The sequence below is a fragment of the Thunnus albacares genome, chromosome 15, assembly GCF_914725855.1.
Source record: "Thunnus albacares chromosome 15, fThuAlb1.1, whole genome shotgun sequence".
In the NCBI taxonomy this organism is placed as follows: domain Eukaryota; kingdom Metazoa; phylum Chordata; class Actinopteri; order Scombriformes; family Scombridae; genus Thunnus; species Thunnus albacares.
Window position 1 is genome coordinate 26,681,597 of NC_058120.1, and position 102,035 is coordinate 26,783,631.

Consider the following 102,035-nt stretch of genomic DNA (forward strand, 5'->3'; position numbering starts at 1 on the left):
ATTCTTACATATAGCGCCTTTAAAGCTCTGAGTGGTTTGGCACCAGCCGACATCTCTGATCTCTTCAGTCCATATTCTACATCCAGACCCCTCAGATCTTCTGATCAGTCTCTCTGTTGCACGTTCCCGGTCAAAATCAAAAAGTCCCTCACTGTCAGATTGTTTCCCATCTATCACCACTTTTAAATCAAAGCTAAAAACCCACCTTCATAGAATCGCCTTTGAGTTTTGAGGCAGTTTTAGCGGAATTTTTACATATAAATATAACATCCATTACATTGAAGCCTTTGACAAACGAGTTCACACAATGCTGATAAAGCCTATCATGGCCAGATAAATCTCTCTGTATTTCACAGGAGTTTTTAAATATCATGTCAGGCTCAACATTCCTGCGCTGGCTGTTTAATCGTGTGGTTCTTCTAGACTTTCCAAATGTTATCAGACTAAATAAATCAAATTCTGATAGTGAAATGAGTTATTTTGTGGGAGTTATGTGATGCTCAAAACAATTTATCCACTGTTTTACAGCTGCAACAGCAGGTCAGGGCCTGTAGTGTACTGGGTAACAGGCATATTGTTTTGGGACAAATCTCAGTAGACCATCAAAAAATACATTTTTCAGCTGGTGGACCATCAAAAGATATACATTTTTACTGGCCCTCTCTGCGTGCCTGTCATCCAGGGTGTGAATGAAAGCTGCTGCAAGTTTGTGTCAAGTAATCAGAGTCAAGTCCCACACTCTAGCTTTAAATTAGCTCCTGTAGTACTTTGGGTTTTGAAAGTTCAGTGTATTCATGTTAAAATGTTTTGGGTCAGTATCCACTGCTAGTTATTTGGCTAACATGCTGCATCAACCACATATCTGTCTGTTGTTGATAATGTTTGATTCATGTAGCCAAGCGCTAACATATTAGCCTAGCTCTCCTTTACAGACACTTTGAAATAAAAAATGACATTTTCCAAACCTTTAATGCTGTGTCCATGTTTTAATTACTTTTTAATTTTGGTATTTTTACCTCATAATCCCTCCGTTTTCTCTCCCTGTAAATCGCATAAAATATTTTTGATGACTCATCTTGAACTCTGGGACGTATAAATATATAAATGAATCCAATGATGGTAGAACCAACAGACCATTTAATCATCTTTAACCGAACTGCAGCTGCTTCAACCTCAAAAACTGTAAAAAAAATTATTTCAGACGTCAAAAGAAAAATCATGACAACATGGAGCAGAGTTCCTTCAAAGTTTAAGACCCTTTTTCCTGAAATGTTCGTGCTATTTTGTCTACCCCTGCTGAGTTCATCCGGCTGGTTATTTGCAGCTACTTTAACCTCCTCTAATATGTGACAGAGCACATGTGAGCTGTGTGTTTGAATAAGACCATAAAGGTTTTTAATGACGTATTCTCTTCGGTGTTTATGTTGCTGCCGCTGCTGAGCCACTCTTCATCCACAGATGGTGATGTGCTGATGATGTGGTGATGATGTGGTGTGTCCGTTTTCCACTTCGCTCTGCCAAAGCTGCCCGGCTGCAGCAGAGGAGACAGACTGCAGCTGCTGGCCTGAACATTAAAGACGTTTATTTTTGTTTTTTTTCTTCTCCAGAGTGGCAGTGAGTGAAAGCATACGGGACTGCGGGGGAACTTCTGTGAGTGTTTTATTGGAAATAACCGAAGTAGCGCTCAATCAAAGACACCACTGAGGCTCGAGTGTGTGTCCGTTTGTCAGCCTTACACGAAGTCAGCGGTCACATGCACATCCACAAAACCTCAGATGGACAGGTGCTGGATACAAAAACACACAAAAAACCTCATGTAAAATGAGTGTTGGGTATTTTTATTTCTATTATATCATTTGTGACTTGATTGGAAGTTTGTGCAAATCTCCTTTTGAATCCTACTTGTATCTATATTAAAGGGTAGGCTCACAATTTTAAAAAGTTTAAAGGTGACACATCGTGCTTTTTGTGAATTATTTCCTGTTCTGATGTCGGATGTTAAACACGGTCAAAGTCCCATAACTCATATGTCAAAATGCTTCCTGTAAGTCAAAAGTCAGGGCTTCAACCTGCTCTGAACGCTTCGTCGCAACCATTTCTTTTTCTGCCTTGCTGACAAACTGACGTTGGCTCGTCATGCATGTCCATAAACAGGCCGTCTGTTCCATAGCCTTGGTTGCTAAGGTTGTTGCTAAAGTTGTTCCATGTGCCTTATTTTTTTCCCACCCGCCCTACTCTGACTGGCTAGTACTCATTGCCTTCGTTGGTCAGGTTTAGGCATGAGGAGGGAAATGGTTGGGTTAGGGTAAGAACATCAGGGTCAGAGCCAATCAGAGGAAGAGTAGGGACAGGTCTTTGCAAAATGTGGTTGGCAAAAAATAACCCATTCCATGTGTCGTTCAGATCTGATTTCGGCTCCAACATGTACGAATGTGTTTGGGAAGTTGACGTTTTGAGTAGAAGAGGAGAAAAAGAAGTGAAATCCTGCTACTACAGTTTGTTTATGTAGCCTAAAGGCAGCTTAAGGAAGCTTCTTGAAGCTGATCAATCAGAACAGAGTGGGCTCATCAGGAGGCGGGCCTTAAAGAGACAGGAGCTAAAACGGCCTGTTTCAGACAGAGGCTGAACTGAGGGGCTGCATAAAGGGCCAGTATAAGATAAATAAGGAGTTTTTAACTGGAAATCATGTAAAGATATTCCAGTAGAGCCCCAGAATATAAATATAGAGCTGGAAATGTGCAGAATATGTCCCCTTTAAATCAAACTGTAAGATTATTTCAGCCTCCAGAGCAGCTTCGTGTTCCCAAACCTGCCAAAAACCTCAGTGTGTGAATTGGTTTGTATTAGCCGACATAATTACAAACACACACAATGATTACACCTTCTTTGATTATGCTAATGCTAATTGTTGCTAGTGAAAAAACGGGCTGAAGATCATTAAAACAAAATGCACTTACCGGAAAACTGAACATCCAACTCATAAGAGGGTCTTTTAGTAAAACTGAACACTGAACAAGACTTTTCAGGCAACCAAAAATGTTACAATTAACTTTCATGAACTGAAAACACACTGAAATAGTGAAATACTCTGTGAATCTGGGATTACGCCATGTTTATGTTACTTTACCAACGTTGTCGCTGTGGTAGCGACTTGTCAATCACAACATAGCCACAGCCTAGAGCATAACCTGCTGTATTGTCAAATTTAAATTAAATGGGACCATAATTTACAAAATGAACATCATGCTGCATTGAAGAAGACTTGAAACTAGTGATTGAGACCATAAACTCATTAGGAAAGTGTTTACTGAGGTATTGAATCAAGTGAGAAGTAGAGTCCATTTCTCATAGACTTCAATACAATCAGACTTCTATTTGCAGCCAGTGGAGTCGCCCCCTGCTGGTCTTTAGAGAGAATGCAGGTTAAGGCACTTCTACATTGGCCTCACTTTTCAGACCTGGAACTACCTGCTTGGTTTAAACCTAAAATGACCACAAACCCCCCCCCCCAAAAAAACTCCACTAGGTTTCAGCCTCTGTGTTTGTTTGCAGTCTGGAGGTTCTTCTCTCTGAAGTTGAGGTTTCATTTACTTTGTTTCTGTGTGACTGAACTGTGCTTTTTCAGATTTGGGTCAACTGGAGAGAGAAGAGCTGCAGCTGCTGCCGCCTGCTGGAGGACTGAAGACTCACACCTGCACTAAACTCAGAGCAGTTATATAATAAATAAATAATAATAAATAAGTAATATAATGACATATTTGTGTTTATGCTTCCAGTTCCACTTGTTAATGTGTTTAGTTTGTTTATTTTATTGTTTTTATTTCACTTATTTACAAAGTGCTTAGTTATGTATTGTACTTAATTTATTGTATTTTGGTTATTTTATTCCATTTTATGTCTCTGTTATTTTATTTGCTGGATTTTATTATATTTTGGTGCTCATTTGTATTAATTTATCAATTTAAACTTTTTTATTGCATTTTTGCACCAACTTTGAATTTTTGCCCTTGAAAAAATTTGCAAATTCATGAGAAGCAATTTTTTTTTTTTTTTTTTTTTTTAAATTTTTTACATCAATGTGATGTGTTGCTGTTTGTCAGGTATTTAAAGGGTAAAACAGGCATTTTCTCTATTCTTTTATTTGCTGGATTTTATCGTACTGTTGAGTTGATTTGTTTTAATTTTGTTTTTCCTTTGTAAAGCACTTCATAACACTGTTTTAAAGGATGACATTTATACTGTAAATAGAGTTTATTATTATTAGACGTAGTATTAATAGTAGTTGTACAGTACTAATACAAATACTTTTTACTCAGTTGCATTTATTTTATAACTTACATTATTTTGCAGATTCAGATTAATATTAAAAAACACATTTAAGTACATTTATAGGTTAAGACAAAATAAAATATGATGACTAGGTTACTTTTACTTTTGTTTTTCTCTGTATATTTTAATGCTAATACTTTGTCTCCCTGTGTTAATTGCTCAGTCATCTCTTGGTATTGCCAAATATACTGTATGTTTTTAAAAATATATAATTTTTGAGTATTTTTTTAAAATATCAAAATCCCTCTAGAGTGAAATAAGCATTGAAATGTTAAATTGTCATGATAAAGGTCAGCCCAGTGTGAAAATACCATCAATTATCCTTAAGTCAGGTGCCGTTAACCTGGATTTAGATTTTTTTGGGGGTATTTAAACTTATTTACTTCCTATATCTACAGAGGAATTATTTGAAGGTGAAAACACACATTCACCCCCCTCCAAAAAATACAAATAGATTTTAAAAATGGAGAAAATACGATCAAATTAACTTTATTTAAATATCTGGTTGTTTTCCAGCAACCCAGCGGAACCTTTTATTGAAAGAGACGGTTCCTAGCGGGCCGTAAATACTGTAACACAGTACATCCTCCATGCGTTTAGTACAGCCTGGTTTTTAGTAACGTAACGTAAACTACATTATTGATCTTTTGTAGCGGATAATTGATTAACGTTCATGTAGTTCGTGAGACGTCACGGCACATTGCGGGTTTTTTGTACGATAAAAGGCTAAAAACTTGGCGGCTGTTTTCGGGGAAATTTCTAGAAAGTAGGTAGGTTGATAAAAACAACACGCATAATATTTATGAACACAGTTTAGTCACTGATGACACGGTGAGGATTTTGGCACTATTTCTGCCCGTTTTTCTTTGAAGAGACGAATTTAAACCAGACTCCATTTAAAAAACAGCATATTTTACATTTCCTTGCTTCATCTCACATATAAACATCTAGTTTACATGTAATTTATAGCGTTTTCAAATATAATATGATGCTGTGGTTGATTCGGCATATTTTTCAGAGGTGAGAATAACCAATCAGTGGTAAACATGAAAGATTTACTTGAATAATTACTGATATTTTTTACTGACTCTTGGCCGGATTACAAAGCTGTTGCTAGTGATTCGAAAAAGTGCATAAATTATGTCCTAACATGTATACAGACATGGACAATAAGCAAGGAAACGTTAAATGATCAGATTTTTGAATGGAGTCTTGCCACAGAAGAGCAGGTGAAGTTTATCCAGCTGTCAGTTCCTCCAAATGTTTGATTTTGTAGCAGCTTTTCTCAGAAATCGCTATATGATTTGTGATGTTTTATGTGCTCTTTTTGTGCTAAAATTGCAGGAATTGGGGAAAAATTGCAAGCAAAGGTAAATAATGTGATTTTTGAAAAAAAAAAAACTACCACCAATGAAGACTCATATGTAATCACTTCCTTCGATTAAAAGCATCCTGCATATCACAGAAACAACTATATTTCAGTGCTGATGTATTTTCTAAACATGAGAATCATGAGCTCAAAGTTATATAAAAAGAAAAAAATGTACTTAAGTTCTATTTCAGCTCAACATAAGCACCAAATAAAATCAGTCAATAATGCCATTAAAATAAAGTCATTAACATAAAAGTATAGTTTCATTTCCTAAGTGCCCATTTTTATGTTTGAGGTAGATTATTTCCAACTTTTCTGTCTGAACTTCTTCTAACTAACTGAATCAAACCTCATTTGGGAACATTTGGGAATTGTTTTCCTCCGTCTGTCCATCAGTTTCCTGATAAATGCACTAAAGGCTGAAATGCAACTTTAAATGAGGTTATTTCTTTTTCCTGCGCAGTGTGGTTGAACCTCGTCGCGCTGAGCTTCCATGGAGGATTTGGACGAGAAGCTCAGAGGTCTCTCCATCGCCCGGCGGTCTCGTCCGGAGGAGCCCACCTACCTGCTGGACGTCGCCCTGCAGCCGGCCGGCCTGCTGGCGGTGTCCTGCTCCAACTTCACCGTCCACCTGCACAACAAGGACACTCTGAACCTGGTGGGAGAGTATCGGGGCCACAGCGGGCCGTTGTGTGGGGTCACTTTTGCCCGCACCTCCCCTGACCTGCTGTACTCTGGGTCTGCTGATGGGACGGTCCGGGCGTGGGACGTCCGCCGGCCCGGGACGGCGGCGGCCCAGATTTTTAAAAGTGATCCGTCCCACAGCTTCTGTAGCTTCGACCTGAGCTGCAGCGACACGCTCCTGTGCGCTGGCACCGAGCAGGTAAACGACGAGGACAGCTTCTTGGTTTTCTGGGACGCCAGGAAGCCGGGCGGCGGTCTCCTCGGGGTGTATTCTGAGTCTCACAGCGATGACATCACACAGGTACGCTTCCACCCTCGGGATAAAGACCGCCTGGCGTCCGGCTCCACAGACGGCCTTGTCAATGTTTTCGACCTCAGCCAGGGAGCGGAGGAGGAGGCGCTGCTGGCCACCTGTAACAGCGACTCCTCCGCCGGCTCGGTCTGCTGGTGCGGCGCCGACTTCACCCGGCTGCTGTGCCTCAGCCATGACGAGGGGCTGCACCTGTGGGATCTGGGCCAGCTGGACACGGACGAGCCGCTGACCATCTTCAGCTCCTCTGACGCCCGCAGCCTGACGCCACTGGCCGACGGGTCCGGCGTGGATTACCTGGTGGCGGGGAGGTGGCTGGAGGAGGCCCAGAAGCTGCTGGTGGTCGGCGGGAAGAAAAGCGGAGATCTGCACCTGATGGAGTGTGACGACGGGGGGCTCCGCCTGCTGAGGAGCCTCGAGGGCGGCCACGCCTCCACGGTGCGCTGCTTCCTGTGGGATGCGGCGGGGGAGGCTCTGGTCACCGGCGGGGAGGACGCTCAGCTGCTGCTATGGAAACCAGGAGGGGAGGAGCTCACGGCGGGGAAAAGGGAGTCGATGAAGAGCGATTCAGCTTTGAGACTCAAATCCAGGCCGCATAAAAAACACGGTTACCAGAGGAACAAGAAGGCAACGTAGCTCTGAGTCACACTGAACTATACGTCACTGGATACACGTTCAAACTCTAAACAGCTTCATAAACACATAAATACACATAAATACACATTCTGGACAACACACAGAAACTCATAAACTCTCAGGTTGAAGCAGCCTTGTGTCAATATTTCATATCAGTCAAAGCATGTTTTGTGTTTTTTGTGATCACGCCTGAAAAATGACAACATATAAACTCAAACATGTCGGTAAATCTGTTTTATTTATGAGCGAACTGTTGATGGACACTGTTATGGTTCAGTGATGTGACGAAATACAGTGAAAATATATAAATTTGTCAACTATCAGATTCCTTCAGCATCTCTGAGTGTGTGTTTGTGTTGGTAATGTTGTAAATTAAGGAGCAATATTACAGCAATATTAGATATTTATATGATTGTTTTTACATGAATGTGATGTAATACTGTTCTGCATTTTTGTTATTGATTATTCTGTCTGTGTCTCTCAGCTCCGAGCTCATTGGTTCCTACTGAAGATGTAAACCTTTAAAAAAAACACCTCACAGATTTATTGTTTAATTTTATAAAACAGGCTCTGTAGTTTTTTTTTTAGCAAACTGGAGGAAATAATGTATTTATTGGGGACTATTTTCAGCGGCGGATGAATCCACATTTGATTCTCTATTTGTGGCAGCAGGACAGTGTGTGTGTGTGTGAGATTGTGTATATGAAGGAACAACTGATGTGTTTTTAATAGATTTTATACAACAACAGACGTCTACGACACAGAGGAACAAGATATAAACAGAAAATACTTGTCAGTAGATCAATTCATTGTTGTTTTTTTTTTCGATTTATAATTTTATTTGAATAAATATTTGAATAAATATAAATATATACTTTCTCTTAAGCTGCCAGTAGTTAAATTTGACTTCCTGTCATTTCTTGTACATGAACTGAAAAAACTATACACCATTAACTCCCTCATCACTGTAAACAAGTACAGTACGTATGAAATTGAGACACAGTTCAAGGTTTCTTTGATGTTTTAAAATTAAGATTTTTTTTTTTTTTTTACCAGTTTATGACTTATGTCCATTATTGTGACAGTGTAATTGTTGTAATATTTTCTCCTTTTAAAACTGAGAAGGACTGTTATTACTGCATCACGTCCTGAAGTCACCGGAGCCTCCCGGCACAGCGGGAACACGCTGAGAGAGCAGCCATCGCTCTCAAATGGCAAAGAGTGGAATAACATGATTGGCAGTGCAAGTGTGTGTGTGTGTGTGTGTGTGTGTGTGTGTGTGTGTGTGTGTATAAGACTGGAGAGAAATCCCGCAGCGATCAAGGCTGTTGGAAAACGATCTCAGTCACAGAGACATTAAAGAATCTTTATGGTGACTCGTTGATCTTTAAGGGGTTTTTAATTATTGATGAGTTTGTCGCAGGTGAAAAATAACACACACTTGCACGTTAATGATGAGACAAACTGGCTCGTGCACATGTTTGATTTTTAAAGCAAAAATCTAATATTTTTCTACTCGTACTAGCAGACAAAAGTTGAGATAATCAAGTGAAGATTTACAGACATCACATGTCAGTTCAGTGTTTTTTATGATACAGTTATTACTACTTTGTCTCAAATATGCCAAATCTGCAGCAGCAATAAAATAAGTTTGGAACTATACAAGACTATTGCTTTTTTAAACAAAACAAGTTTATTTATATAGTATAATTCATACACTTTGTCAAAGTGTTTTACATGTATTTAAAATAGTGAGTCTAAAAGAAAGTGTAACTATACGTTTTTAAAGCTGATATTGAAAATATATTGAACAATATTTGTGTTTTTCTAATTTATTGTTGCCCGTCTTTAATATTTCTTAAATATGCTGTTTGTGTGCTGCAGTTATTTGCCAAATAATTGCCAATAAATCTTCAGTTTTGAACCTTTTTCATCTCATGATATTTACTTTGTCTTTTAGGAGCCGAGATCACTTTGAACGTTTAACATTCAGAGCAGAAAATCACACTAACGTGTAGTCAGTAATAGTGCAGAAGCTTAAATGTGGCTTTAAGTTTGTTCTATTTCATTTGCAACTTACATATTAACTTGAGAAATGTCCTCAGACATGACAGTAAGTAGGATTAATATCTGTATATAACAATATTATTCATAATATAGTTCTGATTTTTTTTAAAGGTGCAGTATGTAGAATTTAGTGGCATCTAACAGAACAGACTTGGCATAAGTATGTTTTAATTAATGTATAATCACCTGAAAATAGGAATTTTTGTGTTTTCGTTACCTTAGAATGAGTCCGCCATGTTGCACAGCCATGTTTCTACAGTAGCCCAGAATGGACAAACCAAACACTGGCTCTAGAGACGGCTGTGTTTTCATGTTTTTCATTAGTTTTGTTGCCACAGTAGGTTCTCCTACATGTTTGGAAGGGAGGGGTGAAGGTGAGGGGTATTCAGTTGGTTCTAGTCTGCAACCTCACCACTAGATGCCACTAAATCCTACAGACTGGTCCTTTAAGTGTTTGAGAGCTTTTTGTTCCCTGGTTACAGTTTACAATGAGATAATTCTTACAAAAAACATCTATGGAGGATTTTAACATTTTTGATTAATGTATGTTGAATTTGCCCTCCTTCTCTGATCTATTTGGGCATTAAACATACTGACATACACGCCTGAACCCTGAGGTAATACAGCGGGAGCGGGGGCTACTGACCTGATTACACTGAAAAACTATTTGAATCTGACCTGACCTGACGTGGGATCCAGTTAAAAATTCAAATACCATGAACTGAGTGGACCCATAAAGACCTCTAAAGTGAAGGACAACTGCATTTAAAATTGATGGTAAATCAAATATTAAACAAGTAAAAATGTTTTTTCAAGGTTTCATTCTGTCGGTAGAGCTGTGACACTTATCGTCATGTTTTTTGCCAGATGTGAGTAACTCCTAAATTTAAAAAATTATGTATTTTCTAATGGACACTGAAATTACTGAATGTAATTACAGCTTTTTGTGTTTTTCCCAGTTTATTAACCTACTATCATAAACTGAACTGACAAGTGTGCAAACTTCATCCTCAGATGAAGACAGTGAGATGCAATTAAAAGCTCTGGAAAAAGCTTATAGTTAGACGTTGAGTCAATATAATTTTGTCAAACTACTGAAAACATGATTACAATTAAAACTGTACTTGGGACCAGTGGTTAGACTGTAGTTAAATACACGTCTGAGCTTCTTGTTGTACTTTACTAACATGTTTTAATTTCATGCTACTTTATATTTTTTACTCCTCTATATTTCAGAGGGAAATTTTGTATTTTTTACTTTGCAATATTTATTTTGCAGCTATAGTTAGTGAGACTTTGCAGAAAAAGATTTAAAAAACCTGCACCGAAAAAAAAATGGGTCAAAAGACGCAGACATCTATAATATTAAAATGTTACTTACACGTTAATGCATCAGTAATAGTAACACAAATGAATAATATACAATAATGCATCATTGACGGAGGCCATTCTGCCTGCATAGTGAGCACTTTCACACTTAAAGTACATTTTTCTGATAATATTTATGTACTTAAGTCAGATTTTGAATGCAGGACCTGAATACTTCTTCCACCGCTGCTACCAGAAGCCGTTTCATAAGGCAATACGTTTAATTTTCTAGCAAAATGGAAAAATTGGAGCATAAAACATAAAATTTTGAGCAACTACAACTGAATGGGTGAAGGGAACAGTGTTAGATAGTTTTCTGCCCTATTGGATGTTTTATTTATTTATTTGGGCCTGTAAAGACTATGTTGTGTGGGTTGTGATAATTTTTACTATTGTTAATGTTTCTAATTGTTCCCGTTGGCTTTAAGTTTGACAAATTATACTGATAAAACAGAAGACCAGAGGTGATAGAACCAAACACTTTCCTGAAGTATTATGAGCTTGATGTAGTTAAAGTATTGCAGTAAAAGTACATAAGTATTATGAGCTTGATGTAGTTAAAGTATTGCAGTAAAAGTAGTGGTTTGGTCCCTCTGACTGATATATTATTATATATGACATCATTAGATTATTAATAGTGAAGCATCAGTGTTAGAGCAGCATGTTACTGTTGTAGCTGCTGGAGGTGGAGCTAGTTTACACTACTTTATATACAGTTAGCTAGTTTAGTCCAATGGTTCCCAACCTAGGGGTCGGGGCCCTCCAAAGGGTCAGCAGATAAATGGGGTCGTGAGATGATTAATGGGAGAGGAAAGAAGAAAAAACAAAGTTCTGATACACAAATCTGTTTTCAGTTTTTTGGACTTTTTCTCTAATCTTTGATTTTTGCTGAAATATTGGATCATTTGAACATTTATTGAAATGAAAGCATGTGAGAAGTTTAGAGGGAAAAATCACTATTTGGTGGAGCTGTTAACAACTCATAGACATGTGAAATGTGACCCCGACTACATACTGCTTTTTGTAAGACGTCAAAAGCCAAAAAGGTTGGAAACCACTGGTTTCATCTTTAACAATGTGTTGTATTTTAAAAGCTTGTTATATTATCCATTGTGTCAAATCTTCATCTGAAAAGTAACTAAAGCTGTCAAATAAATGTAGTGGAGTAGAAAGTACAATATTTCCCTCTGAAATGTAGTGAAGTGGAAGAATAAAGTAGCATCAGATGGAAATACTCAAGTAAAGGTCAAGTATCTCAAAGTTATACTTAAAGGAGCAGTTCACAATTTTTCCAAGTGTGTCTTAAAACAACAGTCAGGTGTCCGTATGAACAGTGAAAGAGGTTTTCCTCGCTGTAATCATTCCTCCTGTTCATACTGGATATTAAAAGATCTTTCAAATGTGCTTTCAATGTAAGTGATGGAGGCCAAAATCCACAGTGTGTCCACACAGTCATTTAAAAGTCTCTGTGAAGCTTATATGAGTCTTCATCAGTCTGAGTTAGTCATATCAAGTGGATATCTGACACATTTACAGTCTTTTTAGCGTCAAATTCCCTCTTTGTGTTTCCTCAGACAGTGTTTCCCTGTTGAGCTGCAGGTGGAAGTATAGTAACAAAAAGAGGGACTTTGGCACTAAAAAAGACTGTAACATTGAACGATATCTTCTAATGGTCAGTATGAACAGGAGGAATGATTACAGCAATAAAAACCATGTTTCAATGTTCATTTGGGCTCTTAAGTGTTGTTTTAGGACAGGGTTGAACAAATGTGAACCCGCCCTTTATGTTCAGTACTTGAGTAAACGTATTTAGTTACTTTCCACCACTGGTCCCATCTGGGAATACTGGATGGGAATAAGTTTTCCACCCTTCACCTCCCCATATGTACGCCCACGTGCTCCAGCATTAGCTATATTCATAGTAGACCTATATATTATAGTTATGTAACTCTCTTCCTGCTAACATATATCCCTCTGTAATCTCTCTCGGTTTGCACTGAAATCCATTCTTCCTGCACACGACGAGAACACAGTGAATATACAGTAAAGCTGCGACGAATCGGGCGTCAATGTGCGGCTAAAATAAAAGTGTGGAAGCGAAAGGGCTGGGCCTCGGACAGGTTTAGCCTCATTCCTGCATGCTGTGTGGCGGAGAGAGACTCCTCTTTCTGCCCCGATCTGTCTTTCCTTTCTCCCTTCTCCTCCTCCTCTTCCTCCTCCTCCACCTAACCGACGGATTCAGGAGCGGGGAGCCTCATTTCTCTCCTGTGTGATGATTGACGTCTGCTGTCGGCCAATCACAACGCTCGACATCGCTGCCGGCAGCCAATCGTCGTCGTACGTCGCTCTTGAACCCGTCCGTGTTATGTGTGCCGTGGTGTCCGCCAGCCAGCAGTGTTGACAAAAGGGTGAAAAGAAACAGCCCCGGATCGTAACCGAGCGGAGGAAAACACACAAAAATCCAGGGGTTTTGCGAAGACAAGCAGTTGAAGCAGTAACGGGAATGTAATTGCGTTGAGCTGCTCGTTTTATACAGCCGTGTTCTGTTATTAATGGGAGTTTGAGGGTTATTCTGTTGGAAAGGAAAAACGGCACTCGTGGGTTTTGGCTGCTTTCAGGCCGAGATTTTCCTGCTGCTCCGCCGCTGCTTGAGGGAGAGGCTGTCCGCAACGAGCTGGAGGTAGCCTCACGGTTAGCCCCGGTACATCACCCCCCCTCCCCAAAAAAACACACATAGGATAACTCCTCGCCGCCGTCTCCGTCGCGAACCGCAGAGGATCAAGGTAAAGTACTGTGAATCGAGGAAAAAAGCTAACAAACAGCCCCGCTCGGTCGGCTGCAGCTCGCCGGGCTCGGCTCACTCGGGACGGTGTGTGTCTCCCAGCCCGGCCGCTCTCTATCAGCCTGTGAGCGCTAGCTAACGGTAGCAGCATTAGCACTGCCTCCCCCCACCTCCCCTCTGTATTTACATCTGGGATGATGGGTGATCGCCCAAGTCCGCCCAGGTAACGTTATCTCATTAGCACACATGTAAAAGTCAGATTTGAATCACATGTTTTTATATATCGGCTGTTGTGTTTCCTTTTGCTGGTGGCGGCTAGCAAGCTAAAGGCTAGCTCCATGTTAGCTAACCCGCGATAGCCGTAGTACTAACGTTTTGCTAGCAAAGTAAAACGCCGTTTTCTCCCTTTAAAGCTTGGCAGCTTTCATAAAATGCTGGCTTGTCTGCATGTTAGAAATATTTAAGTGTTTTCTGTGCTCTGAGGAGACAAGTAGCTAACGATATATGCGTTGATATTCAAACGCTTTGTAACGGTTAATCGGGGAGCTAACGTTGCTAGCCAGCTAGCTATCGCGCTGTCAAGTTTTGAATGTTCTGCTGCCAGGCCCAACATGGCCAACTAACGCCAGCTCCCCTAAACGGCTTGATTTTTGACCTTATGCAGCTGATGGCCTATTTTACTGGTAACTGCAGTACTAGAAGAAGTATTTAGATCATTTATTTAAGTAAAAGTACTAAAACAGCAATGTAAAAATACTCCATTACAAGTAAAAGTCCTGCATGAAAAATCAGACTTAAGTATAAGTACATAAGTATTAGCAGCAAAATGTAGTTAAAATATGAAAGTAAAAGTAGATGTTTGGTCTCTCTGATTCATATATTATTATATATGACATACAAAATTGTACTTAGAGTATTTGAGTAAATGTACTTAGTTACTTTACATCATTGGTTAGCAGTAAATATGTAATATCAAATGTCCCTTATTGCATTGTAAATGGATATAATCTTTATTGTGTTATTTGGCTTAGGTGGTGGCTTAGTGGCTGATCTTTCCAGGCAGAGCTGATGTCAGGAAAGCATTGGGGCAGGTTTGCTTAAAAAGTAAATGCTGATGTTTAATCCTCATGGGTTGAAAAAGCCCTGCGAATCTGTGCCTGAGACAAGTTTATCTTTCCTGTCAAGTGAAGCCAACTGTCAAATGTGTGACTAGGGACGTGCATTATCGTATTATTGTAGGTAAAAATATCACGGTAATCGGAATTATCATGATAATTGTCAGTGTTTCCTTAAATCCTACTATTAGTGCTAAAATTTAGTGAAGTTACTTCACAACATGTTTGCTCTGGATTTAGTTCTCTGAGCTGTGTGTGTGTGTGTCTGTATGTCGCAGCTTTATTGGACTTTGCGTGAGTAATAACATCACAAACAGTTTAAAGTCTGTAAACAAAAGTTGGTTGTTTAAAGACAGTCGACTGGAAATCACCATCTCAGTTTCTCTTCAGTTCTATATTCATATTTTGGAAATTTAAGGGCTTTTCCTGATGAAACTGATTGATTTCTTTGTATCTGCTTGGTGTTAACAGTTAAATACATTTTTTGTTATACTGGGCTCTCACAGGTCGCTTGTGGCTTTACAAAATCAAACCGCTAATGTTCACGGTGTCGCCTGAAATTGACAACAATCACGGTAATGACGGTAATGGTTGTATTGATCCCGTCAGAAAGTTTCACCTTGGTGTGTATAGTAGAAACAGTATAACGGCACATCTCTTGTCAGGAAAGCATTGGGCAGGTTTGCTTTAAAAAAAAAAAAAAAAAAAAAAGTAAATGCTGATGTTTAATCCTCATGGGTTGAAAAAAAAAAAAGCCCTGCGAATCTGCCCCGAGACAAGTTTAGCTTTTCCTGTCAAGTGAAGCCAACTGTCAAATGTGTGGCGATAATCTGATATGAACTTTGACTGGCTTTGCACTAAGATACTGTGTCTGACAAAGTGCCAACTCTAAATATGCCACCGCCGACTGGTCTGTCATGTTTTCTTGTATCGCCAAACATTGTTTCAACATCTCAGAAAGTGTGTTTACAAGCAGTCGGAGGGAAATCATCATAATAACACTGTAGCGACACGGATGATGAGAGGTAGAAACATGGTGATGAGCGAGACACACAGAAAGATAAATATAAGAGTGTTTAGTGGTTTTAAGGGTGAAAAACTTCTTCTGTCAGTTTGAAACGTCTTCTTTTTTCTTCCTACCTGGCCTCTGTTCTCTCAGTCAGCTGTGAATGACAGCAGCATGCCAGAGACCAGGTGTGGCGTTGAATATTTACACGTGATGGTATTTGCTGTGTCAGAGTGTGTTTTTTTTTTTTGCTCACGCCGGCTCATCTCGAAGGTTTCTGAATGTCACACCATATCGAAGATAGCTTAACATCCAAAGTCTCCAGTGTTTATGGTGACGCTGGTGGAGTAACTGCCTCCTTCTTATCAGCTCTGTGTAGCTGTGTGGGTCTCAAAGTTGCTGAGTTCATTTGTTCTCTGCTGTGTGAACAGCGTAATTATCCCATGAATGAATCATACTAATATTAGACGTGCTGCAGTCAGTCAGTGGTGGCAACAGGAGATTTTCTGAACTGAGTAGTAGAAGCATTTAAAATAGTATATCTGGCATTAATTTAATTAGTGATGCGACCACTTATCCATTCATCAGCAACTCTTGGAAATTAATATGTAAAATAAACTGTCCTTCTTATTATGTATAAAGAATTTTCTCGCCATGATAGACATGTAACTCAGATTATACCGGCTCGGTTCTGGCTCCTCGAGTCAGTAACGGCCACAAAGTTGTAGCAGCACATTTACGTCATGGTGAATGATGCTTTGAGGCTCCCCTTTTGTAAATGTAAACCACAGGATGTGAATACAGAGATGCTGAATATTAGACTGTGTGTGTGTTTGTGTACAGTTTATAGCGCTGGAATGATTAGTCAGTTGACAGAAAATGACTCTGCAGCAATTCTAATAATCCAGTCAACATGTAAGTAATTATTTAAAGCAGAGACGCCGTAAACTCAAGTGGTTCCAGCTCGTCAAATTTGAATATTCGCTGGTTTTCTTACTCTTGTAATTAAAAAGATTTGTGAAGATGTCACCTTGGGCTTTAGAAAACTATTTTCTGACGTCTTATGGAATTACAGTTAATCCGTTAATTAGGAAAACAGTTGGAAAATTAATGGATAAATAGCTGCAGCCTTAATTTAAGGACTTTTTTTTTTTTTTTTAGTTTCTGGTGTAGATCATGAATGTAGATCATGAATGTAGCATCCGTCCGCAAATGAACAACAACAGGATGCAAACACAGATATGTATTAATCTCTCCAATATGTGCAGAATTCATAATGAAAACAGTGAGTATATAGAGCTGAAAGATGCGTCGCTTCATTGATTTGTCAGCTGACAGAAAGTGAATGAATGAAAGATATTTTTGGGGCGAATCAATTACTTCTAAAAGTCTTTTTTTTTTTTTTTTAAGCATAAAAAGTCACTGAATCCAGCTGCTCGAATGTGAATGTTTTCTGTTTTTGTAGCTTTTTAAAGAAAAAAAAAAAAGATTGAAAAAAGAAATGCTTTCTCTTTATAGACCAAACCGTTAATTGACTGATAGTGTAAATAATCTGCAGGTTAATCAGTATTCTTAGTTGCAGCTAATAATATCAATGTCAAGGCTGTATTTAGGGTAAAGGTGATGCAGTGTTCTGAAGCCGTTTCTTTCTTGCAGTCCATCATATTCACATTAAACTTGTTCTCCTACAGATCGTACCTGAATTTAGATGAAGCTATTGTATAAAGGAAGTGTTAGTCACGGCCAAAGTTGTATCAGAAGTGCAGCGATGTTTGATTTTTGGCTTCGGACCACAGGCGAAATCCTCAAGCTTTTCCTTGCCAGCCTCCTTTTTTTTTTTTTTTTTTTTATCTCCGGTGTGTGTGTGTGTGTGTGTGTGTTCCTGTACACATTGGTGTGTGCGTTTTGTTCCCTCACTTCAGCTCCTTTTCGCTCTGCCTATTTGTTGACTTCCTGTCGAACAGCAGCTCCCCTCCCCTCCCTCCTCTTCCTCCCTTTCTGTTGCTCTCCCTGTTGCTCGCCGTTGCCCCCTCCTCTCTCTCTCTCTCTCTCTCTCTCTCTCTCTCTCTCTCTCTCTCTCCTTCCTCCTTGTTCTTTAATCCCACCCTCCCTCAGCCTGTTTAGATGTCATCTGGTCTCTTATGTAAGAGGCATGGGGAGGGGAATGGCTTTGGTGCTTCGGTGCCATACGCCTGACCAGCCTCCGTAGTCTTGCTCTTACTCTTGTTCTGTGGTGGCACCGGAGTGTGTTTTTCGCCATTAGCCGGCTAGTCAGTGGTGAGGGAGAGAGAGAGAGAGAGGGGGAGATAGACAGTGAGGGACTGATGGTTGTACATGGGGATTCCAGTGCCCCTTTGCACAGGTAAGTGGAGCTGAACTAACTCTATCTGTACATTTTTAAAAAAAAATTCTGTGGGAGAATGATTGTAGTTTGTCGGTTTTCACTGTTGGCATTCACCCGCTGGCGAAAGCATAAAAGCGCCTGTGAATATTCAGCGTTGCCATTGGTGATGTAGCAGGCAGACACAGAGAGTCGGTCACTGGTGAATCTTTTCCCCCCTCGCCGCTTATGGAGAGGTACAACTTCCCAGTCGCTTCCTAAGATGCTGCAGACAGAGTGGGTTTGAGCTGAATGAATGAAGCCGACTCGCCGTGTTAGTCATCCTTGCAGAGACTGAGAGTTGCATCCAGATGTAGTAGGAACATGAGGACGGTATTTAAAAAAAAACAAAAAAAAACGGGCAATTAAATTTTATTTATAGAGCCGAAAATCAAAAATGTACCTGGAGGGGCTTTACAGTGTGTACAGCAGACGACACTAGAGCAGCATCAGTGATTTTCATTCATGCTTGCCGTCTATTTTCTCATTTAATCGATTGACTGTCTTTTATAAGCAAAAATTCAAAAATTTGCTGATGCCAGCTTATGAGAATTTGATGCTTTTCTTTCATACGTGATAGTAAACTGAATATCTTTGGACTGTTGGTCGGACAAAACAAGACATTTGAAAATGTCAGCTTGGGAAACGATAACAAGCATTTTTCCATATTTACTGACATCTAATAGTCAGGGAATCTAAAAAATATTTGTCAGATGAATGGATGTTAATTGCAGCCCTTTAAAATGTCCTTTTAAAGCCTTTTGTCAGAGTCTAAAGTGGCGTCTTAAAATGTTTTGTCCAACCAGTAATTATTCATGGATGGTGGCTGTCAGTTAATTCTGTTGATGGATTAATCTCCTAATCGTTTCAGCTCTATATGACTCTCTGTATCTTTAGACCTGTGTGTCTGATAAGAGAAAAACAACCTTTAGCCTGTGAGTGAGACTTTCTTTTAAAATAATTGTTGGCAGCTGCTGTTTCAGTCGTTTTGGTTTTAACTGTTTACAGGAATAAAACCTGATGGTCAGAAAGGTGTTAAAGGTTGTGTACGTCAGTAGAGGTTCCACTATAAGCCATTAGCCCGGGATTATCTCAGAGCGAAGGTGATCTCAGAGGCCTCGGCCCTCTTTGTCTGGTCTCTCTGTGAGGAGCAGCAGCAGCAGCAGAGAACAGGTGTCGAGGTGTCAACTTGCACTTTTTGTTGTGTTTACACTATTACACCGATAAGGCTGAGATGCTGCTGGGACTCACTTTGTATGACATTTGAATAGTCCTGCGCCAAGGTTTGAAAGGCAAAACAGTCGACCTGGACAGGAAATTTAAATTTCATGCTTATATTTGTCACACAGTAGGAGTATTAGAACCTGAGCAGGATTTTCAGATCGGCGGCGGCGGCGGCGAGTTACCTGCCAGACCGGCTGGATGTAGAAGTTAAACTTAGCAGCCGCCAATAAGACAGATCAGCTGGAGGTATTTTCTCATCCTGGTGACGATACAGAAGGCAGCGGATCACACAGATGGATCATTAACAGCTGTGTGGTTATGAAAGAGACGACAATGAGCCGCGCTGGCAGATGACTGACTCTCTTGTCATGTACATGTAATTGGTTTTGTCATATGAGAATCTGTATCTGTCGGGTGTAGATGTCTAGAGCTTTACTCCAAGTAAAGACTTTGATTCTAAATTGAAAATGGGTTGAAATGAACGTTGGATTTCGACCTTCACAAGCAGGATCGGCGATTCTCTCAGTATCCCCCCCCCCCCCCCAAAAAAAAAAAAACAGTGACATTTTCAAAGACGACCCAGCGTAGCTCACCAGTAGCCCACAGCGGCATTACCTGTATGACCTGAAGTCACCGGTGTGGTAACATTTTTCCAGAACACGCTGTTGAACTTCCCAGATTAATCACACATAAGCGAAATGTTGTTAAAACACAAACGACGCCTCTTTCCTTACGTAGTAAGATAGACGACAAGCTACAACCTAATTTTCACCGAAACGAGCCGTCCTCCCAGCTGGACCAGTAACATCGGTCTCTACGTACAGACGGCTGTGAGACGAGTATGAAGGCACCGTCTACAAAGTCCAACACATTAACTTTAGTTTCTTCACCTGCGAAAAGCCGCCAGCAAAAAACGTTTAAATAAAAAAATCCAATCGAATCCTGACCTTTAAAATCGAAAAATAAATCATAGATTTGGAGACTTGTGACACCTCTACAAGTAAACCTACAATAGCTTTCATGTTATTTCTGACATATGTGATTGTGTAGGTTCCATACATGAGTCTGGAAATGTACGGAGCAAAGATTTGATGGTTTTCAGGTAGATCTGAAAGATTCAAGGAAAATATCTTAAAGTGAGTTTTTGTTGTTGACATTCACACAGTCAGTCAGAGAAAAATCAATTTTAATTGAATTTTCCATAGATAAAAGGATCAGTTTAGCTCACATTCATTGCATTAATGGTATTAAGTTAATGTAAATGTGCTGCAGCAGGTTGAATTTGCTGGCAACAGCTGTTAGTATGGCTGCTGAAATCAGAAACGTCCAAATCACTATTTAGTTTGAAGATTATTAATCATTCAGCGTCATATCCAGAACTTAATAAGTTTGGATAATGCACAGAAATATTTGAAGAACAGGAAACGATATCATCATTAATTTGACTCCTGCTCACTTATTGTGTTATTCTGACATCACAGCAAAGGTAGTTTAATAAAATAATTTAGGGGAATTAATTTCCACTAAGCTATATGACTATATCAGCCACTAACAGGCCACAACATACACTGAAGACCTCAGTTACCAACGAACCAGGAAGGTTTCCAACCTGCTGAACTCCAGTGAGCTCGACGCTGACCGCTCAGGACGTGACGCTGCTTTCAGTTCATTTAGCTTAACAAATAAAACCCAGAATACTTCAGGGATGAAGGTTATCATTCATTGTCCATCACCGTCTGAACAAAAAGGTCCTCGCTACCTGCAGCACGCTAACTTTCTCTCCTTCCTCCTCACAGGCTCATATTAAATAAGATGTGCAAAACAGTTGAGCAAGAATAAAAAAAAAAAAAGTTAAAGTCGCAAATGCAAAGATCCACCTCTGGACTTTAAGAATCTATTATGAATCATTCAAATAATAAACACGATTCATTGGAAGATCAACATGTGTATCCAGCTCTAGAGGCTGTAACGCTGTCGTTTGTCGCCGTCAGCAGGTGTTACTTTAATGGACTGATGATGTAAATGTGTACAAATTGCACCGCTGGTTTACATTAATGCTTGTTTTGTCAGAGAGAGAGAGAGTGAAAAATGAAGTTTAAACAGTTTAAGGAACTCTGCGTATTAATCCCAGGTGTCAGTTTTGATTATTATCTCCCTCCGTTTACACGTCATACGGCATCAACGCCGCCACGGTCTCTAACCACAGATGGACGCGCTGCTACTCGGCAGTCATGAATCACTTTTAAATCCCGCAGTATACCGTGTATGATGATAGACGATCAGCTGTGCAGCCTCAGATAGCCTGTAAAAGGCTTTCACTGCCAGCCAGCGCTGTCCACATCCTCGGGCAGCAGGATGACGTGTGTGTGTGTCTGTGTGTGTGTGTGTGTGTGTGTGTGTGTGTGTGTGTGTGTGTGTGTCCACTCTGTTATGTACAAGGCCTGCTGGACATACTCTATGACTGCCTGTGTGACTTTGACAGAGCGTTAGAGAGCACGGCCTGCAGCGTCTCATCCGCGTCTTATTACATGTCGATCGAGCCTCTAATTCATTTCTTTCTCACGTCTTTATGTCACCCAGCTGAGTGAGTGTGGACTACGTAAGGATCTATTTCCTCTCATGACATCAGTGTCACCTGTTGTTGTTGTTGTCTATAAACATTTAATCCTAATAGGAGTTAAGGACATAACATCGACACTTAAATTACTTAACTCAGCTTCAGTCCACCATCAGTATTTTTAGTCATGTTTGCGGTGAAGCTCCAACATTTTAGAGTGAAATATCTCAACAAATGTTTAATTGATCACCATGAAATTTGGTTCAGACTATTCAGGCAGCAGTTCCCAACAACATGCCTGTAAAGTCCAGTTTACACCAAAGATTTGCGACAAAATGAAACGGTTTTAGAGCGTTAAATGGTAATTAGGTAAATTAACTGCATTTATAAAGTGTCTTTCTAGTCGTCCGATCACTCAAAGCGTTTCACACAAACTCACACACCGATGGCACAGCCTTCAGGAGCAATTTTGGGTTCAGCATCTTCCTCAAAGACACTCCGACATGCGGGCCGGAGGAGCCGGGATCGATCCGCCGAACTTGGGGTGACGACCCGCTCCACCTCCTGAGCCACGGCCGCCTGACGTTGCAGCGGCGTAAACTGGTCCGTCTCAGCTTGCCAAGTCACCAGTAGCTGGTTTTATAACGTCACTTGTTTCAAAAGCCAATCAGCTTGTAGTGAAGTCACTGGGTCAAGTCAGTTACAGTTTTGGAAGTTTTTTAATGTTTCATCAATGCTGGAACTGCAACTTAACTCGCTATCATAATTAATATTTTAAGACACTACAAATACAAATTATCCAGCCACAAAAAAACGCCTTAAAAGCTGGCGGTTAGAACGGAAGTACATGGGTGTAAACCAGCAGGTTTCAGAATGTTGCAGACCGGCGCGTTGCAAGTTTCAACTTGTCTCATCGTGAATCTTTGGTCTAAACTGACCTTTAAGCTTCAGTTTAGATCCAATAAGGGAATTTTGAAGCCAGTTTTTGACTAAAAACATGACATTTGGTCATCATATGTATTAAGCAGGACATTAAACTCTTTAAATGACTTTCTTTAAATGGCCAGAAATATATTGTATGTTTTGGCATTTCTGCACTGACATTCCTATTTAACACAGGTTTTGTCTCAGTAGCGGTAAAGATGTAAGAACAGCAGTTTGCTAATATCTGGTTTTATCTCTCCAGTGATTTTTGTATTTTGTGTTTGTATCTCGGTTCATCGTTTCCCCCTCGGTAGCTGAAAATACGTCTCGACTCTCTATTTTGTCTTGGGTGTGGTCGAGCAAAGCAGTTTAGCAGCAGTTTACAGTAATAAAGTGTGACTTCTGCGGTGGCTCGTGCGTGTTCGTGTGCGTGTGTGTGTGTGTTTCTCGTCGCAGCCAGTTTGTTAGAAGTTTTTCAGACGTAATCAGCAGTAAACACACAGCAGCGGGCTTTTCCTCAGCTTCCTCCCTCTGTGGCGAAGGCTCGCAGCCACAGAACTCGCTCTATTGTTGTGGTCAGACCGTGGTGTTTTCTCTATGTGTGTGTGTATGTGTGTGTGTGTGACGGTCGGCAGGTATGAAGGCGGTGTGTTTTTGTGTACTGTACCCAGACCTCAACTTGAGGCCCAAATAGTCTCCCATGCTGAGAAAATGAGGCTGTCTGCTTTTGCCGCACAGGTTTGTTGTGGAACTAATAAAACTGTGCAGGAAGGTGGACCGATATAAATAAAACAGTCAGCGGGGATGTTGTTTTCCTTCTTTCTTTTCTCTCTTTTTTTTTTTTTTTTTAAACTCACTACCAAGAAGAAACATATGGCCTTCAGGCTGCATGAGTATTGTTATAAAGATCGATTCATCAGGTCTATAAAATGAGATATCATATAAATGTTTTGTTGTTTGCAGTTTGAAACACCTAAAAGATTCAGGTTACAATCACAGCAGACGATCACGGTGATTATTGACATTTTAGAAGCTGTAACTGGTTAATTTTAGCCATTTTCGCTTAGAAAGCTACTAAAACCATAAATCGATAATTGAAATGGTTCCTGTTTAATTTCCTGTCAGCTGACGAATCAATTAAGGGACTAATCGTTTCAGCTCTAGTCTGAGACGAGACCTTCTGAACTTTAATCAAGATGACCTTAATTACACTCAGTTAAATAAAGTCTTTAAAAATTGCGGCAAACTGTGCTTTCAAGTCACAAATTAAACCGGTCACACAGACGACCGGGACGTCAGCACTCATTTCATTTCTGTAATATTTTAAAGAATATTTTTATTGCCGTTCAGCGTCCTAAAAAGCTCAGCATTTAAAAGGTTTGTAGGCACTTAAGTTCTATGTAAATGTATGAATTTACTGTGTATTTATTATAAATTATTCAACACAAAGTACAAGCTTGAATGGATAATAACCAAATGAGGTCATTTTGCTCCTAAACAGTTGTAGATTTCTTCCAGCTTTTTGACGCTGAGATTGTTTTATTTATTTACGGTTCAACAAAATACTTTGAAGCTTCCCAAACGTGAGAATTAGCTTTATTTTCTCTATTTCATATCTTAAGCTGTCTTAAGTGTTTTTGACTGTTGGTTAGATAAAAATAATCAACTAGATAATTATAGTAATTTGTGTAATTTTGTGAGAATGTGTAGTTTTACAGACTTAATTCACCAAAGGCTGCGCTGTTCATTACTTTGTGTTTTTTGTGGCCTAAATTCTGCTGCAGAGGTTTTTTCATTTTGAGTGGAATCAAGTTCAAATAAACTCTTTTCTTTCATAAATTACTTTTTAAATCTGTAGTTATTAAACATCATGTAATAACTCCAGTTTAAAGTATGTACTGGTCAGAGTTCGCTCTAAACTCACGTCTGATGTGATGGTGTTAATAACCCGTCGTCCCCCCCCCCCCCTCATGTTTCTCTCAGCAGGGCTATGTCCTCGGCAGCCACCACATCTCCATCTGTGGACAAAGTGGACGGATTTTCACGGAAGTCTGTCAGGAAGGCCAAGCAGAAGCGGTCGCAGAGTTCATCCCAGTTCCGCTCTCAGGGCAAACCCATAGAGCTCACGCCCTTGCCACTGCTCAAGGGTAAGTGTGTGTTTATGTGTATGTATGTGTGTGTGTGTGTGTAGGGGGGATGTCGGGGTGATAACCTGGTCAAACACTTACATCAGTCAACCTGCTTGAATCTATTTTTGCTCGGATTCCGCAAAAGGAAATGAGATTCAGATCAGAGAGGTATTCTGAAAGTCGAGACTTAAGACTCCTGCATTAATAAAATCAGATAAGACAGTCACTTTATCAAAAAAAAATCCACCTTTTAACTTTCTTTTAAACACATAATCTGCTTCCCCTTATTTACGGTGCCTGTGCTGTGGTGATGTGTACGCTAGGTGAAGCATTGAAACAACATTTTGTCAAATATTCTGCATCTTTGTGCATCATTTCCCCCTTAAGTTTCAACCTTACTTTGTATAAAATGTTGTAAAAAGTGAATTTTAACAGTAATCAGTTTATAAAGATGGACCAACTGAGTCTAGATGGGTCAGTAAATGTATAGATAGAATATTGGGGTATTGGTACAGGATTATGTAATTTTCTTCTGTCCTTCCACGTTGGCCCAGTGGTGTCAACATCCTGCTGGGAATCTTCAACAGTAGCTTCACCTTTCCTCTAGTTGCTCTTCTAACACGTAGCCCTCTCCCCTCAGACAGCGTCAGTCTGCTTTCTGTCTCTCGCTCGCAAGTCAGTAAATCTGGAGCCCCGGGGGGGTTGGGAAATTATATCGTGAAATTGGTACAGCGATGACTGTAAGTGTTAAAACTGGAGCTTGCTGTTTTCCTGCCTCGCCAACCAGTCAAGTGTCTGGTTGGACTCACTCCGTCTGAGTGTTGTTATTGTTTCCGTACCCTCTGCTCTGTGTCTGTTAGCTACGTGCCTAGACAGGTAGATCATCACCATGATCACACACAGAGACGGGTCAGTCAGCGCTGCCGTCTTGTTTGTGTCACCGATACAGGAAAAAAATATGTCATGTCTACATCTTCAATCCTCTGATTCCTTCATTGTTAATGTTGAGGGAAAGAGCCACCTGATGTGCCACGTTCATACGTAGCTTCTCAAGGCTTCTACAGCCGTGAATGAGGAGATCGATCCTATTTTGCTTGTTATCCCTCAAAACAAAGCAATAACCACTTGTGGCGAGTCATCACATGTTTAACTAGATAGTTAAATTTTAACAACTTGAGAGCCATGAAAAGATAAAAAAAACTGCAGATATTCTAAAGAAGTCTGAAAAGAATAAACGTCGCAGAGCATCCTGGTGATCATCTTGTGCCTCATGAGATGTATCTGACCAACAGGTTGGGACCTACTGAACCATAATAGATCAGTTTAAACTGATTATAACCCAGATTTAATGTTATCATGCATGTTTATCAGGGACTGAAGTTGCTGATGACTCTCTGACATGATGATATGTTGATTCTTGTTAGTTTATTTACATATCGCCTCATATCATTCACAAATCACGACGCAGCTTAAAGTGAATCAGGCGCACAGTGACACGCCCCCCGTCACGTTTCATCCGTGTATATACAGCAGCGGTGACGGCAGGAATGCAGCCAGACAGAAACCAGACAGATTCACGACCTGTGAAGAAAAACTACTTCCTGGTTTCTCCTCACGGCCTGAGACTCCGCCCCGCCGCCCTCACAGAGGGCGGGGCTTACCTTCCTGTGTTTTTATGTGTGTTTTGCTTACTTAACGCATGCCGTCCCTCACACACACACACACACACACACACACATACACACACACACAGGCTCAGAGTGTTGATTCCATGATCAGCAGACATCATTAGTTTTTGTAATCATTTGTACAAAATGAATCTGGTTTGGTTTTATGAATCTGAATCATTTTATTGCAGTTGTAGGTTCATTCTTCACCTGGGAAACAGCTGTTTACAAAAACAATTTCACCTCAAGGTCCATTTAGAGCTGGATCTGATATCAGCTGAACCATTTAACTCACAGAATTGTAGATGTTGAAATTCCCCTTTTTTTTGGCTGGACCGCAGGGGCCGGTCTGAGTGATGAAGTTACACGATTTGTCGGCCGAAGCTCGGGACAGCAAAGTATCCCAGAATTTTGCGCCGACCAGCAGCGATGGTGGAAAGTTTGAGCCAGGCCAAAAGCTGCAGGGCTATTAATACGTGAAAGGGAAAGCGGTCTCAGACTTTTGGACCCTGCTGTTTACTACTGTTGTAAAGAAAGAAACATTTATTTAACTGTTGAACAGTTCCTTTAAGCTCTAACAAATCCTCACAACAACAACAACAACAGCAGTGGCTGCTATAAAGGAGTCACAGTGAAAGGTAAATGTTTGTGAGGGATTACAGTATGATTATGAGATGTTTGCACAGAGATGGAAACAACCACCGTCAAAAGGAAATAAGGGACCCTTTTTCTTTTTTTTTTCTAGAACAAAGCACATTTAAAATGATTTCCCGCAGTGAGAGGCTGGTATGTAAAGACTGTAAGCACATGTACACTACAGATGCTTTTGTGTCCTTTTTTTTTTTTTCTCCATCCTGAGCTGCTGAAACTGCAAGCATACCAGGGGCACGTAGTTACCAAAGGAGCAGGAGTGTCTCATTTATTTCCCCAGGATTCGGATAAGGATACCTTTTCCCGTCCGGTCACAAGACAACAACCTTTGAGCCTCCCTCCACTCCCATATATGTCCACGTAAAACCAAGCGGAAGAACGAGGATTAAGTTCGCCTCTTCCACTCGTCTGTCGTGAACTTTTAAGCGCACAGATAAACAGCGGGCTCCCCCCCGTGACCGACGCCGAAAGCCCCGTGTTAAATCATCAAGCGCTTAAATTGAATTAATAAATAGAATCAGCCATTGTAGAGCGACACAGTCGACCTCGGATGACCATAACAAATACGTTGCCTTCAGGTACGCCCGAACAATGGCTGCCTTTTGTTACAAATATCTCTCTTTTTACCGACATGCTCTCCTACCTCTAATCTCTCAGCATTATATAACTGGCAGGGAGATGTGTATGGGCCAGTGCTGTATTTTATTAACTGGCTGGCAGTCTCTGAGGCCGCCCCAAGGCTCAAACCATTTGGGAGTGTTTTACACCAGCGATCAGAAAAAGAGGTCAGGGATATATACTCTGTATTTCTATTTAATTTCAGCGGGCTTTCCTGTTTTTTTTTTTTTTTTTTCTACTGACAATTCTATTTTTATTTGTTGCCTCCAGGCTGCATTTTATTAGCCATTTTTAGATTACATAGCATTTGTTGTTTTACAGTCGTCAGGGATGTTATTTCTGTATGATCTGTCTTCCTTAAGTACTCCCCAGACGCGTCTGCTAGTCGTTTGCTGCCTGATTTTTACCAGGAAGAGAGACAGGGATACAACATGTCTCTGTAAACCTTTTTAAAGGGGACTTTTTTAAAATCCGGGGCTGCTACTGGAATATCTTTGCATGATTTATATTTTTTCTTTACACCGGACCTTTATGCAGCCTCTGCGCGGGAGGGTGGGGGGGTGGGGGGGGGAACAGACACTGTATCTGTACATGTCGGAGCCTGAAACCCATCTGAAATATGAGAGTAAACAATGCCAACAACCCATGAAAAAAAAAAACACCTTAGCAACAACCTTAGCAACCAAGCCTACACAACAAATAGTTGTTTATGGGTGTGTGTGTGTGTGTGAGAAAAAAATGTCACAAATGAAGCGTTCAGAGCAGGTCGAAGCCCTGACTTTTGACTCGCAGGTAGCGTTTCTACAAACATGTTTAACATCCAATAGAACAGGACATAAAAGAAAAGAAAATATGACTTCCTGCTTTCTATTCCTTTTTCTCTATTTTATATTTTCAGGCCACCGCTCAACAAACACAAACCTGTTCTTCCACTTGTCTTTCATTTAACCTTTTCTCATTGGGATGTGCATTTTTATGTTCATTTTTCTTCTTCTTCTTTGCTGCGTCTCTTCCTCTCCGTGTCCGTAATCTGTCAGTGGTAACCTCTTGCCCCCGAGGTAAACTGCAGCAGAGGTGGGAGTACAGTATAAATCTGGACAGCTGTATCCTTGGAGCGATTGGTTAACAGGCTGCGAAAGCACATCATCAGGATGCACAAATTACATCTTTTTTCCCTCCTCCTCCTCCTCTTCCTCCTCCTCCTCCTCCTCCTCCTCATCCTCATCTCACGTTAGTCACCGTCACAGGTCAGACTTTAGCCCGAAAATGACATGCAAGGTCTTGGTAAGGCACAGTGGATTACATAAATCCCGTGGTTGGCAGCGCAGCTCATTCCTAGATGTTTAGAGGAAGACGAGGAGGGTGCAGTTTCCTCAAGGGGGGGGGATCCCGGGCAAAACGATGACGCACACTTTCAGGAATGTCATTTTTATAACCGAAGCCACACCCCAGCTTCAACAGATAGCGACTTACCTGAGTGGATTTTTTCTTTTATAATTATTTAAAAGAAGCTCAGAAAAACACTTTTGCACAACAAATGATTCGACTTTATAGAAGGAAAAAGTAACTATGATCATGTTTTTACAGTCACTTCATGGTGAAGAGTAGTGAACATACAAGAACAGGCTTGACACCGTATGTGCTAACACAATCGGTTTCATGATGTCTGAAACTAACCTTTTAATAATATCCAACAATTATGTAATTAAATAGAACAGCCCGCAGAGGTTTGGCAGGAGTGTGTGTGTGTGTGTGTGTGTGTGTGTGTGTGTGTGTGTGTGTGTGTTGTCTTACAGTGCAGTGATTGGCTGAACAGAGGTGTGTTCGTTCTCACACAAGCCGCCATTCATCATCTGCTCTCTCTGAGTGGACTGATATTTGACAAATTTGACTTTATTATTTGACACTTTGGCCACATTTAATATGAACATCCAACATTGTGACGTTGTGTGTGTGTGTATATATATATGTGTATATATATATATATATATATATATATATATATATATATATATATATATATATATATATATATATATGACTTAAAATAAGGAAAAGCATAAGTCCTCTTTAAATAAGTCAAAAAAAATGAATTTTTTGTTCTTTTGTTGTTGTTGTTGTATTGTTTAGGTTAGCAGCAGTCATGTAAAGGTTGTCAGGTTAAAGGTCAGGTGGAAAATGACAATGTGTCCAAGATGCATGTGTCATTAAGTATATTGTTTATACCTGCTGTAAACATGCTGGATAATAACCATGCATTGTCACCTCCATTACTTGGTCTCTGGCTTTCGAGCTGCTGTTACTCGTGCACGTGTACGGTGAAAAGTTTTCCCCCAAAGTAATAAACATTCTTCAGAAGAGGTGCGAGGAGAAATTGCCAGCAAGCTCCCCCCGGTTACCGCTAGAGTTGTCATAGCAACATCACATCGCCGGGATGAGTCCGCCCTTCACAAGAACACAACACGTTATGACAAGATTGTGCAGCGAGTTTGTAAATATATACAGATGGAGGATTATATAATCTCATTTACATACCTGTGACAGTTCACGACATAGTTTAAGCTTCATTAAGTGTTTCCACAGAGACGTTCGCTCAAGGAGGTCGGTACGAGGGCGGAATAAACACACAGAGAGAGGGAGAGAGGTGAAGAGAAGTGACGAGGCTGGCGGGAAACCTGGAGGAAGGATTAGGAGTCCTTTAATGTTCTGTGGCAGAGGAAGGAAAGGAGGAGGAAGAGGAGGGGAAGGAGATGCTTCCTGTCAGACGACGGCTAAACAGAAACAAACTCCTCCTCTGTCCGGGAATCTGTCCATTCATCCCTTTTTATTTATCACTTTTCATCACTCATCATATGCATATTAGGACTGAAACATTTTAAATTAGAAATCATAATGCAGTAAGTGATTATTCAGTTAGTTAGCGGTCACAGTTAGACATGTCACCAATGTGTAAAAGTGCCAGAACATTTATGTAATGAGACAATCAAACCAATCGGTTTTTCAACACCTCGTTTGCAGCCTCCTGTGCATGATGGGAAATGACCACAAATCACCAGTGTTTTTCTCTTTTTTCAAGTTTCTTTATTCTGGTTTTGGTAAAACAAACAAAAAAAAAAAAACAAACTAGCCCTGAGGAGTGAAGTTTAGCTTGTAAAAACAGTAGAAACAGAAAGATGCTGTTGTTGCATCATGGGAAATGTAGTATCCTGTGTTTCTTGACCGATACTAGAGGCTAAAAGTCAGGATATCTCACCCCACCATTATTCTTTATTTAAATCTGTCCCTTTCAAGTCTCCCAGCTTTATGTAAATGTACAACATATAAAGTAAAAAGATACAAGATGCAAACATAAAACAAAAAGAAAGAACTACTCCAGTCAAATCATACCTAGTGATTACGTTTATGCAAAAACAAAACAATCTCTTATCCAACAAGAGAAAGAACACTCACCAAAAGTTTTACACATGCCAGCAGCAGCTGTCATGTGAGGACAGGAGATATATTTGTGAATAAAAAAAAATCTTCTGTCCTTCTTCTGCTCCGGTGGCTTGATTGTTTTCACTGCAGCTCTCTCCTGGAAGTTCTCTCCTTCCTCTCCTGCCACACTGACGTTAGCCGCCGTAACGTAACTCGTAATCGACCTCCTCCCTACGACAGGCGCTGGTGTAAATCGGGGGGGGGGAGAAAAAAACATGACAAACAAAGTCTGTCGGAGGCACATATCTAATTTCAACATCAACCAGGGCTAATGTGGGCCAAATCCTCCTGCGGCTGGACGCGTCTTTGGCATTTTCAAGCTGAATTAGGTTCCCCCCAGGGCACATGTCCACCTCGTGTAGGAGGACTGATCTGTCTCTGACCTCTCCGGGCAGCAGGCTTTTTAAGAAAAAAAAAAAAAGAGAGAGAGAGAGAGAGAGGAGCAAAAAATAGAAAGAAAGAGAGAGACTGAGATATACAATGATGCACAGCCCGCCCCTGGCTCTCTCCACGGCTTCCTCTGGTCTCCGGTTGACCAATGAAGCCCACCGACACGCCGCCCCGTCTTCCCCTCCCCTCCACGTCCTCCTCTCAGGAGAAACCCGATCCACGAGGTGTCTCTTTACATTTTTCCAGCCCCACTCGCTACAAACAAGCCACAAGAGAAGCGTGGGGGTCCGCTAAACTTTCTGTCGTCCACATGTTAGGCTCAAATCAGCTCACACCACGACGTTCATGACTGTGTTTTTCTACCGTCGGTGCCATACTGGGAGCGGAAACCTGATTGAGTGAGTGACAGGCTTTATGTATTTATGTGGGGAGGAGGAGGAGGGGGGGGGTTGCGCTTACTGCTAGCACAGGAGCATGGTTAAAGTTAGCTTCTGCTGTCAAGGGCTGCTGCTGCCACCCGGCCCAGCCTGTCATGCGTGTGTGAGGCAGCTGGGAAAGGTAAAGCCTTAAAATGGAGCGGGGCGGTAACAGAAGACGAGTGTTTTCACTAGCTGAGAGGAGAATGGAAAGTTCACTGGTTAAAAAAAAAAAAAGGCGTTGCATTTTTATTCTTTTGAAATCCATGTGGAAGAATGTGCGGTTTGCATGTTGACATTCCTCAAGGTTGGACGCAACTTATGACTTGAGTTTGAAACATGTTCTGAATTGGATCCAAAATTTAGAAGAATCCAAAGAAACTCGTCGCTCTTGTTGACTTCGATTTATATGTTTTGGAATTTTTTTTATTGCTCAGATAATATGAGAAGAATCTGTATCAAGATTCAACAAGAGTCAGAATCGATTAGTAAAACCTTATCTGGAATCAGAATAAAACATTATGGTTGGTAAATGTTTAAATAGTGCTGATAAGATACCAGAGCTGAAAAAAGTAGTAATCAATCAGTTGATCAGAAGAAAAATAATCAATTACTGTTTTGATAATCGTATAATACGTAATTTTTCAAGCAAAAAAGCCAGTTCCAGCTTCTCAGTTTGCAGGATTTGCTGCTTTTCTTTGTGTTGGGTGATTATAGATCAATATTTTCAGGTTTTTGGACTGTTGGTCAGAGAAAACAAGCAATTTCTTGACTTCACTTTGGGTTTCAGGAATTTTTTGACATATTATACAGACCAATCGATCAATAAATTAGTCAAGAACATAATTTTGGTAGTTTATTACTTGCACCCCTGAGCTGGATACAAAACAACACATTTCATGTATATTCTGTTTTTCTATCTTTTTATTAAACAAAAAAGTGTAAACACAAGTTGACACATGCAAACTTTGCCAACATAAAAAAAATCAGTCGCTGTTCAGTTGAAGAAGGAATAGAGTAACTCTGAGTCATCTGTTTACAGCACCAAACAAGTGTTGACATCCAGCCCTAATCGATAAAATCTAAAGGAAACCCAGCTCTAATCCAGGTCAGGGTGGCGTAGATTAGCGTGTGCTGACAGAGCCACATCTTCCTCTGACACTGAACAAACACGTAGACGAGTCGACCAATAGCAGCAGCAGCAGCAGCAGCAGCAGCAGTAGAAGAAGAAGAAGAAGGTGGTGAGTTACAGACTGAGGTGAAGAACAGCCACCTCCTGTGTTGTGTTGAGTTTGATTCATTGTTGTTCACGGCCGGTGGAATTCCTGCTATGTGAACGTAACGGCCCGCTCACCTGGACTCGTGAAACACCGTCTTTGTGCGAACCATCCCAGATTACTACCACTACCACTACTACCACCACTGCTGCTGCTGCTGCTGCTGCTGCTGCTGGAGCCTCAGAGAAAAGCTTTTTACATTTCAGATTTCAGCATCTTACTAAAGGAAACTTTGACGAGACGCATCAGCTGTCAACCTTTGACCTTTCAGTTATGCAGGGTCTCTCCAGCCAGCACCAAACCACGATACGCTGCCACACTGGATACTGATGTCTCATAATTGAAGCATTTGAAGTAAAAAAAAAAAAGTAAGCCCTCCTGGTGTTGTTAGTATATTTAGACCTACAGTGATTGGAAAGTTATTTAAAGACATGTTTTTTTGCTTTTATGGTGCAAATTAAGTTAATTTCTCAAGTTTCCGGATCTTTATTCCCATGTATGTTTATCCATATGGAATTTATTTGAATTTATTGAGTTTCTTAAGCAATTTATGAAATAAAAATGCCAAACATCTGTAGCTATCAGTTTCTCCAACGTGAGGATTATCAGGTTTTAAATTATATCCCTTCAGGATTTTAACTTTCAATTCAAGACAAAAGAAGTGATTGCAAGGTGACACTTTGCGCTCAGCTTGACATTTTCTGACAGTTTTATGTGCTGAACAGTTAATTGATTACTCAAAACATAACTGATTGTTTAATTATTTGTTGCAGCATAAGACAATAACTTCTGTCATTAAATTTAAGTGTCTGAAATGTGAGAAAACAGTGAAATAAGAAATAACATAAGAAAACTGCCAATATTCACATTTGAAAAGCTGGAACTAGCAGATTTGCCTTTTTTTTCAGTGTATTAATCTAATAATAACTCTATAATGGAGTAACTTTAGCACAGTACTTGACACTTGTACCATTTTGCTCCTCTACTTCACAGCCATCACTGCTGGGCACACAACAGGTGATTGTGAGCGAACAGGTGATCGGCATCGAATAGCGTTTAAAGCACCACTTCAGGTACTTTTCACCGCGTAGTGAAAGAGGTTGTATAAAACAAATAAACCCCTGTGAATAGACGATATTGCCCTTTTGGGCACATGATTAGCAAATACTTTAAAACGATGCATCTTTTCATGGAGGTGTTTGTCCACCGACGCCATGAGCATCATTAGCGTGCACCGCCTACACAGGAATGAAAACCATCACGCTGGAAGGGTTGGTGATGTTTTTATGTTGTGTTTACTCATTTATCTGTACAGGGAATGTCACCTCTAACCTCTGAGTGTTAATACCAGACTCAGGCAACAAAAAAGCAAAACTAGACAGCGCTGATTGCAGAGAGGACAGAGAGTTCTCCTGTTGGGGTATTTAGAGAGGAAAGTCTTTATTAAATGTTTTCTTTGGTTTAAGGCTGCAGTGGAAGAAATATTCTTATCTTTTATTTAAGTAAAAGCACCAATACAGCAATGTAAAAACAGTCCTGCATGAAAAATCCTGCTTAAGTAGATTAAGTACATAAGTATTATCAGCTTGATGTAGTTAAAGTATTGCAGCAAAAGTAGTGGTTTGGTCCCTTTGACTGATATATTATTATATATGACATCATTAGATTATTGAGATGATTAATGGGAGAGAAGAGAAGAAAAAGCAAAGTTCTGATACACAAATCTGTTTTCAGTTTTTTGGACTTTTTCTCTAATCTTTGATTTTTGCTGAAATATTGGATCATTTGAACATTTATTGAAATGAAACCATGTGAGAAGTTTAGAGGGAAAATTTGGTGGAGCTGTTAACAACTCATAGACATGTGAAATGTGACCCCGACTACACACTGCTTTTTGTAAGACGTCAAAAGCCAAAAAGGTTGGAAACCACTGGTTTCATCTTTAACAATGTGTTGTATTTTAAAAGCTTGTTATATTATCCATTGTGTCAAATCTTCATCTGAAAAGTAACTAAAGCTGTTAAATAAATGTAGTGGAGTAGAAAGTACAATATTTTCCTCTGGAATATAGTGGAGTGGAAGAATAAAGTAGCATCACATGGAAATACTCAAGTAAAGTACAAATTATACCTAAGTACAGTACTTGAGTAAATGCACTTAGTTAGTTTCCACCATTGGTTGAAGGTTACTGGGATTAAAAATGCTCCAAAATGGTGTCATTTACAGGTGTAGTTCAAAAGGAAATATTGAAAACAACTCTCTTATTTCAGAGAACATTCATGCATTCAGACGTGAAAGGTCTTTGTCATCACTGCTTGTACTTCCTGCAGGTTTTTGCTCTCATGAGAAGTTTGTCTTAGTAAGATATATTTCAAACATTTAGTACCTGTGACATCTTGTTAGCTAAACACTGAACAGTGAAAGTGACTCTGCCATCTGCCGTGTTGTTGGCTACAGTAACAGGGAGCAAAGTTTACCCAGGACGGTGGCATGTGTTAATGATTGACAGCACCCTGGCGCCGCGCAGGGCCGCTTATATGAGACCTGAGAACACGAAGATATGGGCTCAGGTTTGTATCTGGGTCATGAATATGTATTTATATGTTCTAGTTCTTCCATTACACAAATCCTGCCCTGTTGCCTCTACTGGTCCAGTATATGTATGTACAGTATACGAAGGAGTACTTCTATACATTACTGAGAGTAACTGGAACAGGAAATAATCACTCCGAATGCAGCAAAGCTCAATGTTGACCTACTAACTGTGAGTTATGCTAGTGCAACGCGTGTTTGACTTGGTTGGCAAGGTTACGCGTGTTTCTCTCTGACTTATACAGTCCACTTTTTCGCTTCTTCCTCCATTGATCTGTTTTAATCTGCATCGTAGTAGAGCTACAGCTTGTTGAATATATTTGGCATGGAAAGTGTTAAAAGGGGAGTATTCCATATTTGTTTTGAAAGGTTTTATTTGTACAACTTACACTTGGTTTGTATTGGAGTCAGTTTGAGGCGCAGAGTCCGTTTGGAGTCAGGACCTTCCATATAAGGAGTTCCAGGTGTTGCCTTCCACGCTCTGGAAACACGCCCCGCTACCTCGGACCGAAGCTAACGCTAGCTTGCTGGGAACACGGAGCGCTGCGCACTTGTCGCTACTGTTAGCTAATTTAGCTAAAGTGTGCTAACAGCGCAGGAATCGTAATCAAGTAACATTAAACCTGCGATAGTAGTCCGACTCAGTGCGAATCCACTGCACACAGCCAGCTTGTCAACATTGGACAGCTGATGACGGCCATGTTGCTGGGTCACGTCTATCTGCCCGGTTTGAAGACCAAACGGAACAGATGTTATGACAGTCAGTGTTTATCACTGTAATCCTTTATGTAATGTTAACCTCGATGGCTTCTAGGCCCAGTAGTGACAGCAGCGGCTGCACACAACCCACAACAGGAAAAACACACACTTTCTGTTTTAATGGAGGTGCTCACATGTTTATATTTTTAGTTTGATAAAAATTTGTTGCAGAAGAAGAGGGTTTGGGTGAAAGCCAGAGTCGATGTGAAAGTACCTTCAGCTGCAGCAACACTAATGACTTATTGATACCGACCTCCAAAGTTTGTGCACTCATAAAGTTGTGTTAAAAAAAAAAGCAATTCTCTTTTCAATAAAACTTTTCACATGATATTCAGAGACACTTTCTCCCATTTCAATGTGCATTTTTGTGGCAGTTTTCAGAAATACAATTAAATACACTGAAAACATATCAAGTTTTAAATGGAGACAAGATTTGATGTGCGAGTACGTTATTGACGGGAGTTTCAGGCTATCTTGTAGTTTAAAGAAATCTGATACGGATATATTGGTCATGCATTCCTTTTTAAAAAGATAAACACATAACAAACATTTTTGATAAGGATCAACCAAATTAGTTTTTTAAAGAATCCGTCTTTCTTGTTTCTACTAAAATGCAAATGCAAAATGAGACGATATAAACTTTAAACTGTAATAGAGACGGTTTCTTTGCTGCAAATTTGTGTTACTGATCAGCCAACATATACGACAATATAGTAAATATATAATCTGACAATATATAATCTGTTAAAAGAATTTTTAATCCAGGTGATTTTAGAAAATATTTTCATATCATATCAGAGGTGATGAGAGCAGGAGGGGGTGGTGGGAGTTATGTCACAGCACGCGTCCATGGATTACAGCGCCATGCTCTGTTTAACGTCATCTTATCTTTAATATCACAATCCAAATCATATCCAACACGCTAACTACTCTTATGGAGCGCAGAGCAAAGTTTTGGTGAGCAGGCATATGGAGAACGGAGACGCAGGGTGTCGGATCCACGGCAACCAAACGGCAAACCGGTTTGTAATTACGATTTAGAAAATTTAATCGTCACTCGTGCTGACTAACAGGGCTCAGCAGGCAGACATGTCTGTCCACCAGAAACTAGAGTTTAGTACCGAACTCTTAACGGTAAAGACTGAATTACGTCACTACTACCGAGCACCTATTCACGTTAGATCAATCGGTGCCAGATTTCAGTACCTTGAGAGCAGGTTGTGTTGTGAAGTCATATAAATATCGACAAGATTCCTAATGAGCCTTTTGAAACATCCCTCCCAGTTTACCGACACATGTGCGCCTGAAATTTCTCTCCCGTGTTCCTGTTTGTACTCTCAGATATCAGCCTTATTTTACTGTTTCCTGATCAAGTTCAGCTGTATCTGCGTCGTGTTAAGTTACTGCTGATGAAAACATTTCCTGCTGCTGCTGCTGCTGCTGCTTCGTATTAAAAGCTCTCCACTGACATACTAACAGAAAGCTTTTATTGTAACTTAAAGGAAATGAAATGTGTTTATCACAGAGGTAGCAGCAGATCTTCGTTTAGAGATGCTATTCTTCAATAAAAAAACAAGTCGACACAATAAGATTTGGAGATATTTGGAGCTCTTTGTTCAGTGGGTCAGATAGAAATACGGCAGAGAGGAAGAGTACAAGCAGAAACAGCCTCAGTGATGATGATGTTTGATGAAGAGCTGCAGACAAGCAGCACACCTCCAACAGGAAACAACTTATTTTACTTTGTTTATTATTAATTTAACTACTACTGGTCCCATTTGAGATACTGGAACCATCAAATATTTGGCTTTTTTTTTTTTTTTTTTGGCTGAAACCATTAATCAATTATCAAAATAGTTGTATATTATCACTTTTCTGACTATCAACTAATAAATAAATCTACTGAATAGTTGCAGCTCTTGTCTGTTTTAGGCTTTTGACTATTATAACAGATGGTGTCATATGTACATGTGCCTATTTGTATCATATGCACAGCTTTAAACAGCTGACTTTGCTGCTCTTTGTTGCTCTACTTTAGAGGAAATAAACTGGAACTTGACTAAACTGCAAGTTGACTCTTGCATGAGGAGTTTTGCAACGATGCCAACAATCATCAAGACTAATTAATACTTTCAGACAAACGTCATTAGAAGCTTCATCTACCTGCAGTTCAACCACTAAGAAGGCTGCTTTTGTAGACGTGAGAAAGAGGCAAAACTTTAAAAAGAGTTTATAACTATTAATGAGGCGTCTGTAACGTCAGATTACTCAGTGACCGACGCTAGAAGAGTGATTTGTTGTACGGGGTGGGTGAAGCAGGGCGCGGCTGATAAAACCTCAACTCCGTCTGATTAAATGAGGTTAATTAGAAGCCATCAGCAGGAAGGAGAGCAAAGGTCACAGCCACGGCGCCCTGACATTCCTCCATCAGTAGCCCCGCGTGTCTGCCTGATTTGTTCAACTAATCCCCAGCCTCGACTGTTTATACCTTTTTATGTTGTACGTAAGGGTGTCTGTGATGGCGGAGATCTGTGCGAGTGTGTGTACATAATATCCTCGTACCTCGTACATATTATCCTACAAATTGACCTTCAGGCTGGGGTCCTGTCACCTGCTGAGTCCATCTGCTGGAGCTGCTCACTCTCTTTCCTGCCGTAACTCAAGCCCGCTCGCCCGGTCACACACACACACACACACACACTCACTGCTTTTAGTGACAAGGGGCTTTCCCCTTTACACTGTGTGTGTATGTGTGTGTGTATGTGTGTGTGTGTGTGTGTGTGTGTGTGTGTGTGTGACTGTTCTTAAAGAGTATGTTGCCTTGTCATCTTACACCTTCCCAGACTTGTGTTTCCACTAAAACCTCTCTGCCTGCAGAACACTATAATCTAAGAATAGTGAAGCACAGCAGTGAACCATTCTGCGTTAAACCATTTTTACATGCTGACCGATTATATATAAAAGTATAATATCCTAAAAGTTCAACCAAATTACAAAAAAGCTTACTTTTTATAAGTGGTAGGGGGGGGACCTGAAATGCATCATTTAATATCTGCAAATTTAGACAGTGACAAACTTTTTGGCTTCTGACCAAAATCATCTTGCAGCAGCCCGTCAGCTGTGTGACCTTATATCCACGCGGTGACATCTTTCAGAGCACCCAAACACCGTAAACACACCTGTCACCTGCCCAGCACAGTGCCGTTAAACCCACCACGGCTACACCTTATTTTTATACAGTCTGTGGGCTACACACACAGCACAGCACAGCACAGCTATGCTAACGATGCTAGCCATGCTAACTAGCTGCTAGCTGCCGTCCAGGCTGGTAAAATAGATTTGTCGTGTCTGTATTTATCCGCGGGTAACCCTGAGGACGTAATAGAAACTGTTTGCGCCAAGTCATTTTGAAAGAGCAACGGCCAATGGGGAAACTCCAACACTGGGAAGTTTTGACCAATGGTCTGTGGCCAGTCTAGCCAACAAGGCAGTAAATTCTGACCCTATGTGCAATACGTTGACGCTGTTATGTAATTAGTACAACTTAAAGGAGTTCCTGTGGTGAGCCCTCCGACTGCTCTCTCTCTCTCTCTCTCTGGCGCTGTGAGTCATCAAGCTTTTTTTTCCACCATTAATTAAGCAGCAGTGACTTCTCTCTTCGTCTGCCAAGGGAGCCCAGATGAGTCTCTTCCAAAGCTGAGAAACAGAACAGAGCAGGCGGGGAGGCAGGCGGGGAGGGAGGATGGAGAAAACCAGGCTGAGGCCGCTGAAGCCAGAGCAGAGCATCAGTGTTTCCACAGACTGGGGCCGCACTCATAAAGTATCTCAGAATAGTCGTGTTGATATGAGACCAGTTTGCTTCTTAAGATATGGCGATGCTTTTATAGTAATGTGACCGGGGGGGTCACCACTCGACTGACACTCTTTTCCCAGAACACAATATTAATTCTGCACTGAGGTTTTATATTGAGCTGGATTCATCCTTACTATAATAATGAAGATTTAGCCTTTTGCCAACTGAAAGTTTGTTATTAATAGACGGCAGAGAGTTTTTAGAGGCTGATAGCCGGTTAATCAACGCTGTCGGACAAATCTCAGAATCTCGGTAAACAAAAAGTAACCTGGAAACTAACGGCACATTCATGAGTGAGAGAGTTGGGCTGGCGACATTTGTTTTTGTTTTTTTCGGTTACCAACCAGTCAGATTTGATTTCTTGTGGATCCGCTGCAGTTAAATGCAGACACACAGTCGCCTCCCAGATTCATAGACTAATCTTTAACATCCAAATCATAACCAAACCCCTGAGGATCATTAACATTAACCTAAACAGAAAGAAAAGTTATCTTAAGCTATCATTTGGAGCTGCCATAAAAACATTAAAAACACTCCCTTATACATCTTATAGGCATGACATCAGTTTTTTACTACAGAAAACAAATACATTTATTGTAGGCCACACCTGATCATTTTCATCACTGATTAATTTAAAAAAAAAAATCTGAAGGTTAATTATTGATTTATAAAACCTCAGAAAAAGAAAAAGTACATCAGTTTCCTGGAGCTCAAGATGATGTCATCACATGTCTTATTTTGTCCGAACAACAACCAAAACCCCCCCCCAAATATTCTATTTACTACAACATAAGTCAACGAGAAGCAGCAAATTCTCACATTTGAGAACCCAGAACCATCAAATATTTGGTATTTTTGCTCCTGAAAAGTCATTAACAATGAATCAAATATCAGTAGTTGCTAATTCAAGTTTGGGGTGCCTGGATGTCTGGAGTTGGACCTGTTCAGTTTTTGCACACTTTGTCCTTTTTAAATTTTTTCAATTTAATGTTACATCCTCCCCGGGAAGGCAGGAGGTCTGTTTGAGCCCTGCATGCCCCCTAATGACATATTTGAAGAGTTGGATCTCTGAGGTTGTGTTAAGAACATAGACTAACTTATCAGAGTTAACTTGAATGCATCAGTTTTGGACAAACTTGTGCAGAGGTGTTCATGATACTAACTGTGCCTCATCTCTGGATTGATTCAGCCAGCTGTCTTCTCCTTCTCCTTCTTCTTCTTCTTTGGTTTTACTGGTGGACTACAAACAAACGTTAAATGTGCGTGCTGCCACCTGCTGTACCGGAGGCTGTAACATCGTGCTGTTGGCAGACTGTTGTCATGTGTTTGTGAGAGAGAGAGAGAGAGAGAGAGAGAGAGAGAGAGAGCAGGGTGTGCAGCTCCAAAAATAGAAAATCAATATGCAGACTTCAGTGCTAACTTTATTCTCAAAGAGTATATTTAGTGCTTCTAAATGAAATACAATGTAAAGCAATTTCAATGTTCAAGTAACAAACAGTTTATTACGTACATATTTATACTGAGCTCCTTTTCCTCGTGTGTAATTGTGATGTGAAACCAGTGGAAGTATCTATTAGACACTAAACATGGGCCTTAAAACATCGACAAAGCTTTTTAAAACACTGAAATGTTGAAACAAATAAACAATTGCAAAAGTTTTTTAAAACATTTGAAAGTTTTTTGGGTTTTTTTTTTTAACATTGAAGCAGTGAAACAACTTTTTAAACATTGAAACAGTTTTTAAAATATTGACAATACATTTTAACAGACGTACTGGTTCTGCAGTACAGGTTGTTCTTCTCACTCTGTGTGTGTGTGTGTGTGTGTGTGTGTGTGTGTGTGTGTGTGTGTGTTGTCTCATGTTTCATAAAAGCTTTCCACAGGAAATGCTACGTGTTTACATGCTAGTAATAACTGATATTTTGTGCTACTCTGTTAGCGGCTGTAACTGTAGGCGTGTGGTAACGTTAGCGCTGCACACCCTGCTCATGTTTAATAACCACAGTTGTCTTGTATTTGGTCGTCACATTTCGTAAGGTTGTAATCTTAACTCGCACGCTCTAGATTATTTTTCCGGTTCGCACATATCTGCTGTATTTTTAGGGGTAAATGCTTGTGAAATACTTGCACTGTAGAGCCCAGATACGTGGCGGGCCACTTCAAATAAATGGATGTATAGGAAACCCTCCATGTTACAGGTAGTTTTAAACAGGAAAGAGCTCCACTGTGGGTTCATTTGAATGCCTTCAACCACATTTATTATGAATCTTACACGTATAAACTTTCGAACACGGTCGGTCATGATCATCAGGTTCAGGTTATAATGACACCAGTATGATTTTTACATTACGTCTTTTAACTTCAGTCTCCTGTGTCGAGTTGACCCTTTTAACTTTAGAGACATCTTCCTGTTCTTTGCCGTGACATACAGAGTTCCTGTGATTTTTTTTTTTTTTTTGGAAGTAGCTTGTTGCCATGACAACTGTCAGCACTTAGCTTGCAGCGGGTATATTTATTCCCCTCCTGCTTTTTATCTATTTTTTTTTGTGTGTGCAAGCATGAACAGCCTGCAGGAACAGCAGGTCAAGTGTTTTTTTTTTTTTTATAGGCGTATAGGTGTTATGTGGTTTGACATTGGGCCATGTGTCAAAACCTGGTCAGAAATATATGCAAAAATTCATCAAGTGTTTAACTAGCATGTGCTTGGATAACCTTGCTGTGCATTAAATTAGCTCCTAACATAAGCTGTGGAGTGAAACCTTATAACCTTATATTATATTTTCACCATTAACGGATTCAAAAAAAAAAAAAGTTGTTGGCGTTGTTCTCAGAAGGTTAATTCCTCAAACTTCTGCCTATGTTGTCGTGTTTTCCCAGAAACCGACACTGATGGAAAGAACACGTCGACTAAGCGCTGCAATGGTTAATCGATTAGTATATTACAGAGAAAATAATCAACAGCAAGCTTAATACCAGAGTGACGGTTCCAGTTCCCAACCAGGCAGCTGTGGACTGGTGGTCGGCCGCGGATCGTTTACAAAAAAAAGTCAGAGAGGAAATGATGTGATTTGGCAATAAAGCAGAGCAATAATTAAATAACTTTATAGGCTGTCAAAAGTCTCCATTTGCGGTAATGACCTTGAACTTCTTGAACTCTCCTGCCTGTCACGTACTCAACAACATATTGATATGAAACTGAACTATTTCATCACTTTTCAGCTTGTAGCAGAATCTTTAAGGCCACTAACAGACTTTTACTGAGAGGTTTATCTTTATATTCAATAAGTAATAACAATGAAACACAGACCAAATTAAAGCTGCAACGATTAGTCGATTAATTGATTAGTTGCCAACTATTTTGATAATTGGCGTCATACTTTAAAAACCAAAAAAATGTCAAAATGATCTGATTCCAGCTTCTTAAATGTGACTATGTTCTTGTTTCTTTAGTCTTTAATGACATTAAAGTAAATATCTTGTGGACTGTGTGAACGTCATCTCGGGTTTTGGGAAACAGTGATCGACATTTTTCATCATTTTATAGACCAAACTATAAACTAACTATTGATTTACCAAGACAGTAATCAACAGATTAATCGATAATGTAAATAATTGTTATTTGCAGCCCGAGTTGTGAGACTTTGTTGCTTTTCTCTGTTTTGTATCATTGTAAACGTTGGCCAGGAAAAATAGTATTATATATGAATATCTCACCTTCAGTTATGGGAATTTGTGACAGGCATTTTTCACAATTTCTTCTACCATCTTACAGAAATTTTATTGAAATATGTGAAAATTAGAGATTGATTAATCAAGTAGTTGATTGACAGAAAATTAATCTGCAACTTTTTTTGAAAATTGAGTCATTTATTTTTTTAAACAAAAATGCCAGAAATCTGCTGGTTTCAGCTCCTCAAATATGATTTTTAATGCTTTTCTTTGTCATATGTGGTAATAAACTGAATATTTGGGGGTTTTGGACTGTTGGTCGGACAAAACAAGACATTCAAAGGCCGCAGCTTTGACTCTGGGAAATTATAAGTCATTTTTATAATGATAATAATCAACAGATAAATAGATGAAATAATGGTTAGTTGCAGCCCCTGTGCAGAGGTTTGACATGTGATGGATGACGGCCAGCATCACACCAAAGGCTGCTGCTGTGTGTGTGTGTGTGTGTGTGTGTGTGTGTGTGTGTGTGTGTGTGTGTGTGTGTGTGTGTGTGTGTGTGTGTGTGTGTGTGTGTGTGTGTGTGTGTGTTAGCAGTTCCTCTCCAGGGTTCTTCTTTGGTGATGTGTAAGACGGGTAGTTTCTGGGTTATTCTAGGCTACAGACACACACACACACACACACACACACACACACACACACACACATTCACATTCACATTCACATTCACATTCACATTCCCTCTCACACACTTTCATGCACACCGACTCTCTTTTTCTCTCTCTCTCTCTCTCTCTCTCCCACATTCACACTGGTGCTCTCTCGCCCTGCTGCAAGCCGGTTAGCTGTGCTCTCTGTGTCTCTGTAGAGGGATTACTGTGTCCTGTGTGATTATCTGTCTATTAATAGCTTCCTTTAAGGCCGTTCACATGCTCCTATAGCGACAGAGCTGCAGGATCCTGAGGCCCCGGGGCTCCGCAACACAAGCCGACCCCCGAAGCCCGCAGCCAGTAATTACTGTAATGAACCACAGCGTACTGTACACTACTGTAGTGAGAGAGAGACACGAGGACCTGCGCGCACACACACACACACACACACACATATATACAGCAGACAAAACAAGCATGCACACATTCACTGCACTAAATGAAAGCAACTATATGCATATTTATACTCGAGATATAATTTGGATATTATTGCACCTTCTGAACTGAGACTTTAAAAAAAAACCCTCCTCTTCTCAGGTCATCAGGATGGTGACCTCTGACCTCTAGCTCTTTGTCTTCTGTAGGGCTGCTAGTAATGATTATTTTCAATTATCTGTTGATTTAATTGTTTGGTCTAAAAACATCAGAAAACAATTTTAAAAAATGACGATCACAACATCCAATGACTTCTTTTGATCCCCAAAATATTTAATTTATAAGGTTATTAGATGTAGAAAAGCAGCAAATTGTCAGTTTTAAGAAGCTTCATCTATCAAACGTTTGGCTTTTTTGCTTGAAAAATTCCTTCAATCAGTTATCAGAATAGTTGCCGATAGATTTTCTGTCTCAACGGTTGCAGCTCTAATCTTTTGCACCACCCTTCAAATTTGTTTATTATTTTTATTTTATTACATTTTATTATGTAGTTTACTTTATAACTGTTTGTACATTTTTCATGGTGATAAAGTGAAAAACGGCTCAGCTCACCTTCACACTCGGCCAGTTTATACACTTAAACATCTTAATATTTAGATTTCATGTTGGTTTTTTTATCCCTTGAATTCTTTGTACTTTAATTCTAAATACTATTGAACATTGATCTTTTTAGGTTTAGTGTGCAATAACAGGTTTTATAGCCTCAAGAATATGTCACGCTGTATTTTATTGCACATATTGTATAAACATGTGACTCATAAAACCTTTGAATGTTATAAATGCACACACACACACACTCTCACACACACGTACTCACACACCTCTCCATGTCCACATGTCACAATACATAAGACTCCATAATACTGGTTGTGCCATATCACATTTGAATGTCATGAAAGTAGTTCATGTTATTTTATGAACCATAATGTGACTTAACGGCTGAACACAGCAGCAACACACGTGTGGCTGATTGTCACGTTTGGCGGCGCAATTTCTTCTTCGTGCTTTTTGTATTGACTAACTTGTACGGCAGCTATTAGAGGATGCAGGCCTTTCCTGACACCCCCCCCCCCCCCCCCGTTGAGTCCTATGAGCGTGATCGGGGTCCGCTCCGGTCCTCATCTGCATCGCCAACCATGCACAGAAACAAAACATACAACGTACTTGATGAGGCCTAAACTAGCTTGTATGACGTGTTTCCTGATCGTGTCTAAAGGCAAAACTGATCTGATTGGCCGCACTCGAAGGTGGCGGAAAAATAGGGCCAGCACAGGGAGGAAGCCAGATGTGATAAATTGGGGCGGACTTTGAGTCAGTCTCTCCTTGAAGGAATTGATGGTGTTTCACTTGGTTGTTCACAAGGAAAGTGATGGAAGTAGCTGTAAAAAAAAAAAAGATGTTGAGAGAGAAGTTCAAACTCTTTTACACATTTACACACTTGCTGAGCAGATTCCTGTTGTTAAATCTTGACTTAAGACTCATGTTTTTAACCAGGCTTTTCATTAATGTCGTTTTTTTGCTTTTTTTCTGTATTTAAAGTGTCCTCGGGTTACGTAGGAGGTGCTTAAAATAGAATTATTACTACTTTGTTTATCACAGTTTAAAGTGGGCATGATTGTCGTCCTCTTATTCTGCCATCAGGAAGGTTTCGTGTGCTGTTAGATGATTGGACACACACTTTGTTTGAATTATACTGAGGCTTTAACACTTGCTTTTAGTTCCCCGTCTACATGTGGCAGGTTTTTTTTTATGATGCTCTTATTCAGGGCAGCTTAAAAAGAGTGAGGAGGAGCAGGAGAGACGTTGAATATCTTTCTCAAGGACAAGTCGACCGTGCAGCTACTTAAACATTCTGGTCCACATGTGTTGTTATTTTTTAGGTATTTAGATCACTGAGTGATGAAAACAGTTCGGATAAACAGTGAGGTCAGTTAACGTCTCTGTTTGAAACGTAATTCTTGGTAAAAGTCAAACATTAGTGTGCATTTTCCTCTGATAAATGATGTTTGTGAGTGTTGTGGGAGCGAGGAGCCGGTTCTTCCATCCCACTAAGTTTGTGCAGCAGGGATTAAAGCCCTGCAGAGCCCTGCAGAGACCAGGACTCCAGCCAGTCAATCAGGGTTTTTTTTTTTTTTTGCGTTTGTTTGTGGCTGGCCTGGTTGGATGCAGCCTCAATGAGCTGAGCTGAAGCAGGAGGTCAGCAGGTCGTGAGTAACTAGTGGCATTTGGATCAAAACATGTTCAGAATAATCACTTTAAATGCGCTTGATGAGATCTGCTGAGGGTTGTTTCCAAGGACAGGAAGCTGCACTTTTTTTTTTTCTCTGAGCGGTCAGAGCTTCAAGAAGAGGATTTCAACTATTTAACCCGTTTCAGTCTGAACAGCCGAATCGATTTTTGATCTAGAAGAAGACGCTTACTGATACAAAGCTCCCATCAGTCTGCAAAATGATTAAAACTGTGTTTATTAGAGAAAGAATCGTCCTCCAGAAATATTATTTAATCGTCATATTTAGCGAAACGTATCTGCACGATCAAGATTTCTTGACAAGATCCAGAATTAACCCTTATGAAGTCTTAATTTTAATCATTTACATCACAAAATAGTGGATTTTATGACTCTATAAAGGTTATTTTGCGAACTTGTCGAGTCAAAAGATCTAATGTAGCAACCAGATTTCATCAGACTCGCCGTGCAGTTAACACACCCTGATACACAAACTGTATGGATGCATTCATTCATACGCTCAGACATGAATGTGCAGGGTCATGCATGTGTGGACATACATGTACATTACTGTGCAGACTAAAAGGTGCCCTTCACAAGGGAGTTAAATACCGCGTTACATAATCAGGATGTGAACAGTACAGGATTGCAACACATAAATTATGTTTGATTTCAATTAATCTGCCAGTAATTTGGTTTTTGATTAATGGTTTAATCTATAAAATGTCTGAAAATGGTGAAACAATTATCCGTCATGGTTTCCCCAGAGTCCATAATGACGTCAAAAAAGTTCAAAACTCAAAGATATTCAGTTAGAAAAGCAGTAAATCCTCATGTTTGAAAAGCTGGAAATGGAGAATGTTTAGCATTATTAGCTACGTGGATGTCCAGACTGAAACATTTCAACAAATGAAATTTATTGGACGTATTAATGGTGTCCAGAGGATAAATCTTACTGACTTTGGTGATCCCTTAACTTGATAATCGTCATTTTTCAGGCAAAAATGTCAAACTTTTGACAACTCTAGCATCTTAAATGGATGAACTGACTGCTTTTCATCATCTTACATATTAGTAAAATTCAGTATCTTTGGGTTTTGAACTTGGTTTTGGTGCTAGCATGCTGACGTTAGCATTTAGCTCAAAACACTGCTGTGCCAGTAAGTACAGTCTCACAGAGCTGCTAGTGTAGCCGTAGACTCCTGTCAATAAATAACAGTAAATGAGTTATCAAAATAGCTGCAGGTTTATGTTCAGTCGATCAATAATAACCGATCAATCAACTGATTGTTTCAGATCTGAGCAGCTTCATGTCATGATGAGGTGAAGAAGGTGAGATGTTAACATGCAGGTTGGGATTCAACATATAAAGTGCAACAGAATTCAAAATGACAAACGGGCACTTTGAAGTTAATTTTGGAGCATGTTCCCACTTCACACACACACACACACACACACACACACACACACACACACACACAGAGAGCAGCTTATCTCTTACATAATAACGGCCCAGTCCTGCTGGGACGGGAACATCAGGTCTGAGTTGTGGCGATCAGGGAAGGAACGCCGCGCGTCTCCCAGCAGGTCTGAACTCCGCGTGACCCCTCCGCTCACGTCTGTCACCGTGAGATCATAACAAAAGACACCTGCCGCCTCGTTCCGCCTGTACATCCATACGGTTTGCGACAGCTCAGCCTCCGTCGCTCCCGACAGAAACATTCACTGTTCCGGATAATGAGGCTGTCGCATTCATCCTGTCTGCACGGAGCAGCTTAGCGGGGAAGATGAATAAGTAAAAAGCTAACGCAGAGCAGGAAACCAGAGACCCGCGGTTGTTGCATCCTTTTGTTCTCTGCGGCAAACAGTTTTGTCGAGATCCGTCTGAAAGCACTTATAGAAAACTTTGAAACCGCTGCTTAACCTGCATTTTTGCATCCTTTGTTTGTTTCTTCACTCTTGCTTATAGAACTGATCATCTTCTGTTTATACCAGACTGACTTTGCTGCTGCTGGAAGTGTAAAAAAAAAAAAACCCCACAAAATAATATTAAAAGTATTATCTGCTTCTAAACATGCAAGCAGTTCTCTTTCAAGTTCATTCTTGACTGTAGGAAAATTTGAATCTAAGGTCCACTTACTCGCTTTTTGCAGAGCTGTTAACTCTCTTCATCAGCGGGTGGAGTTTACTCAGGCTTCACTAAAGTTTATATCACAGTGTAACATGTGTATTATATATGATGATGAAGATCCAAACACCGCCTGTTATCATGTGATTAAAGCTGCACACGTCTGTCATATGGTCACAACTGAGTGAACTCTGCTGACTGATGAAGACACAGTTGAAAGCTCTGGAACAAGCTAGCAAGTCTTTTTTTTTTGGCAGCAAAAGAAACAACAAACACAGGAAGAACATGAAGACGAGATCAAACACACCACTTAAATGAAACGTTACAGATAAACAACTGAACCAACAAGACAAAAAAATACTGTAAAGCAGAAGTTAAATAAAGGAAGACAAACTGTAAACCAATAAAAAATGAAGTAAATCAGGAGTCAGAAACAAATCTGCATGGTTGAAATTTACTTCTATACCAATGTAACTAACTTTTCTCTTCATCTCTCTCTCCCTCTCTGTGTGTGTGTGTGTTTGTTTCACGTATCCAGACGTGCCAGCGCCGGAGCAGCCGGAGCTGTTCCTGAAGAAGCTGCAGCAGTGCTGTACTGTCTTTGACTTCATGGACACGCTGTCAGACCTCAAGATGAAGGAGTACAAGCGCTCCACGCTCAACGAGCTGGTGGACTACGTGACCGTCAGCCGGGGCTACCTGACAGAGCAGGCCTACCCTGAGGTCGTCAAAATGGTGAGGAGGGAGAGGAACACACACGCTGGACTCACCCAAATGACTCTTTAATTTAATGAAACACACAGACGTCAGAAGTCTGAGTTAAAAGTTTGGACCGTTAAACTCTTCTTTTGTCTCATTTAAACACATTTTCAAGACCCAAAGAGGTAAAACTATCTGATATTCCCTATAAAAAGATGAGAGATTAAATTCAAATAGGGCTGCAGATAACAATTCTTTTCATTATTTATTAATCTGTTGATTATTTTCTTGATTAATGGATTAGATGTTTGGCTATTAAATGTCTGAAAATGGTGAGAAGCCCAATTTGACGTCTTCAAATGTCTCAGCCATCAGTCCAAAGATGTCTAGTTTACTGTCATAAAGGACTAAAGAAACCAGAAAATATTCAAATTTGAGAAGTTCATACTGTGACTCATGTATATATGCGGGGTGATATGGAAATCTTCCAGCGTAGTGTGATATATTCACGTATAGTGATATAGCGATTTCTCTGGAAATTCTTGAAAAAGTCACAAACACACACAGTCACTCTGGGGAAAAAAAAATGCTTGAAATCTTTTAGCTTGAGTCACAATCTGTATATCTGCCTCCCTCACAGGTCTGAAGGTCTAAACACGCTTCAGAGGAACCGTCTCATCTGACACTTTTGGATGAAATACAGATGTTTAAACTCAACACATTCAAACCTGTACTGGGGTCTCGTTCCCCTTCATTGTCACGTTTAGAGTTTTTGCAAAAGAGAAATGAAACATGAACAGAAAAATAAACAAATGACTCCAAATACAAATACAAAGATATTGTAGATTTTAACAGCTTTACTTACACTTTCTGCATCACTTCAGAGAACAGCTGACGAAATGTAAACACAACCTCAGCAGCAGCTGGAAGCTGAGGTTAACGTGTGAACATTCGAATATCTGTGAACTAAATCACCGCCGAAGCCAAAGTAATAGTTCAAAACACAAATCACACAGAATAACAAAAATATTCACAATCCGCCCATAAAAGCATAAACTCAGTCTTCTGTAAACAACGAGAGAAACATTTCTTTTAAAAAGTAAACACATCAGTCTTATTTCTCAGTGTTTTTATTTGCATGTGTGTGTGTGTGTAGTCATTCTTAGAAATCAGGAGGAAACGGTTACAGGAAGTTGGTGTCTTGGTGTGTTGTGACATCTTGCAGGGTGTCACAAACCTCTGCAGAGAACTCTTGATGGTGACTGATAAACACGGGTTTAAGACTGAATATGAAGCTGATCTAAATGATGTCACAGTTTCATTCGTGGTCAATGGAAAGAGTCTAGCGAGGCTTCGTGGCTCAATGAACAGAGACAGTGGAGGAAAATAACAGAACTGAGTGTGTGTGTGTACTGTTGTATTACCTGTGTGCAGCGAAAGAACAGGGACACAAACACTTCAGTGGACACAATTGTATTAAAAAGGCGGGCAAACATTTGCACTGTGACGTAGCCGGATACTACAGAGTCTCCAAAGTCCTGAAAGTTATTATTCTCCAGCTCAAAAAAAATGTGCTTCGCTTACTAAAACTTCACCTGAACGTGCAGAGTTTGTTTTCACAATCATCTCAGTTTACTATGTGAACCTACCAGCATGATTTGTGACATCACAACTGGTCTGGAGCCAATCGTGGGTCCAGTATGCAACTTACACAAATGTGAACACTGAGATCAGACTTTTTCTAGCGAAGTAGGAGACGTCTTGAAAATATTTGCATAGATTCTGGACTTGTGAGTGAGGGAGAAGGAGTAGATTTTTAAGGATTTCAACGAGGTAATTGTACAGTTTTCGTGTGGCTAACGCAGTCGTAACAGTCCGAGCGTCCTCTTTGTCGTCCTCCAGGTGTCTCACAACATATTCCGGACCCTTCCGCCCAGTGACAGTAATGAGTTTGACCCAGAGGAGGACGAGCCCACACTTGAGGCCTCCTGGCCACACTTACAGGTAAACACAGTTAGAGATGTAATGTGTGTGTGTGTGTGTTTGTGTGTGTGTGTGTTTGTTGTGTGTTGTTGCATTTGGCTCCGGGGGGTTTTTAGTGGTTCGGGTCCAGGTTCAGAGCCAGGCTCTCTTGTGTCTCACCTCCCCTCCTCCTTCTCTGTGTGCCTGCTGCCCAGGACTCCTTTAGAAATGAGATGCAAATCTCAAGGAGAAGCTTCCTGGTAAAACCTTCTTTTCTTTTTTGTTTTTGTCTCATTCGCCCAATTTTCCAACATCATGAACAACTTTTTTTTTTTTTTTTTTTTAAACCCCCCCCCCCTTCAATCAAACCCATTTTATCACCCACATCCAGGCCAGTCCAGACACTTCTCTTTACCCAGCTCTACCCCTGTGCCTTCTGTGACCTTTGACCTCTAATCCAGTCCAGTCCCAGTGTTTCCGGGGTTACTTTAAAAGTTCTCATTTCTCAGAAGAAAACTTTTTCTCTTTGTTTCAGGACAGATTTTGACTTTTTTTTGTTGTTGTTGTTTGTTTAAACATCAACAACTCACTCATCCTCCTCCTCTCTCTCTCTCTCTCTCTCTCTCTCTCTCCCTACTCCATCCTTTTCTTCTTCTTCTTCACTTTCTAGTTGGTATACGAGTTCTTCATCCGATTCTTGGAGAGTCAGGAATTCCAGCCCAGCATTGCCAAAAAGTACATAGACCAGAAGTTTGTCCTACAGGTGAGTCACTGACGCCGTCTGCTTCTTTCTTATATTTCTGTTATTTCTTCTGTTTATTTCTTGCTTTTCTTTTTGCTGTTTTTCTCCTCTGGTTTCACTTTTTCCCTCCCAACATCCTCATCACGTCTGTCTGTGTCTGTGTGTGTGTGTCGTCCCTCCGTCCAGCTCTTGGAGTTGTTCGACAGCGAGGATCCTCGGGAGAGAGACTACCTGAAGACAGTCTTGCATAGAATCTACGGCAAATTCCTGGGGCTGAGGGCTTTTATACGAAAACAGATCAATAATATTTTTCTACGGTGAGTCGACGCTCGTCTCCACGTTAACCTGACGGCGTTCGGTTTAGACTGTGGCGCGTCGGACATATTACAGTCCGGCCTCATGAGTTTGCTGTCGTGATGAAAAGTGACTCGTGTGCTTCAGGGCTGCAACTAACGATTTTATTATTTTATCAACTGATCATTTAGTCTCTGAAATGTTAATAGTGAAAAAAATGTCATTTGCATCTTCTCAGAAGCGACGATAACGTCTTTAATTTGCTCGCTTTGTTTGACTAAACGGCCTAAAATGTTAAAATATTCAATTTACTATCAAATATGACAAAGAAAATCTGCAAATCACATTTGAGAAGCTGAAACAAGACAATATTTAGCATTTAGCATGTTTGAAAAATGAAAAAAATGATTATTAAATAGTTGCAGATTTGATTCTTCTTTTCTTTTCAGTGAAGAAAGCGACATGTAACTTTTCCATCACATTTAAACTCATTTCTGTAATGAAAAGGAGCTTTATAAACCAAACCTTGAGGTTGAGAAGTCTTCCTCAGTGCTCCATCGTGTTTCTTTTTTAAGTAGAAAATCTGAATTTTGGACTTCCTGGTTTCTGTGAGTTAAACACATGTGACTCATATCAAATAGTCCCTGCTGTCTTTTTCTTTTTATAAAGCTCGTCATTTATAGTTTCCAGTCAGTATTTTCACTTCCAGATCATCTGTTTTTTTTGGGCCACTTAGCTCATGTGTTTCAGTTGTTTAACCTTTCTCTCTCTCTCTCTCTCCTCTCTGTCTGTCGTGCAGTTTTGTTTATGAGACGGAGCACTTCAACGGGGTGGCTGAGTTGCTGGAGATCCTGGGGAGGTATGTGAAGAGGCCTCCGACCTTCATCTGCACATTTACATTCTGCTCTGTTAGCGACGGCAGCAGAACTGAGCTCAGCCCCCCCCCCACCCCCTCCCCCACCCCCCCCCTCCTCGATATCTGCCTGTTTTTGTTTAGTGCTCACGACGAGGATGTTTTCATCTTTTATTTAATCAGGCGGTCTTGTAGAGATTTCTATCATTTTCAAAAAAAAAAGATCGATAAGAAACGGCGAAGAAAGATGATTCGGCACCATAAAAAGAGGATTTGAACAGAGTTAGAGATGTGAAGTTCAGAAGCAGTTTGACTTGAAGATAAGAAATAAATTAATTCTCTCAACAGTCTTGTTTAATCCTTTAAAAAAAAAAAAGTCCCAACTGACAGTTTATCAGCTTCATGTCAGGAGTCGCGTCGGGTCATTTGACATGCAGACGAGGTCGAGGATGATCATCTCACACTGATCACTGTCTGTGCTTTTTTTTTTTTTAATATATATATATATATATATATATATATATATATATATATATATAAAAATAAATGAAAGACGTCTGAAATATATCTGCATAATCCCTTTAGAGCTGCTTCTGTGCTCTGAATATTTAATGTCAAGTTGAGCCAGACTCACATTTACACCTTTTAATAATTCCTTCAATCAGCATCACAGACCAGAGGAGGTTCAGAGTGAAGCAGGGCTGCAACTAACCGTTAATTTTACTATCAATTAATATTAATATATATACATATATATTATATATAATTTCCCACAGCCCAAGTATTCAAATGTCCAATGAAATTTAGTATTTTTGACATTTTAGACTAAATCTTTACTTGATTAATCTAAAAAAAAAAAAAAGATGAGTTTCATGTGTTTTTATTGTTTAAAACAACAGTGTAAACAATCCCACAGCTGACTGTAGTTGTAGTTTTAAGTGGGGCGGCATTGCATTGAGCGTTTTTTCCTGTAAAATATCAGAAAATACTACAAAAATGTCCGCTGTAGTTCCTTAAAGCTCATGATGACGTCTTGTTTTATCCGATCAGCTGTTCAGTCTCTAAAGATATTCAGTTTACCATCATGTACGACACAGAAACGTTCGTGAAGCTGCAACCAGCTAAAAATCAACTAAAAACGATCATTTGTTGATCAAAGCAGTGGATGGACTGATGTTTGCAGCCGTCGTTTAAAGCAGCAGCATCGTGTCTGAAGGTTCCTGCAGCTCATCACTTCCATCTCTTCATTTATCCTGTACAAACAGCCGGCTCTTTGTCCCGCAGCTCAGTGATCTTCCACTCGCTTTCAGAGGGTCACAATGAAGCTCTTTCATGTCTTCATGTTTAATTTATGTTGATATTTATATTTTTTCCCCCCTTTCTAACTCTCACTCTTGATCTCTCTCTGTCTCCAGTATAATCAATGGTTTCGCTCTGCCACTGAAAGCGGAGCATAAACAGTTTCTGGTCAAAGTGTTGATCCCCCTCCACACTGTCAGGAGTCTGTCCCTCTTCCACGCACAGGTAATATATGTTTGATTGTGAACGCATGTGTGCAAAGTCACTTCGCTGTCCGGCTGCAAATTTACTGCTCTGGTTCACTCTCAGCGCTCTCGTAGTGTCGTTTTGGGGCGGAAGCAGGCAGCTGTTTTCAGAATAAAAGCTCTAAAAAAAAAAAAAAAAAAAGCCGTTGTTCACTACCTGCTCTGCTCCAAACAAGCTGGTGAACATAGTGGAGCGTTTAGCAGCTAAAGAGCAGATACAGACAGAAACACGACTCCACATGAATGATAATGTTGCTCTGTTGTGACAAATATGTAGGTTTGAATCATCTTGACAGTTTTATTTATATATTTATACTGTAAGTTTTATTCTCTGAGTTTCTGTGCTTGAGATAAAGTTCTAACTTCTGACCTTTGACCTCCTGCAGTTGGCGTATTGCATTGTACAGTTCCTAGAGAAAGACCCAACATTAACAGAACCAGTAAGTACTTTTCATTTGTTACGTCCTGTATATATATAAAATCTCTTCGTGTACAGTTTCTGTTTACGTCTGCGTGTGTGTTTCTGCAGCTGTAAGACACATTTCAACACAAGTTAAAGTTGAAATATGATGAATTTGTTCATGAAAAAACAGTCAGTCAGTCAGTGCTGATGACGGTTGTGTGTTTTGAAATGCTTAAAACTATACAAACAGTCCTTATCTCAGTATAAAAGAGTAGAAAATATGCAGCCGCAGCCGCTGAGCGACCACATGAGAGCTGAGACTGTTTTTGAAGAACGTAGTTAAAACGTTTGATTCGAACCGCTGATGTCGAAGTTAAAACAACAAACCAAAAACGATTGTTCTTCCTTCTTTGTTGGGATCCTCTTTAGCTTCCACAAAGTGGTCTCTGGTCTTCCTGAGATCCACGAGACCACAGCAACACTAACAAATCATAAAAGCTCCAAAAACCACAATAACTAAAAGTATCGTCTGTGTATGATTCATCAGATAGTTTTGGTGACTTTTTTTGGAAGGAAATCTACTTTCTGAAATGTTTTATGTCTTCAGGCAGCAGACTCTCTATAGACAGTTAGACGGTTTGTTTGTGGACGTGGAAGTCGGCTCAGTTTGACTAACTCTTCCTCTTCCTCTTCATCATCAGGTCATCAGAGGCTTACTGAAGTTCTGGCCAAAAACCTGCAGTCAAAAAGAGGTGAAGCTGCAGTTTCTTCATGTATAAACTGTTTGTTTGTGTGTTTTTTATTTTATGTGTAGTAACGTTTTCCCTCGCTTGCTGCGATGCAGGTGATGTTTCTAGGGGAGCTGGAGGAAATCCTGGACGTCATCGAACCCACACAGTTCGTCAAGATCCAGGAGCCGCTCTTCAAACAGATCTCCAGATGCGTCTCCAGCCCACATTTCCAGGTCAGTGACGATCCAGCGTCAACGTCAGAATATAAAAGACTGACTCGGTATCACTGTGATCGACCTTTAATGACCTTTTTTTAAATCTACTGTATATTAAAGAGTTTTTAAGGTGGAACGATTGAGTTATAGAAGTAAAAGTAATTCCTGTTTTTAAACGTGGATTCTTCCCGTCCCAGGTTGCGGAGCGAGCTCTGTACTACTGGAACAACGAGTACATCATGAGTCTGATCGAGGAGAACTCCAGCGTCATCCTGCCCATCATGTTCGCCAGCCTCTACAGGATCTCCAAAGAGCACTGGAACCCGTGAGTGACTCCTCGCCAGCTTTGTGTGATACAGATTTTTACTAAGAAATGTTCAGATTTCAGAAGGTGTCGTTTGGTTTTAGATGATTTTGGCCCCAAATTTATGTTCCCACTGAAAGTTGTGTTGTATTTGGATTCTGGTTGATATTTCTATCATTGAATAAGGTTTACATCCTGATATTGATAGAAACATTTAATGATATCAGATGATGAGCACAGCTTTGGTGATATTTAAAAAAAGACTCTTCCTTCTAAATTGGCAAGTTTGGAAAGTTTTTTAAAAAATCTGGAAAATGAACTTGAGAGTTTGATATCCAGGTATTTAAAAAATAACGCTTGTAAATTAAACAGATGAATTTAAAGAGAAACGTAAAGGTTGGCGTCTTTAGTGAATTAGTTTTGTAGAAACTGGATCCTCTTTTTCTTTTTTTAAAAAACAGAATGTTATTTGAAGCTTTTCAATTAAATAAAAAAAACATCAACAATAATAAAAACATCAAAACATAAGAAAACTTCACATCCTGACACTGACATCCAAACAAAGAAAGCACAAAGAACATAAAGAAGGAAATAAAAATATAAAACGGAGGGAAACATGAACTGGATTTACCAAAAAACTACATATCCACATTTACACCACATTAATGTGGACAATAAAAAGTTTTACAGTAACAAATATGGACTCTGTCGCCAGTTTTAACATTGAGGTTGAAAACAGACGTGTGTACGCTCGTAACAGACACGGACTTATAAACTAGAGTCTGCTGGGAGTATAAATGAGGAAAAATAACATCCAGAAGTGTGAAAATAAGTTGAAATGTGACAAGAAAATACAGAAAATACACCTGAGCAGTGACGTTAGTGATGTTTCTTTTCATGTTAGAAAAACTTTGGACTCAAATGTCCCGAAAAACTAAACAAACTAATCACTAATAAAACACATAAAATCATTTATGAACTCATCATCATTTTCATAAAGTGTGAGTTCAGTGAAGCTGTGGTGATCAGGTGTGAACTGTGTGGTCTCTCTCTCTCTCTGTGTGCGCAGGGCGATCGTGGCGTTGGTGTACAACGTACTGAAGGCCTTCATGGAGATGAACAGTACCTTATTCGATGAACTCACAGCCACTTACAAGTCGGACCGCCAGCGGTAAGAAACTGTTACCATTCACATCATCATCATCATCATCATCATCATCATCATCATCATCACTGACTGAGGATTCATGAATAATGTGATGCTTAACACACACAGTGTTACTATCATCATGTTTTATATCAGGATTAATGTTAACTGTGGTTATAACAGCAGCAGCAATAAAATGACCGATAGTGTTAATAACAGCTCACACTTATTAATATTTATATATTTATTGACTATTTATTATTATGTGTTTTCTCTTGATTATATTGCTTCATATCAGGATTAATATTATCTGTGGTTATAACAGCAGCAGTAATAAAAGGACTGATAGTATAATAACAGTAAGTAATAACTGTTGAACTCACAGCAGTAATAATAATAATATATAAACATTAAAGTGAAACTTCCTGATTATGTCATAAAGTTTGATGTTTATTGGCCAATCAGGATTCAGAGTTGCCCAACAGTTTAGTTGAAGGGACGTACAGTTCCCACTTTTATTATCCTGATTCCCAAATTCAGGTTATTGATTACTGATCAGCGTCCTGTTTTTCTTTTGTCATCATATAATCTGTAAATGTTACTGTCGATCAGATTCCTCAACAGTATATTTAAGGTGAAATGAGGCTTTAACTACAAATCACTTCTTAGTTATAACTTCTGACCCGATACGGAGCACATCGGCCGGCAGCGTGGGTGTTATTGATCCCAGCTCAACATTTATTCTACTGTTATTAGTGCTGAGTTTAGTTTTATTGATTATGTGAATTTGTTAAACTGTTAAGAGTTCATATTTTGTTCAATTTCAAGCTCAAATTTGCTCTTTAATGTCGTCGACTGTTGTTTTGTGCTTGATTTATTTTTATTAAGTATCAGTTCAGGCACCATTTTAACCAGTACTGTATCATTTAAGCACCAGTATCAGATAAAACCCAAACAATACCCGACCCAACGGCAGTAACATAACGCTGTTATTGACCTACTGGTGGATACGGCAGATCCGTCTGACTCACTGAACCGATCACAGAGCTACCGAGTCTCAAACAGACGATAAAACCTGGTCCTCCGTGTGGTGTTTTTATTTTCCAGTGAGAAGAAGAAGGAGAAGGAGCGGGAGGAGCTGTGGAAGAAGCTGGAGGACTTGGAGCTGAAGAGGGGCCTTAGGAGCGACGGGATCATCCCAACTTAACAAAGACAGCGCCACGCTCCCCTCTGCCCCGCCCATCTCCCCTCCCCCATCCTCTCCTCTCCCTCCTCTGACTCCCCCATCCCTCCATCCTGACCCCGACTCCCCCCCCCTCTTCCCCCCGCCCCCTCCCCTCCACATCAGCCATGTCTGCCCAGAGCTCCAAGAAATCCCCCCGATAAAGGCCGTCTCTGGATGGACACGGAGCGCCCGCTGGTTTCTTAATTGTTTTTTTGTTTTTTTTTTTTTGTTTTTTTTCTTATGTTTTTTTTTTTTTCTCCTGTGTTTGTGCGACTTACTTTACAGTAGATTCATCACGTCTGTTTTCATTATTTCAACAACACTGTAAATAATTCTTTTTTCTTTTTTTTTTTTTTTTTTTTTTCCCTTAAACTGATATTATTGCAAAACGGAAAAACGAAACAATAATAATAAAAAAAGGAAGAAAAAAATAGAAAATGAGAAAATGACTTGTGTGGGAGGGGGATTTAAACAAAAAAAAACTTTTGGACTGTAGGACATGAAATGAACTCTTGAAAAACAAAAAAAAAAACATCAAAAAAGAGAAGATAGATTGATTTTAACTCTTCATCCTGATCTTCTTCAGTACAGTCCCGTATGTAAATTTATTTTTTTCCTGGTTCTCCTCTTTGCTTTTCCTCTTGTTGCCTCCATCTTTCTGTTCCCTCCTTCCTTTCTCTCTGATGGTGTGTCTGTAATTTCTGCCCCCCATGTGGGACATCCAGACTGATTACCCCCCCCCCCCCCACCTCCCTTCTTTCCCCTGCAAAGGTTCCTCATGGACCGCCTCTCTCTCTCTTCTCTGGCCCACCTGCATACAGGTTTTCCTCCTCCCTGTTTTAAACGGGGAACAAAAAAAAAACATAAAAACAACAACAGGGACTTTCTCTCTCACACACACACACACACACACACACATTTAAACCATCTGCTTTCGAGTGCGTCTGTTCTACAGTCGAGCAGTAAGGTGAAGAAGGGTACATTTTTGATAATTCATGTCTCCAAAGTAGGAATTTGTGCACTCAGTATACTTATTTTATTCCCTTTAAACTTCTACCCTCAAATCACACAGTTCATTCCTTCGATTTGAAGTTTTTGCTCCCAAAAATACTGAAATATTATCTCTCTAAAAGTGGAACAACTCCAGTAGTGTGTGTTGCCATTTGTTCCTAATGTGAGGGTCAGGATTTTTCACCTACAAAATAAGAAAAAACTTAATTCTGATACACAAAATTGCATTTATTTTTTGGGCTTTTTTTTCTCAGCGCCTGTCTTGTGAAATGCTCTTTTTTTTTACACTTTCAGGCCTCTAAAAATGATTCGAATGAATCACTTGGACAAAAGAGAATCTCTCTTCAGTTGAATCGGTCACAACTTATAGACAAACAACCTGTGATTAGTTCAATCTGAACACATATCTCAGGTTTCCGTTACCTTGGATAACCTTGTTAAACAGGCGTATAAACTAGAGGGGGTTGTTGCCCAGTAATTGTAATGTTTGGAGGTTTCCTTCAATATCAAAACTAATCCAGGTGATAACTGTCAGCACATCAATAATCACAGTACAAGCGGGGACTTGTGTAGCTGATGCAGCACGGCTTTTCATTGTGCAGATTCACAAAAATGTAAAGAAATACAATTTAAAAAGCTCATTCAGAGAACAATATGTCAAAGTACCTGCAAGTAAAGGGAGCAGTTTAAGCGCTAAATTAAGTGACTAAGGGGACAAATTACAAACAGAGAGAACAAAATAAATATACTGAATGCACAAATTAGTAATTTAAGGACATTTTTTTACCAGATTTTTTCCCCCCTGACACCCCGACTCTGTGGCTGTATCACCGGGGATCACACGTGAAAGAGTCGCAGAGCATCAGCGTCGTCTCCTGTTGCTCGTACGAACTCATATCCTGGTTATTTAAAAGTTCTCCATCCTGTTTGTTATCATTTATTTTACCTTTTTTTTTTTTTTTTGTGCCCTGTGTAACTTTGTTTCCCCCCTGGAGATGCATCTTTGCTCACGCACGGGGCCGTTAATTTGTGAGCCGGATTATTGATGACACGTCTAAAACGAGAATATAAAAAGTTTTCCTGAACACAACGCACTTGATTCATTTTCTCACCACCTCTTCGCTGTCATCCTCCTCCTCCTCCTCCTCCTTCTGAAAAAAAAAAAAAAAAAAAAAAGATGGACTTGCTTTTCACTACTGGATTATTTTCTCCATCTTTTCTTTCTTTCTGACCTTTGACCCCACTTCTCTTACCTCCCAACCTACCCATCGTACCAGGTATCAGTCTGGCACTGGTACCCTCCTCCAGCCATAACTGGGGGGGGGAAGATGACAAATAAATAAAAACATTTAAAAAAAAAAAAAAAAAAAAAGTCTACAGAGGGAGCGCCAAAAATCTTCCTCCTGTTGTGAAAGACGAGCGCCCTACTTCCACCTCACCCCCCCCCACCCCACCCTCTCCTCCCCCAGCCCACCGGGGGGCGCTGCGTTGGCTTTTCACAGTATTACAACGACAACAGTGACAAAAAAAGACAACCCTGTACATTGTTATTGAATGCAGTACACTGATAATCTTGTATCTTGTAGTAATTTAGCCTATGTTTTTTGCTTAGGAAACTGTGGAGAGGAGTATCCAGTATATAAAGAGGTATTATGGAACAAGACTTCCTGGTATTTATGATAGTGTTTCCCCCCTTTTAGTCTGTTTTTTCTTTTTCTGTCTCACTCCTCCCTCTTCTCTTGGTTTTTATCTCATTTTGGATATTTTGATGAAGTTTCTTTTGACCATTGGATATATTTTTTTTAGTTGGGGGGGGAGGGAGGGAGGGAGGGGAGGTGGGTTTGGGGTGAGGGGGTTTGGGGCAGGTAGGCAGGGAGTCAGGGGTCAGAGGTCAGAGGGGGGGATGGAGGGAGGGGGGGTTGTAGAGAGGGAAGGCACGGAGCAAGACAGCTTTTGCCCTGTTGGGATGTTGACAGCGATCCTCCCCCCTCCCTCGCAGAATTAATGTGTGCTTTAGAACGGCCCAGATATAATATGATTTAAAAACTGAAAAAAAAAGATAAAAAAGGGTTGGAGAAATACAAATGTTTAATTATTTTAAAAAATAAAGAGATATTAAATTAAACCTGTTTTGTGATAAAGCCCAGATGCTGAATTGCTTTATTTACTGGGTTCAGGTATGTGTGTGTGTGTGTGTGCGCTTGTTATCCTATCCTTGTGGGGACCATCGGAGTTTGAGACACAAATGAGGACATATTCTGCTTTTTGTGATTTTCTGTTATTTATGTCCTCTTATGATGTCAGATGTTAAACATGGTCAAAGTTCAAAAACTTGAGGTGAATGTATGTAGAAATGCTGCCTGCAAGTCAAAATTCAGGGCTTCAATCTGTTCTGAACGCTTCGTTTGCAAAGTTACCTCCACTTCCTCCTCGTGGTGATGTCCCGCTGACGGCTGTCTGTGTGCATGAGGCTGGACTGAGGAGCTGCATAAAGTCCAGTATTGGATAAATAAGGAGTTTTTTTTATCTAAATCATGCAAAGATATTCCAGTAGAGCCCCAGAATATAAATACAGAGCTGGAAATGTGCACGTCCCCTTTAATAGTTCTCATTTATTCTGTTGGAGAGTTAAAGGGGAACTTGGGCTGCAACTAATAAACCAAAGTGGATTCTTCAACTGATTTTTCTGACCAACAGTCCAAGACACAAAGATATTTCATTAACAATCATATATGGAAAAGGAAAGCAAACACTCATATTTGAAAAGCTGGAAATATTTGGCATTTTTGTATGAAAAACATCCAAAGTGATTGATCACTTATGAAAATAGTTGTTTCCTGGTGTTCTGTATATAAAGTGTGAAATCTGATAAAGTGTCAGTTGGGGGTGAAAACTACAAGTTTGGGGGATGTGGAGTTAAAAAGATGTGAGGTTATCAGACCTCTGTAGCTGCTGAAGGCTAGCTAGCTCTGGGCTACATTAGCCGCTACTAGCATAACACACCTGAATCTCAGACTGAACTATTGGTAGTCGAGTTGCACTGTGGGTAATGTAGGCGCCAGGTTTTGACAAGGAAGAAAAATGTGTGGAAAAAAAGATGAAATCTCTGCTTCTGCTGCATCAACGTTTATCCTTTTTTTAAAAACTGCACATAGTCTGACTGTTAAAGAGGTGCAATGCTAAATCAGAAGAGCGCTCTTTTATGATGTGTGTTGGGTTATTATATCAACGAGGGTCCTCACAGGTGTGGATGTAGAAATGTGTGAATGTTGATTTAAACCTGAAACATGCTTCTGCATCTGCAAACATGCACAGATATTATTTGTAGATGTTGGAACAAGGACTCATCCAATTTTGGCATTTTTCTCTTCATCACATCTTGGAAGTAATGAAGGAGAAAGTAAATGAAGGAGGGAAGGAGACAGAAGAGAAACTCTGTTGTACTTGTATGGTCATAAAAGTCAACTTCCATCAAAGGAAAATTAAGTGGTCCTGGTCCAAAACTACACAATTTAGTTTTGAATTTAGTTTCCTCAAAAAAAAAAAAAAAAGAAAAGAAAAAGCCTTGGAAGGTATTAAAAAGTCTTAAAATGTCAGATGTTTTTGTATCTGATTGCTGGTTGTCGTGAGACTCCTTTAAACTACAAGTAGGGTTGTTTCGACTGTGGTCTGTGCTGCAGGAAGCTGTTCAGTGTTTTTTTTGTGGAGTTTCAGTCAGCACCATCAGACCTGCAGCACACACAGGTGTGTTCCAGTTAAAGCTGGGAAGAAAAAAAACAAACAAACTCTACAAAGGATCCAGTTGTCCCACTTGAAGAGCTGCAGCTAGAAGACGGATTGATGAAGACGTCGTCACAGACCTGAACAGAGAGGTCTGATCTACCAAAACACCTGAGTGACTGGACGACGAGTGTTTGTGGGCTTTAATTAACAGACACCATTTACAGTGTCCTGTAGAGGTGTCGCACTTCTACAGGACCTCTTTTGTAAAACGCAGCTTGTAGATCTGTAGGTGACTGCTGTGATTACCAGAACATCAGATCCAGACGTATAAAAGTCCACATTCAGACCAGAAGACTAAATCCTTTTTTGCTGTGGATGGACTCTATTTTCTCACAATGCGTTGCACAAATGAAATGGGAGAGTCGCTCATAGCTGGAAAAAGTTCAAAGTAGCTAAAAGTGGATAACGGTTAAAACATTTTGCCTGCAGCAGCTTCCTACAGTGTCACTGTGTTTGCTTCTGCATGGCGCTCATATTGCATCATTTTCTGTTCTACAGGAGGTGAGTGTTTCTTACTGAGGAGATACAACAGCAGGTCAAAGAAGCTTTTTTACAGCTTCACGTTGCTGTTGTGAGACTTTTTTTTTTTATTTTATTTTATTTTTTAAAGTTAATCAGTAACGACATCTGCTCTCATCTTTACTCTCCAATTGACCCTAAAATCAGTGAATCATTTCTGGGATGACACTGAAATGATATTGTAGAACATCAATGATTATTGTGGGTTCTGGCAAATTCATTATTAGTTTTATCACCTCAAAATGTGTATTTCTTTGCACAATTAAGACGTGATGGTGAAAGATCCGAAATAATGAAACTTAATAGATGTGCATCAGAGGAAGGAAGCCAACGAGTCTTATAACCACCAAAACACAAAAAGCATCTAAAGATTAAATCAAGTGAAATTATAAATACCAAGCAGAAAAGATGAAACTATTTATGATTATATTATTTATATTTTACTGTAATCTGTTATTTTTTGTCTTCATACGCACATTATACACCATTACTCTGCATGTATTGTAAAAATGTATATATTGCAATTATATAAATTATATATTCTATTATATAACTTAAAGAGTACAGTCTAGACCTGCTCTAAGTGAAAAGTGTCATGAGATAATTTTTGTTATGATTTGGCGTCATATAAATAAAATTGAATTGAATATATATACGTACTGTAAAAACGCATGTATGTGTGTGTGTATATATATATATATATATACACACTATTTGTATGTACTTATTTAACTGTATATTCCTTAAATATGTTGATCTTTTTAGTCAAATTTAGTTTTATTCTACTCTAATTTAAAATACCTTAATATTTGTAAATACATTGTCTACAGCTGAATTCCACTGTTCAATCTTATATTGTATAATGACAAATAAAATGAAATGAACCTTAAAAAAAAGGACAGTTAAAAGAAACATTAAAAAAAACATTCATAGTTCATCATTTGCTTTGTTAAAAACATTTGAGGTCCTGAGAGCAGATCTTCATTCTGCCACCAGAGGTCAGCAAACACCTGCTGATCACAGAGACTGTAGTTATAATCAGTGAACTCACTGAGTGTAAAACTTACAGTAAAAGGTCTTTAGAAATGTTTTAAACTTTGACTCATGAGTGACAAATTCTTAACAAAAGTCAGACACAAGATCTTTGAATAAAGAAGCTAAAAGTGACTTTGAGCCATGTTTAGGTTTGATTCTTTAGTGTCGACTGCAGTGAACTCTGAAGTGTTAAAGTGTAAAATAAGGATTACAGTCAAGTCGACCCAAGATGTTCAAGACCAGGTTTTCTTCACTTCATCTGAGTCCACATAACTTGAATAATAATTGCAAATTTGTTAGAAATTTGCACCACTGGCCTGATTGTTTGTATTATTGTTACTTAGCTAGCTAGCTGCTACAAATGAAACATCTAATGTTACACACAAAACGACTTTTTAATTTTAACATAACGTGACACACCTCTGTGTTGGGCTTTCAGTCCTCCTCCTCTTTTGTCCGTTTTCTTCCTCTCACCTGAAGGTTTGGAACTTTTCAGAATGAAATAAATGTGAATATCTTCCTCTTGACATCTCGTCACAGACTTTGTGATGCATCATCTCTGTCTCAGTGAGCACAGTAGAGGCGCAGAGCAGATGAAACATTGTGAGGAACAGGGGTGCAAAGCATATTTCTGTCTTTCTTTGTGTATTTGTTCATATTTTATCCCAAGGCAGAAAATGAGGAGGGGCGCCCACTGGTGAATTTTTATATATCTATTTTTTTTATTTATTTATTTTATTTTTTCCTTTGAAGGTGACCAGCGACTGCCTATATGGCCTATGAGCTGGCCCTGCTTCCGGCTGTCAAAGACTAAAAACATAGTGGCAGTTGGTGGAAACAATCTTCATGTGGTCTGTCCAGTCTTTGTAGGTTTCAGCACATCTTCATGTTTGTCCTCAGCCTAAGAGGTTGTATGTGTGGCACATAGGAAATTGCTCACTTACTTTAAATGTGTTATTTGTAGGCCTATATGTATGCACTTTATTTTGCACGTTAACAGACACCCCCCATTCAATTTCATACATTTGTATTTGGAGTGTAAAAGGCACGAGATCAGTTGGGGGTAAATACGCTGTGAGTCTGCGCTGCTTTCTTCAGTTGACAGTTAACGTATGAACCAGTAAAGCCACCGAGGATCAGCAGACTCACATTGAGTTTTCAATTTGTTCTTTCAGAATAAACGATTTTCTAAAATATGTCACCCCTGGAGTGAGCTAACACTCTATGGGTGTAACATCCCTGATAGCAAATTTCCTTTCCTTTCCATGGATGTTGGCCAGAGAAACAGCAAAGATGTGGCCCACATCTGGAAGTGGATGATGGGCCATATCCGGCCGAGGGCTACAACGGCTATAAGAGAATCACAACAAACCCAGACTTCTACCAGGAGACAGTGGGAGGAAACAAAGACAAAAAAAAAAAACTGACGACGCTGACAACTAAGACACTATACACTTTGTTCTTGTTTTTAATTGCACTCCATGTACACCTTGTTCTTATTGTTCTTGTTGGTCTTTTTATTTGCCCTCCATTGACACTCTAAATCATTAAATTCATCATGCAGAAATGCCAAACTTTCTCTAGTCAGCTTGAACAAGCTGAAGCTTCAATGTTTCTTCAGTGTCTTTGCAGCTGAAGTGACTTGTAGTCATGTTTGTAGGTGGAGATCAATGAACTGAGCAGTCACTGCTGTGAGGAACAGAGTCGACACAGTGGTCATTGTTCATAATAGTTTAAGAGTAAATGTTCTTCATTTGGGGTTTCAATTAGATGTTTATCATCAGTTTGTTAATGGTCAGTGTCGGTGGAAGCTAAAATCATCACATATTGTTAAATATGATATTTCACAGGTTTAAGATGTATGTTTGATGGTCGACCTCAGTGTAACGAAGAGCATTAAGAGTCACCTATAAAACTGAATTCATGAGCGAACTGAAACCATTCAGTCAAACTTTTAAATGGTCACTATTAACTGTTTGAAAACAGACTTCTGAAAGACAGTAAAAAAAATATCAGCTTAATATAGAACAGACTTAATGTAATTTATACTTTTGTTTTCTTTTCTGCGGGTTCTCAGACAAATGAGTCTCATTGCAGTTCTTCAAAGCAGCAACTTAATCTACCTCTTTGATGACTTTACATCTGTGTGTGTGTTTTTGTCTCAACACTATGTAAATATGTAAATATGCATTCTACAGACTTTTAGGAGACTGACTAAAAAAACTAAATAATGAATGATGACTGAATCAACACTGAGCACTTTATCAGGAACACCTATGCTGTCTAATGCGATCCAATACAACAGCTCTGTAATAAAATCTACCTTATGAAGTTTATACACTTTCAGTTTTTGTTGTCAGAAAGGTGATAATTCTACTTTATGTTTATCATTTAGGTCGTAGTGGGTGGTGGTGAACTGGAGTGCATTATACTGATGTGTTCCTAATATTTTGCCTCCCACATGTATGTCAATGTGGTGGACAAAATATTAGTAACACTTTTCAAGTTTCCACCACCACCGACAATTCTTCTTATTAATTATTACTATTCTTTTGCCTTGGGAGTTATGGGGAAATTAAAATATTTAGTTTGTAACATGTTACTAATATTTTTCAAATAGATTTGTGAAATTCCTTTAATTAAACATATAATAGAAGTCGAGATGGCTTTAGTTATAGATTTAAATGTATTACGATTGCCAATTAAATCATATCCAAGGCAGAAATTCTCATATGACATGTTACAGCCACTATCAACTAAGTGAATCACCGACCAAATACCTAACTCTATCTATCTATATTTTTCATTTTCAGAGGTTATTAGAGTTCAAAATTATAGTTCAATTCGTCCTAATTGACTAAATCCATTAACGTGGTGCTTCCGGTTATTTAAGTCCCTTCCGCTGCTGTAATTGGCTCGTATTTTTCATCAGTTTCAGTGACAACCAATCACCAAGGAGTTTAGCACGTCCCCATCCTTCTGCCTGTGTTTTGGATGGGTTACCACAACGCGTGTGCGCGCTGATAACGTCAGTGTTCACTTCCTGTTGTGCAAACAAGACGTCAGATACCCACCAGCTCCAGTTAACCATAACACAGCGTGCAACAACAGACAGGCAATGTCGTGCCTTATACTGAAGTTGACAACCGTGGAGCTCCTGCTCTTGTGTTTTTGTCTTCAGACAGGAATACTTGGACATGAAAACGGTAAGAAAGCTAATGTTCATCTTCAGTAACTGTTAATTGGCGCGCCGGTGTTAGCTAGAAACGCTAGCATCTATGACGAGGCTGATTAGTGTGCAGTTTTTAAACATTAAAGATGCACTGCACCTGAGTCAGCTCAGAGCACACACACCGACGCGATAAACGACACGAAATTGCGGAATAATCGCCTACGAATAGTTCTGTCAGTCAGCCTGGTGAAAGCAGTCACATACACCCACAATGTCAATTAGAAATTAATAATGCAAAATTGTCATTACTGCTGAGGAGCCGTTCCTTTTCATTCTGTAGTGACTAAATCCTACACTTCAGCAGCTACTGGTTGCTGTTGTTTAGACGTGTAACTTACTCAGAAACGATATTCAGTCTTTTCTGATATTTCATATATAACTTACAGCGTTTATTTTCTTACCAATGTCTATTGTCCAGGTAGGTCCAGGTATCATTGGATAATTCGTAATTCATTTGTAATTCAAACACCAAAAAACGGTAAATCTGTTATTTGTTTCAAAACAAAAAAAAAACGTTTTTTGGTGTCAGAATTAAATAACGAAAAACCAATCAAAGCCGGCCCGTTTTTGGTTTTTGCCGATTCGTTTTATCGTCATTCCTTTTTGGATTGAATATTGCACAGGTCTGCGGACATCAAGCCAATTCGTTTTTGAGTTTAAACCAAAAATGGAAATCACAGGGGTTTTTCCTTTTTTCATTTTAAACCAAAAACGAAATCACGTGATCGATTCCTCTTTTGTTTCAAAACGAAAAAACAGAAAACCAAATTCAAAAGACCGTGCAATTTTGGTTTGGAAATCAAGTATTTTTGTCAGTTTTGTACGATAGCGGAAGCGGCTACATTAGTCTACCCATGATCCTCAGCGACCGTTGCTATGGTGAAGACGCCTGCGACTTTGCGTGTCTATATAGTTACAGTCAATTTTAATAATCACATTTACAGATGAATAATATTGCCAAAGCATCAAGGATAATATAATTTTTCATAGAGATTTTTCACATTCAGACTTTTTCCATTGTCTCTCTTAAAATGAGCCTGGAAGCCGACAGCAAAGTGTAACTTTACTTTATGAAGCGAAGAGAAATGTTCTCTCCTCCTCTTAGTAACATCTTTGTACTCCCTCATGGCAGTTTTTTTTTTTTTTTTTTTTTTTTTTTTTTTTTTTAACAGCTCTGATCACCTGCTTTGATTGGTCACTGCAGTGTGACGTCAGGTTGCGTTTCTCCAAAAGTTGACTATGGATCAACTTTCTCACTGCAGGCCGCTGCAGCACCTCTGTGACCAAAACTGGCCTAAATGCACTATGAACGGGAGGACTGGCGTTTTCACAGCACCGTCTGATTTGGTCTGAATACGGCCTTAGCCTCTGTTTACACCTGGTATTAAGATGCATCTATGAAAGTTATACCATTCTTCTTGTATTTACATGACAAATAACATGATATAAGTGGCACAATGATTAGAAATCTAATTTACATGAATTTCAGGTTGGGCTCAGATTTGTAGGGAGGCTTCACAAAGTCCTCAGGAATGTGGGTTAGTTTATGGCTTTGGTGATGAGAGTCTGTGCTCCATCGAAGGTGGGAGTTGTTTTTCTCCGGTCCAAGTGGCCTTTAGGGTCAGTTCATGCTTTAAGTTCAGGCCGTAATTCAAATAGTTGTCCTTAGGAGGTCTTTCTGAGTCTGTTGATCATCACTGATCAACAAACTGTATTATGTGATTTGCTTCATCTTTCAGGGCCAGATGTCGTCACGGTGATCGTGAAACAAGGAAATGACGTCATTTTACCCTGTTCACTCAGCACCAAGGAGAGAATCACGTCAAAGCTGTTTGACTGGAAGAAAGGTGGTCAGGAGGTGTTCATGTATGATGCAGGCATTCATTACAATAACGGCCGTTCAGGTCAAGATGAGCAGTTCAAAGGAAGAGTCTCACATTTTCCAGGAGAACTGAAGTCCGGCAACGCCTCCATTATTATCCAAAATACAAGGATGGAGGACGGTGGAGACTACACCTGTGACTTTTCACGTCTTGAGCCAAGACAAATATTCCACATTAAGCTTGTTGTTGGTGAGTGCTTTCATAAAACAATTAATATGCTGCCTGCAAGTCAAAAACCAGGGCTTCAATCTTTGTTTTTTCTTTTTTTTTTAGAACGTACCTTTAAAGACAGATCAGGAGAAATCACAGGTGAGTGATGTCACTGATCTCGAACTATAGATTTACAATCTATGGTTAACAGTGATCATGCTAATACTAATGCTAACTTTCTCTAGCAAAAACAGGCCGAAAACCGTTAAAACAAAATGTACTCACAGGAAAAACTAATCATCCAACTCATTGATGGGTCTTTTATTAAAACCAAACGCTGAACAAGACTTTTTTATTATTTTTTTAGGCGACCACAATGTTACAATTCCTCCATCTAAACCCTGACAAAACTGAAGTTCTTTTAATTGGTCCTGAAATATTTGTCAATGCTGCTACTCACTTTATTGGCCCACTTCACCCCAACATTAAATCCACTGCTAAGAATCTCGATATCATCATCGACCAGTATATGACATTTGACGATCATGTTAATAAGCTTGTCCAATCCTGTTTTCCTCAGTTAAGAAATATTGTGAAAGTAAGACCTTTTATTGTCCCCTACTGTTCTTGACCAATTAATCCACACATTCATTTTCTCCCAGTTAGACTACTGTAACTCCCTCTACACCCGCCTCAGTCAGTCTTTTAAAATGTTTACAGTAAAAAATAAAATACAGCAGCTAGACTTCTAACCAGAACTAGCCGTAGGTCCCACCTTCGTAACGCAATGGTTACGTTACGTAATCAACTTTGTCGCCGTGGTAGTGACTTGTCAATCACAACGTAGCCACACCCTAAAGCATATGCTGCTTTATCATCTTTTTTACTCTAAATGGGACCATAACTTACAAAATGAACATCATGCTGTATTGAAGAAGACTTGAAACTAGTGATTGAGACCATAAACTCATTAGGAAAGTGTTTACTGAGGTAATAAATCAAGAGACAAGTAGGGGCATTTTCTCATAGGCCTCCATACAATCAGACTTCTTTTTGCAGCCAGTAGAGTCGTGCTACTTCTAGTGCTGTAACTGTCTGTTTCTTAATACTGTGTTCACAGGTGCAGCTGCAGAGCCGTACATCACTATAGTTGATGTCACAGAGGACGGGGTGCAGCTCAAGTGTCAAGTTCAAGGTGCTTTCCCACAGCCGAAGCTACACTGGCAGGACAGTGATGGAAACGTCCTTCCTGCTGAGGAGCCGCAGGTCTCTGAAAGAGGAGGTCACTACAACGTGATCCTCTATAGTACTGTGACGTCGACTACAACCAGCCGCTTCAGCTGTGTGGTCAAACAGGAGGATATCAGCCATATTGTTAACGCTGAGATCACTTTACCAGGTGAGATTGGCTGTATTGATGACTTTTAATCTGCAAATAACTTTCTTTCTCTTTTGTAAATGTTATAACCAATGTGCTATAGATGATATTCAGTATATTCATTCATGATATTTACATTCTGAGAGTCACACCAGTCTTTTGTATGTTCAGATAAACTGTTTGAGGACAAGTCCTGCCCAGTAGCCGGTGCGTTGATAGGTGGGTGGTTTTCTGGAGCTCTAACTGTTGCTGCAGTTTTGGTTCTGTTTGAAGTTGCAAAGTACATCAAAAAACACTGCAAGAAAGGTAAGTTTTAATAATGTATTCATGCAGGCATCAACATGACAGATACTTTGAAAGTCTCAGATATGAACCATTCTGTTGGTTTAAACATTCAATAAAAAATCCATCCAAGTTGCAGTCTGACATGAAATCTTGTCTTTTTGTTAATTGTGTTTAATATTATACAAACAAATAAACGATCTCATTGATTGATTGATTGATTATTATGGAGAACAATAGAGAATATTGTACAGTGTTCCTGTTAAAGAGGTGTAGAGCAGAGAGGACGAGGACGTGTTTGATGGTCGACCTCAGTGTAACGTAGAGCGTGTGAGTAAAAATCTATTTGGATGAGTCACCATAATATAGAACAGACTTTATGTAATTTATACTTTTGTTTTCTTTTTGCAGATCCTCCTCAGAAAAATGGGTCTTATACCGTTCCTTCAATGTAGCCACTTAATCCACCTGTCTGATGACTTAACATCAGAAAACACTAAAGACCCAGCTCTTTCGTGAACAACTGTAGGTAGAGAAAAGACAAAAGGACAAAGAAAACCTCAAAAACCTGCAATCTATGTACTCTAATCATTGCCTTGTTGCACTGCCTGTTGGCATCTACATGCTATCAGGCCCAAATTAATTCTTATATGGAACTTACTCGTGTTGTTATCTGTAGGGCTGTAGTCTGCTGGTTGACTGGTCAATATGCTCTTGTCTCGCCCAACCTAACGGAGACTGCTGGGTCTAACTGTACTCAACGTTCACTGAATCTGTATTTCTCCATAATGACATAACGAGAACCCCCTCCAGGCCAAAAAAAAAAAAAAATTTAATATTTGATTTTGATTTGAAATCGACAGCGTTTGGGAGTCTCTGTGCAGCGCTGTTCCGGTACGTGAGTCAACCTCTATCGTTGCCTTGGAAACCACTGGTAGCGTGGCTCCGTTAAGGAGTATGTTTGCGTAACGAGCGGGAGAGAGTGAGCGGCAGAGAAGTGACGGTGGATGCGAGCGGGGCAGAGGAAAAGGTTAGTAGTGAATTGTCAGTCTGTAAATGTACAGTACAAACTACAGTGTGTCAGTTAATAAATGTAATGTAAATGACTAATCAATTAGTTGAAGATCATGTACGATTTTAGTCGACCAAGATTTTCTTTGGTTGACTACAGCCCTAGTTATCTCCCGACTAGATCCCTGCTTGTGTTGGATCAGTCTCAAATGCACGTCGCTATTTATTTATTTATTTATTTATTTATTTGTTTGTTTATTTGTTTATTTATTTATTGTGTGGAAGCTGTGTGGGATGATGAGAGTGCATCATCATGTAAAATTTGATATACTTCTACTCACAGGAGGCGCTACTGTAATACTATAACATGATATTTCCACAGTTCTGTTGTCTTGAAATGAAACTTGATGCACAAGTCCTCCATGTCAATGTGCACGATCACAGTGAAACATGCTGCAAATATGTAGCCATTAATGAAACACCACAGTACTACTCAGTAAGTTAACTATCTCTTAAATTCCATATTCCATGGTGACTATATTCAACAAAATTGTACAGACGGGATGCTGAACAAGTGTGTGGTATTTGATACAATTTCACCTGTAGATGGCTGCTGAAGCAGAAATTTGCAGTGGCAGCAGCTGGAATCAAACCTGTGACCACACAGTCATCTTTACTCACCAATCGATCTTAAAATCAGTGAATTATTTCTGGGATGACACTGAAATGATATTGTAGAATATCGATGATTATTTGAGTTCAGGCAAATTCATTATTAGTTTTATCTCCTCAAAATTTGTCTATTTCTTTGCACAATTCAGACATAATGGTGAAAGATCTGAAATAATGAAACTTAATAGATGTGCATCAGAGGAAGGAAGCCAACGAGTCTTATAACCACCAAAATACAAAAAACCTAAAGATTAAATCAAGTGAAATAATCAGTGAACTCACTGAGTGTAAAACTTACAGTAAAAGGTCTTTAGAAATATTCTAAGTTTTGACTCACGAGTGACAAATTCTTAACAAAAGTCAGACGCAAGATCTTTGAATGAAGAAGCTAATGAAGAAGTGACTTTGGATCAGTCTCATATGTACGTCACTTTGGATAAAAGTTTCTGCTAAATGAAAAATGTAAAAATGAAAATTGGTTTATTGTATAAAATACAAATGTTCCAAAAAGTTCCAAAAACAAAAAAAATATCCTGTACCCAGGATATCAGATGATGTATTTGACCAGCAGGTCTCTTGCTCTCAGGTTTAAATTAAAATCTATATATTGTTACTTGCAGTTTGACCACATTGTGCATTAAATCACCATCAAAAGCCTGAATTATAAAGCTGAAAGGCAGCTTGTGAAGTGAGACATGGACAGTGATTCTGGACATTTTCTTTTCTTCTAAAACTGGTTAAAAGCCAAGTATCAGTGTTTTTAAATAAGCTTGTGAAGAGTGATTGATTTCAGTCTGACGCCTGAACAAAGATGATTGTAACAGTCCGGATGAGAGGAAATAGAAACATAAACTACTGTTTCAAATGTGAGATTATTATTTAACTGAGATTCTTAACTGAAGGGAAAATACCGAACCTCTCATATCACCTGGTATATTCTATAAATTATTATTAAATAATTAAATAATAAAATAAAATTAAATTATTATTAATATTAAATAATTATTATGTAAATTATTATTGTGTCCTTTATATATCACTGTACAGTTTGTTGGTATATTTGTATTTGAGTTAATAGCAGCTGTCTGTGACACTATTTGCCAAAGTTGATTTTTTATTTATTGTTTTTATTTATGTAAAATGTTATCTGACATGTGTAAGATGTTATGTGTCCTCCTGCTTTATTTCATCATGGCGAGGCTTGGTCTCCCTTTCATAAAATGTATTGATAATGTTTACAGTAATGCTCTGTTACAAAGACCAGTCCGTTATAATCTAAAACACTGAAGATTGTTCAGCTCATTTCTCTGATGTGGTACATGCATGAGATTTGTTCTTTTGTTTTATGTTTTTTGTTTGTCTTCTTATGAACTGGACAGAAGTCATTTTTTCCCATTTATTATTTTTTGATTATGATGACTCATAAGTGTAGCTCCCTCTGCTGGGATGAACTTGTTGTGTCAGTTGTGGATGCCTATAATCTATAATTAAATCCACCTGTTGTGGATTGTGTTGATTTATACACGCTGAGGAAGGGTGCCTGGCTGAAATCTCTGTATGGGAATAAAAAAATTTAACTCAAGTGACGAGGTGTGCTGTCCTGATTCCATTCTTTGTTCAATTTTATTACTTTAAGGATTCAGTACCCGGCTTTTTTGATTGTGAGTTGAGCGTGTTGTATTCTATAATTTTTATCAGCTCAGTTCTCCTCATTTGTAAATACATTGTCTGCAGCTGAATTTCATTGTTCAATCCTGCAAATACAATTAAATGATTAATTAAAAAGGACAGTTACAAGAAACATTAAAAACAACAACAACACCTAGTTGATCACTTGATTTGTTAGAAAACATTTGAGGTGAAACAAATGAAACATCTAATGTTACACACAAAACGGCTTTTTAATTTTAACATAATGTGACACACCTCTGTGTTGGGCTTTCAGTCCTCCTCCTCTTTTGTCCATTTCTTCCTCTCACCTGAAGGTTTGGAACTTTTCAGAATGAAATAAATGTGAATATCTTCCTCTTGACATCTCGTCACAGACTTTGTGATGCATCATCTCTGTCTCAGTGAGCACAGTAGAGGCGCAGAGCAGATGAAACATTGTGAGGAACAGGGGTGCAAAGCATATTTCTGTCTTTCTTTGTGTATTTGTTCATATTTTATCCCAAGGCAGAAAATGAGGAGGGGCGCCCACCAGAGAATTTTTATATATCTATTTTTTTATTTATTTATTTTATTTTTTCCTTTGAAGGTGACCAGCGACTGCCTATATGGCCTATGAGCTGGCCCTGCTTCCGGCTGTCAAAGACTAAAAACATAGTGGCAGTTGGTGGAAACAATCTTCATGTGGTCTGTCCAGTCTTGTCCTCAGCCTAAGAGGTTGTATGTATGGCACATAGGAAATTGCTCACTTACTTTAAATGTATTATTTTTAGGCCTACATGTATGCACTTTATTTTGCACGTTACCAGACGCCCCCCATTCAATTTCATATACTTCTATTTGGAGTGTAAAAGGCACGAGATCAGCTGGGGGTAAATACGCTGTGAGTCTGCGCTGCTTTCTTCAGTTGACAGTCAACGTATGAACCAGTAAAGCCACCGAGGCTCACATTGAGTTTTCAATTTGTTCTTTCAGAATAAATAATTTTCTAAAATATGTCACCCCTTGAGTGAGCTAACACTCTATGGGTGTAACATCCCTGGTAGCAAATTTCCTTTGGCATGGATGTGGGCCAGAGAAACAGCAAAGATGTAAAACTTTGCAGAAAAACAATCAGAGCAATCTGACAGATGATCCTGGGATCAAGACACGTTAGTCAGTAGGAGGACGCAAGCGGGGAGAGCTTACTAGAATGGGGAAACCCAATGAGATGAAGAAAGCAGTGACGGGTCGGCACAACTATGTTGTGAATGAACCAGAGTGGGGAGATTCTGACATAGTTGAAAGTGATGACAGTATGGAGGTAAGTCAGGGTAGTGAGAGAATGAGAGAGAAAAGAGGGAATGAGTTTGCCGGTAACAGCTCAAAGAAAATCAAGGGTAGTGGAGGTTTTGGTGGAGGAAGGGAGGAGAGAACTCAGGAAGGTCTGGAGTTTAAAATTATACTGAGATTTGGTGAGGTGAAGTGAATCTCCTCAATGAGTCCGGTGAAGTTAACAACCGTATTGAGGAACCAGGTTGGGGATATACATATGGCTAAGGTTTTGAAAGATGGAAATCTGTCGATTATTTGCAGGAATGAAGGACAGAGAGATCGGGCTGGAAGGATGAAAGAAGTAGGGCAGTTTAAAGTGGTAAGTATAAGTCGTGTTGAAAGAGGAAGTAAGTGGAGTAAAGGAGTGATTTGGGGGGTGCCAGTTGGAGTCACAATGGAGGAAATTAAATCAAACTTAAAAGGAGGAACCCTGAAAGGCGCTCGGTGGTTGCAGATAACTCGAGGGGGAGTGAGGAAAGACAGTGAACATGTTGTACTAGAATTTGAGGACGAAGTGCTCCCAAAGAAAGTGACTCTAGGCTTCTTGAGCTATACTGTAAGAGAATACGTGCCAAAGCCAATGAGGTGTTACAACTGTCAAAGGTTTGGTCATACAGCCAAGACATGCAAAGGCAGAAGAAGATGTGCCAGATGTGGGGAAAATCATGAGTATGGGCAATGTGATCATGAACAACCAAAGTGCTGTAACTGTGGTGGCAATCACAGTGTGTCTTATGGGGGATGTGAAGTGGTGAAAAGGGAAAGAGAAATATAGCAGGTAAGAGTTCAGAATAAGATTACATATGCAGAGGCTGTGAAGATGGTGAGTCAGAGAGGAGGAAATAGTGAGAGAAACAGAACAGGTACAGGGACCATAAAAGAAGCAGATCAGGAAAGTGAGGGAAAAGTAAAGGTTGATTTAAAGAAATTAGTCACATTCATAGCAGGGGTAGTAAATGCTACAATGGAAGTTAGATCCAAAACGGAGAGAATACAAATAATTGTGAAGGCAGCAGCTCATCATCTAGATATCTGGGATACAACAAATACAGGACGACACCTCTATGCAGTACAGAGAGAAGTGGGCCCAGCGAGGTCAGCTAAAAGAAGCACCAAAGAGGAGAACATCTTAACAAGGCTGAGGGTAGGACACACCAGACTAAATAAAACACTGCATTTAATAAACAAACATCCCTCAGGATTATGTGACCTATGTCAAATAGAGGAGTCAGTGGAACATGTCATTTTGCACTGCAATAAGTATTCTCGAGAGCGAGAAGTATTAAAGAGAGAAATCAGGAAGATTGGAGGGGAAGAATTGAGTTTGAAAAGTGTATTTACAACTGGGTTAGGGAGTTTATTCCACTACTTGAAAGAAACTGGATTGATCAACAGAATTTAGTATTCAGGACATCTTCCTTTTGTTTTTTGTTTTGTTTTGTTTTTTTCTGATTTGTTTATAGGGATAGATAACTCTGGTTCACACTCCAACACAGTAGGTGGCGGTAATGCACCTTCACGCTGGTTGCCACCCGCCATTAAACAAAAAAGAAGAAGAAGTAGTTCTAGGAAACTGAACCACTTCTCCAACACGTGTGAGTTCACTTTACAGCCACCTGAAGTCAGCCGCCGACTCGCTTCAGCTGACAGCATCACTGTGCAGATTGACACCGTCGTGTTTTACACTGAAGGAGACAACTATGAAGCTTCTACTCTCGTCGCTCTGTCTTCATACTTTGTTTGTAGGAATACTTGCACGTACAAATGGAAACGGTAGGAAAACTCAGAAGAAGAAGAAACTATATTCAGTCTTTACGATACTTCATATATAATTTACAGCGTTTATTTTCTTACCAATGTCTATTTTCTGTATTGTTGGTCACTTCCAATAAGCTTACTACATAAAGTTAAAACAAATACAGTCAAAAGCTGTTTGCTCCCGGTCTTCAGCTACGCCTGTGATCACTGAGATGAACTTAAATAACCTGTGGCCAGCCTGGCCCCCACCATACAGCCCCGATGTTTGGGCGTTTTTATAATGTAGCCTAATCTCTGTGAAACAATTAGATAATAGGCCCCTCCCCTATTTTTTTTCCAATCTGATTCACCGTCCAGCTGTCTCAGTTTTTGTCGTTGTTGTTGTTGTTGTATGTGTGTATGCGTGCTTGTTTGTGAAAGATTGTTAAATGACTGAAGATTGGGTTAATCTAACTTTACAGTTAGTCCTTAGACATTTACAGATGAATAATATTGCCAAAGCATCAAGGATAATACAATTTTTCATACAGATTTTTCACATTTAGACTTTTTCTATCGTCTCTCTTAAAATGAGTCTGGAAGCCTCTGTTTACACCTGGTATTAACATGCGTCTATGAAAGTTATACCATTCTTCTTGTATTTACATGACAAATAACATGATTTATTAACAAATAAAGATAAAACCATGAACAGGAACAAGCGCTGCTCTTCACTTTCACCATGCAGACTCATCAAGCAGAATGCGGGGATTGAACCATCAACCTTCTAGTAATAAGTTCACTCCTCTAACCTTTATGTCATCACTACCCGCCTACGTGTATACATTTAATCTGTCATCAGTTTTGTGCCAAGTCATCTCCTTCACCTTGTTAACTGCAGCAGTTTTGCCCTTAGTTTTGCCCGCTAGAAACCACCGGTTACAGAAGGAAAACTGCCTTCACCAGGCTGACTGACAGCAGAAAGTTACTGAACCAAAACAGTTTGCATGTCGGCCCCACCAGAAGAAATCCACAGTGTTTGTATTTATAAATACATGGTGATGATGCATATGATACATGATGCATCAATGTGCAGACTATGCTTTGTGATTGGTCGATGCTTTTATTCGCTGTGTGAAAAGTCAGAAAAATCGACCTCGTTCCGGAAAAAAATCACGTCGCTTGTTCGCCTCGTAATATTCGTGTTCTGTGTGAAAGTTCTCATGACAAAAACAACAGTTCGAAAAAACATGGACGTGCAAATTAATCGAACGCAAAAAAACCGCCCCCCGGTGTGTAAAGGCCTGTTGTCCCCCACAATCAAAACACACAACAGCACAACAACAAACAATACAAAGCAAAAAACACACAGAACACACCGTACAAAATACAAAATACAAAGCTACACACAACAGCCACAATGTCATTACTGCTGGAGAGCCGTGGTGTAAAAATAGTCAAATTATATTTTCAGACGTCCTTTTCATTCTGTAGTGACTAAATCCTGCACTTTAACAGTTACTGGCTGCTGTTTTTTAGACGTGTAACTTACTCAGAAACGATATTCAGTCTTTATGATACTTCATATATAACTTACAGCGTTTATTTTCTTACCAATGTCTATTTTCTGTATTGTTGGTCTAATAAGCTTACAACATAAAGTTAAAACAAACACAGTCAAAAACTGTTACTAATTGAATGTTACTAATCACTACCTGTGATTACTGGGATGAATGGGAGGACTGGCGTTTTCGCCGCACCGTCTGATTTGGTCTGAATACGGCCTTAGCCTCTGTTTACACCTGGTATTAAGATGCATCTATGAAAGTTATACCATTCTTCTTGTATATGATAAATAACATGATATAAGTCGCATAATGATTAGAAATTTAATTTACATGAATTTCAGGTTGGGCTCAGATTTGTAGGGAGGCTTCACAAAGTCCTCAGGAATGTGGGTTAGTTTATGGCTTTGGTGATGAGAGTCTGTGCTCCATCGAAGGTGGGAGTTGTTTTTCTCCAGTCCAAGTGGCCTTTAGTGTCAGTTCATGCTTTAAGTTCAGGCCGTAATTCAAATAGTTGTCCTTAGGAGGTCTTTCTGAGTCTGTTGATCATCACTGATCAACTAACTGTGTTATGTGATTTGCTTCATCTTTCAGGACCAGATGTTGTCACGGTGATCGTGAAACAAGGAAGTGACGTCATTTTACCCTGTTCACTCAGCACCAAGGAGAACATCACGTCAAAGCTGTTTGACTGGAAGAAAGGTGGTCAGGAGGTGTTCATGTATGATGGAGGCACTCATTACAATAATGGTCGTTCAGGTCAAGATGAGCAGTTCAAAGGAAGAGTCTCACATTTTCCAGGAGAACTGAAGTCCGGCAACGCCTCCATTATTATCCAAAATACAAGGATGGAGGACGGTGGAAACTACACCTGTGATTTTCCACGTCTTCAGCCAAGACAAATATTCCACATTAAGCTTGTTGTTGGTGAGTGCTTTCATAAAACAATTAATATTTTTCAACCTGCTCTGAATGCTTCATTTGCAACGTTTTTTTCAAACGTTCTGTAGCCTTTGTTGCTAACGTTGTTGCTAAAGGTTTCCAGGGTTTTCCCCCGAAAGTGGTTAGTAGTGCTGCCTAATCAGTTACACATGCTGAGCCCATATATTTAGTTACCCTGTGATGGTCTCAACATTTATTTCAAGTGAGCCGGACGCCTCCACTGTGAAATATCTCAGGGAAGCCTGAGCATATTTCCCAAAATGTTGAATGCAATGTTGATGTTGCTTTGTTTCCCCCCGTTTCATTTTAGATTAAAAACATTTAAAAGGCTAACAACAAATAGCAAGTTGATAATAGTTGATAATATCGCCCATGCACTGCGCATGAATTAATGTCATTTTTCTTTTTTTCCCCTTAGAACGCACCTTTAAAGACAGATCAGGAGAAATCACAGGTGAGTGATCTCAACATCTGCAGTGTGTGAGCTATAACTCCGCCCCCCCGGGCCTCCGTGTCATTCACCAGTTTTAATACAGTATCTTCATTTTGACTTTTGTTACTGTTCTCACACAGACGCGGGCCGAGGGTAATGTTGGGAAAAACAGCTGCATAACTCCAGGTTTAGTTGATCATTTACCTTCCACAGTAGCAGTAGTGGTACACAATTTCTGTATCATATACACAGCTGATCCAATGCAGAAGTTGAACTCCCTGACGATCAATATAATCTCATAATTGATTAGATGTCTGTTAGATCTACAGTGCTCTGTCCTCAAATACAGATATGGAGAAATCAGTGGGAAGTCTTTATTTTGATGTCATTAATCTCTATATCTGCAACATTTATCAGCCATCAGAGGTTGTTGTGAATGTCCAGCCCAGCCTCTGTAGATTATATCACTGTTTCAAACAGAAACATGATACATGGCTCCAAACTCAGTTGCTGTTAACATGTCATATCCGATTGTTTCCATAGAAACAGTTGCAATGAAACTGTTCATATCTGTAGTCACCTGAAGTGTTTTTGCTTTACTGATGTGGCATCTGGGTGTAAGAGGTTGTTGTGTTGGCTCGTTCTGATACAGGACTATACTTGTATTAAAGTTATATTCTGTCAAAACTCTTGAATGATACTCGGCTCTCACATGATAAAGTTGTAGCACACACTGCAGATGTAGAGGTCACTGCCATCAATATCACGACTCGCCGCTAATTTCCTCTGATCTGCTTTTAACTGTAGAGCACTGTGGGTCATGATCTAGGAGGAATTCAGATTATAAAACATGAACAAACATTAAGTTTTCAGTTATAATAATGCTCTTCCTATGTGAGAAAATATAAAACTGCTGTCGGCTACTAAAGAAGAACTACAACTAATCTGACGGTCAGTTTTTCATTCTGGCAGCTTTAGACTGTTGATCAGATGTTTGTCACTGACACAATAACACAAAGGCTCAAACATGCTTTACAAGAACCTATGATTCATATTTTATAACACAATTTTTATATGACTTTAGTGTGATAGAAAATACTGTCTACATCTCAGACAATAAATTAAACCTGATTTCATTTTTATTTTTGTCGCTCAAGAAACTGAGCAGAAATTCAAGGTTTGTCCAAACTATGATCATATACATACAGAGACAGATTGAACAAAAAAATCCCAGTATTACAGTTCATGTATAATCCTGTAATTGTGCTTTACAAGTTGTTGTTTTATACTTTGTTCACAGGTACAGCTCCAAAACCATATGTCACATCACTTCATGAAACAGCGGACTTGGCGCTGCTGCAGTGTGAAGTTCAAGGTGCTTTTCCAAAACCTAAATTACACTGGCAGGACAGAGCTGGAAACATCCTTCATGCTGAAGAACCAAAGGTGACAGAAAGGCCGCTACGACATCATCCTCCAAACTACTGTGAACAAGACCAACTACTATCGCTGTGTTGCTACGCAGGAGGAAATCAGCCATCAGGTTGATACTGAGACATTCGTGTTTATCTCTGGTGAGGTTCTTCCTAATCATATTTAATATTCAAATGATTTTAATTGTTAACATGTTTTTAGTTCTGAATAAATTTTAATGTGTACTCAGACTAGGGCTGTAGTCTGCTGGTCGACTGGTCGATTAGTTGGTCGATATGCTCCCGTCCGACTAAATTTTCATTGGTAAGGAGAAAAGTGCAACATCAATAGATTTCCAGGATTGATCCATTATTTCCTGCGGCGGGAGGAACAGACTAACCTGTGAAAATGAGGGTGTATTTAAAGCACCCCCGTTGTTTTCACAACTTTGAACTCGCCCAACCTAATGAAGACCGCTGGGTCTAACTGTACTCAACGTTTACTGAACATTTACTGAATCAGTGTTTCTCCTATAATTATCACAACAAGAACCCCCGCCAGGCCAAGAAAATATTTTTTAATGCCAAAATTAACGCCAACTATCCATTCATTCAGAAATCAATAGCATTTGGGAGTCTACGGGGGTTTTTTTGTTTTTTGTTTTTTCTCTCCCTACAGTTCATCAAGTGCAGAGGTGTTCGCGAAAGAGCTTGGTCTTTAGTCTTTTCTGAAAGATTGAGAGGGACTCTGCAGATCGAACAGAGTTTGGTAACTTGTTCCACCACCAGGGAACTACAGAGGAGAAGAGTCTAGCTAGTGACTTAGGGCCCTGTTGTGGTACCAGGCGCCTTTCGTTGGCAGAGCGTAGTGGGCGGGAAGGAGTGTAGACCTGAATGAGGGAGTTCAGGTAGGCAGGAGCCGTTTTAGTTGCTATTTTGTAAGCAAGTGTCAGGGTTTTGAATTTGATGCAGGAAGCAACTGGGAGCCAGTGGAGGGATATCAACCGCGGGGTGACAGGCGCTGTTTTGGGCTGATTGAGGACCAGACGCGCTGCCGCGTTCTGGATCATCTGCAGAGGTTTAAGTGTACATGCAGGGAGGCCTGCCAGTAAGGAGTTGCAGTAGTCAATGCGTGATATTACGAGAGCCTGTACCAGGTGTTGTGCTGCATGCTCAGACAGGTGGGGTCTGATTTTCCTGATGTTGTACAGGGCGAATCGACACGATCGAGCAACTGAGGCCAGGTGAACCTTAAAGGTTAGTTGGTCATCAATCATGACACCCAAGTTTCGGGCAGATTTTGTGGGCATGAGTTGGGTTGATTTAAGCTGGATGCTGATGTTTTGTTGGTATGACAAGGAGCTCGGTCTTAGAGAGGTTAAGCTGAAGGTGGCGTTCTTTCATCCATGCTGATATATCGGAAAGGCATGAAGAGATGCGAGCGGAGACTGTGTGGTCTTCCGGTGGGAATGTCAGGAAGAGCTGGGTGTCGTCAGCATAGCAGTGGTATGAGAAAACATGGGAGTGGATGATTGCGCCAAGTGAGGTGGTGTATAATGAGAAAAGAAGGGGACCGAGCACTGACCCTTGAGGAAGCCCTGTGGATAAGCTGTGCAGTTTGGACATTTCTCTACTCCAAGATACTCTAAAATATCTCCCTGACAGGTAGGACATGAACCAGCGGAGGGCGGATCCTGAGATACCAAGCTCAGTGAGTGTGGAGAGGAGGAGTTGGTGGTTAACTGTATCAAAGGCAGCTGACAGGTCCAGTAGCAAAATGGCTGAGGACTGACCGGCAGCTCTAGCTGAGCGCAGTGATTCCATAACCGACAGTAGTGCAGTCTCGGTAGAGTAACCCTGCTTAAAGCCGGACTGACTTTGGGTCGTACAGGTTGTTGGCAGAGAGGAATTCAGAGACTTGGTTGAAGACTGTGCGCTCAAGTACTTTTGACAGGAAGGGCAGGAGTGAAACCGGTCTGTAGTTTTCAACCTGAGCTGCCTTGAGTGTAGGTTTTTTGAGCAGAGGGGTGACTTGAGCTTGCTTAAAGGCGGTGGGGTAAACACCAGTTGTAAGTGAGGAGTTGATGATGTGTGTGACCGCGGAGTTAAGTGCGGGGGAAATATTCTGTAGCAGGTTAGATGGTATTGGGTCCAGTGGACAAGCAGTGGGACAAGACTTTAGAAGACGTTTGGAGACTTCCTCCTTGGTCATAGGGGAGAATGAGGACAGTGTGGCCCTGTTAGTGAGCAGAAATAGAGAACAGAAAAATGTGAGGCCGCTGAGTTCACTGTGCACTCTTTCCCAAAATCGAAACAAGGTCGGAGTCAGGGCATCAAGGCGGTTTGATGCGCCTCATAACGCTTTTGGTGCATGTTCAGCCATTTAAAACAATAGGTGTACTTCAAAACGTGTACATCAGGCGTTTTCAGTGTGTTTGGGCCTTTTAGTGCTGTGACAGATACTGATGACCTCAACTCACATCGGTCCATAACTCAACTCTGAGTTGTGAACAGCCATTACTATAGTCAACTAATCAATTATTCAGCTTATTATTTCCACATTTCTTTAGTAGATAATGTTATATACAGTAGATCTGAAACCAAACATTTTTTCATTTCACAGTAAGTTGTGTAACAATGCAAAGGAGGTCTAGACCTCTGTAGAGGGTCTGTACATGTTAGTCCCTCCAGGAAGTCGCAATTTCAGTACAGTACTTAACGCAAATTCAAGAAATCTCTGCAATATTTGTGAGAATTTGCAATTTTGCTAAATTACTGCAACTTTTGGCCGAAGCAACAGACCACAAGTGATTTGGACCAGTTGTTGCATTTGGTGTCGTGGTAACTTGCGTCATGGCGTTCAGCAAAGATTCAGGCTCATATTCAGGTGGAAGATCAATTCAAATCTCACCTGCTGGTAAAAATGACTGCACAAGTCCAAACAATTCCTAAATGTTTTGTTGCACTTTGTTTTTCATTTAACCTGCATTATGCTTTGGTATGTGTTCAGTTAGTCAGAAGAACACAAGTTGATGTTCAGACAGCAGAGATGAACATAATCTACCTCCAACATAAAAATGGACACTTTGGAAATTAAACTGTATTTTTATATTGATGGATTTATTTTAATGACATTATTGACTGATTTTATTTGGTGCTAATGTTCAGGTGAAAGTTTATTTAATAAAGGCTTATAATGGAACTAAAGTAGAAAATAAATTTAAAAAGTAGCACTGAAATATAGATGTTTCTGTGAAATGCAGTATGCTTTTCATAGAATGAAGTGATTACATATGAATTTCCAAGTTTCCAATAATCTGGAAGATGTTTTCAGTTGTTTTCTCTCTTAAATGCTTTGAACTGCACATTTACAAAAAAAAAAATAGATCACAGCACATCCCAGAATTCAACTTCTAGTGCTGTAACTGTCCGTTTCTTAATACTGTGTTCACAGGTGCAGTTTCAAAGCCATACATCACTATAGTTAATGTCACAGAGGACGGGGTGCAGCTCAAGTGTGAAGTTCGAGATGCTTTCCCACAGCCGAAGCTACACTGGCAGGACAGTGATGGAAACGTCCTTCCTGCTGAGGAGCCACAGGTCTCTGAAAGAGGAGGTCATTACAATGTGAGCCTCTACAGTACTGTGACCTCGACTACAACCAACCGCTTCAGCTGTGTGGTCAAACAGGAGGATATCAGCCATATTGTTAACGCTGAGATCACTTTACCAGGTGGGATTGGCCGTATTGATGATTTTAATCTGCAAATAACTTTCTTTCTCTTTTGTAAATGTTATAACCAATGTGCTATAGATGATATTCAGTATATTCATTCATGATATTTACATTCTGAGAGTCACACCAGTCTTTTGTATGTTCAGATAAACTGTTTGAGGACAAGTCCTACCCAGTAGCCGGTGCGTGGATAGGTGGATGGTTTTCTGGAGCTCTAACTGTTGCTGCAGTTTTGGTTCTGTTTGAAGTTGCAAAGTACATCATGAAACACCGCAAGAAAGGTAAGTTTAAATAATGTATTCATGCAGGCATCAACATGACAGATACTTTGAAAGTCTCAGATATGAACCGTTCTGTTGGTTTAAACATTCAATAAAAAATCCATCCAAGTTGCAGTCTGACATGAAATCTTGTCTTTTTGTTAATTGTGTTTAATATTATACAAACAAATAAACGATCTCATTGATTGATTGATTGTTATGGAGAACAATAGTGAATACTGTACAGTGTTCCTGTTAAAGAGGTCTAGAGCAGAGAGGACGAGGACGTGTTTGATGGTCGACCTCAGTATAACGTAGAGCATGTTCAGTGTTAACTGTTTGAAAAAGACAATAAAAATATTAAAATCTATTTGGATGAGTCACCATAATATAGAACAGACTTTATGTAATTTATACTTTTGTTTTCTTTTTTGCAGATTCTCCTCAGAAAAATGGGTCTTATACCGTTCCTTCAATGCAGCCACTTAATCCACTTGTCTGATGACTTAACATCAGAAAACACTAAAGACCCAGCTCTTTCATGAACAACTCTGTGCTTAATGTGCTGTAGGTAGAGAAAAGACAAAAAGACAAAAAAAACCCCCTGCAATCTCTACTCTGTGCATTGCCTTGTTGCACTGCCTGTTGGCATTATATGCTATCGAGCCTAAACTTAAGCTTTATGGCACTTACTGGTGTCGTTACCTCCTGACTAGATCCCTGCTTGTGTTGGATCAGTCTCATATATACGTCACTTTGGATAAAAGCATCTGCTAAATGAAAAATGTAAACGTAAAAATGAAAATGTGTTGATTTATTGTATAAAATATATAAGTTCCAAAAAGTTCCAAAAACAAACAAAAAAAAAAACTTACCCAGGATATCAGGCGACTTGTTGGACCGGATCTCTTGCTCTCAGGTTTAGATTAAAATCGATATATTATTACTTGTGTTGTGCCTTAAATCACCAGCAAAAAAAACTGAAAGGCAGCTTGTGAAGTGAGACATGGACAGTGGTGCTGGACATTTTCTTTTCTTCTAAAACGTGTTCAAAAAAAAAAAAAAAAAATGTATTATTTATTTGCAGTTTGACCACATTGTGCATTAAATCACCATCAAAAGTCTTAATTATAAAGCTGAAAGGCAGCTTTTGAAGTGAAACATGGACAGTGGTGCTGGACATTTTCTTTTTTTCTAAAACTGGTTAAAAGCCAAGTATCAATGTTTTTAAATAAGCTTGTGAAGAGTGATTGACTACAGTCTGACGCCTGAACAAAGATGATTGTAACAGTCCGGATGAGAGGAAACATAAACATAAACTACTGTTTGAAATGTGAGATTGTTATTTAGCTGAGAGTCTTAACTGAAGGGAAAATACTGAACATCTCCTATCACCTGGTATATTCTATCTCGTCACATGTAAATTATTATTGTGTCTTTCATATATATATATCATTTTTATATATATCACTGTACTGTTTGTTGGTATATTTGTATTTGAGTTAATAGTAGCTGTCTGTGACACTATTGCCAAAGTTGATTTTTTATTTATGTAAAATGATATGTGACATGTGTGAGATGTTATGTGTCCTGATGCATTACTTCATCATGGTGCGAAGACTTGGTCTTCCTTTCTTAAAATGTATTGATAATGTTTGCAATAATGCCGAATTGCAAAGGCAAGTCAGAATATGTTTGAAAGAGTGAAGTATGTCAGTTATAATCTGAAACACTGAAGATTGTTAAACTCAGTTCTCTGATGTGGTACATAAATGAGATTTGTTCTTCCGTTTTATGTTTTTTGTTTTTTTCTATTTATTATTTTTTGAGTATGATGACTCATATGTGTAAAAAAATTAAAATCAAGTGACTAGTTGTGCTGTCCTGATTCCATTCTTTGTTTAATTTTAATACTTTAAGGATTCAGTACCCGGCTTTTTTGATTGTGAGTTGAGCGTGTTGTATTCTATAATTTTTATCAGCTCAGTTCTCCTCATTTGTAAATACATTGTCTGCAGCTGAATTTCATTGTTCAATCCTGCAAATACAATTAAATGAACCTTGAATAAAAAGGACAATAAAAGAAACATTTAAAAAAAACAACAACATTCATAGTTGATCACTTGATTTGCTAAAAAACATTTGAGGTCCTGAGAGCAGATCTTCATTCTGCCACCAGAGGTCAGCAAACACCTGCTGATCACAGAGACTGTAGTTATAATCAGTGAACTCACTGAGTGTAAAACTTACAGTAAAAGGTCTTTAGAAATGTTCTAAACTTTGACTCATGAGTGACAAATTCTTAACAAAAGTCAGACACAAGATCTTTGAATAAAGAAGCTAAAAGTGACTTTGAGCCATGTTTAGGTTTGATTCTTTAGTGTCGACTGCAATGAACTCTGAAGTGTTAAAGTGTAAAATAAGGATTACAGTCAAGTCGACCCAAGATGTTCAAGACCAGGTTTCCTTCACTTCATCTTGAATAACTTGAATAATAATTGCAAATATGTTCGCAATTTGCACCACTGGCCTGATTGTTTGTATTATTGTTACTTAGCTAGCTAGCTGCTACAAATGAAACGTCTAATGTTACACACAAAACGACTTTTTAATTTTTACATAACGTGACACACCTCTGTGTTGGGCTTTCAGTCCTCCTCCTCTTTTGTCCGTTTTCTTCCTCTCACCTGAAGGTTTGGAACTTTTCAGAATGAAATAAATGTGAATATCTTCCTCTTGACATCTCGTCACAGACTTTGTGATGCATCATCTCTGTTTCAGTGAGCACAGTAGAGGCGCAGAGCAGATGAAACATTGTGAGGAACAGGGGTGCAAAGCATATTTCTGTCTTTCTTTGTGTATTTGTTCATATTTTATCCCAAGGCAGAAAATGAGGAGGGGCGCCCACTGGTGAATTTTTATATATCTATTTTTTTTATTTATTTATTTTATTTTTTCCTTTGAAGGTGACCAGCTACTGCCTATATGGCCTATGAACTGGCCCTGCTTCCGGCTGTCAAAGACTAAAAACATAGTGGCAGTTGGTGGAAACAATCTTCATGTGGTTTGTCCAGTCTTTGTAGGTTTCAGCACATCTTCATGTTTGTCCTCAGCCTAAGAGGTTGTATGTGTGGCACATAGGAAATTGCTCACTTACTTTAAATGTGTTATTTGTAGGCTTATATGTATGCACTTTATTTTGCACGTTAACAGACACCCCCCCATTCAATTTCATACATTTGTATTTGGAGTGTAAAAGGCACGAGATCAGTTGGGGGTAAATACGCTGTGAGCCTGCGCTGCTTTCTTCAGTTGACAGTTAACATATGAACCAGTAAAGCCACCGAGGATCAGCAGACTCACATTGAGTTTTCAATTTGTTCTTTCAGAATAAACAATTTTCTAAAATATGTCACCCCTGGAGTGAGCTAACACTCTATGGGTGTAACATCCCTGATAGCAAATTTCCTTTCCTTTCCATGGATGTTGGCCAGAGAAACAGCAAAGATGTGGCCCACATCTGGAAGTGGATGATGGGCCATATCCGGCCGAGGGCTACAACGGCTATAAGAGAATCACAACAAACCCAGACTTCTACCAGGAGACAGTGGGAGGAAACAAAGACAAAAAAAAAAAACTGACGACGCTGACAACTAAGACACTATACACTTTGTTCTTGTTTTTAATTGCACTCCATGTACACCTTGTTCTTATTGTTCTTGTTGGTCTTTTTATTTGCCCTCCATTGACACTCTAAATCATTAAATTCATCATGCAGAAATGCCAAACTTTCTCTAGTCAGCTTGAACAAGCTGAAGCTTCAATGTTTCTTCAGTGTCTTTGCAGCTGAAGTGACTTGTAGTCATGTTTGTAGGTGGAGATCAATGAACTGAGCAGTCACTGCTGTGAGGAATGGAGTCGACACAGTGGTCATTGTTCATAATAGTTTAAGAGTAAATGTTCTTCATTTGGGGTTTCAATTAGATGTTTATCATCAGTTTGTTAATGGTCAGTGTCGGTGGAAGCTAAAATCATCACATATTGTTAAATATGATATTTCACAGGTTTATGATGTATGTTTGATGGTTGACCTCAGTGTAATGAAGAGCATTAAGAGTCACCTGTAAAACTGAATTCATGAGCGAACTGAAACCATTCAGTCAAACTTTTAAATGGTCACTATTAACCGTTTGAAAACAGACTTCTGAGAGACAGTAAAAAATATCAGCTTAATATAGAACAGACTTTATGTAATTTATACTTTTGTTTTCTTTTCTGCAGGTTCTCAGACAAATGAGTCTCATTGCAGTTCTTCAAAGCAGCAACTTAATCTACCTCTTTGATGACTTTACATCTGTGTGTGAGTTTTTGTCTCAACACTATGTAAATATGTAAATATGCATTCTACAGACTCTTAGGAGACTGATTAAAAAAACTAAATAATGAATGATGACTGAATCAACACTGAGCACTTTATTAGGAACACCTGTGCTGTCTAATGCGATCCAATACAACAGCTCTGTAATAAAATCTACCTTATGAAGTTTATACACTTTCAGTTTTTGTTGTCAGAAAGGTGATAATTCTACTTTATGTTTATCATTGAGGTCGTAGTGGGTGGTGGTGAACTGGAGTGCATTATACTGATGTGTTCCTAATATTTTGCCTCCCATATGTATGTCAATGCGGTGGACAAAATATTAGTAACACTTTTCAAGTTTCCACCACCACCGACAATTCTTCTTATTAATTATTATTATTCTTTTGCCTTGGGAGTTATGGGGAAATTAAAATATTTAGTTTGTAACATGTTACTAATATTTTTCAAATAGATTTGTGAAATTCCTTTAATTAAACATATAATAGAAGTCGAGATGGCTTTAGTTATAGATTTAAATGTATTACGATTGCCAATTAAATCATATCCAAGGCAGAAATTCTCATATGACATGTTAGAGTTCAAAATTATAGCTCAATTTGTCCTAATTGACTAAATCCATTAACGTGGTGCTTCACGTCATTTTAGTCGCTCCCGCTGCTGTGATTGGCTCGTATTTGTCATCAGTTTCAGTGACAACCAATCAACAAGGAGTTTAGCACGTCCCAATCCTTCCTCCTGTGTTTTGGATGGGTTACTACAATGTGTGTGCACGCTGGACAGGAGATATAGAAGTTTCCTAGCCGACCTGGACAACTTCCTTGGTAGGAAGAGCGATACATGGTTAAAACTTTGCAGAAAAACAATCAGAGCAATCTGACAGATGATCCTGGGATCAAAACACGTTAGTCAGTAGGAGGACGCAAGCGGGGAGAGCTTACTAGAATGGGGAAACCCAATGAGATGAAGAAAGCAGTGACGGGTCGGCACAACTATGTTGTGAATGAACCAGAGTGGGGAGATTCTGACATAGTTGAAAGTGATGACAGTATGGAGGTAAGTCAGGGTAGTGAGAGAATGAGAGAGAAAAGAGGGAATGAGTTTGCCGGTAACAGCTCAAAGAAAATCAAGGGTAGTGGAGGTTTTGGTGGAGGAAGGGAGGAGAGAACTCAGGAAGGTCTGGAGTTTAAAATTATACTGAGATTTGGTGAGGTGAAGTGAATCTCCTCAATGAGTCCGGTGAAATTAACAACTGTATTGAGGAACCAGGTTGGGGATATACATATGGCTAAGGTTTTGAAAGATGGAAATCTGTCAATTATTTGCAGGAATGAAGGACAGAGAGATCGGGCTGGAAGGATGAAAGAAGTAGGGCAGTTTAAAGTGGTAAGTATAAGTCGTGTTGAAAGAGGAAGTAAGTGGAGTAAAGGAGTGATTTGGGAGGTGCCAGTTGGAGTCACAATGGAGGAAATTAAATCAAACTTAAAAGGAGGAACCCTGAAAGGCGCTCGGCGGTTGCAGATAACTCGAGAGGGAGTGAGGAAAGACAGTGAACATGTTGTACTAGAATTTGAGGAAGAAGTGCTCCCAAAGAAAGTGACTCTAGGCTTCTTGAGCTATACTGTAAGAGAATACGTGCCAAAGCCAATGAGGTGGTACAACTGTCAAAGGTTTGGTCATACAGCCAAGACATGCAAAGGCAGAAGAAGATGTGCAAGATGTGGGGAAAATCATGAGTATGGGCAATGTGATCATGAACAACCAAAGTGCTGTAACTGTGGTGGCAATCACAGTGTGTCTTATGGGGGATGTGAAGTGGTGAAAAGGGAAAGAGAAATACAGCAGGTAAGAGTTCAGAATAAGATTACATATGCAGAGGCTGTGAAGATGGTGAGTCAGAGAGGAGGAAATAGTGAGAGAAACAGAACAGGTACAGGGACCATAAAAGAAGCAGATCAGGAAAGTGAGGGAAAAGTAAAGGTTGATTTAAAGAAATTAGTCACATTCATAGCAGGGGTAGTAAATGCTACAATGGAAGTTAGATCCAAAACGGAGAGAATACAAATAATTGTGAAGGCAGCAGCTCATCATCTAGATATCTGGGATACAACAAATACAGGACGACACCTCTATGCAGTACAGAGAGAAGTGGGCCCAGCGAGGTCAGCTAAAAGAAGCACCAAAGAGGAGAACATCTTAACAAGGCTGAGGGTAGGACACACCAGACTAAATAAAACACTGCATTTAATAAACAAACATCCCTCAGGATTATGTGACCTATGTCAAATAGAGGAGTCAGTGGAACATGTCATTTTGCACTGCAATAATTATTCTCGAGAGCGAGAAGTATTAAAGAGAGAAATCAGGAAGATTGGAGGGGAAGAATTGAGTTTGAAAAGTATATTTACAACTGGGTTAGGGAGTTTATTCCACTACTTGAAAGAAACTGGATTGATCAGTATTCAGGACATCTTCCTTTTGTTTTGTTTTCTTTTTGTTTTTTTTCTGATTTGTTTATAGGGGTAGATAACTCTGGCTCACACTCAAACATAGTGGGTGGCGGTAATGCACCTTTACGCTGGTTGCCACCCACCATTAAACAAAAAAGAAGAAGAAGAAGAAAAATACAAAGCAGCTGTTGTTGTGGTTGTTATATGAAACTGAACTACTTCTCTAAAGTATGTGAGCTTACTGCGCTTTTGAAGCAACCTGAAATTAGTCGTCGACTCGCTTCAGCTGACAGCATCACTGTGCAGATTGACACCGTCGTGTTTTACACTGAAGGAGACAACTATGAAGCTTCTACTCTCGTCGCTCTGTCTTCATACTTTGTTTGTAGGAATACTTGGGCGTACAAACGAAAACGGTAGGAAAACTAATGTTCAACTTCAGAACTTAGCATACCAGTGTTAGTTAGCTATGTATCAATGCAGGGAAAGTAGTAACATATCAAATTAGCTTAAACTTTTTTATGAATATTATCAACGCTGTAAAATGTAATTATTAATGATAACACCGTATTCTCCACAGCGCAGTTGATTTTATATGAGTTCAGCATTCTGGTTCAATATAGCCCGTGTTTTGTTGTCATGTAGCTGTTATAAAGGGTTGTAAAAGGGTTTTGTTTCATTATTGCTGGAGAGCCGTGGTGTTAAAATAGTCAAACTGTATTTTCAGACGTCATTTTCATCCTGTAGTGACTAAATCCTACACTTGAACAGCTACTGGCTGCTGTTGTTTAGACGTGTAAGTTGACTTAGAAGAAGAAGAAACGATATTCAGTCTTTACGATACTTCATATATAATTTACAGCGTTTATTTTCTTACCAATGTCTATTTTCTGTATTGTTGGTCACTTCCAATAAGCTTACTACATAAAGTTAAAACAAATACAGTCAAAAACTGTTTGCTCCCGGCCTTCAGCTACGCCTAACCCTACATGGTCGAGAGAAAAATTCCCCGAGAAGTACTTGGTGTATCCATCAAGTATCCATCAGAGTTTGCGGTGCTGCAGGGTTGAACGGATGTGTGACAATGTGTGAAACAATCTGATAATAGCCCCCCCCCCCCCCCCCCCCCCCTATTTTTTTTCAATCTGATTCACCGTCTATCTGTCTCAGTTTTTGTCGTTGTTGTTGTTGTTGTATGTGTGTATGCGTGCTTGTTTGTGAAAGATTGTTAAATGACTGAAGATTGGGTTAATCTAACTTTACAGTTAGTCCTTAGACATTTACAGATGAATAATATTGCCAAAGCATCAAGGATAATACAATTTTTCATAGAGATTTTTCACATTCAGACTTTTTCTAACATCTCTCTTAAAATGAGTCTGGAAGCCGACAGCAAAGTGTAACTTTACTTTATGAAACGAAGAGAAATGTCCTCTCCTCCCCCAGTAACATCTTTGTACTCCCTCATGGCAGGTTTTTTTTGGTTTGGTTTGTCACAGCCTAAACGCATTACCCCCATTGAAATGAACGGGAGGACTGGCGTTTTCGCCGCACCGTCTGAATACGGCCTTAGCCTCTATTTACACCTGATATTAACATGCATCTATGAAAGTTTCAACCCAACCGGTCAAAGCAGATGGCCGCCCACCAAGAGCCGGGGTCTGCTTGAGGTTTCTACCCGTTAAAGGGGAGTTTTTCCTTACTGCTGTCGCCAAGTGCTTGCTCATGGGGGAATTGTTGGGTCTCTGTATATTAAAGAGTACGGTCTTGACCTGCTCTATGTGAAAAGTGCCTTGAGATGACTTTTGTTGTGATATGGCGCTATATAAATAAAAATTGATTGATCGATTGAAAGTTATACCATTCTTCTTGTATATGACAAATAACATGATATAAGTCGCATAATGATTAGAAATTTAATTTACATGAATTTCAGGTTGGGCTCAGATTTATAGGGAGGCTTCACAAAGTCCTCAGGAATGTGGGTTAGTTTATGGCTTTGGTGATGAGAGTCTGTGCTCCATCGAAGGTGGGAGTTGTTTTTCTCCAGTCCAAGTGGCCTTTAGGGTCAGTTCATGCTTTAAGTTCAGGCCGTAATTCAAATAGTTGTCCTTAGGAGGTCTTTCTGAGTCTGTTGATCATCACTGATCAACAAACTGTATTATGTGATTTGCTTCATCTTTCAGGACCAGATGTCGTCACGGTGATCGTGAAACAAGGAAGTGACGCCATTTTACCCTGTTCACTCAGCACCAAGGAGAACATCACGTCAAAGCTGTTTGACTGGAAGAAAGGTGGTCGAGACGTGTTCATGTATGATGCAGGCATTCATTACAATAACGGCCGTTCAGGTCAAGATGACCACTATAAAGGCAGAGTCTCACATTTTCCAGAAGAACTGAAGTCCGGCAACGCCTCCATCATTATCCAAAATACAAGGATGGAGGACGGTGGAAACTACACCTGTTATTTTCCACATCTTCAGCCAAGACAAATATTCCACATTAAGCTTGTTGTTGGTGAGTGCTTTCATAAAACAATTAATATGCTGCCTGCAAGTCAAAAGCCAGGTCTTCAACCTGCTCTGAATGCTTCATTTGCAACGTTTTTTTTTCAAACGTTCTGTAGCCTTTGTTGCTAACGTTGTTGCTAAAGGTTTCCAGGGTTTTCCCCGGAAAGTGGTTAGTAGTGCTGCCTAATCAGTTCCACCTGCTGAGCCCATATATTTAGTTACTCCGTGATGGTCTCAACATTTATTTCAAGTGAGCCGGACGCCTCCACTGTGAAATATCTCAGGGAAGCCTGAGCATATTTCCCAAAATGTTGAACCTTTAATATTGATGTTTCTTTGTTTTTTTCAGAACGTACCTTTAAAGACAGATCAGGAGAAATCACAGGTGAGTGATCTCAACATCTGCAGTGTGTGAGCTATAACTCCGCCCCCCCGGGCCTCAGTATCATTCACCAGTTTTAATACAGTATCTTCATTTTGACTTTTGTTACTGTTCTCACACAGACGCGGGCCGAGGGTAATGTTGGGAAAAACAGCTGCATAACTCCAGGTTTAGTTGATCATTTACCTTCGTGGTACACAGTTTCTGTATTGTATATACAGCTGATCCAATGCAGAAGTTGAACTCCCTGACGATCAATATAACCTCATAATTGATTAGATGTCTGTTAGATCTACAGTGCTCTGTCCTCAAATACAGATAAGGAGAAATCAGTGGGAAGTCTTTGTTTTGATGTCATTAATCTCTATATCTGCAACATTTATAAGCCATCAAAAGTTGTTGTGAATGTCCAGCCCAGCCTCCGTAGATTATATCACTGTTTCAAATAGAAACATGATACATGGCTCCAAACTCATTTGCTGTTAACATCCGATTGCCTCCATGTTAGCAGTTGCAATGAGACTGTTTATACCTCCTCCTGAAGGATCCTGAGGCGTTCTCAGGCCAGAGAGACATTTAATTCCTCCAGTGCGTTCTGGGTCTGCCACCGGGTCTCCTACCAGTTGGACATGCCTGGAACACCTCCAGAAAGAAGGCATCCAGGAGGCAACTTATCCCAGATCACCTCAGCTGACTCCTTTCAACGTGAAGGAGCAGCCGCTCTACTCTGAGCTCCTCGCTCTATCTCTGAGGCTGAGACCAGACATCCTCTGGAGGAAACTCATGTAGAAATTTGTGCACTCAAATATCTTTATGATTTTATGGGGGAATTATGAATTATTATTGTGCACAACTCCAACATGAAATTATTCGTCCAGTGACATAACTCATATTAGAGTACGTATATTAATAGGGAAATGATCCTCCTTGTTGGACACACAAGAGAGGTCAATTAGAATTATGATTGTTATTAATCCTAATTACGATTCTGCAAGGGTATAGGTCTTTTAAGGTATAGTGACTGAGATGCAAGCACAAGAATACACAAACACAGAAGTCCACTTTAGTTACATACACATCTATTACTAATACTACAGGTACAAGTACTTAACACTACAACATTTTACAAACAAGACACAAGAGGGAAATTTTCTCATAGACTTCCATACAATCAGACTTCTTTTTGCAGCCAGTAGAGTCGTGCTACTTCTAGTGCTGTAACTGTCCATTTCTTAATACTGTGTTCACAGGTGCAGCTTCAAAGCTGTACATCACTATAGTTGATGTCTCAGAGGACGGGGTGCAGCTCAAGTGTGAAGTTCGAGATGCTTTCCCACAGCCGAAGCTACGCTGGCAGGACAGTGATGGAAACATCTTTCCTGCTGAGGAGCGACAGGTCTCTGAAAGAGGAGGTCACTACAACGTGAGCCTCTACAGTACTGTGACCTCGACTACAACCAACCGCTTCAGCTGCGTGGTCAAACAGGAGGATATCAGCCATATTGTTAACGCTGAGATCACTTTACTAGGTGAGATTGGCCGTATTGATGATTTTAATCTGCAAATAACTTTCTTTCTCTTTTGTAAATGTTATAACCAATGTGCTATAGATGATATTCATTCATGATATTTACATTCTGAGAGTCACACCATCTTTTGTATGTTCAGATAAACTGTTTGAGGACAAGTCCTGCCGAGTAGTCGGTGCGTTGATAGGTGGATGGTTTTCTGGAGCTCTAACTGTTGCTGCAGTTTTGGCTCTGTTTGAAGTTGCAAAGTACATCATGAAATACCGCAAGAAAGGTAAGTTTTAATAATGTATTCATGCAGGCATCAACATGACAGATACTTTGAAAGTCTCAGATATTGTGTTTAATATTATACAAACAAATGAACGATCTCATTGATTGATTGATTGTTATGGAGAACAATAGTGAATACTGTACAGTGTTCCTGTTAAAGAGGTCTAGAGCAGAGAGGACCAGGACGTGTTTGATGGTCGACCTCAGTGTAACGTAGAGCATGTTCAGTATTAACTGTTTGAAAAAGACAATAAAAATATTAAAATCTATTTGGATGAGTCACCATAATATAGAACAGACTTTATGTAATTTATACTTTTGTTTTCTTTTTGCAGATTCTCCTCAGACAAATGGGTCTTATACCGTTCCCTCAATGCAGCCACTTAATCCACTTGTCTGATGACTTAACATCAGAAAACACTAAAGACCCAGCTCTTTCATGAACAACTCTGCACTTGATGTACTTCAGGTAGAGAAATGACAAAAAACAAAAACATGCTTCTATGCAATCTATGTACTCTAATCATTGCCTTGTTGCACTGCCTGTTTGCATCTACATGCTATCAGGCCCAGACTTAAGCTTTATGGTACTTACTGGTGTCGTTACCTCCTGACTAGATCCCTGCTTGTGTTGGATCAGTCTCATATATACGTCACTTTGGATAAAAGCATGAAAAATGTAAATGTAAAAATGAAAATGTATTGATTTATTGTATAAAATACAGATGTTCCAAAAACAAACAAAAAAAACCATACCAGGATAACAGGTGACCTGTTGGACCAGCAGATCTCTTGGTCTCAGGTTTAGATTAAAATCTATATATAATTACTTGTGTTGTGCCTTAAATCACCAGCAAAAAAAAATGAAAGTCGGTTTGTGAAGTGAGACATGGACAGTGATTCTGGACATTTTCTTTTCTTCTAAAACTGGTTAAAAGCCAAGTATCAGTGTTTTTAAATAAGCTTGTGAAGAGTGATTGACTTCAGTCTGACGCCTGAACAAAGATGATTGTAACAGTCCGGGCGAGAAGAAACATAAACATAAACTACTGTTTGAAATGTGAGATTGTTATTTAGCTGAGATTCTTAACTGAAGGGAAAATACTGAACATCTCCTATCACCTGGGATTTTCTATCTCGTCACATGTAAATTATTATTGTGTCTTTGATATATATATCATTTTTATATATATCACTGTACAGTTTGTTGGTTAATAGCAGCTGTGTGTGACACTGTTGCCCAAGTCAAATTTTTATTGTTTTTATTCATATAAAATGATATGTGAAGTGTGTGAGATGTTATGTGTCCTGATGCATTACTTCATCATGGTGCCAAGACTTGGTCTTCCTTTCTTAAAATGTATTGATAATGTTTGCAATAATGCTGAATTACAAAGACAAGTCAGGATGTATGTTTGAAAGAGTGAAGTATGTCAGTTATAATCTGAAACACTGAAGATTGTTAAACTCAGTTCTCTGATGTGGTACATGAATGAGATTTGTTCTTCTGTTTTATGTTTTTTTCCATTTATTATTTTTTTATTATGATGACTCATATGTTTAGCTCCTGTGCTGGGATGAACTTGTTGTGTCAGTTGTGGATGCCTATAATCTATAATTAAGTCCACCTGTTATGGATTGTGTTGATTTATACACGCTGAGGAAGGGCGCCTGACCCGAAATCTCTGTGTGGCAATAAAAATGTTTTTAACTCAAGTGACTAGTTGTCCTGTCCTGATTCCATTCTTTGTTCAATTTTAATACTTTAAGGATTCAGTACCCGGCTTTTTTGATTGTGAGTTGAGCGTGTTGTATTCTATAATTTTTATCAGCTCAGTTCTCCTCATTTGTAAATACATTGTCTGCAGCTGAATTTCATTGTTCAATCCTGCAAATACAATTAAATGAACCTTGAATAAAAAGGACAATAAAAGAAACATTTAAAAACAACAACATTCATAGTTGATCACTTGATTTGTTAAAAAACATTTGAGGTCCTGAGAGCAGATCTTCATTCTGCCACCAGAGGTCAGCAAACACCTGCTGATCACAGAGACTGTAGTTATAATCAGTGAACTCACTGAGTGTAAAACTTACAGTAAAAGGTCTTTAGAAATGTTCTAAACTTTGACTCATGAGTGACAAATTCTTAACTAAAGTCAGACACAAGATCTTTGAATAAAGAAGCTAAAAGTGACTTTGAGCCATGTTTAGGTTTGATTCTTTAGTGTCGACTGCAGCGAAGTGTTAAAGTGTAAAATAAGGATTACAGTCAAGTCGACCCAAGATGTTCAAGACCAGGTTTCCTTCACTTCATCTGAGTTCACATAACTTGAATAATAATTGTAACATTGCACCACTTTCCTGATTGTTTGTATTAAAACTTCTCAGGGTCATATCTCAGTCAAATCTGAACACAAATTAAACAAACTTGATAAACATATTTATAGATTCAGTTGGACTCATACTTCCCATCGTTAATAAACCTCCATAAATCCGTCATGAATCATAGATTTAAACTGCAGAACCTGCCTGAGAATCGTCACGTTTTTAAGTTTTCTTCTGTATCAAAGTAATCCAGCGATAGTTGACTGAACATCCATGAGTTCAATGCAAA

At 39.5% G+C, this 102,035-nt stretch overlaps 4 protein-coding genes and 1 long non-coding RNA gene across 17 annotated transcripts; 4 read left to right on the forward strand and 1 right to left on the reverse strand.

Moving 5' to 3' along the window:
- The first annotated feature begins 4,876 nt into the window (after positions 1–4,876).
- wdr89 (WD repeat domain 89) lies at positions 4,877–7,664 on the forward strand. 4 transcript variants are annotated; one of them, XM_044374425.1, is made up of 3 exons: positions 4,877–5,099; positions 5,674–5,699; positions 6,165–7,664. In XM_044374425.1, the coding sequence occupies exon 3, from the start codon at positions 6,195–6,197 to the stop codon at positions 7,329–7,331; it is 1,137 nt and encodes a 378-aa protein (XP_044230360.1). In that variant the 5' UTR covers positions 4,877–5,099; positions 5,674–5,699; positions 6,165–6,194; the 3' UTR covers positions 7,332–7,664. The 4 variants fall into 4 exon arrangements, with proteins under 4 accessions (XP_044230360.1, XP_044230362.1, XP_044230359.1 ...); XM_044374427.1 differs by having other exon boundaries at positions 4,877–5,095; XM_044374424.1 differs by lacking the exon at positions 5,674–5,699 and having other exon boundaries at positions 4,878–5,099.
- Positions 7,665–13,120: 5,456 nt separating this feature from the next.
- ppp2r5eb (protein phosphatase 2, regulatory subunit B', epsilon) lies at positions 13,121–62,032 on the forward strand. 7 transcript variants are annotated; one of them, XM_044374418.1, is made up of 14 exons: positions 13,121–13,771; positions 24,738–24,901; positions 50,291–50,487; positions 52,354–52,455; positions 53,084–53,176; positions 53,342–53,472; positions 54,249–54,308; positions 55,718–55,826; positions 56,233–56,286; positions 56,951–57,001; positions 57,094–57,213; positions 57,393–57,520; positions 58,569–58,670; positions 59,754–59,947. In XM_044374418.1, exons 1-14 carry the CDS (start codon positions 13,743–13,745, stop codon positions 59,851–59,853), a joined length of 1,440 nt encoding a protein of 479 aa, XP_044230353.1. In that variant the 5' UTR covers positions 13,121–13,742; the 3' UTR covers positions 59,854–59,947. The 7 variants fall into 7 exon arrangements, with proteins under 7 accessions (XP_044230353.1, XP_044230354.1, XP_044230356.1 ...); XM_044374419.1 differs by having other exon boundaries at positions 24,741–24,901; XM_044374421.1 differs by having other exon boundaries at positions 13,121–13,549.
- A 6,928-nt stretch (positions 62,033–68,960) lies between these two features.
- Positions 68,961–101,142, forward strand: LOC122997986 (butyrophilin-like protein 2). Of its 4 annotated transcripts, none has more exons than XM_044374429.1 (6): positions 68,998–69,425; positions 96,909–97,241; positions 97,584–97,619; positions 98,867–99,145; positions 99,285–99,419; positions 99,754–101,142. In XM_044374429.1, the coding sequence occupies exons 1-6, from the start codon at positions 69,338–69,340 to the stop codon at positions 99,816–99,818; spliced, it is 936 nt and encodes a 311-aa protein (XP_044230364.1). In that variant the 5' UTR covers positions 68,998–69,337; the 3' UTR covers positions 99,819–101,142. The 4 variants fall into 4 exon arrangements, with proteins under 4 accessions (XP_044230367.1, XP_044230366.1, XP_044230364.1 ...); XM_044374430.1 differs by lacking the exon at positions 68,998–69,425 and adding an exon at positions 94,860–95,138; XM_044374431.1 differs by lacking the exons at positions 96,909–97,241; positions 97,584–97,619; positions 98,867–99,145; positions 99,285–99,419; positions 99,754–101,142 and adding exons at positions 71,191–71,523; positions 71,608–71,643; positions 72,605–72,883; positions 73,034–73,646 and having other exon boundaries at positions 68,965–69,425.
- LOC122997989 lies at positions 70,623–86,211 on the reverse strand. Its single transcript, XR_006407294.1, has 3 exons — positions 85,571–86,211; positions 83,422–83,426; positions 70,623–70,633 (listed from the first exon to the last, which is right to left on the reverse strand). It is a non-coding gene; the product is annotated as an uncharacterized LOC122997989 (long non-coding RNA).
- On the forward strand, positions 79,421–88,483 carry LOC122997987 (butyrophilin-like protein 2). Its single transcript, XM_044374433.1, has 6 exons — positions 79,421–79,582; positions 81,706–82,038; positions 82,472–82,507; positions 87,353–87,631; positions 87,781–87,915; positions 88,332–88,483. Exons 1-6 carry the CDS (start codon positions 79,510–79,512, stop codon positions 88,394–88,396), a joined length of 921 nt encoding a protein of 306 aa, XP_044230368.1. The 5' UTR covers positions 79,421–79,509; the 3' UTR covers positions 88,397–88,483.
- Positions 101,143–102,035: the final 893 nt, after the last annotated feature.

Bases quoted from the DNA above. Each gene is read 5' to 3' on its own strand.
- LOC122997986 (XM_044374429.1), top strand. From the start codon at position 69,338: ATGTCGTGCCTTATACTGAAGTTGACAACCGTGGAGCTCCTGCTCTTG. The intron at 97,620-98,866 runs GTGAGTGATCTC...CTGTGTTCACAG, and splicing joins CAGATCAGGAGAAATCACAG to GTGCAGCTTCAAAGCTGTAC. The intron at 99,420-99,753 runs GTAAGTTTTAAT...TTCTTTTTGCAG, and splicing joins CATGAAATACCGCAAGAAAG to ATTCTCCTCAGACAAATGGG.
- ppp2r5eb (XM_044374417.1), top strand. From the start codon at position 17,994: ATGGTTGTACATGGGGATTCCAGTGCCCCTTTGCACAG. The intron at 53,177-53,341 runs GTGAGTCACTGA...CCCTCCGTCCAG, and splicing joins ACCAGAAGTTTGTCCTACAG to CTCTTGGAGTTGTTCGACAG. The intron at 54,309-55,717 runs GTATGTGAAGAG...CTCTGTCTCCAG, and splicing joins TTGCTGGAGATCCTGGGGAG to TATAATCAATGGTTTCGCTC.
- wdr89 (XM_044374425.1), top strand. From the start codon at position 6,195: ATGGAGGATTTGGACGAGAAGCTCAGAGGTCTCTCCATCGCCCGGCGG.
- LOC122997987 (XM_044374433.1), top strand. From the start codon at position 79,510: ATGAAGCTTCTACTCTCGTCGCTCTGTCTTCATACTTTGTTTGTAGGA. The intron at 82,039-82,471 runs GTGAGTGCTTTC...TTTTCCCCTTAG, and splicing joins CCACATTAAGCTTGTTGTTG to AACGCACCTTTAAAGACAGA. The intron at 82,508-87,352 runs GTGAGTGATCTC...CTGTGTTCACAG, and splicing joins CAGATCAGGAGAAATCACAG to GTGCAGTTTCAAAGCCATAC.